This window comes from Triturus cristatus, chromosome 4_2 (genome assembly GCF_964204655.1).
Source record: "Triturus cristatus chromosome 4_2, aTriCri1.1, whole genome shotgun sequence".
Lineage (NCBI taxonomy): Eukaryota > Metazoa > Chordata > Amphibia > Caudata > Salamandridae > Triturus > Triturus cristatus.
This window is the reverse complement of record NC_140586.1, coordinates 635,194,230-635,331,874: the sequence shown is the minus strand read 5'-3', so window position 1 is coordinate 635,331,874 and position 137,645 is coordinate 635,194,230. Positions and strand designations below refer to the sequence as shown.

The 137,645-nt window shown below is 48.7% G+C and overlaps 1 protein-coding gene across 1 annotated transcript; it reads right to left on the bottom strand.

The window, feature by feature from the left end:
- Window positions 1–22,361: 22,361 nt before the first annotated feature.
- Window positions 22,362–122,814, bottom strand: LOC146834781 (SERPINE1 mRNA-binding protein 1-like). The gene is made up of 5 exons (XM_085599946.1): window positions 122,804–122,814; window positions 122,498–122,675; window positions 121,069–121,242; window positions 75,893–76,006; window positions 22,362–22,385 (listed from the first exon to the last, which is right to left on the bottom strand). The coding sequence occupies exons 1-5, from the start codon at window positions 122,812–122,814 to the stop codon at window positions 22,377–22,379; spliced, it is 486 nt and encodes a 161-aa protein (XP_085456072.1). The 3' UTR covers window positions 22,362–22,376.
- Window positions 122,815–137,645: the final 14,831 nt, after the last annotated feature.

Here is a 137,645-nt window from a genome sequence, read left to right as displayed (position 1 = left end):
CAACTTGTGGCAGTTCTCTCTTTAACCCAGTCAAATCACTGGGATTTACCATTGACTCTACCCTCACGTTTATTGCACTCATCAACCTGATGGCTAAACCAGCACATGTTCACTTACATGCGCTTAAGAAATATGGCACTTGATTCTCCTCGAATGCCTTAAGACAGCGGTGCAGGAAATAGTCATATCCAGATTAGACTTTAGAACATGTTACCACCTAGAGTTCCACAATCGCACCAATCGATGTTTGGGTCGCAGTAGACTGATTGGTTCATAACCAACAAAAATGATCAGATCACCGTGTTTCTTTATGATCTTCTCGGTCTTTCTCCACAAGTAACAATATGGTTCAAGCTTTGCGTCACCGTGCATGAGGCTTTACACGAAAATGGTCCTCCTTGTTTAGCAGAAATACTGGCCATCTCAGGAGGATTCATGTGCCTATTTAAACCTTCCCTAGCCAAGAAACAAACCTTCTCTTGGCAATGGTTTCTTTCTACCCACCAATCTCAGACAACTCACACTTCATCTTATTTTTAGAAGATAGCTCAAACGAATTCATCTGCGCACACAATTGTTGACCTTATGTTATTCCTACCCACACAATATCTACTTTGTTCCCAAAGTTACTGTCTAGGTTACCTACCCATTTGTCACTTATGAGATTATGCATGGAAGCCCTCACATTGCTGGGCCCTGTATGATCTCTAGGGGGAGATTTACAAAATCTCCATGCAGAGCAGCTCCGCGCGACAGGGAGGGAGCAGGAGAGTGCCATATTTTTAAAGTTATGGCTCTCTCCTTCCCTGGCGCCGGCGCTAATTTAAACTGCTGTGCGCCATGCACACACCTTAACGCTGTGGCGCTAGGGAGTGTGCATTAGACTACAATAGGTTTTGTACAGGAAGGGTACCCTTCCTCTACAAAATGCTATGCTAGGCACGATGCACAGCTTTTCCCACTTTGCATACGTGTTGCATAGTGCAGCACGCATTCAAAGTCGGAAAAGGAAGAAGAAATTAAAGCATTTCTCCTTCCTTGCGCCTAGTTAAAAAGGGCGCAGTTTTGTCACGCAAAACCCAATCTACTGCTTTTATTGAATTGGGTTTAGCACGAGAAACCTGGGGTGGTTGCATGGGAACGCCCATGCACCACCCTTGGCACACGCCCATGGCGCAAAGTAATGCGAAGCAGAGCGATGCGCTGCTTCGCATTACTTTTAGGTTATTTCCAGCACTAAACAAGTTCAGCGCTGGAAAATTAATTAGGGAAAAAAGATTTCGCGCTGTTTTGCGTCACTTTTGTGACGCAAACATGGCTTAAAATCTTAGTAAATCTCCTCCCCCCCCCCCTCCTCCCCCCCCCCCCACGAGAGTGTCCCTTGGTTCTTAGTTAACTGTGTTATGCAAAATGCCAGTGTACCTTTTTGGTTATGGTTGTGCTATATAAATATATATTATTAAATACAAATTTAAAAAATAGTGACACTTTTCTGGTCTCGCCTAGAAACTGTCAGCTACACACAATCTAAAAAAAATCCTAAATACAAACATATATATATATATATATTTGGGGATTTAACTCATTTTCATCCATTGGCTGCTCAACTGTCACATTTTCCCCTGCCTATTTCAGCCATTTGATCTCTGGCACTGTGAGCAATCGCATTTTGTCAGATCACACGTGCACATCCATCTGAAAACAAAGTCAAACAATTCTTTAGTTTGCAGTGTTTTTTCATACCATTCTTTCTATTAGAGTGTTAGTCGTCCTTGTGGGTTTGAACTGTTTACAATATTTCAATGCCAATAGTACCTTTAATCTGCATCACTACAGGTCATATTTTCCTATGATGTTCATTAAAACAAAAAAGGTTTCTAGACGTACACCCGCCTGTAAGTGAACATTTGTACGGTTCTATTAAAGTTACATGCGATGGCTGTTTTTTGTTGTTGTTGAATGCATGCAGCAGACACTTTTAGCCTGCAGCACGTTTCTTTTTTTATTTCTATATTTATGCATATGGTGGCAACCGGAAATATGGAACCTCTACACCAGCTTGCAAAACCGATTGTTTTTGCCAGTGCATGTTGTTTATTTGGCACAGCTGCTAGAGCCCTTAAGTACTCTGGCATTTACAATGCTTCGCATCCTCAATCTAAAACTAATAAAAGTGGGCGGCACCCGGTCATTGTGAAACTTTAAGGAGTTTTCAATAATATATTTTTTAGAGACAATTACTGACCAGTGGCTCCTGGAAATCTTCTTAAACACATTAAGTTTCCTTTGCAGTGTGGGGGTACCAGTATGCTGATCCTTCAGTATATTTAGGTACAGCACCAACCTGAGCCCTGTGAATGGACACATTAGTATTCTGCTTGGTATTGTACACAATTTGACCGAAGGAAAAGCATATTGGCACCCTCAACCCAAATAGGTGTGAATACATTCATCTGATGATTGCAACAAGGAAGGGTACCCAACCCTGATGTAGCGCTTAAAAGTTTGAAAATCGTAGGGGTGCGTTATATTCACTGTTAGTCGGCACCCGCATATAATCAAATGTGTACTCCGGTATTTTGTGTGCAATGTATTAAGAATTGTGTAACCTATATCGATTCAGATTGAAGTGTTAGCTATGTACAAGCATATTGTGAACGTATTAGAGAAATGCATAGAGTTTAGCTTACTTGAACACAATGTGATGTTAAAAATGTGTAACTTAGAAAACGTGCCTGTAGGCTGTTTAGTTTAACGTACATGAAAGAAAGACGTAAATGTCAATAGTGTGATTTAGACATGCTTGTGTAACCAAAGTAGTGGCCAGAATTCGCATATATCGTGGAGGCGAAAGGCCTGGTATTTTCTTATGTTGACCGAGGGCAATAGGCTAAAAAGGATTTATTCCAGTAGAGGTTTTAGGCTGTAGTAAATTGCAAGTTAAAAGATGCGAAGTATGTCTGCCTTGCATGATCTCACCCCAGGTGCAAGGACAGTTGCTCGTTAGTAGAGAAGCTCTTTGTTCATGAATTGACTTATGTAGTAAAGCCAGACATGGGAGTGCATTGGAATGTGCCAATCGTAACTCCTAGTGCGGATGGTGTCTGGGACTCAAGGCCAAGCGATGGACGATGGAACTGGACAGCGCTCTGTGGACAATTGCTGAAAGACGACCCCCGCTGAAGAGGAGGTGCGAAAGGGCGTGTTCTGGGACTTGGGGTTCTGTATTAGGGAAAGCGCCCCGAGGGTGGAGGCAGATCAGAGCAGCCCAGAGCAGAGGAAGGCTAGGCGAAGAGCTAGAGGGGGCAACCTAGATCAAGCTCTCTAAGTGAAGACTTCTTAGGAAGTTTCACTCTGACACCTTTTACTCGATTGAGGGTCTCAAGGGATTGCTAAGTAGGGATGTCATTTAGTACAGAGTAGGGACAGAGATGGTATGGTCCAGTGTCCCTAATATCGATATTGGCTTGGTAGTTTTCTACCTCATGCTTTTAGAGATTGTGCTTTTAGTTATTTTTAGCCGTATGCGGATTCTTCGTAGAGTAGCATTTGTGTTAGTGCCTATGTACTTGTTGTGCCTCGTATTGAGGACTTTGTATCTTCAAATTTTTCTGCTGATAATAAAAGCCAGAGAGCCAAGAGATTAAGTCTCGAGTCCTTGATTATGACAATTTGCGGACTGTATTTTCTGTTAATGGTGTTTATTCCCTCCACGCTATTGGGCAAGTAAAAAGTCCCATCCGACCAGAGTGAGTTCTAGTAGATAATTGCCAGATACTAAAATGGGCCGGAGCAGTTGGTAGCAGAGAAGGATGGTTACTTCCGATAGCGAGGGACGATTAGATTAGATAAAGATAAGTGATCCTTGAGGCCCAGAGACGATAAGTGATGGTGAATCATCAGATGGCGAGCAGCAGACGGCAGCAGACGAGCATCGACGGCGAGTAGCAGTGCGGCAGAAAGCAGCAGTTCCAGGAGTGAGTATGAACATAATGAGATGTTGTAGATTGCGGTGTTGATTCGTTGTGTGATGTCTTGCGGAGTTGATGTGTATGTTGTGTGATTGTGAGATCAGGCTGTGAGCGCGCGCAGCCCGGGAGTTGTGGTGTAGAAGACACCTGAGATAGATTTTGTTGACCACCCCAAGAAGAACGTGAGGTACCATCGATCACCTGGACCGAGATAGGGGGAGCGAATGTGTGTGTGTATGGCAACTTAACGCTGGTCGTGGGTTGTAATGTGTGCGGATCGGAGTGTTAGTAACCTATCAGTGGCGATTTGTCTGGCCGGACGGGGGCAGACGGGCGCCAATCGAGGTCAACAAGGTCGAGAGACTGTGGACGAACAGTCAGAGGCTGTGGACGGACAGCCAGAGAAGTAACTTAATCGGTTATTTCAGTGTATGAATGGGACGAGAGTAGGCGTGAAACGTGTCTGGAGAAGGGAACTGCTGCGAACGAAGGAAGGTGACGTCAGAGAGTGTCGCGCTGTGATAGGCCGGTTGGTGTGAGTCGCACTGTTATTGGAGGATTTAAGAACTAGAAGTAAACAGAGCGCGAGATCGAATTCGCTCGTCATGAAGTGTCTTAGGGTTTTGCGAGAATTGTGTAGAGGCGATAAGCATGTGGTTGTTCGTGAGGGAGAAGAAGCCCCTCCCGAGGATACCCCAGCACATTACATGGCAAAGAATGTGGGGTTACATACTATAGTTTGGATCGAGAATTGGCACAAGATTACACAAGCTGAAGGGGAACTAGCTTTCCCGAGGTATGGCTCATTTAGACTAGCGGTGCTGTACCAGCTGAAGTCGGTGATGGGGTCCTTAAAACCCTTGCCAAGACCGGCACAGTTCGAAGCATTACATGCGTGGATTAGAGCAGCGCATGATAAGGAAAAGGGAAGAAGCCAGGAAAGGATGAGAAAGTCGATCAGGGCATTTCAGGATGCCAAGTGGGACGCAGCGGAGAAAAGATGGAGAGTGCAGACAATTGAGGAAGAGAAACTGTATCCCTTATTGATAGACTCGACGGGGATAAGGCATGTGAAAGCACAGGATGAAGAGAGCGACTCTGATGATGGAGTATTGCAAAGATTGTTGGACGAGAGACCACCTCCTTATAATCCAGATGAGGCAGACGATAGGTGGGGTGAGAGAGGGGAAACTAGAAGAGTAACGATCTAACCCGAGACCTGAGTAGAAGGGTTGGTTTCGTTTGAAACAGAGGGTTCGCGGAGTCAGTCTGAAGTTAGTGGGAGGATTGAGAGGGAGATGAGGTTACCGGATGCATTGAGGGTACCGGTCACCATTGGACCGATTGTGTCGATATACAGTCCGGAATCGGAGGAAAGAGAGAGGTCCGAACAAGTGGCAGAAAGAACGAGGAGAGAAAGCGAGGAAAGTGGGTTGGAAGGGGCAATGGTCCGACCTCCAAGCCCTGTACAATGGAGTACACCATTGGCAGCGTTGTCAGATACATCTAGGGGCGAAGAGGACCAGAGATCGGTGAGGCCGAAGAATCTGATGGAGTCGAGATCAGATTTAAGGTCATGGGTACCGTCAGAGAGGCACCTGAACCGGAATGTGGGCCAATCGGAGAAAGCTCGGGATAACTTTAGGAGTTATTCTGCTCCTATAGAAGCACCAGAGGAGAGAGAAGGAACCAGAATGTGAATATGATGAGGGACGTGGAGCCAGTTGTCAGGTGTTGAAAGGAGCCTTGAAGGCAGGCATGATAGATATAGTAAGGCTCAAGGCGGAGGTAGACGAAATCATATATGGAAGTCTACCTCTTGAGAGAATAGTATCCTACAGTCCAGATGAGCTGTTTTTTGTGGCGAAAGATGTGACTCGGAAAGCACGAATGGCACACGAGAAATTGAGGGGATTGGCAAAGGAATATGATGTGGATTTATCCAAGACTAGGGTGTTGCAAGGAAGTCATAGGATGCATTATACCGAGCGAGAGTTGGAGGAGAAGAGGGTTGTTGGATTGAGGTCACATGCTAGAGAACTGGTTCTAGCCATGCGACCATGGCTGATGCTCGAAAAATGGGAGGAGAAATGGTCAAAGAAAAAGACCTCTAAGGGAGCGGAAGGAGGAACCCCGGGCGAAGGGTTGTTATTAGCAAAGACCTTTCCCCTGAGGGAAGTGGCGAATGGAGGATATGTGCATGTACCATGGAGCAGGGGGGATTTGGCATCATTTACGAATGATTTTCCCAGGCTTAGGGAGAAGCCTGCAGAGTGGTACAAGCAAGTTGAGCGTTTTGTCAAGATTTCGAAGGTGTTGTGGATAGACTTAAATACCTTATTCGATATTGTGGTTCGGGGAGATCTGTGGAACGCATGCAAGGTTGCTGTTGATTGGCCGGACTATGAGCCTGATAGGAATATGATTACAAATGGTCCGTCGCCAGTAGTAATGAGGCTGTATGATAAAGTAATTACCTGGTTGAAATCGAAGGTTTCACCCCAAGATATAGACTGGGTGAAAATAGACAGGACAGTGCAGGAACCAAAGGAGACAGTACATGAATTTTATGAGAGACTTTTGAAGGCTTTTAAGCAGTACAGTGACCTAGATGAGCTGGAAACGAAAGATATGGGACAGTTTGTGTCTAAGTTCGTGCTGGGTTTGAAGCCCGAGGTTAGTCTCATGATACAGCAGCACTTGATCTGTTGGCAGAATAAGCCCGTGGATGAGATCTTGCGGTACGCCAGGTACTGCACGGATGAGATTGAGTCGAAGCACAAGAAGATGAAAGATAACCTATTGCTCATTCAGATGCAAGCTGCTCAGGGACCGCCGAATGGGGGTCCAGTGGTAAGGAGACAGGGAAACTATCAGACAGGGAATCAGAATGTGCAGGGTCAGGGAAGGCCGAGGCCCGTAGACCCTAGGACAGGCATAGATGTAGCGATTCGGAAAAAGACGACCGCTTGTCACCAGTGTCACCAGGTGGGACACTGGAGGCGCGAGTGTCCCCTGAACCCCTATAATCAGCAACCGATGGAAAGAGGAATGGTTCAGGTCCCTGGGGCGGAACAGGTACAGACGGTGACTACACCGAGGATGATGCAAGGGGGGGCCGGCATCCCGCAAGTGCAGATTCCCCAGCCACCTAGGATACAGAATATACAGCAGGGAGCTCGAACTTATTTGCAGATGCCCATGTTTGAAGTGGGCGAGGAGAGGGATACAGATTTGTTGGCCCGGTTGAGTTTAGGCCAGGATGATGATTGCATACTTAGGGCCATTTTAGAGGTAGATCAGAGAGGACCCTTTGTGGAAGCAGAACTCGATGGACACCCTACTACCTTTTTGGTTGATACGGGGGCTACCAGGTCAACTATAAGATCAGCGGTAGTTCCGGGTGTAGCCCTTTCTGGAGAAAGCATTCAAGTGGTTGGAGTGGCGAACAAAAGGCTAGTTAGCCCCTTGACAGAACCGATTCCAGTCAGGATAGGGAACTTTAGGGATCGACATCAATTTGTGGTGTGCGATTCTAGTCCTGTTTGTTTGTTGGGAAGAGACTTATTGTGTAAGCTCAATTGCACAATCTACTGTACCCCGAAGGGAGTAGAGGTGCAGACAAGGGATGATGACGCGACCTTTAAGGTTGCAAATCAGCGGGTGTGTGTGGAAATGTACCCAGCTTTGACAGTGGAGGAGCTTCCACAGGATTTGAGGGAGTCAGTATCGACTGACGTGTGGGATCTGAGCGGAGAGGAGATCGGCTTGGTCAGGGGAGTGGAACCGGTGAAGATACAGGTTAAGCCAAACGCGGAATTCCCGAGAACCCCTCAGTATAAACTATCACCTGAGACGATTGCAGGGATTAAACCCGTGATCGAGTCTATGATTAGGCAGGGAATACTGGTGGAGATCATGGGTAGTCCATGTAATTCGCCCATTATGGGACTGCAGAAACCAAGTGGGAAGTTCAGGATAGTGCAAGACCTGCGAAAAATAAACGATATAGTTGTTCCATGTTGTCCAGTGGTACCGAATCCATCTGTGATACTGTTCCAGATCCCATGTGAAGCTGAATGGTTCACAGTAATTGACTTGTGTCAAGCATTTTTTTCGATTCCCCTACACGAAGAGAGCAGATTTCTTTTTGCATTTAGACTAGAAAATCGTGTGTTAACGTGGTGTCGTATCCCACAGGGGTATACGGAGAGCCCATCGATTTTTAATCAACTCTTGAAGAGAAACTTAGAAAGCCTTGTGTTGCCACAGAACTCTGTTTTAGTGCAATACATTGATGATCTGCTTGTCGCGTCCGAAACAGAAGACACTTGCAGAACTGATACAATTGCGCTGCTGAACTTCTTGGGAGAAAATGGTCACAAGGTGTCCCCAAACAAGCTGCAATACTGTTTACCTGAGGTACAGTATTTGGGGCACAGAATTGAGAAGGGTAAAAGGAAGGTATCTCCAGATCGCATTGATGCGATTCTGAGAATGCCAGTTCCCTCGACACAGAGGGAAGTTGGAATGTTTTTGGGAATGGTGGGTTATTGCCGCCAGTGGATCCCCAACTTCTCCTTTGAAGCGAAGCCTTTACAGCGGCTGACGCGAAAGGATGTAAGTGATCCGGTACCATGGGACGACGGCTGTTTGAAATCATTTCTGAGGCTGAGAGAAGCCTTATGTAGCGCTCCTGCGTTGGGAATGCCGGATTACAACAAGGCATTCGCATTGTTCTGCTGCGAAAGAGAAGGTTGCGCGTTAGCAGTGTTAACTCAGAATCATGGAGGTGTCCGTAGACCAGTTGCCTATTTCTCAGCTACTCTAGATCCAGTAGCTTCTGCATTGCCCGGATGTCTCAGATCCGTTGCGGCAACAGGTGTCAGCATCGAGAGATGTGAGAGCATTGTGATGGGTCATCCTCTTACTGTACATGTGCCACATTCAGTTGAATTGTTGATGACTAGGACTAAAACACTGGGAAACAACAAAGTCAGTGTAATGTAAACAGAGCACTGTATATCAAAGGAGCATGGGTCCACAGGTTCAAAACAAACACTTATATTGTTGAGAAAGACGTAGACCTCTACAGGCTATACCCATTATGTACACAGCCTATTATGTATAAGTAAATAAAGCCCTCACTCACCAACCTGGTTGGTGACATGCTTCATCATCGGGCTCCACTGGGTATGACCGAATGTCATCCCAGTGTGCTACGACGCCAGGTTACTGCGGAGCAGGGTTCAGGTGAGGTGACAGTGAATTTAAAATTGCCAATTAAGTCAAAAAAGTAAATTTTATTCGTTTTGCTAATTGGGAAAGTTAAAAAAGGGGAGTGAAGGTCAAAAAATAAAAGACCTGTTTCACTCCTTGGCGGTCAACATGTTTCTGCCTCAGTGTGTGTTCAACAGGCTTTCATCAGGACCAGAGTGGGAGTGCGGAGTCACGGAGGTATGAACGCGCTAAGGTTCACCCTTCCGATGACTACTGTGTGAAAAATATTTACAGTGAGAAAATCTGCCAAAAAAAGGTACAATGGTGGAGAGAAACGAGTTTATTCTGTTGTTGGGTAGACAAACAAACAAAAGACAAAACATGGAAGAGTTGTAAGTGTTTGGTAGTCAACTCGTAATTGCATTTCAGTGCTCAAATGAGAAAGTGCCATTAACGTCTACCTCAGGTGCAGAAATAGTGAGAGTAGTGCACCTAGGCTTTATCCTTCTGTCGGTGTAGGATAAGTTCGAATGCTACCTATCCTTGATAACGTGTCTAGAATATAGCGGGACACACGTGGAACTCAGAACTCTGTGTGAGACTCATAGGATGCATATGGGCTGAGGCACGACGAAACTGCCCCTGTGTAAGTCACCTAGGACATAACATGCAGGAGTAGGTAAGGGAAATCTTACTTAGAGGCAATCTGTTTGAGGCCTCAGGGATCCCGGGAAGGGGGTGGGAGCAATATGGCACACCCTACAGACATAAGAAACGAAAAGAAACAATGGAAGAATCACGACCTCAGGTATAGAGGCTGTAGGTCCGCTTACCGTAAAATGCAGGGAAGGGGGATAATGGAGATTACTCACGCCCTCGCTGCTCGGCACCCGTTTGAAGCCTAGAGCGCCTCTGTTCACCGGGTCCAGGATGAAAAGACCCCTGACGGAGGTCCCGTATAAAAGGTGATTTCGTTAACAATCATTGTGGCAGAGGGAAAAGGGAGAACTCACGGGATTGGCCAGACTTGTCCCAGCTCTCCTGTGATAGGTTGATGTCATAGCCATTCGGCCAATGACGATCAGTGAATCATCCTCTGTGGTGGACCGACGCGTGGGAGGAAAGTGAAAAACTTTATTCAGCATGGTGTCAGGCTCGCAACTCGTGTGAGTGTACAGTCACGAGCCAGAAGGAACCATGGTAACTATGACGCTAAGTCAAAGCGTTAAAGTTAGGAAATGCAGAAGCTAAATAAAAGTCTCAATTCTGCTAATCAGCTGAACGAGACTGTCCACGAAAGCGAACGGGCACGCATGGTTCAGCTAGGAGATTAAAGAATGAAGAATGTATGTAACAAAGGCAATGATCATGTGTAAAGATGGAAGTAGTCAAACCATCTAAATCGCCAGAACATATAAGGATGCATAATGTATGCAGGGATACCGGTCTCTATATAGCAAGGAGACGGGAAAGTAAGGATGGCAGATGGTTAATCCATCTATGTATGAAGGAGGTTATAGTATAGTGGTCCAGGGTATATTATCATTCAGGCCGTGAATGTTGGTTCCCAAACGATAAACCCATCTTTGTTCTCTTTCAAAAAGTATTTTAGGAATGTTTTTGCCTGCTGTGATCTCCTCTATGACCGTCCATTTTGCATCATTTGCTGTATGGTTGACAGATAGGAAATGCTCACTCAGTTTGGTAGTGACCCGTCTGCACCTAATGTTACTCCGGTGTTCACATATCCGGAGTTTGACTTTTCTTGTGGTCATGCCTACGTAGCGTAGGCCACAAGGACAGGTAATTAGATAAATAACGTTGGGCGTGTTACAGTTGGTGTGCCCTCTTTGAGTCCATACCCGTCCGGGTTCAAGATTCAAAGTGTTAGTTTGTGAAGTCAAATGACATACGCTGCAGTCAGAGCAGGGGAAGTGTCCAGTGATTTTAGGTAAACCCCATGCTTCGGTGATTGATCTTTGGGACGTGTCAGATTGTGCGATGGGGCGTGTATGTACAAGACTATTGCGCAGACTTGGAGCTCGTTTAAAGGAAAAAAGAGGTTTTTCCCATCTGCGGTTGTTACTGTTGATAATACCCCAATGTTTTGAAATGGCTTTCTTCATTTTGTCGGATAGGGTACTGTAGGTGGTCACACATGTTAGCGGTATGGGAGCAACCTCTTTAGCATAGTCCAGCAACAGCACTTCCCTAGGTTGGTGTCTAGCACGTTTATAACTTCTAGACAGCAGGGCAAGAGGGTACCCTCTGGCTGATAGTTTAGTGGTCAGATCTTGGGATTGGTTTTTAAAGTCACTCAGGGAAGTGCAATTCCGTCGGAGACGGAGGAATTGCCCGTAGGGCAGATTCTCCCTCAATGGACGAGGATGGAAGCTCGTGAAATCAAGAAGATTGTTCCTCGAGGTAGGTTTGTAGTGTGTCTTAGTGTGAAGTGCACCATGTTTCTTTGTAATTACAACATCAAGGAATACAACTTCAGAGCGGTCATAGGAGTGAGTGAATCTCAAATTTGGATCCAAGGTGTTCAGCCAGATGAAAAAGGTGTGGAGGGCGTTGATATTGCCTTGCCAAATTAGAAGCACATCATCTATGTAGCGTCTCCATAGGCCTATGGAGGATCTGTGCGGATTGGTGTCTGGGAGGATGAACTTTTGTTCGAAATCATAAACATACAAACCAGCCACACTAGGAGCAAAGGTACTCCCCATGGAAGTACCTGTGGATTGTAAGTAGAGATGTCCCTGGTATTCAAAAAAGTTCTTTTTGAGTGCCAAAGTGGCACATTGAATGATGAAGTCCTTAGTGGTTCTGTATTCCCACGAGTGGGAGTTCAGCGATTTCTCCAGGACCCTGATGGTTTCGTCCTGGGGGATGCTCGTATAAAGACTTTCAATGTCCAATGTGACCAATACGGTGTCTTCTGAGCATGTAATATTGTTTAGTAATTTCAGCAGGTCCTTGGTGTCTTTGAGGTATGTAGATGATTGCTGGACCAATGGCTTCAGAAAGTAATCACAATATCGTGATAATGGTTCTAGAAGGGAGCCAATTCCCGAGACGATAGGGCGTCCGGGAGGAGGAAGTCTATCCTTATGAATCTTTGGGAGTGTGTAAAAGTATGGGATCGTACCCTGGCTTTCAGTTAGAAATCGTGCTTCTGCCCTCTTGATGATGTCTTGTGTCAGTGCTTCATCAACTAAGTTCTTGATGTGTTTGCTCAGATCCTTAGAGGGGTCGTTAGGAAGTGGTGTGTAGTTCCTACGATCACTGAGAAGTCTAAGGCACTCTTGGTTGTCATCAAGACAGCCGTCCGATTGTCAGAAACAATCATGATTGAAATTACCCAAACAGAGACCCAATTTAAGACCACTCTGACGGGCTTCAAAAAACGGCTGGATGAACTGAATAAAGATATTAATGAATACAAAGAGAACTTGACTCAAAGCAAAGTGACTCAATTTCAGAAAGATCTGAAAAAGTTTGAGTTTAACAAAATCTACCCTTACGCAGACCCTACCTTTGTCGCTGTGCGCAGAGCTGATACCAACTCCTATGGCACAGATGACGATTCTTCCAATAGCAGTGGCTCTAGCAATAATAGCTTGAGGCAGGCAAGAAGAGGCAAACAAAGGGGAAGAACCCGTCCCCCCTTTAACCAACCACCATGGTACAACTTCCCTCCACAACAGGGTTTTTTGGGCGCACACCCGATGCAATTCCATTACCCTTATAACCAACAATTGGGATAGAATCCTGGTTACACGACCCCAATGCACCCACCTAATCACTTTACACAGAACCCTTTTTTAGAGAGGGGCCAAAGGGGCAGAGGCCGGCGAAGAGGGCCCAACCAAAGGGTCCAGTGGGTACAAGACGATCCAGTGGGCCACCATACTCGGAGCAAACAACAGGATCCAATGACTGCGGGACCGAGCACCTCGACAGCCTGATAGTCAATTTATCAAACAAGACATTGACTACTTACGAGAGGACCATATTAGAAAAGGGATTGGGATTTGTCCCTTCAGCACGTCCTGATAAATTCCGCTTACATTGTGAACTATCTGCATTTTTCCGGAAGCTGAAACTTAAAGCTTTCTTCAAAGAACGCACTACTAATGAAGCAGAACTTGATGAAGGAGATACCCCCTTACGACCTAAATCTACTTTCATTCCTCCTCCACATACTATACCTGTGGAAATTACAACTTTTGAACGTGCAGTTTTCTCAGAAATTGAGAAACTGGATACCCCAACCAAATTCAAAAATCTCAGGACCGATGAATTCAGAGCCATTAATTCTCTGCGACTGGATCCTAAGCTCACCATAAAACCTGCAGACAAGGGGGGTGCAGTTGTTTTACTGAATACTACCGATTACAACCAAGAGTGCCTTAGACTTCTCAGTGATCGTAGGAACTACACACCACTTCCTAACGACCCCTCTAAGGATCTGTGCAAACACATCAAGAACTTAGTTGATGAAGCACTGACACAAGACATCATCACGAGGGCAGAAGCACGATTTCTAACTGAAAGCCAGGGTACGATCCCATACTTCTACACACTCCCAAAGATTCATAAGGATAGACTTCCTCCTCCCGGACGCCCTATCGTCTCGGGAATTGGCTCCCTTCTAGAACCATTATCACAATATTGTGATTACTTTCTGAAGCCATTGGTCCAGCAATCATCTACATACCTCAAAGACACCAAGGACCTGCTGAAATTACTAAACAATATTACATGCTCAGAAGACACCGTATTGGTCACATTGGACATTGAAAGTCTTTATACGAGCATCCCCCAGGACGAAACCATCAGGGTCCTGGAGAAATCGCTGAACTCCCACTCGTGGGAATACAGAACCACTAAGGACTTCATCATTCAATGTGCCACTTTGGCACTCAAAAAGAACTTTTTTGAATACCAGGGACATCTCTACTTACAATCCACAGGTACTTCCATGGGGAGTACCTTTGCTCCTAGTGTGGCTGGTTTGTATGTTTATGATTTCGAACAAAAGTTCATCCTCCCAGACACCAATCCGCACAGATCCTCCATAGGCCTATGGAGACGGTACATAGATGATGTGCTTCTAATTTGGCAAGGCAATATCAACGCCCTCCACACCTTTTTAATCTGGCTGAACACCTTGGATCCAAATTTGAGATTCACTCACACCTATGACCGCTCTGAAGTTGTATTCCTTGATGTTGTAATTACAAAGAAACATGGTGCACTTCACACTAAGACACACTACAAACCTACCTCGAGGAACAATCTTCTTGATTTCACGAGCTTCCATCCTCGTCCATTGAGGGAGAATCTGCCCTACGGGCAATTCCTCCGTCTCCGACGGAATTGCACTTCCCTGAGTCACTTTAAAAACCAATCCCAAGATCTGACCACTAAACTATCAGCCAGAGGGTACCCTCTTGCCCTGCTGTCTAGAAGTTATAAACGTGCTAGACACCAACCTAGGGAAGTGCTGTTGCTGGACTATGCTAAAGAGGTTGCTCCCATACCGCTAACATGTGTGACCACCTACAGTACCCTATCCGACAAAATGAAGAAAGCCATTTCAAAACATTGGGGTATTATCAACAGTAACAACCGCAGATGGGAAAAACCTCTTTTTTCCTTTAAACGAGCTCCAAGTCTGCGCAATAGTCTTGTACATACACGCCCCATCGCACAATCTGACACGTCCCAAAGATCAATCACCGAAGCATGGGGTTTACCTAAAATCACTGGACACTTCCCCTGCTCTGACTGCAGCGTATGTCATTTGACTTCACAAACTAACACTTTGAATCTTGAACCCGGACGGGTATGGACTCAAAGAGGGCACACCAACTGTAACCCGCCCAACGTTATTTATCTAATTACCTGTCCTTGTGGCCTACGCTACGTAGGCATGACCACAAGAAAAGTCAAACTCCGGATATGTGAACACCGGAGTAACATTAGGTGCAGACGGGTCACTACCAAACTGAGTGAGCATTTCCTATCTGTCAACCATACAGCAAATGATGCAAAATGGACGGTCATAGAGGAGATCACAGCAGGCAAAAACATTCCTAAAATACTTTTTGAAAGAGAACAAAGATGGGTTTATCGTTTGGGAACCAACATTCACGGCCTGAATGATAATATACCCTGGACCACTCTACTATAACCTCCTTCATACATAGATGGATTAACCATCTGCCATCCTTACTTTCCCGTCTCCTTGCTATATAGAGACCGGTATCCCTGCATACATTATGCATCCTTATATGTTCTGGCGATTTAGATGGTTTGACTACTTCCATCTTTACACATGATCATTGCCTTTGTTACATACATTCTTCATTCTTTAATCTCCTAGCTGAACCATGCGTGCCCGTTCGCTTTCGTGGACAGTCTCGTTCAGCTGATTAGCAGAATTGAGACTTTTATTTAGCTTCTGCATTTCCTAACTTTAACGCTTTGACTTAGCGTCATAGTTACCATGGTTCCTTCTGGCTCGTGACTGTACACTCACACGAGTTGCGAGCCTGACACCATGCTGAATAAAGTTTTTCACTTTCCTCCCACGCGTCGGTCCACCACAGAGGATGATTCACTGATCGTCATTGGCCGAATGGCTATGACATCAACCTATCACAGGAGAGCTGGGACAAGTCTGGCCAATCCCGTGAGTTCTCCCTTTTCCCTCTGCCACACTGATTGTTAACGAAATCACCTTTTATACGGGACCTCCGTCAGGGGTCTTTTTATCCTGGACCCGGTGAACAGAGGCGCTCTAGGCTTCAAACGGGTGCCGAGCAGCGAGGGCGTGAGTAATCTCCATTATCCCCCTTCCCTGCATTTTACGGTAAGCGGACCTACAGCCTCTATACCTGAGGTCGTGATTCTTCCATTGTTTCTTTTCGTTTCTTATGTCTGTAGGGTGTGCCATATTGCTCCCACCCCCTTCCCGGGATCCCTGAGGCCTCAAACGGATTGCCTCTAAGTAAGATTTCCCTTACCTACTCCTGCATGTTAAGTCCTAGGTGACTTACACAGGGGCAGTTTCGTCGTGCCTCAGCCCATATGCATCCTATGAGTCTCACACAGAGTTCTGAGTTCCACGTGTGTCCCGCTATATTCTAGACACGTTATCAAGGATAGGTAGCATTCGAACTTATCCTACACCGACAGAAGGATAAAGCCTAGGTGCACTACTCTCACTATTTCTGCACCTGAGGTAGACGTTAATGGCACTTTCTCATTTGAGCACTGAAATGCAATTACGAGTTGACTACCAAACACTTACAACTCTTCCATGTTTTGTCTTTTGTTTGTTTGTCTACCCAACAACAGAATAAACTCGTTTCTCTCCACCATTGTACCTTTTTTTGGCGGATTTTTCTCACTGTATATATTTTTCACACAGTAGTCATCGGAAGGGTGAACCTTAGCGCGTTCATACCTCCGTGACTCCGCACTCCCACTCTGGTCCTGATGAAAGCCTGTTGAACACACACTGAGGCAGAAACATGTTGACCGCCAAGGAGTGAAACAGGTCTTTTATTTTTTGACCTTCACTCCCCTTTTTTAACTTTCCCAATTAGCAAAACGAATAAAATTTACTTTTTTGACTTAATTGGCAATTTTAAATTCACTGTCACCTCACCTGAACCCTGCTCCGCAGTAACCTGGCGTCGTAGCACACTGGGATGACATTCGGTCATACCCAGTGGAGCCCGATGATGAAGCATGTCACCAACCAGGTTGGTGAGTGAGGGCTTTATTTACTTATACATAATAGGCTGTGTACATAATGGGTATAGCCTGTAGAGGACTACGTCTTTCTCAACAATATAAGTGTTTGTTTTGAACCTGTGGACCCATGCTCCTTTGATATACAGTGCTCTGTTTACATTACACTGACTTTGTTGTTTCCCAGTCTATCCCTGAGGGGAGTAGTTGTGTTGTTAGCCCTTCCTCTCTTGTTGTTTACACGTAGGACTAAAACACAGCACCTCACGAATAATAGGCTGACTCGTTATGAGCAAGTTATTCTTGCAGCCGATAATGTGATACTGAAGAGGTGTGCTGTTTTAAATCCTGCTACATTGTTACCTGTTCCAAATATAGAGGATAATGAAGATTGTGAGGACCATGATTGTCTCGATGTGACTGAACTATGCACCAAACCAAGACCTGACATTGTCGATGAGCCGCTCCCAGTTTCAGATGAGATCTTCTTTGTGGACGGTTCATGTTTAAGAGACAGTGTCGGTCGATTGAGAGCAGCGTTTGCTGTATGCACCATCACGGGGGTGGTTGAAGCCGCTTGTTTAGAAGGAGTACACTCCGTGCAGGTGGCTGAGCTCATTGCTTTGACTCGTGCCTGTTTGGCAGCCGACAAGATCCGTGTAACGATTTACACGGACAGCCAGTATGGGTTTGGTGTGGTTCATGACTTCGGACAACTCTGGTCCCAGAGAGGGTTTATGACGTCTTCAGGTTCACCCATAAGAAATGGGGACCATGTACGAAAATTGCTTGAAGCATTGCAAGGTCCTGATGAAATTGCTGTTGTCAAATGTGCTGCACACACGAAGGGAAATGATTTTGTTTCATTGGGTAACAATTATGCAGATGAAGTAGCTCGGTTTTGTGCAAAGCAGGGATGCAATTTCACGGAGACTTATATTGAGAAAACTGAGGAGAAAACGGTGTATAATCAGATGTTAGCAATGGCAGACTCATGGGAGGAACTGAAACAGCTCCAGGAAGGGGTCTCAGATCAGGAGCGAGACAGTTGGATACGAGCTGGATGTGAGAAAGGAGAGGTGGATATATGGGTTTCGAATGATGGACGAGCAGTGTTGCCGGAATGTTTATTGAATCCCATGGCGAGGTTGATACATGGTGCTGTACATCTTGGTAGAGACGCAATGATGAGTGTTTCGTCAGACTTTGTACAACCCGAAGTTTCGGGCAGTGGCTGAAACCGTGTGCCAGAGGTGTGTCACTTGTCAACAAATGAATGTAGGAAAGAGGACAGCTGTGACGTTGAGTCACATAGGGAGGTCAGGAGGACCTTTCAATAGGATGCAGCTGGATTTTGTTGAAATGCCGAAGTGTAATGGGTTGAGGTACATATTAGTGATAGTATGTGTCTTTTCCAGGTGGGTGGAGGCATACCCTACACGCAGATGTGACACTCACAGTAGCAAAACTATTATTGAGGGAACTTATTCCAAGGTACGGGTTCCCGACGTCCTTTGAATCGGACAGAGGAACTCATTTTCACAGCGAAGTTATGAAGTTGCTTTGTGCTGCTTTGAATATAGATCAGAAGTTACACTGTAGCTATAGACCAGAAGCTTCAGGGATAGTGGAGCAGGTGAATGGAACTCTGAAGGCTCGGATGGCGAAGGTGTGTTCGTCTACGTCCCTGAAATGGCCTGACGCATTACCTTTGGTCCTTACGAGCCTCCGAAGTGTGCCTGATAGAAGGACTGGGTTGTCACCCCATGAAATCCTCATGGGGAGAGCGATGCGTTTGCCTGCAATACCTGCCACTGCTCTGATAAATATCACTGATGATATGATCCTGGACTATTGTAAAGGCCTTGCTGACGTGGTCCGTTCTGTGTCTCAGCAGGTGCAGACAGCAAAGGTTCCAGCTGCGAGTGACCTGTGCCACGACTTGTGCCCAGGCGATTGGGTCCTAGTCCGAAAGCACGTGAGGAAGAGTTGCTTGGATGCTAGGTGACGCGGCCCGTTTCAAGTGATCCTCGTTACGAACACAGCCGTCAAGTGTGGAGGTTTACCGAACTGGGTGCATGCTTCCCATACCCGTAGAGTTCCAGCACCCTTAGAAGATACAGCCCCTCTCGAGAACGAAAATCCAGCAGAGCCGACAGAACCACCTGAGAGGGCCAGTCAAGCTGTAAGGGTTGCTGAAGCAGCTGATGGTGCACTGAATCGAGCCGAGGAAGAACGTGGAAGAAGTACTGACCCAGAAACAGGCAAAGGAGCAAGAGGTGCAGTGGGCAGTACGGAATCGAGTTCTGCCAAGGAGGAGGAGGCCAGTGCACAGGGTATCGAAGGGAAGACCGGAGGTGCCACAGAAGCAGAGAAGGTTTGGCCCGCAAGACAGACGGGTAAACCTGAGGTTGGTACCGGACACAGATCTGGCACCAGTTTCGGAGGAGCCAGAAGAAGAAACAGGCGACGAGGAGTATCCTCAAGGTACTCTGAGAAGGTCAAAGAGAATTAGAGTGCCAAGTCGGAAGTACGCCTCACCAGAGTGGGCATATCCAGTGACTGATGCCAGGGTTACCGAGCACGGGAAGATTGAGGTCGATGACATTGGTCAACAGTGTCCCGCTCCAGAGAGTGGAAGTGTTGCTGAAAGTTCCGGGACTGGAGATCGAAGGAATTCTGACTATCCATATTCCGAGTCCACCCTTTCTGAGTGTCATTCGGGGTATGATCTTGGACAATTTAGAGTTCCCGACGTTCACAGCTGTACCAGATCCACAAGAATTGATCATCCTTAAGCTCGAAATATTGCAGGGAGTCCTGGAACTGTTGGGACCAGCGGTTATGCTGGACTGATTTGAGAAGGTTGCAAGCAGGGAAGAAGGTAACCTAGATCCGAGTGGAAGAAGAAAAAAGTAGGGATTTATCTGTTATAGAACGAAGAAAAGTTAGGGAGGGTTTGCCTAAGTTCACGAAAGAGACATTAATGAGAAAGAGACTTACCATTTCAGAGACTATACTGGACATTGAGTATATTCCGAAGATGGCAGATCCTGCAAACACACATCGTAGGGCTAAATTGATAATAGGCACATTGATAGGGGTTGTGGATAGTCACTATATTTGGAGTAGTGATAAGTTCGTACATGGTGGCTCACAGGCAGGAGGGGAAGGTTCAGGGAGCACCCACACCTATTACCCCAGGACAGAGAGGTGTCAGTATCAGGGAACAGGGAACATCGAAGTTGAGGGAGGATCGCAGACTCCACATGGATTTGTCGAGGGGTGATTTTAAGCTTAATGCATATGCAAAGTTGTTGTATGAATATGTTGATGCGATGGATGTGAAGGACTGTTGTGTGTATGCAGTTGCCTGCTTCAGTGGATGAGGGTATCAAGTATCATCATCTCCCATTGACATATGGGATTTCTTGTAGTTTATTGCTCAGTTTATTTTACGACAGGAGGCAGTTCGAGTATTTCTTTTCAAATTTTGACACGGTACTTCCTGAAGTTCCAGCAATCAAGCATTTGAATAAATATGATTATTATAAGAAAGAGGACAGACTCCTGAAGTATTTGAGACCGACTGTGAAGTTGGATATTGCGCATGCTCACAGGTATAACCTGACATGTGCGTTATCTGAGACGGAGAAGAAATTCATTGATCAAGTAGAAGACAGATATAGAAAGTTGACCCAGACACGAGACACCGGAGATAGTCCAGTAGATTGGACTGAGGAGGAGAAAGCTCACAAGTCCAAGGGAAGCTATGGACCAATAGCGTTAGATGAAGTACAGAAAGGGAATTTGTGTATTGGACGGCCTCAATCCGCTACGGAGAAGGTCGCAGTAGGACATAGCACCTGTTCTCAGACCTTCACCATGGAAGCCTCTATTAAAGACTTCATGCAAGGTGTGGTACAAGTGATTCCGACATTGTATTATGTATGTGGGAAGAATGCTTATGTCAGGCTACCTGCAAATTGGTATGGCATATGCTATTTGGCTATCAAATTCCCGAAGATTTATCACACAGAGGACTTGGAGTTGCTAGAGACGAGACAACATTCTAGAAGACGAAGGGCTGTAAATACAGGTGCAGTGATTGGTGATATATATGGAGCAATGATACCTAGTATGGGTGTGGTGTTGAATGACGTGAAGATCAGGAGGTTGGCGACTGTAGTTGATGAATTGTCTATGAATACGGCGAGGTCTTTGTTGTTGGTGGCTGGAGAGATGTTGTCGATACGAAATATGGTTATGCAGAATCGCCTTGCGTTAGACGTGTTATTAGCCAAGGAAGGCGGAGTCTGCAAATTATTGAAGGTCCAAGAATGTTGCACATATATTCCAGACAACACGAAGGAGTTAGGGAAGTACATAGATAACATCACAACTATTCACAAGGAGATTATGGACTTGACAGAGGAGAATGTGTGGGAAAAGATTGGACAAGGATTTGGAAGAGTGGGAACGTGGTTTGCGAATCTGGGAAGAGGATTTCTTGGATCAGTATTGAAGCCAATTATCATTGCTGTAGTTTGTGTGATTTGTTTGTGGGGATGTGTGAAAGCATGGAAGTGGTATCAAGGAGGCAAAGTTGAAAGAGCTCTTAGAGCAAACGAGAAAAGAATGGCGAAGTTTCAGGAGCAGCAATATGAGAGTCTTAAGAGAATGGAGGGAGTTCGACATGATAGAGTCATGACCAGTGCTGTTTAAATCAGTTCTAAAGAAAGGAAGATTGTAATGGTGTGATGATAGATGTCATCAAAGGGGGGAACTGATGTAGCGCTTAAAAGTTTGAAAATCGTAGGGGTGCGTTATATTCACTGTTAGTCGGCACCCGCATATAATCAAATGTGTACTCAGGTATTTTGTGTGCAATGTATTAAGAATTGTGTAACCTATATCGATTTAGATTGAAGTGTTAGCTATGTACAAGCATATTGTGAACGTATTAGAGAAATGCATAGAGTTTAGCTTACTTGAACACAATGTGATGTTAAAAATGTGTAACTTAGAAAACGTGCCTGTAGGCTGTTTAGTTTAACGTACATGAAAGAAAGACGTAAATGTCAATAGTGTGATTTACTCAATGTGGAGGCGTCTGTTCCGCCCCCGACTGCCGCACTGCTGAAATGAGGAACCTATCCTCAAGAAATTGTGCCGAACATTTAACGAGGGTACTCCAAAGTAATCCATAGTAATCCAAGCTTTAAAAGTGTCAACCAATCGATGTTATTCCTCATGTAGTCACTCCAGAGACAGCAATGTTGAGCAAGAATGTTTTATTGTGCATTTTCAAATGTCCAATGCTGCAATTCATAGCTTAAACATAGACATGTGCTTTCAACATTCTTAAAGACTGGCACTTTGACCCAATGCATTTCGAACTGTTTAAGTTCTTCGTCAGGGGTACTGAAACAAATAAGAAAGAGCTGCATAAACAACCACGTTGTGCAATGTTAACATGTGAATAAAAAGGCAAAAGTTACTGAAAAGCAAAAGCGTTATCTACAGGTTTTTCATAAAACCTTTCCATCTATCTCCCCTCGTTACTGTGAACCACCCATGCAATATACTATTATAAGATAAACAAGGAAAAAATATTATCCCACCATGTAACCTAACATTTATAGCAAGCACACTGTATTCATTTACCTCTTTACGCCGTAACCAGCAATTAAGATTGTGTTCATCGTTCTGCGTGTTTCAGGGAGTCGACGACTTCCCGCCCATTAAGCCCCTATTTGAAGCTAACTCACGCACACGTTTTCCTGGTAACTTGCTAATTAAAACAAATCCCGTAACCTTTCAGGTCATCTAGTTACTGGTGAAAAAGACCAATTCCTAACATTCCCATAGTGCACTAATCCTGTGAACAACAACAATAAACCTAACTCAATTACTCCTGCTACGATGTAATGAATGAAAAACAATGCAACAAATCATAATGGGTAAAAGACAGAGAACAGAAACGTGAATGAACAAATGTGGTGGATAAATCATTTTCAACAACATAAAGTCCTTTATAAATTTAACGGAGTTGCTTCCTTCTGAATCGTGAATGAATGCAGTTCAAACGAAGTGATTCTGTCAGCCATCTGCTCTAGGCGGTAACAATTATGCTGTCTCGAGAGTGGTATTTCCAAAAGGCTCAATGGTTTACACGCTCATGGGGTGCGACTCGTGATCGGGACGACGAAAATTGCAAAGCCAGTGTTAACTAACGAGTGCACTCCTTCCCTTGTGTGAGTTTAATTTTTGCTTATATTGCCAGATTTAGACATGCTTGTGTAACCAAAGAAGTGGCCAGAATTCGCATATATCGTTGAGGCGAAAGGCCTGGTATTTTCTTATGTTGACCGAGGGCAATAGGCCAAAAAGGATTTATTCCAGTAGAGGTTTTAGGCTGTAGTAAATTGCAAGTTAAAAGATGCGAAGTATGTCTGCCTTGCATGATCTCACCCCAGGTGCAAGGACAGTTGCTCGTTAGTAGAGAAGCTCTTTGTTCATTAATTGACTTATGTAGTAAAGCCAGACATGGGAGTGCATTGGAATGTGCCAATCGTAACTCCTAGTGCGGATGGTGTCTGGGACTCAAGGCCAAGCGATGGACGATGGAACTGGACAGCGCTCTGTGGAAAATTACTGAAAGACGACCCCCGCTGAAGAGGAGGTGCGAAAGGGCGTGTTCTGGGACTTGGGGTTCTGTATTAGGGAAAGCGCCCCGAGGGTGGAGGCAGATCAGAGCAGCCCAGAGCCCAGAGCAGAGGAAGGCTAGGCGAAGAGCTAGAGGGGGCAACCTAGATCAAGCTCTCTAAGTGAAGACTTCTTAGGAAGTTTCACTCTGACACCTTTTACTCGATTGAGGGTCTCAAGGGATTGCTAAGTAGGGATGTCATTTAGTACAGAGTAGGGACAGAGATGGTATGGTCCAGTGTCCCTAATATCGACATTGGCTTGGTAGTTTTCTACCTCATGCTTTTAGAGATTGTGCTTTTAGTTATTTTTAGCCGTATGCGGATTCTTCGTAGAGTAGCATTTGTGTTAGTGCCTATGTACTTGTTGTGCCTCGTATTGAGGACTTTGTATCTTCAAATTTTTATGCTGATAATAAAAGCCAGAGAGCCAAGAGATTAAGTCTTGAGTCCTTGATTATGACAATTTGCGGACTGTATTTTCTGTTAATGGTGTTTATTCCCTCCACGCTATTGGGCAAGTAAAAAGTTCCATCCGACCAGAGTGGGTTCTAGTAGATAATTGCCAGATACTAAAATGGGCCGGAGCAACCCCTAGGCACCAACAGAAGGAATGAGGCTAGCCCTCAAGCTAGAGGGGAATGGCCTCAGTGCAGTTTAGACCCTATACAGCAAGCCAACCAGCGTCACAGACAGAAGCGCAAAAAAGATGTAAACAGTGAGGGCAATTGAGAAGACAAAGTCTCCCAAAGCATTGACAAAGCCTTGGTTAGGTAAATTTAAAAAATATGTAGCACAAAAGCTTTTTTTTTTTTTGGCGGTAGTAACATGAAGTGTGCAGGTGGGCATGAACCAACACAGAAGGCACAGGTGGGGGGGGGAAGCACTGCGACTATATAATTATGCAGTGACTCGCTCACGCCAAGTATCCAGAACCACCATTTTCGGATCGAATCTGACAGCCAAAGAACAGATCGTGTTCCAGTTAACTCTCAACTACTTTACCAGCCATTTCTACACAGCACACTTCAAAAGCTGCAGTCTTATTCGTTTTCTACCAATAGCCTTCTCTGTGCTACTCCTTATATCGATCTCAGAAGGAAGAACATTTAAATTGTATTGTATTTGCATAGCACTTACTACCCCTGACGAGGCGTTGAAGCGCTTTTTTCTGCTAGTAGCACGCTATTCCAGGACCCATGGAGGATTAGTGTTGAATTAGTATAGTGAAACATGCAAATAAATTTTAAGTGGTGGATAGGTTAGTCATTAATTTGGAAGGAATGCAGAAGGACAGAAGAGGAAAAAAGGTTTGTATTTAAATAGCGTTTGTTACCCCTGATGCGGCATTGAAGCACGCTACTCCGGAAACCCATAAAGAATTAGTGGTGCATTAGTATGGTGAAATATGAAAGTAATTTAAGTGGTGGATATTAGTCAGTTATTTGGAGTGAGAAGGATAGCGGAGGGATAGTAGGGGAAGAAAGGTTTGCATTCATATACCACCGGTTACCCCTGATGGGTGTTGAAGGGCATTGTGGCAACTGGCACGCTACTCCGGAACCCATAAAGGATTAGTGTTGAAAATTAGTATAGTGAAATATGAAGTAATTTGAGTGGTGGCTATGTTATTCAGTTATTTGGAGAGAGAAGGGTAGGTGGCAGGATAGAAGTGGGAAAGTGGTTTGTATTTATATAGTGCTTGCTACCCCTGTTGGGGTTTTGAAGCGCTCTTTTGGCGAGTAGCACGCTACTCTGGAACCCATGAGGATTAGTGTTGAATTAGTATGGTGAACATGAAATTAATTGGAGTGGTGGATATGTTAGTCAGTTATTTGGATTGAGAAGGGTTTGGGAGGGGTAGAAACGGGAAAAAAAAAAAGGTTTGCATTTACATAGTGCTTGTAACCCTGATGGGGTGTTGAAACGCTTTATTTGCGAGTAGCACGCTACTCTGGAACCAATAAAGGATTAGTGGTGCATTAGTATAGTGGAATATGGAATTTCATAAGTAAACATGTTAGTCTGCAATTTTGATTGAAAAGGATAGTGGAGGGATAGAAGAGTGAAGGACTTTTTTTAAATGTATTTATTTTATTTATGTCATAGCAGTAGGAGGCTGCTTTTGGATGAGTAAAAAGGGTTTTTGAAGGGGAAGAGTCAGAGGGAAGAGTTTAGAGAGGTTTGTTTTGGGGGAATCTGTATAGTAAAAGAGGTGTCAGATGATGCAAGGAGGGGTAGAGTAGGAGAGAGTCTAGAAAGGGTTATTTTGATAGTGGTATGGGGTTTGGGATAAATGAGAGAATGATGTAGAAGATATATTGATAGATGTATAGGGTGAGAGATAGGGTAGTGCATTTGAAAGAGTAGTAGAAAGTAGTTTGAGATGAGTCAGAAAGTTGGGCTAGAAGATTTATTGAGACAAGGATAGGCTGAGAAACAGTGCAGTGCATTGGAAATGCCAAATTAGAAGAAAGTGATAAATATATAGATCCATAAGTACATTGAAAGTATATAGATGCATAAAGGAGGTAAGTATATGTAGATTAAAGATATTAATAGAGGTACAGGAAGAGATACAAGGTAGTGCATTGGATATGCTTGTTCATGAGAAAAGTAACAGACACACAGATCCAAGTACATGGAGGTACACAGATGCACACTGGAAGCAAGTTCATCTGGACCAAAGATGATTTTTTTTTAAACATAATTATTCTACATGTTTATACAAAGCAATACACAAAGATAGGTACATATCTATAGTAGAAATAAATTGTGGGTGGGTATTACTGAATGGGAACATGGGCAGCATTTCTGGCCCTGGTCCCGACCAGTCTCAAACAGGCAACTGCCCTTGTCCTCTCCGCCCTTAACAGGCAACTGCCCTTGTCCTCTCCACCCTTAACCTCGATGCCCGGGCTGAGACGGCCTAACCGTGGCTTTTTATAGCCCTAGTAATCAGGTGACCTCTCAGGCCAATGGGCACCCTAGCCCTAACACAATCCAATCACAACACTACCCCTAAAATCTCAAACTAGTAGGAGACCGGAACCTTACATCCTATTTTAGCCCTAGTCCAAGCAACCAATCAATCAGTTTTAAAAAACCCTGATCTCTACGTCCAATAGAGACCCTAGCCCTACCAGTAGTCCCAACCCAAGTCCAAGCAACCAATGGCACGGGAATCCCTAGTCCCTACTTCCATTAGAAAGCCTAACCCTACTCTTAGTTCCACACCTAGTCCAGCAACCTATCACACAGAAGCCCTGATTACTACTTCCAATGAAAGGCCTAGCCCTAGTCCCAACAACCAATAACACAGGAATCCCTGGTCCCTACTGCCAATAGACATCCTAGCCCTAGTCCCAACCCTACATTGATTGAATCACAGACCCAGAAACAAATCAGAAGCCTCAAATACCCAACCAATGAGGACACTAACCCTAATCCAATAGAAACACCAGATACAACCACCAATCAGTGTACAGATGTACCAAACAATAGCAGACTATATAAGGTCCCAGCTACCTCAGACAAGGTTTGCTGGCCAGGGAGTTGGAAGCTGCTGCTCTATTCAGAAATCTCCTATGAGACAGACCGGTTCAAGCCACACTTTAGACTTCTGCAGGTACGGGCCTAACAAACTTGTCCTTTAACTATACTGTTTGAATAAAACTTTACTCCCTCTCCTGGCCAAAAAACGAAGTGCACAGTCCCTATTAAATACAGTTTAAACCGCACACAGCAGATTCCTGCTGTCTCAGAGCACCCTCTGATGTAGAATATCCCTGTTGCGGGTGGGGCTGGTTTCACTGACTTAACACAAAATGGTGGCTGGGGGTGCACTGCTTAACATACAGGTCTTAGCACAGAGCAAAGGAGACATTTGGAGTGAAAAACTGGTAGTCACAGGGAATGACAGGGGGAAAAACAACAGAGTTTGGACTGCAAATCCCACAATTCAACAGGTTATATGTAATCAGTCACAGGCAGGAAAAACCACAAGTTTAAACACAAAACAGGTGATAAATTATGCAATCACTGGCAGGTTAAAATTACAATTTTAAACAGTGAAAACCACAGGTAAAGTCAGTTAAAGAATTTAAATTAAAAAAAAGAAAAGATGATACATTCACAGATAGGGAATATCGTTTTATTAGGAAAGAGACAGCACTAGTCTGCCTCCTTACCACTTCCTGGACTCTGCTCACTGCAATCTGGGGCACATGTAGGCTGCAGCTCACAAGATGGAGGGAATCAGTCATTTCAGAATTCTACTTTATTGCTCGACCTTACACCGTGTTGGTTGCAGCAGGCATGGAGTGCACTGAGCTGCCCTATCTACCACTAAGACAAGACATGCCTTGAAATACAACTCCTGTGCAGGACATCATGCACTTCTAAATCCAGTTTTGCCAACTTCCTGGGCAGTAACACAATAGATGCCATTCTTAACTTACACATGCTGCTCATTTCATCAACCATCGGAGGATGATTAGCTAACTCAAGACTTCAGCAGCGACCATCACATTGTCAAGATTAGCATATCAGTTAATTGTTTGCATTCAGTGCCTTAAGCAAACTGATGTCAGCAGTTGCAATTTTCTTCCCTCCAGTTGCCTCCAGAGCTGTCAGGTGGTTCTTCCATGTAACTCATGCTGCAGTTTTTTTTGTTTATCTGCTGTTCGTCTGTTGATCCAGTAGAAAGCTTCAGGTTTTGGAGAGACTTAAGATATAGCAGCCAAATCTTGGCTGCCCCCATTTGAACACATTGTGTGCTGCTGAACAAAATCACTGTATCTCAGTCCCCTTAGCAATTTAAAAAAAACAAAACAAATGTGCAACATGTGAGGGTTCACTTCGCAGTGTGCAAGAAAATTGATTCACAAGTGTTTGACTGGAATTTCTCCTACGGGACACATTGGTTTTAGAAGCAGGCGCACCACCTAGTAGTTCTTTTTAAAAGCAATAATAATCTCATTACCTTTGTCCAGTCGCAATTTCACAATCCAAGAGCTCACGGTCCCAGCCCCTCCCAGAACCAAGATCACTCTGTCTGAGAACATGTTGATGGGCAGTCAGCAGCAATGGACTGTGGGCAGCAGGCAAAGCAAGCTCTAAGCTAAATGTGCACTAGACGCCTTTCAGTACCGAGGAGGCAGGGGTCCACCCCAAAAGTGAATTAGCCATGCATGCTTTATTGCTGGGCAATAACTATGGCAATTGCTGCTGAACTCTCGTTGGGTGAGCACATACAGGAAGAAAATCCAGCATTTCGAAAACACAGGCAGAAACAAAATAAAAAGAATAGTGCGCCTAAACAAACCTACATGCACAAAAGGGCAAGCCTACAAGTAATAAAGAAATGCTCCATGGGAGGGGTCAACACACAACAAGGGACATAAAACCAACATTGACCATAGAGAAGCAAGCCTTTGCGAAGGCCACGCAAAGCAACAAACTAAAAACAATAAGCAGGCTACAAGCTCACAGAATAGATACAGCATGTCTCGAAGAGACAGTACCTAGGCTGCCAAGGCGAAGCCTAAAAATGAAAAACAAGCATTTTAAAAGAGGCTTTGCCCTCCCTTCTCAGTTCTTCTGGGACTAGCGCACTCCCAGCCCCTATTAAAAGGAAGATTGCCCCACTGGGTTCAGCTTGTTCCTAGCTGATTCCTGTATTCGAACACCCCTGATCCCTAGCAGACAGAACTTTCAAAGAATGGGACAGTCAATCTTGAGAACTTTAAATAAGCCGTGGTATTCTAACATTACAACACATATAATACAGTGAGGGGGAACAAGATCAACACATTTTCAACACAATTTCCCACTGCAGCAAGGTAACTACGCAGGGTTAGTAAGGGCTTTGTAGTGTTCAGGTATGGATGGTATTTTGGATTATTAAGGGTTTTGTACATTTTAAAGATAGGTATTTTAGGGCTCAGGGTTGTGGCGGGTAGTAATGGGTTTTTGGGCTCAGGGACAGGTAGTAAGGCTATTTTTAGGGTTCAAGGATGGGTAATGAGTAGATGTAGTAATGAGCTATTAGGGTTCAGTGATGGCAGTGTACACAAGAAGTAAGTTTTTAGGGTTCATGGAAGACGGGGTATTAAGGAGTTTTTAGGGTAGTGTATAGGAGTAGTAAGAAGATTGCAGGGTACATGGGTAAGTACTTTTTAGGGCTCACTGAGAAACAGTAAAAAAAATATAAATACAGATAAATGTATATATAGAGATATATACAAACATGTGAACACATTTATAAATACACATTTGTGAGTTTGGTAATATATATGCATTACAATCTTGTTGGCATGCATTGTAGTGGTAAATGCCATGTATGTCTGTTAATGAGTTGCAATGCTGCTGCGTTTTTTTAGCATACATGCTTGCTTGTATGCATTGTTCTGTCATGCATATTAAGAGCCTATATTGCTAGCTGCACTTTCAGCAGACAAACAAGCTCCAGTCACAAGCTGGTGCTCGGAAATTAGTGAAGCAGCTAGGACAACAGGTTAGGGGGGTTAAGGAAAAGGAAAAAAAGAAAAGCCTAGTAAATAAGGATGGGGGGGGGGGGGGGTTCGCATGACCAGCCTGCTAGGGTCATGAAGGAGGACAAGAATAGAAGGCAAAGAATGAAGGACAAAGAGGGCAGGAGAAGCCCGCTAGTCGGGGGGGGGGGGGGGGGGGGGGAGAGAGTAAAGAGACAAAACAAAATGAGGACCAGGGGAAGGACAGATGGAACTTGGAGCAGGCCTATTTAGTCCCCCAGGCTTTAAACAAGCATTGCAAAGCCAATAGCTCTCACCTTTGCCAATGTCTTTCAGCCATTTTTTGAAAAACCTTTATTGTGCACATTTACATCATCGTACAACGCACAGTCACCGTCCAAGCGGCGAAGCAGTTAAGCAAAGCGTACGCTTCCAGATATTAGAACACAGCCATTTAGCCGACAACCCGGGTGTCCGGCGGCGTCGTACAGGGTAGCATGCGTACAGAAGGGAGGTGCGTGCGTTGTGGAGGGAGTAGGTGTGTGGTGCTGTTTATGTGCTTTTGATTTTTTTTGTGGTGTCCCAGGTGCATGTTATCGGTAATAGAGGATGGCGCTGTGATCCAGCCCACTCCACGGCTACGCCGGCTGTCACCCAGGCCCCGATCCAGAGACCTATTGGACGTCGCTGCTACCCCAAAGTGTAAAGGCCTCCGGGCAGCCGAGCGCCAGCAGCGTGCTCAGAGCGTGGGCCGAAGCGCGGCAAGTATAGCGCAGTATAGCTCGCAGCGACCCATATGGCAGCGCATAGATCTGGCGAGTCTAGTATGCAGCATCATAGTCCATATCTATCCCGTGTATGCATGGCAATAGTATGTGTTAAGGTTAGGGTCGTGAACTTAAGGAGGGTCAAGGGGAAGGGGGGAAGAAGGGAGGGGGAGATCATTCTGCGGTAGAGCAGGAGGGTCATCATCCGCCAAACGGAGCACAGCAGGACCGCGTAGCGTGCGCGGGGAGCCGCAGGCCAGGGGAGGGGGACAAAAGGAAAGAGGGCCTTCAAGAAGACTGGAATTCCCCAGTGTCCGTGTCCGCACCCGCCCGCCACCACCCCTGGGGCATCGGGGGCAATCAGGGGCAAGTAGGGGTAAGAGCCGCCCTCTTAGTAGTCCCGGGGCCGCCGCCGCCCCGCCAGCAGAGGTGCGACAAGCCCCAGGGATTCAGGTTATCCCCCTGTCTTGGCAAGCCCTCTGGAATGTCCCGAGGAGATTATCCCAAAGTTGGGCGATGGGGAACTTCCAGAGCCCTGCAGTTTCCTCGCGAAGGAGCACCGCGCTCTCCGCCTGCGCCCAATTAACAAAAGAGGCTCTCCAATGTCGAACGTGTGGGGGGGCGGTTGCCTTCCAGTGCTTGGTGAGCAAGCGTTTGGCCGTTATAAGACCCATGTCCCAAAAGCGTGCCTGTACTTTATTGTCTTTTGTGCGCCGATAGAGTCCTAGTATGCATGCTTCCCATGTATGCGGGAGCCGCCCATCGGCGCCGCGCGCGAGCAGTGTCAGTACCGCGTCCCAGTACGCCTGTATCTCTGGGCAGTGCCATAGCATATGTAAGAGGTCCGCTCCCGGCAGTAAGCATCGCGGGCAGGTTGCATCTGTCCTCGCAAAGTACCTGTTAATTTTGTCGGGCGTGAGGTATGCGCGCTGTAGTATGTAGTACTGTATAATTTTAAAGCGGGGGTTGCGTGGGATGTTCGTCGGGCCGGTCAGTATCAGTGCCCATTCTTTGTCCGTCCAGTCTCTTCCCCTGTCTGTCGTCCAGCGCTCCCTCAGTGTTATTGTGGATGGCTGCGAGTGCGCCTGTAGTGCCTGCGCTAGCCAGTGTACGGTGTGCGCGCCATGGCCCATAACGTGTAAGTATTGCATGAAGGTATGTACCGGAGGCTCCTCTGTCATGTCGCCCCAGGAAGCCGTGAGTGTGTGCAAGAGGGAGGCGTGTAGGAGGAACTGTCCCGCCGGGAGAGTCGTGTCTTCAGCCAAGTTGGCGAACGTGAGCAATTCGCCATCAGCATACAAATCGCTCAGTGTGTCCACCCCCGCCTGATCCCAGCCAGCCAAGTGGACCTCCGTGAGCGGCCCCGTCGGGCCAGGCATACCCAAGAGCGGCATGCTCGGGGCATAAGGCTTAGCAGCACGCGTGAGACGAAGGCTCCTCAGAAAGCATCTGCGCGCTACTGCCAAGTAGATCTGGGAAGGGCAGGGTGCGCGGGTTATCGGGTGAAACAGCGCATTAATTTGCGTTTGTGTCCATGCAGCCATATGTGTGGCAGTGTCCTCGAGTTGCTTGCCACTCAGCCACCCCGCCACCCATTGCATCTGTGCCGCGAGATAGTACAGTTCCAGGTTAGGAACCGCCAGGCCCCCTGAGCCTGTGGGCATATATAATTTAGTCAGCGCCACTCGCGGCCTCCCCCTGTTCCAGATGAGGGAGCGCAGCAGCGCCTCTAGGTCACGAAAGAGCCTGACGGGCACATACAGAGGCATATTCGCAAAATAATAGAGGAGGCGAGGCAGCACAATCATTTTGGTCAGTGCCACGCGGCTGGGCACGTTAAGGGGTAGGGTATTCCAGAAGCCAATTTGCGCCCGGACAGAAGCGATCGCTCGGCAGAGGTTCCCTTCCAGGATATCTGCCGGTGTTCTATATATCCGTATCCCTAGGTATCGGAAAGTGGTGGGATGCCATTGCAGCCTGTCCCCTCCCAGCCGGATGTCGCATTCAGGTACGTCTGGGTTAAAGGGGTACGCCCCCGACTTGGCCCAATTAACTCTCAGGCCCGACATTCCCTCAAAGTTGCGGAAGATGTCAGCGAGGGAGGCGGGGATGGCAGTTATGTCCCTGACGTACAGTAGCAAGTCATCTGCATACAGTGACACTGCGTGCAACCCATCCGCCAGCGGGATTCCCCATTCCAGCCCGTGCGTTCTGAGGGTCGTGGCCAGCGGCTCCATGGCCAATGAGAACAGTAGTGGCGACAATGGGCAGCCCTGGCGGGTGCCTCTGCGGACTCGGATGGTGGCTGAGAGGAGGCGGCCCGTGCGGACTCGGACTGTCGGTCTGCCGTAAAGCAGATCAATCATGGCCCGGTATCCCCCCCCCCCAGGTGATACTTCTCTGTAACCGCCCGCAGGTACGGCCACTCCACAGAATCGAAAGCCTTCTCCAGATCCAATATAAGGCATTCCGCTCTCGGCCACTGCTGCGTAGCGTATTCCTGTACCCGGAAGAGGCGGCGTATGTTGAAGGAAGTGTGGCGTGTGGGGACAAACCCATTTTGGTCGCGGTGTACTAGGGTGGGCACATGGGGGGCCAGTCTCCTGGCCAAAGTAGAAGCCAGGATTTTATAATCTGTGTTCAGGAGCGCCAACGGGCGGTAAGAGCCCACCTGTGTACTATCCTTGCCCGGTTTAAGAATAGATACTAGTATGGCCTCATTTAATGTTGGGGGTAAAGCGGCATCTTCCGCTGCCGCGGTATACATCCTCAGCAGCTCCGGAATGAGAACATCCGAGCCGGCCTTGTACAGCTCCGCCGGCAGTCCATCCGGGCCCGGCGTTTTGCCATTTGACAGATTAAAGATGGCTTCTCGGAGCTCGTCTGGCTCCAGAGGGGCACCCAATTCGTCCTGCTGCGCAATAGTTAGTTGCGGCATTTGCAGGGGGGAGAGGTAGTCCGCTATGGCCATAGGAGAGACCGCCAAGCGGGAGCGATACAGCTCTTCATAATGAGCCGTGAAGGCATCGTGGATACCAATCTGTGTGTATACCAGTTCCCCCCCGCCCGTCCGTACAGCCGCTACCGGGGTCGAGCGGGTTTCCTGAGAGATTAGCCACGCTAAAAGCTTGCCAGGTCTGTCGCCAAGGTGATGTGTTCTCGCCGAATGCGCGGCATAATTTACGTTTCGGAGTCGCTCTAAGAGGCGTGCATGTTCCGTGCGGGCCTCATGTAGCGGGCCCTCGTCGCCAGCCACAGCCCCCTCCTCCCGTGGCAGTAAGTCCGACTCTAATCTAGTTAAGTCCCTCTCCAATTGACGCCTTATGTGTCCCTGCGCATGCAAGCAGTGTCCCCGAAGCACTACCTTGAAGGCGTCCCACTCCGTCTGTGGAGTGGATGCCGTGCCAGCATTGTCCTCGAAGTATTGCGCGGCGCGTGTAAGTAAGTTATCCCGGAAAGCCGCGTCTAGCAGCAGCGCAGGCTGTAGGCGCCAAGTGGGGACAGGAGGGTGCGGGTGCGCCCAGGCTATTGACATGAAGTGTGGGTTGTGGTCCGAGTGCGTGCGGCCCATGTATTGCGTGTCCGTCACGTGGGGTAAGAGGGCAGTGGAGGCCATGAACCGGTCCAGTCGGACATGTAAGTCGTGAGCGCCAGAATAGTAGGAATACGTCCGCGTCCCCGGGTTGCGTTGTCGCCAAACATCATGGAGGTCCCATTGCGCGGCCCAGTCCAGTAGCGCTTTTGTGGCTCCCCGTGTAGAGGCATTAGCGGGGGGTGGGAAGGAGCGGTCCAGTGTCGTATCTAGAGTGCAATTATAATCGCCCCCTATTATCCACGATGTTGCGTGCCAGGGTGCCATGACCTTTGAGAGCTGCGCCAGGAAGCTGCCCTGATCTACATTGGGGGAATAGAGGGATACCAGCGTGAGAGGCTGGCCATCTAATCTGCCCTGAGCAGCCGCATATCTGCCCTCCCGGTCCACTGCCACCTCCGTGGTTTCCCAAGGAGTCCCAGGGCGGACCCATATCAGTGTTCCGCGTGCGTAGGAGGAATACTCCGTAGCGTATAGCTGCCCTCGCCATCTACGGCGCAACGCCTGCACTTCGGCTCCGTTCAAATGGGTTTCCTGGAGTAGCGCTATGTTGATTTTATGTCGCTTTAGGTATGAGTATATATGGTAGCGTCTGGCTGGTGTGTGCATTCCCCTGACGTTCCAGGTGCATATTTGTATATTAGCCATAGCAGTTATGCGTGCGTGTGCGCCCTCTCCCCCCCCAAGGTGTGGCCCCCCGCTCAAGGGCCCCCCAGCCCCAGCGGTCCGTCTCAGCCACGCAGCCATCGCAAGTGTCGTGTGCGCAGTACCATGATCTCCAGCAGGGTAGTGGGATAGGGAAAAAGGGGAATGTAAAAGGCCTTAACATAGTAACAAAGTTCAAAATACCAAAAGGTCGGCCGCACAACAGGTCGCCGTCCAAACACTCAAGTGAGCTCGCAAACTATACAGTCTAAGGGGGTGCTTGTGGTTACGTTCTAACAGTAATCAAAACAGTGCAGTCGTGGATGTGCCCAGTGTCCCGGGTGTGGTGTGCAAGCCCCCGCTGGCCAGCGGACGTTCAGTGTCTCCTGTTCCATGCCGTGGCGGCTGCACGCCCAGGTATCAGTCAAGGGCGTGCAAGGGTGCCAGGGGGGGGGTGCAAGTCCCCTCCCAGCCAGGTCAAGTCGCAGCAGGCTGGCAGTGAATCGCAGCGGGGCACACCCTTGTTTCTGCAAAGTAGGTGTATGAGTCGCATATGGATAAGCAGAAAAAGTAATTACAGTGGCCAATTCCGTGCTTCGGCTCCCCAGGGCAGCGACAGAGTGAGCGTCGGCAGGCCCAGGACAGCCCTAGGGTTAGGCGGGGCAGCCAGGCAGGAGCCCGGGCGGGTTCGCGCTATGAGGTAGACATCAGCCCGGTCCCAAACTCCGTCAACCAAAGAGATCCACCGTCTGGGGCGTGACCTCCGGGGGTCCCCCAGAGCTCTGCGTGTCCGGTAGTCCATAAATCGCCTCGTCGTCCGTAGAAGACGCTGCTGGGCTAGCGCCGGGTGGAGCGACGGCGCCGGGGAATTGCGGATTGCCGCCACCTTGCGCAAGGCATCCTATTGTTCCTGTTGGACTAGGGCTGCCGGCGGGGAGCGGCGTATTGCCTCCCCGAGCAGCGGCGGCGTGGAAGATCTTCGGCGACGGCGCCTCCCCGGTCCTTTGGACCTCTCCATCGTGTTAGTTCCCGGCGCCCTTCGCGGCGCGTCAGGCATTCCTCCATCCAACCAGGCCTCAGCCTCCTCAGGGCTCATGAAGAAGTGTGTTTTGTCACGTATCACTACTCGTAATTTGGCAGGGAAAAGTAGCGAGTACTTGAGGTTCGCTTCGCGCAGCCTTCTTTTTACAGCCAGGAAGGAATGCCTCTGTCTCTGCACTCTTGCAGTGTAGTCCGGAAAGAACATCACCGCAGCGTTGTCTATGGTGACTTCCCCTAGGTTCCTGGCTTCACGCAGGATCGTGTCCCGGTCGCGGTAGTTGAGTACTCGAAGGAGGAATGGTCTGGGGTTAGAGCCCGGAGGGAGCGGCCGCATGGGCACGCGGTGGGCTCTCTCCACCACAAAGTAGGGGGAAAGCGTGCCATCCGGCAGTAGGTCTCGCAACCAGTCCTCAGCCTTACGGGCGGGATCCGCTCCTTCCCATTTCTCCGGGATGCCCACGAGGCGGATGTTGTTTCTCCGTGCCCGTCCTTCCGCATCCTCGGCCCTGCCCTCCAAGAGTTCCATTCTGGTTAGGAGGTCTTGCACCTTTTTGTCTGTCTGTACCGTCAGTGGTTCAATCACTGCCACTCTGTCTTCCAGGGTCTTGGTGCGATCTTGCAGCTTCTTGTGATCAGCTCGGAGGTGGGTCAGATCTACCGCCACGCCATCAATTCTGGTCTCCAGAGAGGTGCGCGTCTGTTGCAGCGATTCTTCCATCCGTTCCATGGCCGCCAAGACGCTGTCCAGCTTCGCCGCCACGTGGTCGGTATCCATCTTGTGTGCCGTTTTCGTTTGTTTCCCCTTTGTCGCTGCAGGTCCCGATCCAGTACGTGTCCGCGCTCCTCCAGGCATGGAGCTGGTGGCGCGCGCAAAGTAGCGGCTCCTGACGTTGTGGGGCAGGGGCCCGTCGTTCGTGGTAGGTCACCCCAGCGCCTCCGGGGTCGCCGCTGTGGGTCCCGCGGCGCCTCGCCGCTCCGAGCCGTCAGGCCGCACGAAGCGCGTCCCGGCCGTCGCGGATCCAGAGGCTCCGAGCAGCGCAGGGCAGATGTCTCTCCCCAGAGGATCAGGGCGCGTGTGCGGCTCCTATCCGCTCCAGGCTCGCGTAGCTTCGTCGCGGCGGGCAGGGCCACAGGTGGTGCGCTGTACTGGTCTGTGGGAAACCAGTATGGGAGAGGCCGAACTATGGTGCATCAACTGCCAGGCCAGAGCGGGGGGAGGTGAATCCCCTGCGTCCCGTCGCGGTTCCAAGGAACTCTATCTTCTCCATGGATCCCTGCTCCCGTCTTCTTTCTGGCTCTACCCCGCCGGCCCCCAGGCCCCCGTCCGCCAACTCACGCGTATGCTGGGCGTCACAGATGGCGTCCGTGTGGCTGTTCCAAGCCGTTCCCAGCCCACCGTCGTCGTCTGACGGCTCCTCAGGGGGGAGGGGGGGCCTCCAGGCGCCCTCGGCCACTATGCCCGTCTCGCGGGGGTTCCTCGGCAACGGCCGCGGGGCTCCTCGTAGGCCGCAGTTCAAGGCCTGGTGAGTCGCCCCGAGCCGCGGGCTCACGTAGGCGTCGTCTCCAGGCGCGGGCTCACCAGCACGGCTCCAGGCTCGCCGTCGGTGCCGGTGCTGCACGTTACCTCCGATGCGCCCCAAATTCAGCCAGGGCATGCAAGCAGGTGTCGTATCAGGTCCGCCGGCAGTTTCGGGTCGTGGAAAGGAGTTTGACGGATAAAAGACCCGGGGTAGGCAAGCTCAGGCGGGAGCTCTACCCGGGCATGTCCGTTCTCGTTGCGTGCTAAGCCACGCCCCCCGCCAATGTCTTTCAGCCATGGTGTAGAATGGCGCAAAGTGGCATTGTGTGGAGAGTAGCATAGATTACAGTGGTGAAGAGGGGCATAGATTAAGGCGGGGTAAAGTGCCATAGAGTAGTGGCATAGAATAGGGTGGCACAGGGTGTTATTGTACAGAGAGGAGCAGCATCGAGTGCCATAGAGTATAGAGGGCTAGAGTACAGTGGCAAGGAGTATAATGGGATGGAATATAAAAGTGTGGAATGGCAGAGTGGAATCAAGTGGCGTAGAATAGTACAGTAGTTGGTGTAACTAAAGTGTCAGACTGCAGATCGGATAATACCAACATATATAATAAGTCGTATGCTGTGTTAAAAGTAGGAAAGCACGGTACAAGTCCAGAAGTAATACTGAAACACTTATAAAATAAATGTTTAAAAATAGTGCATTGCAAAAAGACAGGGAAGAACAAACAGGAGGACAAAACATGTACTTTGTCAATGCTCCACGGAGGAGCTAACATAGAGAAGCCTACAGGTCCTAAGCAATCAAACGATTGTAAATGAGTGACAACAGAAACAACTAATTGTGGGCAGGCTGTTAGCTCACTGAATGGTAAATAATACGTCTTTCAGCACAGCACATGCGCTGTGTAGGGGAGACCTAAAAAGGAGTGAAGAAACGACATTAGAGAGAAGAAACGCTCGCAGGAGCAGGTCCGAAAAAATGGCCAAATAGGCTGGGTGCAAAGGATGATGGAAAAAAGGAGATGATGGAATGAAGTTGAGTGCATAAAAATGAGCCCATTAAGGCTGCACAGATAGCAGGCCAAAGAAAGAAGGAAACACCAAGGCCAGAGGAGGAGCCTCTGAGGTTCAAGAAAGGGCTAAAGAAGCAGGAAGAAAACATGTACAGTGAGGGTATACTCTTAACAGAAGGCCCGCTAGAGCCATTGATGGGGGGCACAGAAGTGGGACAAAACAGGGGCACTGAAAGAGGGAAGGAACAGAAGGAGAATAAGGACAGAACGGGGCTTGCAGTGACGAGGTCAAGTAGGATTGGCTTGGGTTATAAAGAGACCAAAGTATAAAATCCCTAGGCTAGGAGGGAGGTTTTGCACACACCTTAAGAGGCCAGTGCTGCTTGTAATGCCCTTATGAAGCACACCTGCTAGGGTCACAGTGAGCAGGCCAAAGAAAAGGGGGAAATAATACCGGGGATGAGGGAAAAGCTCACAGGATCGGGCTTACAGGGGTCATGAAGGAGTAAGCAAACAAAGCCAGAGAAAACCAAAGCAGCACATGAGGGAATTCTCTTGTCATGAGGGTAAGGCCATGGACTGGACAATGAAGAGTGAGAAAACAGGCCTGGAAAGAGGGAAAGCTTGCATGGGGCATGAAGACAAATGGTAAAGAGTGCAAAAACAAAGCACAGGGTAAGCTTTCAAGAGCATGTCCATACGGTAATGGGAGAAACCATGCTTCCGAGAAGCAAGTGTAAGAAGAGAAAGGATGGCCAGAGATAATGAAGGCTAGTTTGAGAGTTTATAAAGGTAGCAGTCGAATGGCCCTAATATCCGATCCTTGGGCATCAAAGAAAAGATTGGAGAAGGTAGTCGCAGTCTGGATCAACAAAAACAACGGGGTGGGAAGACAGTCAACAACAACACAGACCAAGCTCAATAGAGCCACAGGGGCCCAGGGAAACACTAAAACAACTAAAACGGGGAATAGGGAGGTCTCCTGAGAGCATAGCCCTCAAAGGAGAAAAATAAAGCCAGGGGTATGAGAGTGCTCACAGTAGAAAGGCACTAGCAGAGAGGGTCGATAGATGAATTAAACGATAGCAGGAGAAAGGGCAGGGTCCCCGCTGAGAAAACCCAAAATGGCCAAACAGTGCCAGAGAGAAAGTAAGATAACAAGGGGAACATGTGAGGCAACATCTGAACAGGTCCATGTAATAGGGGGGATGGAGCATGGTCTGAAAATGGAGGAAGAAAAAACAAGGTGAAGGGATATGGGAGAGGTTACAGGAGCAGGACCTGCTTTGGAGATGGTAAAGAAAACGGATCACATTGGAAATGAAAAGACAAAGTTTGCAAGTAAGAGAACAATTTGGAAAGGGGTAGGGTGGTCACAAGGGAAAGGATGACAAAATCCATTTCGAGTTTTGACTGGATACACACTCCCACACCAAGGTATGCAATTCCTAGAAGTAAATACAGAACGAGGGTAAGCAGTCACAAAAGGAGAAGATCAGAGGAAGATGAGGCTCATAGGAAGCCATCTGGCAAGGGACATATAGAATGAAAGCTAAAGAAAGGCTGGTACAATGATGAGGGAAGGGTTGCAAAAAGACCTACTAGGGCCAGAGAGGAAACTAAGGTAAAGGAAACAAAGGAAGAACAGAGATGAGGTAAGCAGACGGTAGTAGACCTGCTAGGACTATCTGGGAGGGTTTAAAATGAAGAAATATGGGTGCATGGGAGGAATGGAATCTTGCAAGGAGCATGAATAAGAATTAAAAGGGGGAAAGGAAAGCCAGTGTCAGAATTATTTCTAAAGTTGTCCAGTCAGTGAGCAACTAAGAGGGTTGCAGGGTACAACTACAGCCAGGCAGCCAATCAAGGCCCACATAAGGCAGATTCACTAGTTTCATGGAGAGGGGAAGAAAGAATGAGAAAGAAAACAGTGTCAGGGATAATGGGTAGCTTGCACAAGCTGGCCCAATCAAAACATAGGGAAGTTTAAAAGGATTGAAAAAAACATGAAGGCAGGGAAGAGACAAGATTCATATAGATCAAGCTTAGGCAGTCAACATGGGTAAGGGGTGCTAAGAAAGAAGAACAGAAGTGGATGACGATGGGAAGCTCAAAGAAGTAGGCTAGAAAGGGCAAAGAAGGAAAGGTAAACACAAAGATGGAAAAGCAAGGGCTGGAGATAAGGGGTAGCTCATAGAAGTGGACCATGAGCGGCAAAGAGAGGAAAGAAAACGAAGGATAACAGCCGAGAAGGCCCACCAAATGAGAAAGCCCTTTATGTTGGGGGATTGCTTGGGGTTGTGGATAGGATTCACAAGTATCCAATTAACAAGGGACATAGAAAAAGCGAGGTAAAGTGGCACAAAGGGAGGCAGCAATACTCCAGGGAAGAAGCGAAGCAGGTCTGCTAGGGTCATGATGAATAGAGGCGAAGAATGAGGGAGAAGATGAAAGCCGGTATAGAGGTTAGGCTAGCACAGAGCAAGCCCCCTGCCAAGTAGAGAAGATCTATATTTTTTAAAAACAACAACAAAACGAGTAAGGGAACAGGCTGTCCTCTATGGAGCAGGCCCTAAAATGCCTATGAGAGGACACAAAGATAAAACCAGGCCAAGGGACGGACTGGAATTCCCAGGAGGGGGGCCCATGACTCAGAGGTTAGACAACCAAGAAAGGTGGAGAGAATATGGGCAATGGAAGAGGAGACCTACAAAGAGGCTCAGGAGGGCCATTGAGAGGAGTCAAAGGACTATGGAGAAACAGGCTAGGGGAGAATGCAAGGCACATGCAGAGGTGGCTCACTTTAACCATAGTGAGGCCAGGAAGATAATGAAAAGGGAAGACCTAGAGGGACTGTCCAACTTGGGCCAAATACAGGAGGTAAACAAGAGAAGTACAAGACGAGAAGCTAGCAGGGAGCATTGAAATTTTGAAGGTCGCCAATGAGGTAAAAAATGTAAAAGGTGAAAACCAAGGTAACAAAAGAGCCAGGGAGAAAATGGGGCTAGCTGAGAGGTAGAATCCTCCCAAGGAGCAAAGGTATAAAACAGAAAGGTGTTCATAGGGTCTTTTGGTAAGTAATGTAGTACAGGCCTTCACCAAGGTTGCAGTTAGAAAGTCCATGTATCCAATTCTGGAGTGGCAAACTTCTGGACAGTTGAGATGATGGACTAAGAAGGGAACACCCAGAGGAGGCATGCTCGGGCAACACAGTGGGTGGGAGTGGAGAGGAAAATGAAGGGGTGAATGTGAGCAAGCTCTCAGTCAGGTATATAGGAGGGGAAGCGAGGAAGAGGGACAAATGGAGGCAAGGGGGACTCGAGGAGAAATGAGACAGAAAGGAAGTCTTAGAGGACAGGGGCGAGCATGGTCATTTAGAAAGGTTGACTGTGACTGCAGTCATATGACATATCAATCCATTCAATGGGTAGAAATGGATGGGTGTTAACTGCAGGGGAAAGCAGCAATTAGGGCAGCAGGCAAGAACTGCATAGTGCATGGCTACTAGGGCCACAAGGATGAGAAATGGTGAGAAAGTAAAAGCAGGACTAGGAGAGATGTCACTGAGGAACAGGGTTTTTTGGGCCTAAAGAAGAACGTGACATAGAAAGAGGATGACAACAGGATAAAGGGAAGCTCACAAGAGTGGGCTCTATAGGGCCACAGAGGAGCATTAAAGAGGGGGAAAAGTAAGGGCCATACGGATGAGGCATAATTGTGCTATAGAAGGGACCAGTTTAAAAAAAACAAAAAAGTGAAAATTAAGGTACTTAACAGAAATTAACAGAAACAAACCAGCTGGAGCTATAGAAGAGATTGGTAAGCCTATGTTTGGGTTCCTGGGGGCATTCAGTAATTAGTGGGCAGTATCTTCTGTGCTTACACTTGTTTACCATTAGAATGTCACAACCAATGCTATTGCATGCCAGCTGCATAACCAAGATCCTCCCTTTGAGCACTAGGCGCTCAAGGGTAGTTTAAAGGATTACTACAGAAGGAGTTAAAGGGCCAAAGTCAAATTAGTTCAATCAATCACTACTTGTTGAGCGCGCCTACTCACCTGTGATGGTTCCAAGGTGCTGGGGGAAAAAGGGTGATGGGGAAGGGAGTTGCAGGTCTGACTGGGCGTTGTGATTCATTTGAAGAGCCAGGTCTTGAGATCCTTTCTGAATTGTGTCAGACAGGGTAAGGCATGGCGTTCCAGGATTTGGTGGCGAGGTAGGAGAAGGATCTTCCTCAAGTCCTGGTCTTACAGATCTGAGGGACGGTGGTGAAGGCAAGTTGGGTGGAGCGGAGGTATCTGGTGGGTACGTGGAATGAGAGGCGGTGGTTCAGGTATGCTGGTCCGGCGTTGTGGAGGGCTTTGTAGGTGTGTGCGAGGAGCTTGAAGGAGACACTTGTTAACTGGAAGCAAGTGGAGTTCTCGTTGGTTTTCAGAGATGTGGCAGCAGCAGGGGATGTTGAAGACCAGTTTGGCTGTGGCGTTCTGCACGCTTGGAAGTTTCCTGAGGAGTTTCTGGGTGGTGCCAGCGTAGAGTGCGTTGCCGTAGTCGAGTCTACTGCTGCTGAGTTTGTGGGTGATCGTCTTCCTGGCCTCAGTGGGGATCCATCTGAAGGTCTTCCGAAACAGGCAAAGAGCGTGGAAGTATGATGAAGTGACGGTGTGGAGCCGGTGGTTCAGAGTGAGCAAAGGGTCCAGTATGTTCCTGAGGTTCTGTGCATGGTCAGTGGGGGAAGGTTGGGGGGAGGGCGGGGGGGGTCCTAGCTCAGCAGGCCACCCGTAGATTTCCCAACCAGAGGTTGGGCCCCAGGATGAGGACTTCGGCCTTGTCAGACTTGAGCTTGAGGCAGCTGTCTCATATCCAGGTGGCGACAGCCTTAATCCCATAGTGAAAGTTGTTTCTGGAGATAGTGGGTTCGTTGGCGAGCGACAGATTCAGCTGGGTGTCATCGGCATAGGAAATGATGTTAAGACCGTGGCTCAACATGATGGCTGCGAGCTGGGCCATGTAAATGTTGAAAGAGGTGGGGCTCAAGGGGGAGCCCGGAGGCACTCCATAGCCGATCTTGTAGATTGAGAGGAACTGGAGGGGAAGACGGACTCGCTGTGCTCTACCGCTGAGGAATGAACCAATATAGTCCAGGGATTTGTCATGGATGCCGGCATCATGGAGTCTTGTGATTAGGCTGTGGTGAGAGACGTGTCGAATACAATCAAGAGGTTGAGGAGGATGAGGGCTGCTGTTTCTCCATGTTCGAGGAGGGAGTGGATGTCGGCGGTGGCAGAGAGGAGGGCGTCTCAGTGCAGTGGCTCCTTCGGAAGCCAGATTGAGAGGAGTCCAGGATGTGGTTGGCTTCGATGAACTCGGGAGAGTTGGACGTTGATGACCTTGGCTGGCAGGGAAATGGGTCTCAAGTTCTTGAGGTCTGTCAGGTCAGGCAATGGTTTCTTCAGCAGGGGGTTGTGTGGTTCCAGTCGTCGGGAAAGGTGGCCTTCTCGATGGAGCAATAGATGGTGCGGCGTAGTTCGGGGGCGATGGTGGTGGCGGCTCCGTGAAAGATGGGGTGCAGGCAGGGGTTAAACAGGGCTACGGAGTGAATGCTCTTTATGGTCTTGAGGGTGTCTGGTGAGCGGGGTCCAGTTGAGCAGGACCTGTTGAGGGAAGTAGTCTCGTGAGGTGATGGCGGGAGTGGGTGTCGAAGCAGTTGTAGATCGGCTTGATCTTGTAGTGGAAATAGGTGCAGAGTTTGTTGCAGACGTCTTGGTAGGGTGGGGTTTGTTGTCTCGCTGTGGGGTTGACGCTAAACAAAACCTAATAAAGTAATTGTTAATTACGATTTAAAAAAAAAAAAAAAAAAAAAAGGAGTAAGATAAACATCGAAGAAGGTGCAAAAGCATCTGCTGGGGTAGACAGTGCTAAATACAGTGCTATGCTTATTATGGAGTATATACAACAGGGGAGTGATTCAGTTACGGAATTCAGAGGCTGGAATCATAGAATAAGTTTTAAGCAAAATAATGCCTCAGAAACCACAAATTCAATTTTTACTTTGTACCACATAAGTTTCTATTTAACTCTGGGTTACCTTACTTTGTAAATTCTTTCAATGTTTTTAAGGTTCCTATTGTCGACTGTCTTTTAGACGAACCACGATTGTTTTCTTTGTGACAAAGCAACATGTACAATGCCAACATATATAAAGACAAACAGTACGATAAACGTTTTTCACATAAATCCACAAATATCTATAAAATCAAAATGTATTACAAATCCAAACACTTTGCAACACAGTAATGTTCCGTTAGGAACTCTAAAAGTCCTACTTTTTAGATCTAGTAAAGGGACATTTGTTTCTTCGTCCTCAATAGCCGCTTTTCCATAGGTCCTATAGGGGTCAGAGACTGTGTTTACACTTATAGTTTGAGCTTATTCTTTCAGCTCAAAGGTGCATCAATTATTTGGCATAAATTCTAGTCCTTATTAACGCTTGACCTCATATAATGTAATAGCCAACGCGTTTCGACCTTCACAATAGATGGACCGAAGATTTTTTTTAACAGAAGGTCTTCATCAAGGCAGGACTATTTTTCATGTAGGACATCCAAGATATTCCATTCTTCCTTAGATACAGTTAATCGCTGTAGGAAGGTGGATATCTGACTATGGTTACCCCCAACTTTTTGCCTAGTGTCTAGCTGGTTTTTCAACTTAGTTGGCCAGAGATCCTGTCATTCAGGGTCTCAGGCTGTCTGCTCTCTCTTTAAAATGGACTCCATGTACCCTAGGTACATTCCCAATTGGTAAGGATCACCTTATTGGACCCTGTACAGTGTACCCTAGGTACCCAGGGCATAGGTGTACCCTAGGCCTCCCAGGGGCTGCAGCATGTATTATGCCACCCCTGGCCTGGCCTTCCAATCAGACACAACTGGCTGATCACTCAGCTAGGGCAAGGTCGTGTAATCACCCCTTGCTTAGATATAGTATACCTATATCTACCCTTAAAATAGACACATGTGTACCCATCAGCCACTCCTATGGCAGGCCTTAACAATCCTGGAGGCAGCGTGCTTGGTAACATGTGAGATGGTGCTCTAGCATGAGCTGAGCCTGTCTGCAGCTTTCGGAACCATGTCCTTATAGCTGTTCTATGATGTAGCCTACCATATACTCTTAAAGTGCCTTATAATCTTAAACTGTTATGGTAACTATGGTTTGGCTTTATCAAAACATGTCGTGTAAGGTGTCTAACACTTTGGAATAATACCCCCATACCATTTCTGGTGATGAGGATATTATTCCCCCCTTCTAGAGGGAGAGACATGTTAAAACCCTACTTTGCTGTTTAACTCTGACCAAAGCCTCAGCATCACAAAATGGATGCTGCTGCCACAGACACGAGTCTGACCTCCTGCAGCTGGGAGCCCTCCCAGCCAGGGAGGCCTGAACAATAGGTTTCCTGCTTGGGGAGGTACTAGCACCTCCCCAGACAGACTTTAGTGTATTGGGGCAGGGAGGGCTGAAAGGAATGAGACATGCTTGGGGCACACAAGGTGCTCCATGCATAGTCCAGTTCAAACCGGTGCTGGGGCACTCCAGCCCCAGCTCTGGCGCGAAACTGGACAAAGGAAAGGGGGTGTAGCCACTCCCCTTCCTGGTCCCACCCATAGGAGGGACCTTGCAGGTAGCCCAGCCCACTAGCCCAGTATATTAGTAGCTAGTTGGGCCCTGCTAAATTAGATTAACCTGAATCTGCAACTTGTACAGAAACTCTGGACCTTCGACATTCGACCTCAGGAAGAAGACTGAAGAAATCTCCCTTGTGGCCAAGGAGTGACCACCCTGGGCAACCAGGCACCATCCAGCGACTGCTGCTTGCTTTGCGACTGAATCCTACAAGGGACGACTGCAGAGACTGACCAGCGCTGAGACTTCCAGACACCTCTGAACCAGATCCACATCTCCAGCGAAGCAGAGACCCGTGGAGGAGACGAGGGACGTGGGACCGGCGACTTGGGAAAAGTGGCTAGTAACTGACTAGCGCGACTTCTGAGGCTTCCTCGAGGCTGTGCTTGGGGAATTGAGAAGCCCCACTCACGAGCACCATCTGCAAAGAAGACCAGCTCCCCACACTTCACGTGTTCTGCGTGGGGCCCTTCTGCACCTGTGTTGCTCGAGGTGTTGTCCGGTTGCTGGCCCGTTGGCTAGTAGCCTCTGCAACGACGAACCTTTACTTTCGACTTGCTGGTCCGGCTCCTCCAGACTGGCACCCGCTCCTCTGTGAAAGAGAAGCACCCCAGACCTTCCTGGTCTGCACCAGAAGCAAGTCCTCCATCCTGCGTGGGTTCCGCTTGCCAAGGCTTGTTGGGTCCTGACTCGACTTCGACGCCGCCGACAGCAAGAGCCTTCATGGGACAGCTCACCTCCTGGTCCTGGTCGTCCTCGACATCTCCTGGTACCCGTGGCTGCTGTGACAAGCTTCACCTCTTCACCTGCATCTTCACGACATCGCCTGGTTCCTTCCAGGCTCCTGGCTGGTGACCTAGACTCTGTCCCTTCTGCTTGCAGGTTCCTTCCTTCTTGATCCCCACCTTGGGATCCGCCGGACACTCTGCACTGACTGCCTGTCAGCAACTTTCCTTCAGGCATCCATAGAAGTCCACGACGAAACCCGACGCAAGTTCACACCTATGCACCCGCAGCCCGTGGGCTAGGTAACTTGGGTACTTCGGTGCTCACAAGGATATTGACTATCCTAGGGTCTAGTTTCCGAGTCTCGACTTTCTAGCTATACCAGAAGTGTCCTAAAACTGCTTATTTCTAACTGCTAGTGATTCTATCGACTTTTACGCATTACGCGTGAGTGTTTCCACTCTGCACCTGAATCCCGTGGGCCTCCCACTTCCTATCCTTTGGTAGTATAGTGTAGCCCCAGCGATTCCCTAGGCCTATCCTGTGTTCCTGACAGTGGTCCTTATACTTAGTATATGGTTTGCGTGGCCCCTAGGGCCTAACTGTATTACTTACCTGTGTGACTTAATGTATGCTTAAATAAGACTGTTGTACTTACCTCAAATCTCAAAGAGTGCTGAGGGTTTGCCTAGAATAAATACATTCTATTTTTATATATATATCTGTTGTGGTGTCCTTTCATTTGGTATTTAAGGGATTACATATGGTATAACAGCTGGCTTCACATGCCATTCAGAGTTTAGCCTAAGACTGCTCTTGTCCATGCTACCACTAGGATAGCTGGTCTATAAGGTTGACTTTACAACCAATCACCATAAGGGTTGTTTGGACTGATACAAGGTGTACACTAGAATTAGTGACATCATATATCCGGCCAACTTCTCACAATCGCAACCGGGGCTTTCTGCATTATGTGCTTTTCATGACCGTGAGTGCCTTATCTCTTATGTCAAAAGAAGAACCTGACGCGAGGAAGTGGCTTCGCCGAGAATCGTATAGAACACAAGAATCTACGAGTAAGATTGTGGAGACACTGGAGGAAAATAAAAAGAGATAAGGTGCTCACGGTCATGAAAAGCAAAAAAAGCAGAAAGGTCATGGGGCAGGAAGGATGGCACTGCCTCCACCAAGCAGAATTAAGCAAGAACACTAAGGGAAGGCCAGGAAACCACAAGCCTACCCGAGAAGCAAATGGTGACCTCCAGGAACCCCGAGGGGCAGAAGGCAGCCCGTGAGTACCAGAGGAAGGAAAGCATCCTCAAAGCCAAGGAAAAGAGGAACGGAGGCAGAGCCCGCCCAGGAGAACACACACACAGCGAAGGGGACAGCTGAATGGGAGTCTATCTCGAAGCCAGGAACAAGGCCTGAACGGTTCCACAGTCGAGAAGCGCAGACGTGAGAAAGAAGACAGACGAGCAAAGATCCAACAAGCAAGGGGCAGGAGCACACGCTGACATGGCGAGGCCCACGGAGGGGGACCAAAACTACCAGGTGCACGCAGCAGACAGCCGGCAAACACTATGAGCAGCAGCTCAGAACAAGCAGAGCGCCAGACGAGGAGCACCACCGGCCCCCGAATAGAAGCGGGGCCGGCCCGAAGAAATAGATACAGGCAGCACCGACCAAAAGCCGACAACCAGAACACAGGAGAGCACCAGGAGAACCAGTCCCCCAGAACACACAGCAGACAGGCCCTGGTCGAAACTGCAGAGAACTAGGTGGAAACACCAAGACACGACGCTGTAATCAGCATGACAGAGGTCGGTCCGGCGATCCAGAGGCGAAGAGGGAAGGCACCCTAAAGAAAAAGAGAGAGACCGCACCAAGCGGTATACTGTGACGCCAGGAAAACGCAGGGAACCCGAGAAGGTATCCACGCCCGCCTAGCTTAAGACAGGGCTATACAATAGCCAACAAATACCCCACCTAGGGCATGAATCGTCCCCGAACAAAAAACAGGGAAACACCTCTTACGGAAATCCGCAGCAGAGGTCAAAAACAGAAAAGTCATGTGGGAAGCACCACAGACTGCAGACCAAGCAGCCAAACACCTCTTAGGGAAACACGCAGCAGAGGACAAGAACCGAAAAGACCTGTGGAAAACACCACAGACTGCTTATCAATCAGCCCAAAAGACACAAAGGGTCCAACCTGAGGACCTATACAGCTGCACTTAACAGCAAAAATACTCACCACAAGCTGAAGGGCTGAACCAGCAGCCAAAAGAATAGAGGGGCCCTGAAGGCATCCCAAGCCGCACACAGCACACAACAGGCCAACCGAAACATAAGGCCCTAAAGAGAAAGGTGGGATAACCGCGTCCCATGAGACACCGGAGGAACGCTCAACCGAAGCTTGGGGAGGGGGACGGAGCCCCGCAAGGAGTCTGAATAGCGGAGTCCGCGTGGGTGTGAAACAAAGTCCCATCAAAAGGTAAATCCACAAGACGCTCCCGAACATTCTCCGGAAAGACACCATCCCGCAACCAAGCATGGCAGCGGAGGGTCACCGAACTCGCCATAGCGCGGCCGAGGGACTCAACGTCCAAGGCCGAACGGAGAATGAATGTAGCTAACTCCCAACCTTTCCGCACATGTTGCCGCAGGTCAGCACGGGCATCCTCTGGGGGGGGGCATGAGACAGAAGGGACTCCGCGGAATCCCACAGGTCGGAAGTAGCCCTGGCCAACACACAAAGCATGTTGAGTGCGCGCAGAGCAGCGCTAGTGGAGGCGAAAATGTTACGCCCCCAGGAGTCCAACCACCGGGCCTCCTGTGACAGCGGGAGCAGCACTGAAAGCAAGGAAGGAAAAGCCGCCCGCAGGACAGGGCCCTGGGCAGACGGGTGGGAAAAAAGGCAGACTGGATCTTGCAGAGCAGGACGGTGAAGGAGCGGGTGAGGCACCGGATCCCCCGTGGCAGGACGCCCCCAGGAGAGAGTTGTTAAGCAACACCTCAAATGGGAGAAGCGGCTCCCCTCCACCAGAGCCCTGGTGGAGAACCTCCAATTAGTTGTCCGAAGGAAGTGGCGCAACCAGATTGCCCATCTACACAATGCCAGTGGCTGTGAAAATGGCCCGGACAAAAGCCACTCTCCTCTGTAGGGCGTCGTGGGGGGGGGGGGGGAGGAGAGAAAGCAACTCTTCCGTGGGAGAGGGCTGCAAGCTAAGGCGCCCGTCCCAGTGTCCCGCTGGAGGGAGAAAAGACCAGCCCCTGTAGGATGGCAGACCCATGGACGAGTGGGGGACCTGAGGGGCCTCTGGAGAGGGCGGAAAAGCCTGCGGGGCAGACAACTGCAGGGAGCAGAAGAGCGGTTCTGGGGGTTGTAGACGTGGAGACAGCGTAGAGCACGCCCTGGAGTCTGCCAGAGAAAAGGCCACGATGCGGCGCCCAGTCCCTGGTGAAAAGGAGACGACAGCCCTCTGGAGAGGAGGGGGCATCCGGAGAAGAATAGACTATCCGACGTCGGGACGGCGCCAGGGAGTCCACCACAGGCACCCGTGAGTCCTCGACCGGTGCCAATGTGTCCACCAGGGGCGTCGAGTCGACCACCACCACCACGTGCCGCACCAGTGAAGAGGGGGGCGGGGTCGGAGCCGAAGCAACCAATGAACGGTGCTGAAAAGACACTGGCTCGGCCCCCAAAGAGGCAGCCGCCTGCGCCGAGGACCGAGAGGGGCTTGGGGAGGTGCCCGGGTCCTGGTTACCACTAGGGGCCGCCCCCGCGGAGGAGAACCGTTGACACCGGAGGCGCGTCGGCTTGGCCTCCGGGAACACAGCCTCCTGCCCAGAGGACCGAGGGGGACTCGGGGTCGAGCCGCGTGTCCCGGTGACCTCCTGCGACACCGCAGGGAATCCTACAGGGCTTTGCGGCGAGGCCGAGACGCCGTAGGCCGAAGAGGGGAACCTCAAAGGGCAGCACCTAGACAGCACCACACCTCCAAAACCTGAAGCCGAGCTAGTCGGTGCCGGGGGCAAAGCTGCCGGCGAGTCCGCAGAAAGCCCCGCGCTCGGTGAGGGATTCGCGGATGTCCCAGGTAGAGGAGGAGGGCCCAAGGAAGCCTGCAGATCCGTAGCGTAGGCTCCCATCTGGCCCTCGTCACCCCAACGCCGGGAAACGGCGGATAGGGTGGCGACGGGCGAGGATGGGAGGAACCGGCGCCCACCGCCAGAGGACAGGGCCCCGGTGGCAAGCTACAAGACTTACCAGCAGGCGAGCGACGCCCATGGGGCCTCGGCGAAGGACGATGCCGCAGCCGGAAACTGCAGCCTCTGGACCCGTCTGGGGAAGGAGACTGACGCTGCGACGAGACAGTCCTGGACAAGCGGCCGACCGCAATTTCATCCGGCGCTCCCACCGGGATTTCGGCTTGAGGTGCTGACAAGCCTCGCAGTCCGTAGAGTCATGGTGCTCACCCAAACCCCACATACAAATAGTGTGAGGGTCCGTCGCAGACATCTGACGTGCACATGAAGCACACGTCTTGAAGCCCGAAGGCATGGCACACTGTTCCCAACTCAAGGTCGCTAAACAGGCCAAGGAGCACACTCCGGATCCGCGTTGCACGTGGGAAAGAAGGAAACTGACGTCAGCGCGGCGGGGTGGGACTTGTGACCTCGCCGACATCACGTCCACGGACGACTTCAGGGTGGGGTTGCGTGGTACCGCCCCCGGCGCGCAGAGATGCTGTGACAAAGATTTTCCGGATCCAGTCTCACGCCTGGGGGTAATTCTACGTTAAGGAATCTGCAGCTAGTAGTCTCAATCAGATCCAAAGTTCTGTTGCTGAAGGTAGCCATTCGAAGTCTGAGTGCTAGTCAAGTTAACTATCAACTTGGCAATCTTACCTAGACATTCAGAAGTCATAAAAGTGTCTCTTCTAGGGAAAAATATGGTGGGTTGACCCCAACTGTTCACCAATGGGACCACACTTAGGATCTTGGATCTCATGAGTGGTCAAGGTGTTCCAGTGATTGCAGAACCCACTAGATCTTAAGGCTTTACTAGTTCAACTGAGAAATGACCTTTAGATGTTTGGATCAGCCATGACTAAATGGCTGAAGCTGTTGATCGATGAGAAAGAGGATAAAGGTTCTGGAATCAGAACAACCACTAATACAGCCCACAATCAACTTCCCTGCCTTGATTGTGAGCATACATGACATCCTGGCACCCAGGAACGGAATTTCAGTATTTCTTTTAGTTTGACCTCGATGCAGAGTTGTGATGTGGAAGGGTGGAGAGGGGGACAATGAAGTGGCCCCACCAGTCCACTGATTTCAGGGCGTTGCGGTGGAGTGCGGATGAGCCCCACAAGACTGTTAGCGTATTGCCTTGATAAGTAGGATCAGTGATGTGCTGCATGATTGGAGTATAGAGGAGTGTGTAGGGGGATACTTTCAGAGTGCTTATGCTGCCATCACGGAGTAGTACATAAGCTATGAGTGCTAAACAGAGGCAGAGAATTAAATTTCTTCTGTAACGTTTACAGTTGGAGGTCCATTTGATCAAATAAGACCGTTTGGGACGCTGGAAATGGGAGGTTAGGAGTTTGAATGACTTCAGTGTCATTGAATCACTAAGGGTGCAGATCTAGGAAGACTAGTAGATGAGTGATCCGCATGTCTTGTGTGTTGTACAATCTTTGTGTAAACCCCTAAGCCTGCACGGATGACTACATCAACTAAGTTGTGAACTATGTATCAATATTAAGTACATTTAGATTTTGTTATGGTGTCTGCTCTGTTAGGAGTAGGGATTGCAATGCATTGATGTTTTTGTGCAAGCATGTGCCAGTGAAGTGTGTAGATGAGGTCTCTGGCGTGCTGCTATGTGTGTGAGGCACACGGTGATGATGGCTTACCATAGGGGCAGAATTTTGGCCATGGACCTATGTACTTTCAGCCAGAACAGACCAAAACAGGAAACACCTTTTGCTTGATCTGTCCTTTACCGGGAGAGCCCAGTGAGAAGACACCCTAGAGATTAATTGTAGGTGTCTGGTGAGAGTGGACTGCCTGTGTGGATCAGCCATATCACTGGATTTGCCATGCTGATGTTTCTGGGCATGATCTTTGAAACAGATCTGCTAGGAGTTGCCTGGTGGGGAAGGATTTGCTGAGTGGGCAGGTCATGTTGCCAGTTGTGCCATGCTGCTGATTTGGGGGCAACAGTAAAAGTGCAGTTCCCTTCATTTACAGGAATGTACATGGTGAGCAGGGAGGCAAGAGAGCTTTAAGCTGGTGCCTACACTTTACCTATTTAAGTAAACACATGTGTGCCTTTTCTTATGCAAGAATTGATGCTGCATGGATCTCAGGGAGTGAAGATCAAAGCCATATGAAGTGGAGGCAGCTGGAGGGAACAGCACTAAAATTCTTAGGAGAGTGGAACCAAAGATTCTCCCTGGGAGATAGTTTATATAGCAAGCAAAGCTGCTAGGCATGGCTTATATATGAAGCCTTGTCCAGGATGACTGCTGCTTGGAGTTCCTGGGGGATCTATAGGCCCAGGCAAAGTCCAGCTGATAGGCCTGCTGCCCTTGTACAGCAGGCGTTCATCATAGTAAGCACCTGCTGACAGGCTATTCATTGAGCCATGAATGTCGGCACATGGGGTATCACTGGTGGGGCCCCAAAGACATGAGTGTCCTCAAGGGAAGGGCACTTGGGCTATGACTGGTTAGTTCACCAAGGTTGGAGCAAGAAACAGTGGCAGATCGCAGACAGCCATAGAGTACCCCCACTTCAGGGAGGATGGCCATTATCTTCAATTAAACGTTTGACCGTTTGACCTAAAATGCTGCCTCATTAAATGTGAAAACACCAAGTGAGGGTACATATTCAAGGATGTACTTCTCAAGTCATGCTGGTGCATAGGGTTGACTTGTTGCTTAGGAACCCCTAGGGTGAACAAAGTCCGCATGACCTTTAATATGCTGTTCTGGCATTGCTGGAAAGAGGTCCCCTCTGCACTTCATTCTGCAGCCCAAGTGTGCTGTCACTGGCATTCGACATTTTGGAAACCATCTTGGTGCTGACAATCCCAAATGCAAGGTAGTCCAGATTTTGTATCAATTTTGAAGTAAGGGTTTTGTTGTAGATTAAGCTTTCAGCACCTATTGTAAGGTTGTCATTTTGAGTCATAACAAATCTGTTTAGCACTTAGATCCATTAGTGGTTTTAAGGAACTGCATATTTTAGTTAGGAGTAATTAGAACAAGTTTATACTCCTCTTGCATTCCTTCTCTTGTACTCTCCATTGCTGCCTGAGTTGTTCCTCCATTGGGGGAGGGGGGGGGGGGGGGCGAGGAGGCTAGTGGATTGTTGAGGTGTGTTCTCCAATTCTATGCAACATCTGTGTTGTATATTTAGAACCCACGTTTCAGGGGTAATTTTCAGCAGTAAACGTTCCAGCCTTGATCCAAATGGTGCGTGATGGAGTTGATCCAGACTAGACCCTTGCAATTAGGTCATTGCCTTCACCTCAAAGAGACTGTTTGTTCTATCCGGTCTGCATGGTGGTATTTACTGTGCCCGAGGGCGTTGCCCACTACTGCTGCTTTGAATAGTAGAAAAAACAGGAAGACTTCTGCTATGTGGACTTCCCACCCGAAAAACGCTCTAGACTGTAGGGCTCCCATAGCTCTTCAAGAGTAATTAACCTTCATCTGCTCTCCGGAGTCACCCACTATCCTGTCAAATTTTCTCCAGTAACTGGCCTGTTGATATTGGTTGACCTTCAGGCTTTCTAAGCCCTCCATGCTGGCTGAATGGCTGTCTGTGAAGAATACATGGAATATTTTAAGTAAGTATTAACTATCTCATTCCCCCTTTGTACTACATTCTCAATCCCAATTTCTCTGGTAGATGTTGTATTAGTTGTATTCAATTGCTTTGGTCTATACTTGCCGAGTAGCGTTCACAACTCTCTACTGAGTGGCAGATGACTTATTCCTCGTTTAAACAATACCATCTAACTTAACTCCTGCTCTCCTTGCTTTGAAGGGGTCCGCTGGATGTTGGAGCATATGCTCTTTTGTGACCAGTGGTAACTAGGAAAGAGTCCATTAGCAATTGTACTTTATGTATATGTGGTCTTAGGAGATGCTCTGCATTTCACCTCCACGCTCAGTCACTTTTGTGGGGGCTCATTTCTGAAATGACTATAACCTATTGTATTACAATAAACAATGTAGTAAAGTATTCATTTTGTTTTATGATGGGAAAATGCAGTCTCTAGAAGGAAGCAAGACTCCTGCTCCTCTTTTAGCTGCACCCTATAGGTGCTCCGATTAGACATTGGGTGGCAGGGGCCTAGAGGGATATGTATCTATTTCACCTCGATCTTTCGCCACTGTATCATGCACACGCTATCCTTATCTGTATCTTCCAGTAAGTGGTTGTGTGTTCCAAAAATCATTCTGTTCCGTTAGGCGGTCAGGAATTGTAGCGGCAGTACTCTCCATCAGGTCGATCACTTACTTAGACTTTTGTTGGCTGTTTTGATAGGGATTTGTAGGAGCAGAGAATCTCCCTTTTTGCTACAATGCTGCCATTTCTGCTTCAAGACATTTCTTTAATACCAATCGCCTTTTATTGAGTCTACCTTGAGCATATGTTGTTCCACAGAGTAGGGGCCTGAACTCAAAGAACAGCCACCAGCTCTAGCAATCTTGACTGGCAGGAAGATGTCCAAGTTAAGGTCAACCGATCGTAGCAATCTGAATGGCAGATAAGGGGATACAAGGTTGTTGAGGATGGGAGCAGCTCTGGGAACAAAGAATCTTGTGGACTAGGCACAGGAAGTGCCTATGCTTGTCCACCCGGAGACAATGCAGCCTAGTCAGAAGCACTGAGGCGAAGCATGATATGGGGAGTGAGAAGAGCAGTCTTACTGGGGCATTTTGTGCAATCTGGAATCTTGTCACGACAGCTGTTTTTGATCCCAAGTATCTGACATTGCAGTAATCGAGGCACGACAAGATTAATGCTTGGATGATGGTCTGTCTAATGTGAGGGTCAAAAAAGTCAATGATCAACCAGTGATTTGGCTTGGACTTTGAAGGCGAGTATCATCCATAAAAAGAAAAAACTGTAGTAAAGTGGGTTTCTGTTGCAGTACAACCCCCTCCCCCCACGTTTTGCCAGAATACTGATGCATTTTGACTTGATGTGCACTGGGTCCCTTCCCAAAAACAATCCCAATTGACACTCTGGCCACAGGTCAGTAAATGGTACCATAGGTACCCAGGGCACTGTGACCAGGGAAGGCCTCTAAGGGCTGCAGCACTTATTGTGCCACCCAGAGACTCACTCACTGCCTTTGCAGGGGCATGTTTTGGTGCAGAACAAAGTGAAGAGTAGACATGGCATACATCCCTGGCAGACGTCAGGACGGGGAAGGTTTACTGGAGCAGACACCTGAGTAAATACCCCAAGTAATGTGCGGGCATCCTACGCCTCTAGCCTATGGAGCACTGTTAGCTCCACTTTAGGTCACGATCAAGAGGGCATATCTGACTTTAGTCTTAGCTACTACCTATAGTACTTAAGGTAATGGCCCCCACTGATTGTCTAGAGGGCTGTTACCCCTCTACTTCTTCACCTTCATGCACATCACCACTTTCACAGTTTTCTGGTCCTGATGAAACACCATGGATCTTTCTGAGCAAAGAGGCGTGAAACATGTCGACCTTATAGTTACCTGGGCACATTACGCTTTTGTTGGTAACCCTCAACCTATGTGTTTTTTACTCTGCCAAGGGTACCTCTCTATTAAAATTCCTTTTGGTAACCCTTAGACAGTTTTAACACGCACACACGATATCACCCTTCACTTAGGACTTACACACCCACATGCACCCAACGGCAGTTCTCAAAAGATCTCCGCTAAAGTGACCCTTCGGGGGGCCCGTAGGGCATTGCACCGCCAGCCCAACGAGGAGCAACTGCCCAATGATGAAGCATGACATCCTGGGTGTGTGCGAGAGCAACAAGAGACAAGATTTGTCTTTTCTTCACCCCCCCCCTCCCTCCACTGAGTTCCTTATAGTGAGTGCTTGACTCTTGGCATTACTCACTCTGGAACAGTGCCCCCCCCCCCCCTTTGACTACATCCCTGTGTGCCATGCCTACAACCTACTGACCTGCAATAGATTAGTCCCCCTTCTAGCTGGGTGCACTATACCAGTGGTGAGGGTGCACGAGCCCTGTACCCCTACAGTGTCCAAGTCCATTCGTAGACATAAGTGCAGTGCTGCCATTAAGAGTATATGGTCCTGGGAGCTTGTCAATATGAACTCCACAGCACCATAACGGCTACAATGAAAACAGAAGTTTGGTATCAAACTTCTCAGCACATGAAACCCATACTGATGCCAGTGTGAGATTTAATGAAAAAATGCACAAAGAGGCATCTTAGAGATGCCCCCTGAAAACAATCAGCCTCTGGTGGGTTCCATGACTGGTACAGACCAGTGTGCCACCACGACCGGTTTCTGTACCCCTAGGGTGGGAGCCTCCGCTCCACTAGCCCAGAAAGAAAGCCTTTCATGGGCGGAGGTGTTCACACCTCCCCCAGGCCAGGAAGAGCCATCTGTGGCAGGTGATCTTCAAAGGCCTGGCAGCCTTTGTAATGCGAGTCCCAGCCTCTCCTGCTATCAGGAGCAGGCCCCCTTCCTGTCTCCCCTCCTTTTCGACAGGCAGGGAAAACTAGCAAGCCCAGAAGGTGTGCCCACCTTTGCCAACTCCCCCCTCAGTGGGGGAGGCGCAGTGAAGACAACTCTTCAGTGTCCACCCTCTTGCTGTTTGCAGGCACTCCCTGATTAGGGATTGTGCTCACTCCCCCCACCATGGGGTGAGCACACCAAGGGTGAAGTCACCCTAAGGTCAGTAGCCCATTGATTACTGACCCAGAGACCCCCAACACCCCCAAAAAACAGTATTTAGGGGGCAGCCCTGAACCAAGAAGGCAGACAAGAAACTACAAGGACCGAACAGCAGTGCAGCAGCAAACAAGAGGAAGACGCCCAATGACTTGGCCCCAACCCTACCAGCCTGTCTCTCTCCCTCCCCCGAACCTGCTACTGGCAAAATCCCAGTGTGTCCTGCAGCCAGCAACCTTGAAAACCCCAGAGGACCTGCCTTCAACCCCAAAGACTTTGTCTCCCGTGAACACAGGATTTGTTCATCTGCAAGCTCCAGCCAGACATCGTGAATCTGTCCCATTCTGCACCCGCCGTCCACAGCCCGAGCGGGCAAACACCACGAGGAGGTCACCCTGGCGATCCTGACCCGAGATCTGGTGACCCCAACCTGCCTCAAGCCTCCAGCTGACACCTGCAGCCTAAATCTGCAAGGTGCCCCCAACCGCGACCAGGAGCTGGTAAGAAGATCAGACTCCAAAAGGCACCCCTGCACAAGACACCTCACAGCCTTGGGTGCCCAAACAGACGGTGCCTAACCAACCCCTAACTTCTCAACTTACCTCTCTAAGTGGTGGTCGCACCCAGAAGACCTTCCTCACCAAGCCTGCAGTGCCTCCACAAACTGGAGGTTCCCCACTGAAAACGGGGTGTCCGAAGTCAGAACAGCACCCTGCACTTGGCCACCCTAGTGCCGCTGAGGGTGCACCTTTTGTGCCACTTTGTTTTCTCCAGTTGCCCTGAGCTTAAGTCCAGGAGTTTTGCCCCCACAACCAAGTGGCCTGATTGCCAGCAGCCACCAACCAGAGGCCCCTTATCCCCCATTGGATAACACTGGGCATCAGCACTCTGCAGCCCTAGTGCTGCGGAGGGTGAAACTAGAGTGCATCCTTGACCCTGGGGGACCCCTGAGTCTACCGCCAGAACCTCAACTCCCACTACCAAATACTTACCTCAAAACCGATTATACGGTGGAATTCCTACCGTGGTGACATATGCACGCCCCCCCTGGTGATTGCTTCTGACGTAGCCCTGTCCCCCTAGCTCGGACATTCCTGTTCCCGCCTGGAATTGGTACATGTGTGCTTCCCTGCCCCGCCTCCCGCCTCGCTCAAAACTGGCTTCTGCATGTAGTGCTGCTGAGAGGAGGCTGCATGTGTGTGTTATCTAGAGAAGATAAACTGGTGGGCGTGTGTAGATCTGCAGCACTACATGCCAAGAACAGATGCATACTGGTAAGTAGCATATTCCGTTCGAGGCATATGAGCTGCAGATTACACACTTGTGCATAGATTATATAGCAGTACCCATCCTTAGCGGCGACCACCGGTATCTGCTGCAGTGGTTTGAAATAATGTTTTGAGTACACCCTGGCCCACACTAGCTTGTTGCTTAGTTTGCACATCTACACAATAGTGTTTAGTGAAAGTGTGCGGGGTTGACCATGTAGCTGCTTTGCAGATATCTTCTAATGGGATGTTTCCTAAAAAAGCCATTGAAGCCCCTATTTTACGTGTAGAATGGGCTTTAGGGGGAAATGGATAGCGTTCATTTTGCTTTGTGGTAGTAAATTTGAATGCATTTGAAAATCCACCTAGCAATCCCTGATTTGGAGATGGGGTTGCCTTTGTGTGGTGGAGAGAAAGAGACAAACAGTTGTTTGGTCTTACGCAAAGGTTGTGTTCTCTCGATGTAGTAGAGTAAGGCTCGTTTGACATCTAGTGTGTGAAGAGCTTTCTGCAACGGTCTGTGGTTGCGAGAAAAATACTGGTAGTTCTACAGATTGGTTTAGGTGAAATGGGGAAATGACTTTGGGGAGGAATTTTGGGTTGGTACGGAGAACCACCTTATTATGGTGCATTTGTAGAAAAGGTTCTTGAATAGTAAGTGCTTGTATCTCACTAACCCTTCTGAGGGAAGTGATGGCTACAAGAAAAGCGGTTTTCCATGTTAAGAATTGAAGTTCACATTTGTGTAGTGGTTCAAAAGGAGGTCCCATTAGTCTGGTGAGAACAATATTTAGGTTCCACACAGGTGAGGGTGGCACTCTGGGGGGAATTATTCTTTTAAGGCCTTCCATGAATACTTTAATGGCAGGTACTCTAAAGAGTGAGATGTTGCCTGTTTTGTAGGTAAGCTGCTATGGCTGCGAGGTGTAGTCGAATGGATGTATAGGCTAGATTGCACCTTTGTCGGTGGAGTAAGTAGCCTAGGATGTGTTGAATGGACACATCTAGGGGATGGATGGTGTTATGACAATAGACAACAAAACGTTTCCACTTGGCGGCGTAGCACGCTCTAGTGGTAGGGCGCCTAGCTTCTTTGATGACGTTCATACAGTCAGGGGGAAGATTTAGGTACCCGAATTCTAGGATTTCAGGAGCCAGATCGCAAGGTTGCGCTGAGCTGGGTCCGGGTGTCTGATCTCTCCATGGTTCTGGGTTAAGAGGTGTGGAGAGAGGTGTCATTTTTGATGCGGTACTACCGATAGTTCCAGCAGTGTGGTGTACCACTGTTGTCTGGCCCAAGTTGGCGCTATTAATATTAGTATGAGGGAGTGCTCTTGTAGTTTGCGCACCACTAGTGGAATGAGTGGGAGAGGCGGAAAAGCGTACGCAAATCTGCCTGACCAGTTCATCCATATCGCATTGCCTTTGGACAATGGGTGTTGGTATCTGGCGGCGAAGCTTGGGCATTTTGTGTTTGTGGGTGGCGAAGAGGTCTATCTGTGGATGCCCCCACATTTGAAAGTACGGGTGAATAACTTGCGGGTGAAGTTCCCACTCGTGGAGTTGTTGTGTTTGTCTGCTGAGTAGATCTGCCAGTGTTTGACTCCTGGGACATGTTGGGCTAGGAGAAAGATTTTCTGGGGTATGGCCCATCTCCATATGCTCTGTGCTAATTGAGAGAGCTGTGGAGAGTGTGTGCCGCCTTGTTTTTGAATATAATACATGGCTGTCATGTTGTCTGTGCGGATTAGGACTGCCTTACCCGAAATCTGTGTTTGAAAAGATTTTAGGACTAGGAAGATTGCTAGTAATTCCAGATGGTTGATATGGAGTAGCTTCTGTTGAGCTGTCCATTTGCCTTGCATGGTGAGGTGTGATAGATGAGCTCCCCAGCCAGAGAGCGATGCGTCTGCTAGTACTATCTGGGGAACCGGGTCCAGGAACGGTCGACCTTTGGAAAGGTTTGTGGTGGTCCACCACTGCAGAGAGCGATGGGTACGACCGTCTACCAACACCAGATCTGTTAATTGACCCTGGGCCTGGTTCCATTGGTGCGCTAAGCACTCTTGGAGAGGACACATCTGGAGTCTTGTGTGAGGTACTATGAAGATGCAAGAGGCCATCATCCCTATTAGTTGCATGAACACCCGAGCTGGAAGGGAGTGTTGTGCTATGAATTTTGTACGTAGAGCCTGAATGCTTGCAATCCTGGCAGGATTGGGGTAGGCGAGCACTTTTGAGGTGTCTATAGTGGCACCTAGATATTGTTTTATGTGGGATGGTTGTAGATGGGACTTTTCGTGGTTTACCGTGAAGCCTAGCTGGTGAAGTAGCTGGATCGTGGTGTGTGTGTGTTTGGAACCATGCTTGGATTGTTTAGAAGGCGCCGAGATGGATTTCAGCTTCGAAGTGTCGGTGGCGTTGTGTGCTTTTGTCGGTACCGAAGATGGGGGTCGGTGCCGAGGAGCTGGGTCTCAACCCCGAGTGTTTCGGTGTGGGGCTCGGTGTCGAGATGGAGGCCGGTTTCTTTTTCGGTGCCGAAGAGTGTTTATCGTCTCCGACGGTGGGCTGGCTAGAGCCCGAGCCGCCCGAAGGCTTAATTGGCTTCTTTACCGGTCCCGAAGGTGCGGTGTGGGAAGCAGTGTCTTTGGTCTTGCTTAGGCCCGAAGGTAAAGGCGTGACCGAAGCCTTATTTGGTGCCGGTGAGGAGGGAGGGGTGGGGGGGGGGGAACATTAGTACTCACGACCCTCTGTGCCGGAGTGATGTCCTCCACATCTGAATCGTCGGCTTCGGATGCGCTGACGAGTCCCTCGTCTGTGTGTTGTTCTGGAGAGTCGACACCTTCCCCGAAGAGGTCGTCCGGGATAGCCGTCGAGGAGTGTGCCATGGTTCTTCTGGCTCTTCGGTCCCAAATAGTTTACTTGGACCGGAAGGATTTACACGCCGGACAGTCTCGAGCCTCGTGTTCAGGGGAGAGGCAGAGATTGCACACCTCGTGGAGATCGGTGTGGGGGAGCGGGGGGGGGGAATTTGGACCCACATCGAGGGCACTTTGTAAATGGAGTCCTTCCCATTAGCCAGAACCGGAGCTTGGGTAGGCCCGAAGGCCGCCGTCGATGACTGGAACCGAAGGCGCGTCGAGTGGGGAGATCGCGATCAAAACAATACCGCGAATTGGGGTGAGGATTGTGCGTCGGTCGTCAAACTGGAGCTGTTCGGAACCGGAGTGCGAAGATTACATCCGAGCCCGATGGCGGAAAAAACCAATCTGAGGATGGAGCCGAAGCCCATGCACAATACGATCCAAGGGAAGGAGTCACCTACCTCGTGACTTCCAAAGACTTTCCAAGAGGATCAACAAACTGCAAACATCCGGGCCCAACACCAGATGGCGATCTATGCACAAGTGTGTAATCTGCAGCTCATATGCCTTGAACAGTATGTATTGCTTACTTGTGCCAAGCTTGCTTGGTTCTAGAAAATAAAATACTAAAATTATATGTTCATACAATAACAATTGGTCTGAAGTTCAGTCTGAGTGTGTGAATTCATTTGCTGTGTGTACAACAAATGCTTAACACTCTCCTCTGATACTGCCTCACTGCTCGATCACACTACCACAAATAGTGAGGTGCTATCTAATTTTACCTCTGCCTACCTTTGGGGTTCCACTGCACACTATAATTCACTTTGGTTTAGTATATACAGAGCCAGCTTGCTACAAACCCTCTAAGCTTTTTGGGAACAGGTTTGGTCTAGAGGGAAGGTCAAAGTGGCAGGCCACCACTGGTCTCCCAAGAAGTGAGTGTTTGCCTAGCAAAAGAATCAGTTTTATTGGCGTTTTATCGGAGGTATTTGCCAGTCATCCACTGAGCAACCGCAAGCATTCCTTTCTGAAAGTTGGCCTTGCGTTCTCACAGAACGAAAGAATCAGCTGGGTATTGTTGGCGTAAGATATCAGCTCGAGCCCAAATGATTTAAAAACCTGGGCAAGTGGCTGGAACTATATATCAAATAACATTGGGGTCAGGGAAGAGCCCTGGGAAACTTCCTATTGAGACGATTGCTGGTAGGGTGCAAAAGGGGGCAGCAGGGGGGCCTGAAAAGTGCACTGGCTCAGAAAGGAGGAAAATTAGGTCAGAGCTGACCCCCGCACTCCGATGTTATATAATTGCGGCAAGAGCATTTTATGTGAGACAGTGTCAAACGTGGCACTTAAGTCTGACAGGATAGAGCACCGAATATCTGCCCCCATCCTGCGAGCTGCAGAGAGACTCTGCTACTGTGGTGGATTCAGTGCTGTGGGCCGGTCTAAAGTCATTTTGGGAGATGTCCAAGATATGGTGTTCTTCCAGAAACTCTGGCAGAGTGTTTCTAACATATTTCTCTATTACCTGGGCCAGAAAAGGGAGATGGGCAAATAGCTTTTCGGTTTAGTGGGATCCAGCGATGGTTTCTTAAGCAGGAGATTGGCTTTCTCATGTTTCCATGCGCATGGCAGTGAGGCAGACTTAACTGGGCTAAAATGAGCTTGTAGAGAGAGCAAGCTGAGGGGAGGTAAAGTACTCAGTGTGGCCTTTGGTTTGATGTTCGCAGCAGAGAGAGAGTACCATTCGCTGTATCAGACATGTTACTAGGGAAAGGAGAGTAGATTTCCACAGCTGTGAAGTAATCGGCTAACTTGGTGCAGTGGTCATTTGAAGCTTCCACATGTTCAGCCGATAGAGCTGGCTTCAATAGGCTATTGACTAACTTGGAAATTTCTTTGGGAAGGTTGTTGCTATTGCAGATTTTATTGGAGAACGCAGCTCTAATCGTCATGATCATTTTGTGGTAAGCTTTCACAGCGGACCTATACTATGCTTTAGTAGAAGGATCTTAATTTTTCTCCAGGCTTGCTCAACAGCTTTGAACGGTTTCTTTTTGCAGTCACAAGGGACTCGGGCAGAATGTTTCTTTCTGTAGATATGTATAGCCTCTAATCCACTATGGCTTATGGAAGATGCACAAAACATTAAGGGCTTATTTAAGAAATAGTCCCGCAGCAAGCCACCTTGCTGCGTTGCACTGCATGACAGGGAAAGGGCAGGAATGCACCATATGTAAGGCAATATAGCACATTCATACGTTTTCCTTTGAAATGGCATCCTGTAGGCAGCCTAGCATCAACACAGGCACCTTTGCATCACGGTGTCTGCATTGCATGCAGGATTGTTTTTTGTGCAGGAAGAGGCACCTTCCTGCACAAAAACGTTTTGAGATTCATTCCTCTGTGTGCTGCAGGATGCAGCGCACACAGAAGAGGACGTAACAGAGAAATAAAGATATTTATCCTCATTACGCCTCTCCTGGGACAGTGCATCTTTTGGTGCATTCCCAGCTTTACAGTTCTGGTAAATCTGTGACAGCGTCAAACCATAGGAGTTGTGTGGGAACACCCATGCCACTCCCATGGAACACATTCCCAGTGCAGACTAAGGCAACGCAGCACTTAGTGCTGCGTTGCCTTTCTCTAGATTTATGGAGCCACTCCTCTTTATGCAAAGTGGCCTTGCGTTGCTTCCTAAATCGGACTTAAGGTTTGTATTACTCTTGCCCCACATTGCATGATGCAAGAGCGATACTAACCACCTTGTAAATGGGCCCCTAAATTTGAATCCAGTGGCAGCGAATGGTGAGTTTTAAGATCAGATTTTATAAGATTTTGTTTGCAAAGATGTGTGATTTTTAACTAAACAATTATTCTCCCTCCTTCGGACGGAGTGGTAAAGCATAACCCAAAGTGAGGCTTTAGGACCCACGCAATACTAATACAAAATCACCACAAGGAGTATATGCAGCTAGGTTCTGCTTAATGGTCTACCCATCAAACACAGGGGTGCCTTTCACTGCAAGACCACTTTCTGCTTGGAAGCTTGACTGTACAACGGGCATGCGGTATGGCTTTGCAAAACAGTCCCAAACTACCCATGAAGTACTAGATAATTGACTAGGGTGGAGAACAAAGGAGTTTGTCATATTTAAGCAGCACGCTGCACAAGTAGTGACCAGGGCCAAATGAGGAATCCTGATATTACCCTTTGGTAGATCCAGATCAATATGCTCAGAACATGCAAGTTAAGTAGTTCAGCAGCACCCAAAACAGTAAAGTCAAGAAATTAAAGCAAAAAAAAAAAATCCTCAATTCAGTTCAGTCAAAAAAGACAAATGCAATCAAGAAAATGCCTGAAATCAGTTAAGTGAAGAATAAAAAGCGTTAGTGTGCGCAGATATCCAGGGACAGCAGTTTGGTCCATATGCTGGCCTCATTCAATGTTTATGCATCCATGAGTACATTAGTCCAAGAGGCTAGGACTCTGGTACAGACAATTTATACGAGCTGCGGGATCATCAATTATCCTTTCTAGCAAATCACAGGGCAAACTATGAACCAGAGGAACTTTTATAGCTTAGTGTTAGTAAGATAATGTGACAAAAACCAGGTTTAACTGGTAATTCAAACTCATTGCTAACTGTAACCAGTTCAATGGTCTGATCGATGCATCGCTCCCAAACCTGCAATCACACTTTACTAGACAAATGGATATAAAATAATAAACATTTATATATTTTAAACGTTCAGCTTTAGGCCTATGACCCACATTTATTAAATCAACAGTCGTGGGATTTCCAATCTCAATGGACATGAGATATTCAATGTAAATCCAATTACATAGTAGTCTCATCTCTGCAAAACATCTGCAAATACCATAGCCACACATGGACTTAAACGTAGTTTTGCTTGAATACATTTTTTCCCAGAACATATATATTTTCTTACAGGAGATCAATTTTTGCATTTATCTATCAACCTTGTTTTCTTCAGAAGTGGTGCTTAAGGAAAAGATACTCTTTCATGCTCAAACTTTAAAGAAACAAAACTCCCTTAAAATAACTATCCAGACTGTCCTGCTCCTCAAACAGGTTTTATTACTGGATACTTTGATGAAGGGTAAAGAGAAAGAGTGCATGAAAGACTAGCTGAAGAGCAAGAACCTAATCCCTTTTCCAAGACAACTGAAAGTTTACATTTTACTTAAAGGTGTCTTATTGAAGAGCATGAAAATGAATCTTTGTTAAGCATCCCCAAATGTTAGAGACAGTTTCACAGCTTTAGTTCACACATAAATGGACTGAAAGAGGCAAATTTACAACTATAGAGAAACAGAAATTGATTCTAAAATACAGGCTCTTGATGAAACTGTAAATACATCAGACATGATAATCAAAATATTGCTCTAATTTCTGGTGTGCCAACAGGGAGACTATGAGACAATCAGACCCCTTCCTTTAGAGCTTTTAATGTACCTTGGATGGAACTACTTTAGCAGGGACAATGGTTGCCACCGAAGAGCAGATGCATGCGATTTTTTATGGGAATCAATTGAATCCAATAAAACCCCTGCTTCAAGGTGTATAGCAGTATTTATTTCTAAGACCGCTTAGGATTGATCAAGAATTGTTAAAATGGCGTTCAATTAAGTCTAAAATAAAGTGTACAATTCAATAAGACAACCATTAGTGTAATTTAATTCTTTGCCACCTCGAATACATTTTTATAGGATATAACAGACCTGTCAGATTTCTGAAGCATGATCCAAGTCAATAGTGATAAACATGTTACCATTTTTTGTTGAAAAATTGCCTCCCCATTGTGCAAACGTCTCCAATTGATAGGTGAATGCACTAATGGACCCAACCCGAATGTTAACATTTGTTTATTTACAGCTAATTTTCTTTTCTAGAAAACAGTTTAGATAAGGCAAGTAAGCTGAATAACATTATTTTAATTTTGCCATTTTGGTACTAAAAGGTCTCCAATACTTTGTTGCCTGTCCTGTACAGCTTTTAAAAAAACAGGGCAATACCATTTTGTTTCCTACTAATCTATGTAGCTAAGATGCTACAAATATGTTAGTCAGCTAAAAAGGTATGTGTAAAATAACATTAAATAAAATGAAGATCCTAACTCCTAACAAACACTGAAGACAACAAACTAAGAAATTGTTTTATTAGTCATCCTATCAAGTCCTTTTATGTTTTCTTGAAGTGGTAATGGTTCAATTTCACAGGGGCATATTAAATAAGCTAAGAAATCATAAGGGGCATGAAGGAGCAGTAAGCACCCCTCAGCATCAGACAAAAGGGGGGGAAGGGGAGGGGGGGAGAGAAGAGCCCCTTACAGGTGGAAATTGAAGATCAGTAGGTGAGACCATAAAATGTTCGGAAAAAGAAAATGCTTTTGGTTTACATTCTATATAATGGTGGTCACTGCTGATGTAACTGAGTTGAAAAAGGTAATCCATTTCCCACAAAACCACATATTACCCTTTTCTCATCCCGCTCCTCATTCTTCAAGAATAGATGTTAATGGAACGGTATACTTGTTACACCTAATTTTGTAAAGCAAACTTCATACCAGGTTTTTTTTCTTATTTTTTTTTAAATGTAGCTTAAATATAGTGCATTAAAAATCAGTGCTGCTCCTCTGACCACACAAAATATTAAAATGCCTTCCAAAGGTGGCGATGTACTACCCAGGGACAAGCATTTTATATTTATTTGACCCACAAAAAGACTCACTCTGGAACACAAACACTTGGGGGTAGCGAAAGGTGCAATGCATCAGACAAGTCATCTTTAACCAAGCGGTCTTGGTATGACTACTGAGCCAAATACAGCTGCTTGGATTTTCCAATGTGCTTTAAAAATATTCACAAGTTCATAAATCAACTGTAAAGAGCATTAACAGGGAGGTGACAGATTTGGTGGGACTATTTTAAAATGTAAATGAATTACGACTAGGAAGTTAGCATCACACAACACTAACATTTTGCCAAATTAATTTTGCATGTCACCGACACTGTGAAAAGTAAAGAAATCACAGTGTGTTACTTGAAACCAGTTTGTAGTTGGGGGATGGGGGGGGGGGGCAAAACAATACACAATTCTTAATTTAAGAACAAAAAATAAAATGAAGTGAAAGCTTTAGGGTACACACTTTTCACACCTATATTTCAAGTTTGGAAACGCACATTTTCAAGCAGCAATACAAAAAAGTATCCATGAATAATGCATAATCTCTGAAAAATTATGAAAACATCCCTGCTACCATTACATTTCTAAATACAAAACGGACTACCATATTGTTGCTTCTGTGTAGCAAGAGAAGTCCATTTTCAAAACAGATAAAATTCAGTCTTTTGGTGTGAATGGTATGAATGAGTCTTAAATTTGTTATAGTTGTTTAGGATCCATAAGCATGCAAAGCCTTTTTAGAGGAGAGCCCAGCCAGGGCATCAAGATTGACTTTTAAAATCCAGGTTAAGATATGGCTGGGAAAGCCTCTGGATCATCCACATCAGGAGCTGATGAAGCAGTCAATTGCAAAATAAAGTCAAATAAGAATCAGTTACATGCAAATAAATGACTCCTTTAACAGAACAGCAACAAAACTACCTCAGTTACTTAAATTGGCAGTCAGGTTTATGATTTTGTAAAAAGATTGTCAAAGAAAGCATTGCGACTTCTCACAGTGGATGGACCATCTCCATGGGTAAACTATATTTTTACATTTCCTGATTTTCACTCAGTGCCCATGTTAAGAAAAAAGCACAAAAAAAGCAAAGTTTGCAGGTGTTGGCTGCATCACTCAGTAGTAGACACCACTAGCCTCCTGATGCTCTCCATCCTACTAGTATCTCATCCATCATGAAGGTCAGGCAGAGGGGTCATAAATCCAGTGTGTAAGCATCCTAGTTTTACTTTTTAACTGCTTTTTACAGACAGAAAACTAGTTTTCCATCTGCATATTTTTTTTTTTTTTAAAGCTGATAAATAGGAACAAACTGGGCTTCTTTTAAGTGACCTCTCTGTGTGGTCTTTAATAAATTCCAGGCAGGCAGCTGAGCAGATACACATCGGGAGAAAAAAAACAGGACATTTCCGTAAAAACAGCATTTGTCAACATACATTTGTAGTGTACTGCCAATATTTACCTTTGGGTGTATGGTTCTGTTAAATCTGGCTACTTAATTTGCTAAACCGTGACAGGCCTTTACCTACGAGTGCGTGCTTATCAGTTAATTATGGAAATATACAATTTCACAACTTCATCCAATTATAATTTTTGGGGTGAATAAAAGAATGCTAAAAAATATAAAAATAAAACAAGGAGCCAATGTGTGTCCGACTGCTAATCTCGAGGGCCCTTAATTCTGTGACTGAGGCACTTCAAGAGATTGTGTTCCCCTGCCCGGTCGGCCATACATATGCACAATACAAAGAGAAACAGCAGCCTTGTGAAGCCAAAAAAAAGCTTACAAATCAACAAGGCAGAGATTGAAATTGAATGTGCTGGTCCTGTAATCACTATATTGTTTAACGAGCACAGAATTGGGTGTTGATGATGTCGCCAGCATAGAAGTTGAAATTAATCACATCATATGCAGCGTTGGCATCTAGGGATAGTTGCTCTGAGGCAAAGTTATAGGTATGCTGGGTGGCTTATGCAGAACTTTTCCCACCCATGTATTTATCTCCCGTGACAAATCGCCATGCGTTTCCTGTGAATTTCTGCATCAATTGAATGATCCGAAATGGTTACTTACTGGTGGGGGTAATTTTGTAGCTTTTAGATTTTTCTGGATTCACATGCTATGAAAAAGTAAGCCATCTAGTGATTGGGTCTGGAATTCTCCTTTTAGTCCTCTCATTTTCTTGTTGAGCATCGTCTAGTAACATTTAGAACCTTGTCCAACCCTCTCCTGATATCAGACGCCAAGCCCTGGAAACCCCCGGTGTCTGGTCACCATCTGCAGAGTCTTTTCTTCTTTCAGCAACTTGGTTCTTCACCTTACTTTAAATTGCCTGTCGAGTGCTTCAAAAAGCAAAACTACCCCTACCAGTAAGTAACCATTCCAGTTTGCACCGTGAATCTTTTCTGGATTCACATGTGCACTGGCACTGTAGCGGTACCTCGGATCATGGTGATTTGGTTTTGAATGAGCAGAACTTGCAAACAAACACTTTAGTACCTTCTTTCCCACTTGAGATTCTTTATTCACTTGGATACTACACAATAGTACTTTGTTTGATTGTGGACTGAGTTAAGACCCCAGTATGGGTACTATTGACTAAACTAGAAAGCTGGGATACTGTCAAATGGGCTCTCAGACTTCAGTAGGCTACATAAACTTACTGCAGCCAGAGTCCAGTATAGTAGGAATGGAGTTTTATCGGAGAACTTTCCAATCAATGGGGTTAGACAGGGCTGTGTCTTGGCACCATTTCTCTTTTTAATTTAGATTAACTCTCTGGGTGAGCACCTGATAACTGCCCCCCAAGATCAACACGAGAGACATTACTGTGCTGCTTTATGTAGACGATGCCGTTCTCATTGCATGAACTGCTAATAGTCTCCAGATTTTACTAGATGATTAATAGTTTTATGAGTAGTTTAGGACTAAATACAAACCGAACCAAGGCCTTTGTAATAAAATGCGGCCCTGAATTAGCAAAGATCAAAATGTTTACTTGGTGGGGAAACAATTATGAAAACCACACATTTTACATATTAGGGAATTCCGATAGACGTAGATTTAACTGGAAATTTCTCCTGAATGTAAGAGCCAGTCAATTCATGAGAGCAACTGATGCAGTTTAGATTTTCCAAAAGACTGGGTCACAAGCCACCTAGAGAAATGCTTTGTTTTTAAAAGTAAATGTGTGTTGCCACATTTGGCATAGGCTTATGGGGGTACATTAGTGGCAAATCTCTACAAATTGAGTACAAGTTAAGACTACTCCTGGCAGTTCCACACCTAGACTGCCTACTGCCATGAAGTTGGGCTGGACTATATAGGTCATATCAAGCTACAACCACTTTTGTTATGGCACAGAATCTGGAAAAACGCAGAAGCCCAGCTATTTAGAACAATCTAGACAATTGTCCAGCTTCAGACAATCCTGTAAGACATCCCCGGCTTAAATAAATTAAAACTAGTTTTAAAAGGCTTGGTGCCCCAAAATTTGATTTTACCCTTCATCGAAACTAAAGCTCTCTTTGATAAATAAAAAAAAGCACAAAGGTCATGGCCAGAGACTGGAGTGGGAGGGTTAGAAAACACCCTCTGGGTTTTACTTACAGGTTATTGTAAATGAGACAATATCCTTCTGACACAGTTTTGTCTCCAAACAATACACTTTCTGCTAGCCTTAACAGTACTAGGCACATGGCTTTCGTTTCTCCCTTGTCACCGGGAAGCCCCAGCAGAACAAAGCACTATGCACTTTTTGCACATTTTACAGTGCACGAAGAATGAAGTTTCTTCACCCAATACTAAGCACTAGAAACCAGATCTCATGTCACTGCATTTGCCTATTTGCACTGCCTGGGAAGTGAAAGTTATTCATGTTTTAAATTACATATTAAGTGCTGTAAAGGTACAATCTTATTGAACAATTCTCATCATACTGATGCCTTTTAATACTTGTTTTTAGTGTTTAACAAATGTCACTCATTTTATGAAGTTTTAGGTTGCATTTGCCTTTGTTGTGACTTATGGCTCGGTAGAGCCAAATAAAGTATTTGATGGTGTGGACTAATGTTCCAGTGGAAACCCTGCATGTGTCACTTAATGGGACATCAGCTAGCAAGACTAAGGGTGGCACCCTTTTTCCTTGTGGAGTGTACTCCTAGCTTTGTTTCGAAGCCTATGCTAGCGTTCTTGTGACATTTGTACTGTCTGAGCTATCTTGCGATGACGCCCCTGTTATGGTCTGTGAAGGATACAAAGAAATGGCTCCCTTTCCCAATGCTTTAGTTCTCTAGGTAGTACATTGCAGCCTTACATACATCAAGTATGCTGGGCTCTTTTAGCTTTAGTCTTTGGCTCCTGGAAGAAACCCGATATCTGGATAGTTTGTTTTATGCAAAACTGATTATGACCTTTGGTAGGAAAACTTGGGTCGGCTCTCACAACTAGACAGCTTGTGTATATGCATGTATGCTTCTTATGTGACAAGTGCTTGTAACACAATGACTGAAATGTAATTTGCAATTAGGAAGGATGTTTTCAGTGACCAAGTTTAGTTTTGCACTGTGGAGTAGTTCAAAGGGGCCCTCTTATAAACTCAATTCCTTTTACAATGAACAACTTGAGGTTCAACTTAAACTGACATTTGTGTAACTGCCTGTAGATGACTCGGGCAGTTTTTTTTTGTTTTTTTTTTTTAACGGAGAGTACTTGAAATGTATCATACCCTGCAGTGCCCTCTTTATATCTTAACCGTTTTTGTTTAATGAAATATGATGCAGAGTATCTTCTTGGATTGGTCTTTTTGAAGCAATGTCTGCACTCCACATTCGTTTATGAATGCCTTTGGTCTTATTGAGAATATCTTTGTGCGTGCTTTACATTTAGTGTTATAAATTGATCTCCCTACTGCATAGTAGAGGTTTGAAAAGAAGCTAATCAAATGATATTTAAGTCTTAGGCCAGGGTCTTTCGTTGCATTTTGGTAACGTTTTGGGGAGGAAAATGGCTGTGATCCAACAATCACCTCACATCTGCGTTGATCTGAAGGTTAGCACTCACACAGAAAAAGGATTCTTACAAAAGCCATTATAATCACACTGAAAAGGGTGTACAAAACCTTGAGGCTAGACTCTCTAATAGCAGTCTGTGTGGAATGGACACTAAGAGTACTTTTCCATGATAAAGGTCAAATAATCTTGGCTAAATCTGGCCTCGGATTTTCAAATTGGGTTGTTTCTTTAGCAATCTACTTAACCAAGCAGCAGATGCAGATCCGTTAAACTTAAAAGTACAGGAAGCGCCTGTATTTGTTCATTTGAAGTCAGTCCAACCTAGCAGTAGCGTCAAATGTCCAGCACGCCGAGCAGTCAGGAACCATGCAATCAAGTTTAGCAAATAACCATGGGTGTAGCATCTTTCAGAAATCCTGGAAAGCAGATCAGGTCTGTACTGTCAGCTGGATCTTTTTAGGAGACAAGACGACCAGTCAGTACGAATGCTAAAAATGTCAAGATCAGACATTAAGCTGGGATGCCACCATTTTCATAGAACTTAAGACAATGAGAATTCTCGTGTTATTCACCAATGTTTTAAGTAGAAAGGAAACCGAATAAAAGTTTGATAGATCGTTCAGAATTGCATTTACTTTGGAACTTGGCTGTTGAAACTAAATAGTTACTTGTAAGAGCAGTATTTTTTTCTGGGCGTTGCTGAACAGCTGGCGCCTGCGCTTCCCTCTGATGCAAGATGCCTGCCCCGGAAACTCCTTTTCATTGTTGCCATGTTCAGATTCTCCCAACCTAGCCTTTTAATGGCTTTACAATTTTCCTTTTCTTCCGACCTTTCCGTTGAGCAGCTGTTAACAGGTATCAGTTATGGTTCCCCTACAGTGTCTATGTTAACACCTTAAACTTTGGCGCTTTGAAAAACAAATAAATCCCCCAATTGTCTGCGATGTGATGGTGGCCCTTTGGACTTCCTCCATACTACATGGTCATTACGTATGCAGCAGCGCTTGTGGCAGGGTGTACTGACCACTCTTGGGTCTTCTCATGCTCCTTCATTGGGATCACAGCTTCACCAGGCCTAGCCCAATTCCCTTTTCCTAACGTATGCTTCCACAACAGATTGAAATTCGATTGTCTCCAATTTTCTACGTTGTGGCCATATACCAGAGCTACAGATAAAACAGTGTCTGATGCTAACAGACAAAATCTGGACAAATTGAAACTGATGGGACCTTTGGACTCAGAAGTCAGCACGGATACTCCTCCAGTCACTAGAGGAGCATATAAACATTTGACTGTAGCAAACGCTTTGGCTCCGGCATCCTACCTTGGTTACAAGAAAAATACAAAAACTACAACATTCCATGGGTCGCATAGACACCTTGGAGGCAAACGTAAAAGTATAGGAGGAAAACAAACAGCACAGGCGTATCATCTCTGCCACGGAATGACTGCAGTGCACCTTTCAGCTGGGGGGAGGGGGGGGGGGGACCATAAACTTGATTGTCAAGTAGCAGGACTGAACTTAATTCCTAGAACACTGGCACAAAGCTCAGCGGACTGAAAACAATTTAGTGAGGAATGCTCAATAAACAGTTTGCTAAGGAGCCACAAGATCACCACACAGCTGATGTTCAGGAGGAAACAATCACTTGGGTCAAAGAGCTGCTCTATTGCAGTCATGAATCAAGCATGGGGAGTCTGCATCATCCCAGACCATCCTGTGCCGGTTGGCTACATCCATTTTGTGGGGTTCACTTCTGCAGGTGGATGGCGATTTTCCAATTCCAGGTTCATTTCAACCAACCTTCCAGTCCTCCAGAGATCGTATTCAATTAGTGTTTGCCAATAAAGCTCTACTCCCTTCTGGACTTCAGTGTTTCTGGCACTACAGTTAGGGACATAACTATGGCATGGCTTGAATGGCTACCCCCACCTATTTTCTTAATTTTATTTCCTAGAAACCCTTCACAGTGGGTTTCTCTTATTGTCAGTACTGATAACCAGTATCCTTTGGAGTGCCAAAGTGATAGATGGGTTCAAATTAGAGTTGATCCAGTGCCTCTCCAAAACAATATTTGTCGAAACTAGTCAAAACTCCTTGGCATCGATGCTGCAGGGAGGCAGTTTTTGCGATTGTTGCAGCTTCTAACCTAGAGATCAGTGTTGCCGAATTGCCGCTACATGGCACATCTGCATTATAGTATTGGTCTGTTTTGAGTGCGCTGTGTCGCACTGGTTCCTCAAGAAAAGTTTGAGCTTCTGGAATTCTCCTTTCATTATGAGCACAGCAACAAAAGTGCAGAATCTCAATTCTGAATTTAGCACTGAGCACCAGGCAAGGCATAGCTACCACTCCATGCCACAGGAAATTTGTTAGTAAATACTTCACCCTTTACCACCCTCTTTAGCATGAAAACGCTTTATAAAAAGACAAATTCTAGAAAGACAGAATAATGACTAAGGTGAAGTCTTTGAGGACATTGAAAACTTGCAGTACAGACTTCACAAAACCAAGATTAAAGCCAAAGGCCAACCTTTATTTTACTTTGACCTGAACAACAGAGCAGACCTACAGCAGCAGATATTTAAAACTAAACAATCAGTATTTCGCTAATGAGTACAATAGAAAAAAACCCTGGCAAACATTCAAATTAAGGATTTATATGGAGGCCAGATCTCTAAAGTGAGAGGCTTTTAATCCTTTTTGCATCTTTACATTTTTGCAATCTTTACATTGTTCAAAACATTGGAGGGTGTGTCGAGTACAAGCCTGTACTCAATTTGTTCTCATGCAAAGGTACCATTGCCAAATGCATTAGCTATGAATATATTTGTGGCTGCCTGACAATCACCGCATATGTATATGGGGAGGAGATACAGACCAAGTAAGCCTGCACTCAAAATACAATTGAATACACAAATTAATACTTACAACATCAAAAGAGCGAGGAATTCCTCCAGGCATTGCAGACCTAACATCATGGGCTGGGAAAGGTTTCTCTGGCCCAGGATGGAACGGAGCAACTCCTGGTTCACTGGGTGAAATCTAGAAAGAAATTCATATTTATTCGAGAATTCAACTTGCCTCCAAAAGGGGTCAAAAACTTTACTACTGACAAATGAATTACCCGTTACAACCGCAAAGTCTTTCAATTTTTTGTACTATAAGATTGCTTTATACAATACCAGCTGAGGAAGATAATGGGCCTAAAGTAAACAGACTTAAAAGTATAGCTTAAGTGGAAAAAAACAAGCATTGGAAATGCAATTGGTTGTGCATTTGCTTGAGTGATTGGCGTGAATGACTTTTTTACTCGTGTGTTATGAAGTGTATTAATGTGGTGTGTAGTGGAAGTTAAGGTTGGATTGGAATGGTTAGTTGTGGAATTGTGTGGAGGGATTTGTGTTGTGGAATTAGGTGGCATGGTGAGCATTGGAATTATGTGGATAGTAAATATGTTTGTAGTGTATTGGAATTGTGTAGTGAGTGGGCTTGTGTGCTGTGGAGTGTGATGTGAAATGGTATTTTGTGTTTAGTATGCAGTGGCAATTGATTACGCGTGGAGTTTAATTATGTGGTTTGCTGTCAAATTATATGGTGTGGATTGGAAGTGTGTGGAGTTGAACTGTGGACAGCTTTGCCTTTTTGGTGATGGGGAAAAAAGGGTAGGAGCTAGGCTCCAGTTGTGTCTTTAGGTGTTAAAAATAAAAGACAAGCAAATACATATTACAGAGCTCCCATCATTCCCAGATCCCAAGCATGGGTGTTTTTTTAAGCCAGGCTTTATTTGCAATTTGGTAAACGTTGGGGGGAGGAAAACGGCTCAGTGATTCAACAATCACCTCACAAATCTGTATTGATCTCAAGGTTAGAGCTTGAACCATGGAAAGGCAAACACCCTCTTCGGAGGTCAGTAAAGTGAGTCGCATTAAACCATTATTTACAGAGCTTAATTACAGAGTTAATCAGATCTATAAATATAGGAATTCACAGACAAAGAAATCTGGCTTGGGTGAGCTAATCAAGCATAGTCCTGGGAAACTGGACATCCCGGTTATTAATTTTTACATTTATTAATCTCCAGCGATACTAAAAGGATTTTATTGCGCGAGTGAGTGTGAATGAGAATCAATTGTTCTTTGGAGGTAAGCAGTCGTGTAGCTTAAACAGTTAACTCACCTAGGAGAGCAAAGGGACTAGATAACAGCTTGAAAATTCAACAACGTGAAATAGAAAAAATAAAATCGTAAAAAGACGGTTCTCAGTAAACTTGGGACCGCAAGAGATGTATTCATGGAGCGGTCTGAGCTGTGAAGACCAAGTACAAACCGTTTTTTGTAAACTTTTCAAGCGACGAGGCAAGGTGCCATCTGCCTTTCTTGAATGCCTGAAACTGGAAGGGGAACACTTGCAGTTTTGCAAGTCCTTGCCAGAAGTAGCAGCCTTTAAGGCTGGTGTTCAAATGCAGAAGGATTAGGTTACTTACATAGGAAGCATCAGTTCCTGGCACGCAGAGCTGTGGATTCACATGCTTTGCTTACTCCTGCCATCTAGTGTTGGGTCAGGATGTTTGCAACTCCATTGTTAGATTGTCCCCCTCTTGCTGTAACACAATCGAGGGAGTGTAGTAGAGATGTCCATGTGTATGTAATGGAAATAAGGAGAACTGCAACAACTACAGGTGCCCGAGGAGTTGGGAGGGCGCATGTGAATCTACACCTCTACATACCAAAAACAGATGCTTACTGGGTAAGTACCAAACCGTTCGAGGCACGTGTACTGTTGATACACATGCTTTGCATAGACTATATAGCAGTATTCTCCCAAAGCAGTGGCTAACCGGCAGGGTTTGCAGTTGTTTGGAAAAGTGTCTACACTGCTTGCCCTACATTGGCTTGTTGACGTGCTAACACATCCACACAATAGTGTTTGGTAAATGTGTGTGGTGTGGACCATGTTTCTGCTCTACAGAGGTCAGCTATAGGAATGTTACCTAGAAAGACCATAGATGCTCCTATTAGGAGTGGAATGCGCTCTAGGAGGTAAAGATAACGTTTTTAGCTTTAGCATAGCAAGTTTGAATGCATTTAACAATCCATCTTAAAATACCAGATTTAGAGATAGGATTGCCTTTGTGAGGTGTAGCAAATGCAACAAACCGTTGCTTTGTCTTATGAAAAAGGAAAATGCTACTTACCAGTATGCATCTGTTCTTGGCATGTACAGCTGCAGAATATCATACTTTTGCACAGATCGCCATCTGGTGTTGGGCTCGGATGCTTGCACCTTGTTGTCTTGGAAGATGTCTTTTGTAGTCACGAGATAGGGGACTCCTCCCTTGGACGACAGTGCGCATGGGCATCGACTCCATCCTCAGATTGTTTTTCGCCATGATGGGAAATGGAGTTTGTAAGAAACAGAAAAGATATCCATGTGAATGTATCTAAGTAAGATAACACTGGAACAGACAGGTTCCGGGGAGGCAGGTGGGCGTATGGTATTCTGCAGCTCTACATGCCAAGAACAGATGCATACTGGTAAGAAGCATTTTCCGTTCGAGGTATATGAGCTGCAGAATTCATACTTTTGCATAGACTGTACAGCAGTGTCTCCCCTAGCGGTGGTCACCTGTATCTGTTGCAGTGGTTTGGAAAAGTGTCTTAAGAACAGCCTGGCCTACAGAAGCCGGTTGCTTTGCCTGCATGTCTACACAATAGTGTTTGGTGAAGGTGTGTGTAGTAGACCATGTCGCTGTTTTGCGAAGGTCTTCTAGGGGAATATTCTCTAAGAATGCCATGGAAGCCCCTAGTTTGCGTGTTGAGTGCGCTCTAGGGGGAATTGTTAATGTGAGTTTTGCCTTCTGGTAGCATATTTGAATGCATTTGACTATCCACCTGGAAATCACAGATTTGGAGATGGGGTTTCCTTTAGGAGGTGGTGAGGTATTCAGGTCATTATGGTATGATTAGCGCAGTATATCTAATGACGGTATGCTTAGCCACGGTGCATTGGAAGGATCGAAATCCCCGTTACGTTTAGCATGACAAAAGGGCCGAGAACCAAACTGCCTCCATCTTGGATTACGGCTCTTGCTCTTAGGAGTCACGTGGTCCTCTTACACACCATCTGCCTTTCCTTTTCACGGTAATAATTAGGAGACAGGCAGAGTTGCTGAGAAGCAAGGTCACATCTGCTAAAAGGGAGTATCAAGCGAATTCCTCCAGACCTGGGACGAGAAGGGAGTCACCCTTCCGACCTTCTCTGTAAAGATAGTAACCCTTTGTATGTGTAACCGAAACTAGAAATAGGCATGAGCTCATTAGGGGTGCCAGGACTAGCTGGTACTTTTCCACATATAAGGTTTTGTATGCTGTACTGATAAATGTATAAAAGTGTGTTACTGTCAAGGAGCCGGCAGTCTTCCTCGGCGCACCTGATGGGTGAGGATCGACGAGGCTCCTCTATATAGAGATCTATGATGTTAATAAACGTTTGAACCTTCCACGTTGCCAACTGCTCCTTATTTAATGGATATTGCGGGTCAATGGTAAGTGTGGCCCTTGGAATAATTATTTGAACACATCAGTTGGCGACCACGAAGGGACCCCGTGACAGGGTCAACCCTCTCCGTATTCGGGTGGTGGGATTGGGGGCGTCCTGACCGGTCGACGGGAGAAGGAGCCTGAGGATTTCTCCCACCCTGCGTGACTTTTCGGTACGTCCCCTGCTGCTAGTCACCCTTCACCGGGGTCCTACGGGCTTAACCCAGAAAATGGACTAAGTTGGTCAGGAGGAGTTGGCAGCGGAGAATGAACATTCGTATCTGGGTGCACCCGGTGAGTATAGATTGATTTGATTTGATTTGACGCACGCGTTGTAACGGTGCATTATGTTTTGTTAAAACACGCGTCGAGGACGGTGTGCTGTTTGATTGATTTTAAGAGCATTCGTTGAGAACGATGCATTTGTCTTGACTTGAGCACTGGTTGCATTTGTTTGAAGCTCGCGCTGGACAGCGGTTCGTTGATTTGAAGACACACACCGGAGAGTGGTGTCTGGTTTGATTAGGTTTGCATTACAGTGATCTGATTCGAAGTAAGTACTGATGATATTGGATTGATTAGAAATAGCGCGCCGGAGGAATATAGACGGACTGCACGTGGAAGGACCTGTGACCTGGACTGGGTAGCCACAGGCCATACTCCCGACGAGGCAAGTCCTTGTTGGAGAGGGGTCGGTCTTAGTGGTGAGCCAGGAGGGTGACCGGAATTCCCGCGTGCGGTTTGAAACCTGGATCGTGAACCAGAGTCGACGGGCTTGGTTCTCGGATATTGATAGTATGTTGTGTCCGATTGTTGTTTTATGTGTACATGTCTAAAAACTAACCAAAATGTCCTGTTTCAGTAAATTGAATTGTTTTGGCTGCTGCTGCCGCACAAGTGACTCCAGGTTAGCTGAGAGCCAACCCGCCCCACCGGAAGGCAGTCCGAGCCATTTCATGTATGTCAAGCATGGAATCTCTCCTTTATTGTTTTGCACTCTGTGCCATAAGTATACTAAGGGTAATGAAGAATTACGGTGGCCCAAGACTGGTTCGTTTGATGAAAAGAAAATTGCGTTCCTACAGGAACAATTGTTTTCTAGGCGGAGCAGGCAAGCCATGTTCGATGCTCTAATTGCATGGCAGAAGGAGGCTAAGCAACGGCGAATAAGGGAAGAGAAAGTAGCTAGAGCCAAGGCAGGACAGAATGTTACTCAGAAGGCTATGGCCTATGACCGAGAAAGAGTAGAGAAAGGATTGGATTGCATGAATCGCGAATTCAGACTAAAGGTGGATAAAAGTTATGTGGCCCGCCCGAATGCGGAAGATGAAATAGAGGATCTGTTGGACACCAGGCCACCGCCCCCTTATGTGCCCCAGAGACTATACCCCGAGGTGACAAGAGCCTCTGCCCCGACCCCAGATACGTCCCTGGGGGCCTCGGCTTCGGCTCCCCCGGCCAATACTATCTCTCCCTCCCTGCCAAACCTCTCCCAGTTGTCGGCATCTGTGTCCGACGTTATAGCCCTGTTACCTAATTTACTTTCGACAGCTGCAGCCGGGACCCCTCAGCTGCCGACGGGGTCAATGTCTTCCCCTTCTGTTCTACCCTCCTCCTCCGCTAGCACAACACCAGTAGCAGCTGTGACTACTCCAGTACATCCGACCAGTCTGGCGGAGGGGAGGAGGTTGTTCACTCGTTCTGCTTTGGGAACAGAGGAAAGGGCAGCTATTGCCACACAAGCATCCCAGTGGATGCGACATTCTATTTATACCCTTGCTGATATCTGGAGTACCATGAGAGACTACGAACCGGTAATGCAACAGCATGCCCTGGAACATATGGCTAACCGTCTCATCTCTGTATGGGAACAGGTACACCAGGAAGGGAAAGCTCCGGCCATATTGTATGATATCCTTGATCAGACTCACAAATCCCGACTGACACCTGAAGACGTGTATGGGAAGGTGCAGACTTTGGTTTCTTATAGAACTCGTCTGCAGTCTGCCCTTCCCGCTGGATCCTCCCAATTCCCCATGCGGGAGGTACACCCTATCTTCCACCCAGAAGTGGCCGCAGTGGTGGATGACCACGGTGTCATTACCCGTCCGGGAATAGATGCCCGGTTCCAGGAACAATGGGTCTATACCCCTTGGAAGCGGAGTGAGGTATTATCCTTGAAAAGTCAGTTGCCTGATCCTAGAAAAAACCCCACTGCCTATTATAAAGAACTGACCGAAGCCGCCTCGTCAGCAGTAATGACGTTGGCGGATATTGAATTATTCTTCGCTCTACTAGTACCGGTGGATATTTGGCGCCAGGTACATGACCAGGACCATGTCACGGAGTTTGGTGGGACATGGGACCAACTGAGAAACTGGGATAGAGATCGCAAGCCGGGGAATAAGCCCCGACCTGAGATATTGACTCTACCTGAAAAAAAAATAACATATATGCATTCCTTGATCCCGCCCAGAAAGGTAGATTGGGACAAGCTGACGGCCTGTAAACAAAAGAAGGATGAGAGTGTATCTGATTTCTTCACAAGGTTTGAGGGAGTATTCATTGATTTCAGCGGGCAGGACCTGGCTACGGAGGGGGGTGTACGTTTATTTGTTAATAGATTTGTAACAAATTTGCTACCAGAGGTATCGGCTAGGCTACAGGCAGCCGAGAGTACCTGGACGACCACCACGCCTTCCACGATATTAAGCATGGCTCAGTATTATGAACATAGGGAAAATGAGAGCAAGGATAAGACAGAAAGAAAGTCAAAGGATCTGAAAACACGAGTATTGTTACAGCAGGTAGAGAGAGGTAGAGGAAGGGGGAGAGGGGTACAGAATTTCGTTCCGAGAGGGGCGGGGCCCGTGCAACCGACTGGGCGAACGGATCTCGGCATAAATCAATGTGCTTTCTGCAAGGAGGAGGGGCATTGGAGAGCTCAATGCCCGTTACTGCATGAACAGAACGCTGCTTCTAGGGGACGTGGAAGGGGTAGAGTAAGTGGACATCGAGGTGGATACACGAGACAGGAACAGGCGGCACGAGGTGAGAACAGTCAGAATTATTTCGATCAGAGTCAGGGTAAACAATATTACCATGTCGGACGTGTGACGGAGGGAGACATTGGGTACACTCAAGCATAGGATAGCCAAGGGCAGAGTAAGGGGCATGTGTCAATCCCGATAGATCAGGCTGGACCTTATGTCCATGCACAATTGCTGGAAGCATCAGGTAAGTTTTTGGTTGACACAGGGGCTATGAACAGTTCTGTATCACGTGCCTTGGTCCCGGGGGCTGCTCTGTCTGGCCAGACTAATGTGTCCGTGGGGTTCTCTGGAACTCCAGTGGTAAGCCCCATTTCAAAACCACTTTCCCTTACTGTGGGACCAGTAACGATTGAATCACCTTTCCTCCTCACCTCCCAGTGTGGGGAAAATCTCCTTGGTATGGATATACTAAAAAGATTACATGCACGCATCTTTTGCTCCCCCGATGGAGTTTACCTAACCATTAGGAATCCCTCTGTCCCCTCCATTCAATGTTTTGCAAAAACTGACTCCTTACCCCCTGAGCTTGCGACACTCCCGAAGAACCTTTGGGCCCTGGGGGACACTGATGTGGGGTACTTACCAATTCCACCGGTGTCCATCACTTTAAAACAGAATGCTCGATTGCCAAGGATTCCGCAATACAAAATAGCCCCCGAAGGTGAACGTGCCTTACTGGCCATTATTTCTGACCTGATTAAAACAGGGGTGGTGGAAGAAACGGCGTCCAATACCTGCAACAGTCCGATTCTCCCGATTCTTAAACGAGCCCCTGTACCCCAGTCCCCTGATTATGCTAATACCTATCGATTTGTGATTGACCTACGAGAAATCAATAAAATTGTGGTACCCCAGTATCCTGTGGTGCCGGACATTAATTCCATCTTAACGATGATTCCTTCCACTGCCACATTTTTCTCGGTGATTGATTTAAAGAATGCGTTCTTTAGTATTCCCATTCATCCAGATAGTAGACATTTGTTCGGTTTCTCATTAGGAGGCCGCAGCTTTAGATTCTGTCGCGCCCCCCAGGGGTACACCGAAAGTCCGAGCATATATAGCCAAGCCCTGAAAAGGGTATTGGACTCTTTGCAATTGCCGCCAGGTAATGTCTTATTGCAGTATGTTGACGACCTCCTTGTGGCTTCTGATACAGAACAGGGTTGTCGTGACGCCACGGTAACCCTGCTGCGACATCTGGCCACCCACGGTAACAAGGGGTCACTTTCTAAATTTCAATATTGTCGACCGGAGGTGACCTATCTCGGTCATCTCCTGTCGAAGGAGGGAAGACGGTTGACTTCCGAGCGTATCGCAACCATAACTAACATGCCTGTCCCCCGCACGCAACGTGATGTCCGCGCTTTGCTTGGCATAACCTCCTACTGTCGCCAATGGATCGCTAACCATTCTCTCTTGACTAAACCTTTCCTGTATCTCACTACGAAGGATGTGCATGAACCTTTACCATGGACTGACGAATGCCAGAATGCTTTTTCCGCTCTGAAAACTGCTCTTTGCTCTGCTCCTGTGCTTGGCACACCTGACTACCGGAAGCCTTTTGTGCTCTACGTGCATGAGGTGGACGGTTGTTCTCTTTCAGTGTTGACACAAGACTTTGGTGGTAAGCAAAGGCCTTGTGCATATTTCTCGGCGGTTTTGGACAATGTCGCCAGAGCACTTCCCAGTTGTCTGAGGGCTGTAGCGGCAGTTGCCATAGCAATCAGACAATCGGAAGGGCTAGTCCTGAATACGGACCTGACAGTGATGGTGCCTCATGCTGTGGACGTATTATTAAACAGAACGCAGACGCAGCACTTAACTAGTGCACGTCTTACAGGGTACGAATTGACCCTGTTTGCACCTCACATAACGATCAAACGATGTGTTAATTTGAATCCTGCCACGCTGTTACCCCTCCCTTCGGAAGGCGGTGGACAAGACACACATGATTGTATCTTTCGAACTGAAGAAGAAACCAAGGGTCGGATAGACCTGACTGACACCCCACTATCTGATGCCCAAGGGGAGTTGTATGTAGATGGGTCATGCTTCAGATTACCGGATGGTAAGACAGCTGCGGCTTATGCGATCACTACTCTACAAACGGTAGTTGAGGCGGCGAAGATACCATACCGGTCGGCCCAGGCAGCCGAATTGGTTGCATTATTCAGGGCTTGCGAACTAGGAAAAGGTATCAGGCTGAACGTCTACACCGACAGTCAGTACGCGTTCGGTGTAGCGCACAGCTTTGGGAGGTTGTGGGCGGAAAGAGGATTCCTGACATCCCATGGTGAGAGAATAAAGAATGGACCACTAGTTGAACGGTTATTAGCCGCATTAACATTGCCCAAGACCCTGGCTATAGTCAAATGCAGTGCACACAAAGTTATCACTGATGACGTGGGGAGGGGAAATTTCTTTGCAGACCAGATCGCGAAGGAAACGGCCCGGTCTGACACCACTTCCATGCTTGTAGTAACAAGAATGATAGAAGCAGAGGTTTTTAATAACACCATAGATAGTGTGAAAGAGCTGCAGAAAGAGGTGACCCCGGAAGAACTGACATACTGGCAAGAGCAAGTGGGGAGGCTTGATGAGAATGGGTGTTGGACCGATCTGTCAGAGGTGTAGATGGTTACTGCCGAACGCTTTTGTAAATGCGGTGGTAACTATGGCACACGGACCTTCGCATGTAGGAGTTCAGGCCATCTGTGCCATATTGGATTCTGTTTGGTATAATGTCAATATCCCCAAGACAGCTAGGAACTTGGTCCAGCATTGTATAATTTGTCTCCAACATAATCCTGGGGTTAGTATCCCCGTCCTAGCAGGTAGTTTTGCACCGCCCACCTTGCCTTTCGAAGTACTCCAAATGGATTACATACAGCTAGAGCGAGTTAACAATCTGAAATACGTGTTGGTGGTGATTTGTACCTTTAGCAAATGGGTAGAGGCGTACCCCACGAAGGAGAACACTGCCTTGGCAACTGCGAAGGCTCTGGTAAAAGAGTTCTTTCCTAGATATGGATTGCCACGGGTAATTTGGAGTGACAATGGGACCCACTTTAATGCTAACTTAGTTAAGTATGTATGCAAGGGCCTGTCCATCCGGCAGAAGTTTCATGCCGCTCGACATCCCCAGTCAGCGGGTCTAGTTGAAAAATATAATGGAATTTTAAAATTGCGATTGGCTAAGCTTCAGGACACGACGGGATTAAAATGGCCCGATCTCCTCCCCCTGGCCCTGTTGTCTGTAAGAACTACTCCCCATTCACGGAGCGGTAGCTCCCCTTACGAAGTAATTTTCGGCAGACCTGCCAACGTATGGGGAGTACCTCGGCCCAAATCTTTCAGGGACATTGAATATCCTATGTTGACTGATTACTTGTATGCTCTGACTAAAGATCTTCGTTCCATTCATCAACAGATATCTGCCACACTGCAGCCCCTGCCGGAGGGTCCTGGACACGGCGTAGAACCAGGACAGTGGGTCCTGGTCCGAAACTACCAACGGAAATAGAGTTTGGATCCGCGCTGGTCCCGGCCATACCAGGTGCTCCTGGCCACGCAAACAGCGGTGAAAGTCGAAGGGAAGCAGCACTGGATCCATATCTCCCATCTTAAGCGAGTTCCTCTCCCATTGCCAAGGGAGCAACTGGACCAGGAGGAAGGTCAGCAGACTCAAGGTGAGCCCAGCACAGAAGAGTCACTTTCCCCGGACACCCGCAGAGAGGTTGACGGGCGAGGGGAGAGTGCTGAGGGCGTTGAAACCCCTTTCTGTCGCCACCCAATCGTCCAAAGTGAAGCATCTGGTTGGGAGCCCAGCTCCTCATCTGACCCCACTGTGCCCACCTTGTTCACGAATCCTGAAACCCCTGGTCGGGATCGATATCACCTGCGGCCCCGAAAATAGACGAATCCCAGGTCTAGCCCCAGCAAGTGCAGCTGGAGGCCGCCGCAGAGACCTGAGGATTGTCGGAACACTGGACTGAACTCGTTGAGAGCATGGAACTTTAAGTAAAGCTCTGTTCAGAACGAAGATAGAGACATTGATTAGACGAACAGGGGCCCAGGTGGAGGTCTCTTTTCAACACGAGTTGCGTCAGTGTGACTCCAACGCGAGAAGTTTTTACCCTTTTTCCTTTTTGCTTTTTTTGAACAATAGGAGTCTGCCTGTGAGGCTCTAAACGGACACAGGAAAGAAGCACCCTCCGGCAGGACGGACTGCTTGTAGACCCCCTTTTTTTGCCCGAGATTATATTGGACTTTTAGTGAGGAAAATGTACCCTTTTGCTCGTTTTGTCCCTGAAGACGGGCGTCCCATGGTACCCCGTGCTGTTCCCCCGCATTTGCCAATGTTCTCTTCATGGAGCTTGCGTGTTAAAATTGTTTTCATTTTTATACTGATGGTATCATTTGTACTATGCTTAGGTTTGTTCATATATTTGGAGTTTCGTCATCCTGTGCACACCCTGATAATGTCTACTCCTGCCCCTAAGGAACATCATTTCCAGACTTTTGCTCCTCATAAAGAAAGACACCGACAGACATATGTACATAATGCTTTTATCGAAATGCTGCACCAGACTCATAGCTCCACAAACGTTACTGGTTGCTGGGTCTGTGGGCTTCTCCCGTCAGTGATGCATAAGCAAGATTTGTTTATATCAGTGCCTCTGTCTTACTTAGGTAGTTGTGAAGCTTGGTTTAAAATGTTATCCATGTTGTACGAACACTACACTATAGATGAACGTCGATTCTCAGAGAAGGATTACGCCTTGATTTTAGCATATATAGAGACACACCAAGGTTTTACCCCTAATGCTGAGGGAACGGATGGTACCCTTGACCCCACCGCCTGCATGAATGTATATACCGATCATGAAAATGATACCTGGCTGAGGGATGAAGTACTGGATTTCATGACCTTCAACTTTACTGAATATTTCAAATACTTTCAGGAGCGAAATGTCTCAAATGAAAAAATCATTCCGGTCCCGGTATTTAATACATCCTCCTCTTTCTGTGTGCAGGGGTTGGGGCATTTGTTCGTAGGATATAGCAGATGTAATTACACTTATAGGTTGCAGCCATACAGTAGCCCCCCTACACTCACCCCTCCCAATGTTTATTTTGTGTGCGGTGAAAACGACTACACCTGGTTACCCAGAGGGTGGATGGGTAGGTGTTACTTGTCTTTCCTTTACCCACCGGTGTACATAGCTCCTTCTGATTATCATAAGTCTCATTCCTTAAATCGGCGGAGCCTAACAGCTGAAGTTGCCCGTAATGATGCCACTGATCAAACTGACACCCCAGCACAACATTTTGTTGATATTATAAAAGGGGCGTTGCCCATATGGGGACCCATCCTCAATAGTAAGGAAGTTAGGAGGTTATCCAGAGTGGTGGAAGGGGTGGTTAATACTACTGCAGGGATATTAACTAATATCACAGTAGAGCTCCAGGCGACCCGGCTCGTGACCCTTCAAAATCGTCTTGTTTTAGACGTTATCCTAGCAGATTGTGGTGGAGCCTGTAGGGTCATCGGCAGTTCCTGTTGCATATATATACCTGACTCCGCCCCTTCCGTCCATCTAGCTATCCAGAAACTGCATCGACTAGCCTCTGAAATTCACACTGACACTGGTACTTGGTCCTTGTCCGGGTGGTTCTGGGATTTGGTGACCACCTGGGGATGGAAGTTATTTATGATTCTCTTGGGGGTGGTAGGATTCCTTTTCACCTGTTGCATTTGCCTACAATGCGGGCCGGCCTGTTGTGCATATTGTGCTACTCAGGTTCGCCGATCCATCCCTAAGCCCCCGTCCAACCAAACCAGGATCGATGCTCAGCGGACTCAGAAGGAGACGCATGATTTAATGCAGATTGATGAGGGTATTTTTGAAGACTGACTTCGTTATTAGTTATACTGCACTAAAAGGGCCGTTCTGAGGTATTCAGGTCATTATGGTATGATTAGCGCAGTATATCTAATGACGGTATGCTTAGCCACGGTGCATTGGAAGGATCGAAATCCCCGTTACGTTTAGCATGACAAAAGGGCAGAGAACCAAACTGCCTCCATCTTGGATTACGGCTCTTGCTCTTAGGAGTCACGTGGTCCTCTTACACACCATCTGCCTTTCCTTTTCACGGTAATAATTAGGAGACAGGCAGAGTTGCTGAGAAGCAAGGTCACATCTGCTAAAAGGGAGTATCAAGCGAATTCTCCCAGACCTGGGACGAGAAGGGAGTCACCCTTCCGACCTTCTCTGTAAAGATAGTAACCCTTTGTATGTGTAACCGAAACTAGAAATAGGCATGAGCTCATTAGGGGTGCCAGGACTAGCTGGTACTTTTCCACATATAAGGTTTTGTATGCTGTACTGATAAATGTATAAAAGTGTGTTACTGTCAAGGAGCCGGCAGTCTTCCTCGGCGCACCTGATGGGTGAGGATCGACGAGGCTCCTCTATATAGAGATCTATGATGTTAATAAACGTTTGAACCTTCCACGTTGCCAACTGCTCCTTATTTAATGGATATTGCGGGTCAATGGTAAGTGTGGCCCTTGGAATAATTATTTGAACACATCAGTGGAGAGAAAGCTACAAACAGTTGGTTTAGTCCTGTCAATGTAATAAAGTAAAGCTCTTTTGACGTCAAGTGTGTGAAGAGCTCTCTGCTACGGAATGTGGGTTTTGGAAAAACACTGGTAACTCTACAGATTGAGTAAGATGGAAAGCAGAGATTACATTGGGAAGGAATTTAGGATTGGTTTCAAGAACCACCTTGTTACAATGTACTTGTAAGAATGGTTCTTTTATGGATAAAGCCTGGATCTCACTTAATCTCCTGAGACAGGTGATTGCAACAAAAAGCTGCTTTCCATGTAAGGAACTGCAGTTCACATTTGTGTAAGGGCTCAAATGGGGGACCCATGAGCCTAGTAAGGACAATGTTTAGGTTCCGCACCGGAGAGGGTGGCAGTGTGGGAGGAATTATCCTTTTAAGGCCTTACTTAAAGGCTTTGATAGCGGGTACTCAATGACAAATGTATTTTGCAGCTAGGCGGCAAGGGCAGCCAGATGTAATCTTACAGATGAGTATGCTAGATTACATCTTTGTAGATTGAGCAAATAGCAAATGTTCTGAATGGAAGCATCTAGCGTGTCAATTTTGTTATTATTGCAGTAAATGACGAATCGTTTCCATTTGGCTGCATAGCAAGCTCTAGTAGGTCATCTGGCTTCTTTAATAATGTTCATACAGTCCGGTGGGAGGTTAAGGTAACCGAACTCTAGGACTTCAGGAGCCAGATTGCAAGATTCAGTTGTGCTGGATCTGGGTGTCATATCTCCAAGGTTCTGCATCAGCAACTTTTGGGGAGAGACGTAGCTTTTGGTGTGGAACTACTGAGAGTTTTAGGAGTGTTGTGAACCATGGTTGCCGTGCCCATGTGGGAGCAACTACGATCAATTCGAGAGTGTTGCTTGAGCTTGCATACTACTAGCGGAATGAGTGGGAGTGGCGAAAAAGCTTACGCAAATCTGCCTGACCATCCATATTGCATTGCCATTGGACAACAGTGTGGGAACTTGGCGACGAAAGGTTGGGCATTTTGTGTTTGCGGCGAACAGATCTAGGTCTGGGTGGCCCCACATCTTGAAAAATGGTTGAAGCACTTGAGGATGAAGTTCCCATTCATGTATCTTCTGTGTCTGACAACTTAGCAGATCTGCAATCTGATTGTGCACTCCTGGAAAATGTTCTGCCAGTATATTAGGGGAGGAGCTGGTTTAACTGCTAGGGCGCACGACCTCGGACCTGGGTTCAAGTCTCGGTAATGACGCTGAACATCCTGTGATCCTGGGCAAATCACTTAATCTCCCCGTGCCGAACAAAAAAAATAAAAATGAATGCGTGTCCTCATGCAACGTAACTGGTGCTCTGTAAAGCGCTCTGATACCAGATTGGATTCGGGTCAAGTTCGCGCTATATAAAACTCTGCAAAATATATATATCTCACGCTCCAAGGTTGCCACACAATTAGGACGCACTCAGACAGACAGCAGCGGAAGGTTCAACCTTTAAACCTTTATTAAAAAGGTAAAGACGGCACGCATCAAGCAGGAAACATTGCAGTCAATTCATCTTGCCTTACGCGTTTCGAATCATTTCTTCAGAGGCTTTTAGAGCGCACAGGCACTCACCCACATCCTTAAATGCTAGATACCACGGCCCGCATGGGCAGCCTGAATGGGACAATCTTCTGCTGCATTGTGGGAATTGGAGTGCTCAACTTTATAATCCATAGATGGATGCGCTGTCTTACTGCCTGAATAAAATGGTTTTGGCTCTGGATGGGCCCCCGCTTGTAACTCAGTCCTTAATTCACCTCAATGTGGGGCATCTGCGTCTGGATTAAGGACGGAGTTACAAGCGGGGGCCCATCCAGAGCCCAAAAAAAAAAAAAAATTTATTCAGGCAGTAAAACAGCACATCCATCTATGGATTATAAAGTTGAACACTCCAATTCCCACAATGCAGCAGAACACCGTCCCATTCAGGCAGCCCATGAGGGGCGTGGCATCAAGCATTTAAAGATGTGGGGTAGTGCCTGCGAGCCATTTTCATCTAAAAGTCTCTGAAGAAATTATTTGAAACAAATAAGACACGATGAATTGACTGCTATAATGTTTCCTGCTTGATGCGTGCCGTCTGTACCTTTTAATAAAGGTTTAAAGGTTGAACCTTCCGCAGCTGCAAAGAATGTGTTCATCTTTGTTTCTGTATGTAATACATTGCTGTCATTGTCCGTGCGTCCCAGGATAGTCTTGTTGAGGAGATGCGTTTGGAATGACTTTAGCGCTAGAAATATTGCTAGTAGTTCTAGGTGATTGATGTGGAGCACTTTGTTGAGTGGTCCACCTGCCCTGAATTGTGTGGTTTAGGAGTTGGGCTTCCCAGCCGGTGAGTGATGCGTCTGCTGTTAGCGCCATCTGTGGAACTGGCTCTAGGAACGGCCGCCCTTTGGAAAGGTTGTGTGTGTTCCACCACTGCAGAGAGCGATGTGTGCGGCTGACCACCAACACCAGATCTGTAAGTTGACCTTGAGCCTGATTCCCCCGACGTGCTAAGTATTCTTGCAAGGGGCGCATCTGAAATCTTGCAAATGCAAGAGGCCATCATTCCTATGAGCTGCATAAACACTCAAGCTGGAAGGTAGTGTTGTGGTTGACATTTTGTAATGAGGGTTTGCATACTGGCTATCCTGGCCGGGTTGGGGTATGCTAGAGCTTTGGAAGTGTCTATTGTAGCCCCTAGATACTGATGTAGGTAGGAGGGCTGTAGATGTGACTTGGCATGGTTTGCTGTGAACCCCAAGTGGTGAAGCTGCTGAATGGTTTGGCGGGTGTGATGAACACATTGACTAAGAATTGCAGTACGTTCCAGGCAGTAACCATACTGGATAATTGGTCTTGCCCACCTGTCTGTAGAGATGGAATTCAAGACAGGTAGGAACAGTGAGTCTTACTCCGACCGGACTGGAATGGTCTGGAGGGTGTAGAGGGAGGTTATTGTTTCAGAGAGGGGGGGGAGGGGGGGTGATGATATGAGTGTTACCACAGTCTCTCCCTTTGTCGTCATTTCCCCTGTACCCATCTCTGAAATATCCCTTGTTGGGGGATGTGTGTGTGGGGCTTTTATAGGAGGAGGAAGCAGTGTCTGCTGATGTTCTTGGATGCGCCCCTATAAAAGGAGCGACGAAAGGAGCCTCGTGCAGATGGACTGTAATGCTGCCATAGATTTTGCAGTCTGTCTTTTTTCATTTTCTCTAGGACTGTATCTACAGCTGGGCCAAAAAAAGTTGTTCCTGATTGAACGGCTGATTCAGGATAGTAGTATGTACTTCTTGTTTGAATCCAGAAATGCCCAACCATGCATGCCTTCATAATAACACTAGTGTGGATTGATCTAGATGGTGTCTGCTGCATCGAGGGCACATTTAATGGATGAGTTTGTGATTAACTTGCCTTCCTGAATCAAATCATTGGCTTTGGCCTTGTATTGGTCAGGCAAATGCTGTATTAGGCCCTCAAGCTTGTCGTAGTGAGCCCTATTGTATCTGGCAAGTAATGCTTGTGCATAAGCTATCCTCCAGTGATTAGCTGCCTGGGAGGCAACTCGTTTGCCTGAAGTGTCCAGTAATTTACACTGTCTGGAGGCAGAGCATCACCGGACGTCTGAGAGTTGGCACGCTTCCTAGCATTGGTCACTACCAGGGAATCTAAAGGAAGATGGCCTTTTATGTAGGTGGGATCATTAGGGGCGGGGGTGTGTGTATATATATATATATATATATATATTCACTGAAAAAACCATAGGTTTCACACATGTTATAGTTAGTGGAAATTTTACTGATAAAAAACCAATGAAATTGCCCCGTTATAGTTAGCGCAGGCAACTATAACTCACGCGACCGCAATCCTCTGCTGATGCTAATACTGTATTTAGACACTTATTTGCCCATGTCTTCTTCCATACATTTTTAGCTATACATATATTACAAATATTTTTTTTTCATAAAGACACATATGTCATCAGCAGAGGATTGCGGTCGCGTGAGTTATAGTTGCCTGCGCTAACTATAACGGGGCAATTTCATTGGTTTTTTATCAGTAAAATTTCCACTAACTATAACATGTGTGAAACCTATGGTTTTTTCAGTGAATTTGCAAGGTTTTTTAAATGCTAATTCCTAACTATAACGTGTGTGAAACCTATGGTTTTTTCAGTGAATTAGTACGGTTTTTTAAATGCTAAGTTTTTTTCCCTTATAATAAGCACTGTACATTTGGTGGCCTACGGCCACCAAAAGCACAGGGGGTGGGGTAAGTGTGGATAGTGTTTTTTTCCATTGTAATAAGCCCAGCACATTTGGTGGCCTTCGGCCACCAAAAGCACAGGGGGTGGGGTAAGTGTGGATAGTGTTTTTTTTATTTTTATTTTTTTACCGTACGCTTACCGTAAGCGTACGGTAAGCGTACCCCGCGAAATTGCCGAAAAAAAAATAAAACCGTTTTTGCACTTGGGGGATGTTTGGGGACTCCCTCAACATGACTATGTGGGAGGGAGTTGTCAAAACAGCCCCTTTACATGTTTTTGGGCTTCCGATTTTAAAAATCTCTCTCAGTGCGAGAGACAAAATGGCGGCCGCCGCTTCCTGGTTTCGGCCGATTCGAATGTTTACTAAGATCTAAGAGCCAATCAGAATCGCGCTCGCGCACGCCACCGTACGCTTACCGTAAGCGTACGGTAAGCGTACCGTAAGCTGGCTCAGATATATATATTGATTTAAAGGCTATTTTCTCAGAATCTACTGAACAGATTTACACCAAACCTACAAAAGGCACTTCCTTGACCTAGGGACTACCTCTCTGCCAAATTTTGAGTAATTCTGTTCAGCCATTCGGGCTGTAGCTCGTTCTAAAGGTCCTATGGAAAAATGCATGGGAAAAACGCGTTTTGGGACCCCCCTTTTATCTCAGCCCCCGCTTGACGAATCCCCCCGAGACTTTCAGGGTAGGAGCGGAGCGTAGCGCCCCACCTATTTTGAGAAATTCGCGAGGATTCGTCGACCGGCGCCAAAGTTATTCAAAATAGAATGTTGAGGTTTTCCTATGGAAACGTGGTCCTAACTATAACTACCTACTGGCTATCGCCAGTAGGTAATATATATATATATATATATATATATATATATATATATATATATTCTGCTCCAAGGTGTCCACCTGTAAGTAGCACTCGACCAGCAGCTTGATTTATGTGTAGGTAGGGACGGGGATCCGCTCGCAGGAGCTGCTCCGTAGTGGATTTGCCTGACGCGTTTCGAAGCTCCATATGCTTCTCTTCAGAGGCTTTAACGGAAACGGTGTGCACAACCGCTAACCCACTTCGCCATTTAACATATGACACACCCACCAATGGGAGGCTCAAATGAGACTGTGCATTATGGGAAGTGTAGTGCGGAAAGCACATAATCAAGTCCTATATGGACCCTGCAAGTGGGCCCGTCCTTGATCCTATGTACGGCTGCTGTTCCACTTTCGTGGCCCCCAAGACTTCCGGGGTGGTGCATACTCCGCGGCTGGACGGCCGCGTGTTATATTCTGCTCCAAGGTGTCCACCTGTAAGTAGCACTCGACCAGCAGCTTGATTTATGTGTAGGTAGGGACGGGGATCCGCTCGCAGGAGCCGCTCCGTAGTGGATTTGCCTGACGCGTTTCGAAGCTCCATATGCTTCTCTTCAGAGGCTTTAACGGAAACGGTGTGCACAACCGCTAACCCACTTCGCCATTTAACATATGACACACCCACCAATGGGAGGCTCAAATGAGACTGTGCATTATGGGAAGTGTAGTGCGGAAAGCACATAATCAAGTCCTATATGGACCCTGCAAGTGGGCCCGTCCTTGATCCTATGTACGGCTGCTGTTCCACTTTCGTGGCCCCCAAGACTTCCGGGGTGGTGCATACTCCGCGGCTGGACGGCCGCGTGTTATATTCTGCTCCAAGGTGTCCACCTGTAAGTAGCACTCGACCAGCAGCTTGATTTATGTGTAGGTAGGGACGGGGATCCGCTCGCAGGAGCCGCTCCGTAGTGGATTTGCCTGACGCGTTTCGAAGCTCCATATGCTTCTCTTCAGAGGCTTTAACGGAAACGGTGTGCACAACCGCTAACCCACTTCGCCATTTAACATATGACACACCCACCAATGGGAGGCTCAAATGAGACTGTGCATTATGGGAAGTGTAGTGCGGAAAGCACATAATCAAGTCCTATATGGACCCTGCAAGTGGGCCCGTCCTTGATCCTATGTACGGCTGCTGTTCCACTTTCGTGGCCCCCAAGACTTCCGGGGTGGTGCATACTCCGCGGCTGGACGGCCGCGTGTTATATTCTGCTCCAAGGTGTCCACCTGTAAGTAGCACTCGACCAGCAGCTTGATTTATGTGTAGGTAGGGACGGGGATCCGCTCGCAGGAGCCGCTCCGTAGTGGATTTGCCTGACGCGTTTCGAAGCTCCATATGCTTCTCTTCAGAGGCTTTAACGGAAACGGTGTGCACAACCGCTAACCCACTTCGCCATTTAACATATGACACACCCACTACGGAGCGGCTCCTGCGAGCGGATCCCCGTCCCTACCTACACATAAATCAAGCTGCTGGTCGAGTGCTACTTACAGGTGGGGGCCACGAAAGTGGAACAGCAGCCGTACATAGGATCAAGGACGGGCCCACTTGCAGGGTCCATATAGGACTTGAAGAGAAGCATATGGAGCTTCGAAACGCGTCAGGCAAATCCACTACGGAGCGGCTCCTGCGAGCGGATCCCCGTCCCTACCTACACATAAATCAAGCTGCTGGTCGAGTGCTACTTACAGGTGGACACCTTGGAGCAGAATATATATATATATATATATATATATATATATATATTTTTTATCAATCCAAGGATTGACAATCCTGGTCCTCACTGTCTTTGAAGATGTCTGGAGCGTGTTCGATGACACCTTTTGAGCATGGGTAATGTTTGTACTGTGTTTTGTGACTGTGCTAAAGTGCATACTAGGAAGTCTTCCTCTGTGGGGTCTGAATGCATTTGAACACCATGATATTGGGCAGCCCTATGAATGAGCGGACTAAACCCAAAGTTGTCATCTTGGGTAGATGGCCTTGTTGGGTATGCATCTGGATCAGGAAGGTCTGGAGGATTAACAGGGTCATTGTATTCGTCCAATGTTGAGAAAGTGGGTTTCTGTTCCAGTAAACCTGCCCCCCCCCTTTTTTTTGTTGCCAGACTAGTGATGCTCTTTGATTTGATGTGCTCTAGGGCCCTGCCAATCAGGACCCCAGGGCCTGTGTTTTCCCCAAAGACAAACCCAATTGGCATCTCTGGCCACATGTCAGCCCCTGGTAAATGGTACCATAGGTACCCGGGGTACTGTGACCAGAGAAGGCCCCCCCAAGGACTGCAGCACTTCATTTGCCACCCTTAGAGGCCCTGTACCCTGACACACACTGCCTTTGCAGGCTGGGTACCTAGGTCCAGAACCAAACAAAGTCAACATGGCACACAGTGTGCCATGCCCACAACCCCCCGCCCTGGCATCCATCAGTAACCCCTCTAGCTGGGTGCCCTATGCCAGTGGTGAGGGTACAGGTGCATGAGCCCTGTACCCCTACAGTACCAAGGTCCATTCCTGGGCCCTGGAAGTGCAGTGCTGCCATTAAGAGTATATGGTGCTGGGAGGTTGTCATTATGAACTCCACAGCACTATAATGGCTACACTGAAGACTGGGAAGTTTGGTATCAAACTTCTCAGCACATTAAACCCACACTGATGCCAGTGTGAGATTTAATGTAAAATGCACCACAGAGGGCATCTTAGAGATGCCCCCTGAAAAACGACCAACTACCAGTGACTTGAATGAGTTGCTGCGCAGGCTGCCACGACCAGACATGTTTCTGGATCCCCAAGTCGAGAGCCTGCTGCTCTGGGGCCTGAAACAATGCACATCCTGGGAGGAGGTGCCAAACCTCCTCCCCCAGGATGGGCAGGGTTCACGAAGGAGAAGCTTCAAAAGCATGCTGCCTTTGTGAGCCTCTCCAGACCATTTGCTGCTTTCAGCAACTGGTCCCCACTGGTTCTACCCCCACTTTGGGCGGGAGAACTGGAGGGAAAAATTAGTGAGGAAGAGATGTGTGCCCACCTCTGCCAACTCCACCCGTAAGGTGGGGAAGCGATGTGAAGCACATCTTGAGGATGGGGGACCCAGCCAACCAGGGACAGGCTCCTGCCCACCTCCCACTGGGAGTGGCAGAAAAGGGGGTGTACCCACCCCAGGGAAGGGACCCATTGGTCGCTGCCCTTTACCTACCTGTAACGCCCATAAATATTGTATTTAGGGGCATCCTGAACCTTCCTTCCTCAGATCCAGCAACGACAAGACAAGATTAAGGACGAGAAGCCGTGCAGAGCTAACAAGGACGACACCCACCGACTTGGCCCCAGCCCTACATGCCTGTCTACCTTCGAACCTGCTCCTGCAAAACCCCGACGTGTCCAGCGGCCAGCAACCTCAAGAACCCCGGAGGACCTGCCTGCATTCACTTTCCAAGCTGTTTCTCCCGTGAAAACCGGACGTGTTTGAACTGCAGCTTCTGGTGCCAGCCAGGACCCGCGAATCCAGCACACTGCACCCGCCGAGCCCGGCGACCCCTGACCTACCTCAAGCCTCCAGACGCCTGCAGCCTCAATCCAGGAGACCCCTACCGTGACCAGAGCGGGTAAGAAAATCTGACGTCCAAAGGCACCCCTTTATCTGTTGCCCCCACGGCCTTGTGTGCCCAACCCAGTGGTGCCTAACCATCCCTCTAAATCCCAACTTACCCCTCGAAGTGGTGGTCCCTCCTGGAAGATCTTCGTCCCAGAGCCTGCAGTATTTTTGTCCCGGAGAATCTCCAATGAATTCAACAGGGCACCCAACCTCAAAACTGCACCCGGCTGCCCTAGCGCCGCTGAGGGTGCCCCTTTGATGCTAACTTGGTCCCCAACGTGCCCTGAGCTTACACCTAGGAGCTTTGCTCCCACAACCCTGTGGCCTGCTTGCCAGCAGCCACCGACCAGTGCCCCCCTATCCTCCATAGGATAACATTGAGCCTCACTCTGCACCCGGCCGCCCTAGTGCCACTGGGGGTGAAACAGTGCATCACTGACCCTGGGAGGGTCTTAATGGTGAAGTTGCACAGTTTTATTTTTACAGTCACCTCAGTAATGTGTGGGGAGTCCAATTTCCTCTTGTACTTTGAGATATTAACAATATGGCCTGTTTTAGGGTCCACATGCAGTGTTTTGTGTTTGGGATCGATAGGATCTGGTAGAAACAGTTCTTCCTTGTTGGGGTCTCCTTTTGGCACAGATTTTTCTGTTCCGAACGTGGTTTAGATTTCTGCTCTGGAGCCTTAGAAGGGGTTTTTGGGTCCTTTGGCTTCGGTGTCAAGTCCGAAGTCTTTCAGATCCGCAGGTTGTCTAGGTTTCTTCGGATCTGAGGCCTTTTGTTCTTTCGGTGCCTAGGTGTTTGGTGCAGAGGCCTTTTTGGAGACAGTGGGAGTTGGATGTGTTCGGTCGCGACTAAGGCCTTCAGGCGAAGTCTTGACCGGAGCCTTCTTTTTTTCGGGTTGGGGCAGTTGTACTCACTCATTGACCTGGAGTGATGTCATCGGAGCCAGAGTCATCTGCTTCAGATACAACGTCGAGATTCTCCGAATCCTCTGCCGCCTTAACGTCGGGGCCTTCATTGAAGTCTTCTGGCACCGGTGCAGCCTGTTGGGCCATAACGTGTTGTCGAGCCCGGCGATCACGGATAGTCTTCTTGGACCGAAAGGAGGCGCAGGCTTTGCAATCTTTTTCTTCGTGTAGGGGCGAGACAAAGGTTGCGGAACTTGTGTTGGTTGTTGTGTGGGAATTTAGCTCCACACTAGGGGCATTTTTTGAATGGAGTCCTTTCCATTAGCCGTAGGCCTCGAAAGGAGTCTATAGGCCCAGCAGCCAGTGTCGACGACCGGAATAGAGCATTTAAGTTAGCGCGCCAAAAGGCACGCACACAAAAACAATACCGTCGAGGTTGCTTGTCGAAAAGGTTTGGAAAACACTGTACCGAACCGGAGCACTGAAATTACATCCTAACCCGACGGCGGAAAAAATACAATCTGAGGATGGAGTCGATGTCCATGTGCACTATCGTCCAAGGCAGGAGTCCCTTATCTTGTGACTACAAAAGACTTCTTCCAAGACAACAAGGTGCAAGCATCTGAGCCCAACACTAGATGGCGATCTATGCAAAAGTATGAATTCTGCAGCTCATATGCCTCAAACATGTTCTTTCAATATAGTATAACGACGCTCTTTTGACATCAAGTGTCTAGAGCTCTTTCGGCTACTGAATCAGGCTAAGGAAAACACAGGTAACTCAACTGATTGAATGGATGTGTAAGGTAGACCAGCTCGTAAATGCAAAAATTAACAAATATTTTGAATAGAGGCATCTAGTGGATCAATAATGTTACAATATTCAACAAATCTTTTCCATTTCGCTGCATAACATGCCCTGGGGGTAGGTTCTCTTGCTTCTATAAGAACAGTCTAACAATCCTGTGGTAAATTTAAATGGCCAAACTCCGACTTCAGGAGCCAAATCGCTAGATTGAGCTCCTTGGGATTTGGGCGTCTGATTTCTCCATGGTTCTGTGAGAAAAGAATGCAATTGAGATGCAGCTTTTGATGTGGAACCACTGATAGTTCCAAGAGTGTGGTGAACCACGGTTGAAGGGTCCATGTGGGAGCCACCAAAATCAGTGTGAGCGATGTTTGCCCGAGCTTTCGAAACAGGTGTGGTGAGAGGCGGAAAAAATATAGGCAATTATCCCCGACCAATTCATCCATAGGGCATTGCTTTTTGATAAAGGGTGTGGGAAACTGGAGGCGAAGTTTGGACATTTTGATTTGTCAGGTGTGGCGAAGAGATCTATTTGTGGGAATCCCCATTCTTGAAAGTATGGAAGGAGAACTTGAAGTTTCCACTTGTGTATTTGTTGCCAAATCCTGCTGAGGCGTTCAGCAATTTGATTGTTCACTCCTGGGAGATGCTCTGTATTTGTTGCCGAATACTGCTGAGGCGATCGACAATTTGATTGTTCACTCCTGGGAGATGCTCTGCCAGAAGATTAATTCTGTGATGGATTGCCCAACACCAAATGGTCTGAGAGAGGCGTGATAGTTGCAGAGTGTGTGCCCCCGTGTTTTTGTATATAGTACATAGCTGTCAAGTTGTCCGTGCGGACTAAGACAACTTTGCCTATGAGGTGAGACTAGAAAAGCTTTGAGCGCTAAAAATACTGCTAGAAGCTCTAGATAGTTGATGTGTAGATGTTTGTGCTTGATGTCCCAGAGACCCTGGATTGTGTTATCTTGGCGAGAGATGGGCACTCCAACCTGATAGAGGTGTGCGGTTAGCACGATCTGTGGAACAGGGTATATCAAGGGCTGCCTTTTTGATACATTTTGTAGATTACACCACTGCAGAGCGCGAGGGATGTGGTTGTCTACCAACACTAGATCTGTTAATTGACCCCGAGACGGATTCCACTGACGTGCTAATCATGCGCGTTCTTGTAGGGGACACTTGTGTAGTCTTACAGGAGGCACTATTGATATGCCTGACGCCACCATCCCTAGCAATTGCATGAAGGTTCTGGCTGGTAATTCTTTGTTGGCCTGATACGGAAGTAACAATTTGAATATTGCAAATGCTGGCTGCATTGGGAGATGCTAGAGCTTTGAGTGTAAAGTGTGGCTCCCAGATAAGAGTCTGTGAAGGCTGCAGGTGAGACTTTGTTGCGTTTATCGTGAAGCCCAACTGGAGTAAGTCTAGCGTGATCTGAGTGTGTCAGACACTTTGTGTGTGCGCGGACTTTGATGAGCCAGTCGTATGGGAAGATGTAGATCTGTTGTCTTCTCAGATGAGCTGCCACTACTACTAGACATTTGGTGAACACTCTTGGGGCAGTAGTTCCCTGAATGGGAGTACTTTGAATTGGTAGTGTTTGCCTTCTATTACAAATCTGAGGAATTTGCGATGAGCTGGATATATTGGAATGTGAAAGTATGCGTCTTAATTCCAGTGTGGACATAAAATCGCCTTGCTGTAGAAGTGGAAGCACCTGTTGAAGTGTTACCATGAGAAAATGTTCTGAGTGTATGTACTCTGATCCAAAATGGGTCTTATGGAGCTGTCCTTTTTGTGAATTAGAAAATAGAGAATAAACCCCTGAACCTTGGTAGTGTACAGGAACTGGTTCTATGGCACATTTTTGTAAGAGGGATAGCCCCTCTTGAATGAGTAACAGAGTGATCTGACAACAGTTTGTAGGTGCACCCTTAAGGGTGTGTATCTTAGTTTGCTCTGTAGCAGGTGTGTTGAATATGCTACTTACCAGTATGCATCTGTTGTTGGCATGTAGGGCTGCTGACATTCATATCTGTACAAAAGGGGGTGGTGATGGACGGAGCATCAGAACCAATCAAACACTCACACCCAGTCAACAGATCTGGGTTTGATCCATCACCATTCATATCTGTGCATAGATCGCCGCCTAGTGTTGGGTCCGGATGTTTGCACGTTGTTGTCCTGGAAGAGTCTTCGAAGTATCCTGAGATAGGTGACTCCTCCCCTGGACCACAGTGCGCATGGGCATCCTCTCCATCCTCAGATTGTTTCTCGCCATTGTGGCAGTGATGGAGTAGATACAGAAAGTGATGACCATGCTATACAGTAATTCTGAGAGCTGCAGCTGCTACAGGCGCCGGGGAGGAGGGTGGGCGATATGAATGTCAGCAGCCCTACATGCCAATAACAGATGCATACTGGTAAGTAGCATATTCAGTTCGAGGCATGTGGGCTGCTGAATTCATATCTGTGCATAGAATACATAGCAGTACCTCCTATTAGCGGGGGCCACCAGTGCCAGCTGCAGCGGTCTGAAAAAGAGTTTTGAGAACAGCCTGTCCTACAGCTGCCTGCTGTTTTGAGTGTACATCTACACAATAGTGTTTGGTAAATGTATGTATAGTGGACCATGTGGCTGCTCTACATATATCCTGTAAAGGAATGTTTCCCAGGAAAGCCATGGACGCCCCTAACTTACGTGTTGAGTGGGCTTGTGGGGGAATTGTTAATGTGCGTTTAGCCTTTTGATAGCAAATTTGAATACATTTAACGATCCATCTGGCTATACCTGCTTTGGAGATGGCGTTGCCTTTGTGTTGTGGAGAAAAGGCAACGAAAAGTTGTTTTGTCTTCCTAAAGTCTTTAGTTCTGTCTATATAGTACATGAGGGCTCTTTTGACATCTAGTGTATGGAGCATTCTTTCAGCGACATTTTGTGGATTCTGAAAGAAAACAGGCAGTTCAATAGTTTGATTCATGTGGAACTGCGATATTACTTTAGGCATGAATTTGGGGTTAGTACGTAGTACGACCCTGTTCGTATGAACTTGTATGAATGGCTCTTGAATGGTTAGTGCCTGGAGTTCACTAACTCTTCTTAACGAAGTGATTGCCACTAGGAAAGCTACTTTCCAGGTGAGGAATTGAATCTCACATGAGTGGAGACGTTCGAAGGGTGGACCCATCAGTCGGGTGAGGACCAAGTTGAGGTTCCACACCGATGCTGGTGGGTGTCTTGGGGGAATTACTCGTTTAAGTCCCTCCAAGAAAGCTTTGATGGCAGGCACTCGGAATAAAGAGAGGTGCTGCCTGTTCTGGACATAGGCTGCTATTGCGGTCAAATGGATACGTATTGAGGTGTATGCCAGATTGCATCGGTATAGGTGTAAGAGGTAACAGATTATGTTTTGAATGGATGCGTCTAGTGGGTTAATGTCATTGTTGTTGCAATAAATGACAAACCTCTTCCATTTAGCCGCATAGGAAGCTCTGGTTGTGGGTCTCCTGGCCTCCTTGATGATCTTCATACGTTCTGGAGGCAGGTTCAGGTAGCCAAACTCTAAGACTTCAGGAGCCAGATTGCCAGGTTCAGCTGTTGCGGATCTGGGTGCTGAATTTCGCCATGGTTCTGCGTTAAGAGTGCAGGTTTGATCCGCAGCCTTTGATGCGGCACCACGGAAAGTTCTAGAAAGGTGGTGTACCATGGCTGGCGCGCCCATGTGTGAGCAACTAGGATGAGTGTCAGTGAGTGCTGTCGCAGTTTGCGTGCCACCAGCGGTATTAATGGTGCTGGGGGAAAAGCGTACGCAAATCTGCCGGACCAGTTCATCCATATCGCATTGCCCTGCGACTGTGGATGTGGGAACCTGGCGGCAAAGCTTTGGCATTTTGCGTTTTCGTTTGTGGCGAATAGGTCTATCTCTGGATGACCCCACTGTTGGAAGTACGGTTGGAGTACTGATGGGTGTAGCTCCCACTCGTGCATCTGGTGGCTGTGTCTGCTGAGCAGATCCGCCATCTAGTTGTCCTTGCCGGGGAGGTGTTCCGCCATGAGGAATATGTTCCTCTGAATGGCCCACTTCCACATGCTCTGAGCCAGATGAGACAACTGTGGAGAGTGTGTTCCTCCCTGCTTCTGTATGTAGTACATGGCAGTCATGTTGTCCGTCCGGATCAACACGACTTTGTTGCACAAGTGTATTTTGAATGCCTTCATGGCTAGGAAGATTGCCATCAGTTCCAGAAGGTTGATGTGCATCTTCTTTTGTTGTATTGTCCATAGTCCCTGCACTGTGTAATTGAGTACATGAGCTCCCCATCCCTGGAGAGACTCGTCCGCCGTCAGTATTATTTGTGGAACAGGCTCTTGGAACGGTCGGCCCTTGCAGAGGTTTTGTGGATTCCACCAATGCAGAGAGTTGTATGCCCGACCGCTCACCAACACTAGGTCTTTTAATTGCCCGTGAGCCTGATTCCATTGACGTGCCAAGCACTCCTGAAGCGGGCGCATATGTAGTCTCGCGTGTGGGACTATGAAAATGCAGGAGGCCATCATGCCTATTAACTGCATGAACACTCGCGCAGGAAGGGAGTGTTGAGGTTTGAACTTTGAGATCAGCATTTGCATGCTGTTGATCCTCACTAAATTTGGCTGAGCTGTGGCTGCCAGTGTGTCTATGGTCGCACCCAGGTACTGTTGTACGTGTGCGGGTTGGAGATGTAATTTTGGGTAATTTAGTGAGAATCCCAGACTGTGAAGGTGAATGGTGATTGACATGTGGCTGGCACATTGCTGGGCTGACTTTGCCTGAACAAGCCAGTCGTCCAGGTAAGGGTAGACGTGAATGTGTTGTCTCCGTAGATGTACAGCCACTGTAGCTAGGCACTTGGTGAAAACTCTGGGTGCTGTTGTCACACCGAAGGGGAGGACTTTGAATTGGTAGTGCTGCCCCTGAATAGTGAACCTGAGATATTTTCTGTTTGACGGGTGTATGGGTATGTGGAAGTACGCATCTTTGAGGTCTAGTGTGGCTAGGAAGTCTCCCTGGCTGAGCAGCGGGAGAACCTGTTGTAGGGTGAGCATATGGAAATGCTCTGAGAGAATGTAGTGGTTGAGGGGTCTCAGGTCTAGTATAGGTCTGAGCGACCCGTCCTTTTTTGGGATGAGGAAATACAGAGAGAGTACACACCCCTGTCCCCTGCTGGTTGAAGGGCACGACCTCTATTGCACCTTTTTGCAGCATACTTAGCACTTCCTGCTGCAATAATGCTAAGCGCTCTGCGGACATAGGACGGTGCTTTGGCGGTATTGTGGGTGGAGTGGAGGTTAATTCGAGACAGTAACCGTGCTGGATAATATCCCTGACCCACCTGTCCGTGGTGATGGTATTCCACGTGGACAGGAACCGCTGGAGTCTCCCCCCGACAGGTGTTATGTGGTTGGGGGGGAAGGGAGAGGGCGTCACTGTTTGTTCTTGGGTGAGGACCTGGTGTTGCCGTAACCGCGTCCTCTACCCTTGGTGCTGGAGCCACGATATCCACCTCTGTTGTTTTTATCGTAGGTACTCTGTGTGCCCCCTTTATTGTATGACTGCTGTGACCCCTGTCCTCTAGCTGCTCCCCTATTTCCGGGGCGACGTAAGGAGCCACTACGAAATGTCTGCATTTGCAGAGCCCCCATTGACTTCGCAGTGTCAGTGTCCTTTTTTATCTTTTCTAAAGTGGTGTCAACTTCCGGTCCGAATAAGTAGTCGGGGTTGACAGGCTGATTTAGAATGTTGTTTTGGATCTCAGGTTTGAATCCGGAGATTCTTAACCAAGCGTGTCGGCGTAACAGGACGCTGGTGTTTATTGCCCTCGCAGCTGTGTCGGCAGCTTCTAGTGCGCACTTAATGGATGCGTTTGTAAGAAGTTGTCCCTCTCTGATGAGGAGCTCCGCTGCCTCTTTGTACTCATCTGGCAGATGTTGGAGTAGTGACTCTAGTGTGTCGTAGTGTGAACGATCGTAGCGAGCCAGGAGGGCCTGTGTATTGGCAATGCGCCAGATGTTTGCTGCTTGAGCTGCAATCCTCTTGCCTGAGGTCTCCAGCACCTTGGACTCTTTGTCTGGGGGAGGAGCATCACCAGTCGTTTGTGAGTGCGCTCGTTTGCGAGCGTTAGCAACCACCATGGAGTCCAGAGGTAACTGACCTCTAATGTACATAGGGTCCCCGGGCGCAGGTTTGTATTTCTTCTCAATCCTGGGGTTCAGCACCCGTGCCCTGGTTGTTTCCTTGAAAATTTCCTTTGCTGGCTTGAGAACACCTTTCAACATGGGCAGAGTCTTGACCGTCCTCTCAGAGGAGGCGAAAGTGTCCACCAAGAAGTCTTCCTCAACTGTGTCAGAGTGGAGTTTCACTCCATGATTGGCTGCAGCACGTTCTATGAGGGCATTGAAGGCAGCAGTGTCCTCTGTGGGAGATGTTTTTGCACCGTAAAGCTGCGTGTCCTGGGTATCTGTTGTGGCACCCGGGTCTGCAGGGTCATCCCAAGCTTGATCTGGGTCCTGCTGCTCCTCAGGATCAATATCCCTAGGGTAGGTGGTCTCATCACCCATGTAGTCCTCCATTGCGTCCGTGTCGGAGGGCGTTGGAGAAAAGGACTGGGGATCCAGATAGGAGGTATGCAGGCGTTCGTATAGAACCGGTTACGATTCTGCTGGCAGTTTCTGCATTAGAGGGATTCTGTAAGAGTCCAAGGTCTGCTCTGGTGTGACCTTCCGTTTTCGGAGCATGAGTCTGACGGTGTCGGCGTCGATGAATTGGGACGGTGAAGGCTCAGTAGGAGAGTGTCCAGCAGATGGGGACCTTGTCTGGCGGACACGTGTTCGGATCTCGAACATCTTTGGCGTCGTGGACGGCGGCAAACCAAAAGTAATGTTGGATGGTGCCGAAGGTGCCTTTGGAGCCTTTTTTGGGTCGTGGCCCGAAGTGGACTGGAGGGCTGCCTGTTCTCTGATGAGTTGCAAGGATGCCGCAACTTGTCGCACCGAGAACGCCGAAGGTTCTTTGGTGCGGAGTGGTTCTGCAGAGGACTGCTTCGGAGCCACAGGGTCATCGATTCGAGGAGAGGCAGTAGCGGTCGACGGAGTCGATGACTTGACCTTAGTTGCTGCCTTCGAAGTGGACTCCGATGGAGCGGCCATTTTAACTTTTGTGGTCGGGGCCGATTGCTTCGGTGCCGGCGGCCGAGGCGCTTTTGAGGTACCGATGGCCTTCTTTTTCGGGTCGGTACCGACATCCGCAGCAGCGAGTTCGGCGCCAAAATCCCTTTTAGTGCGTTCGGAGCTGTTAGAGTCGGGGATCTCTGGTTGGCGCAAGGTTGCCCTTGTGTCAAGCAGGAACCCTCTCCTCCACGTCAGGGCGCAGGATAACCCCTCGCGAATGACCCTTGCTCACCCTCTAGGTGCGTGGCGTGAGCAGCCAAGGCGATTCCTCAGGCGTTGTTGGTTAAGCACTTACAATCATACACACAGTAAATACATCAATCCCCCCAGAAACGGACACCAGACTTGGATATATATAAAAATACGTTTCTTTATGTAAAAATAAGGTATATATCTCTCAGCAGACTTATCACAAGACCAATAACGTTTTCGCTAGGCCACCAGGTTATACAGCAGGTAAATGTTCTTGGTTCGTAGTTTCAAATGGATAGTTCGTAGTCTCTTTACTTGTAGTTCCAGTACTCACAGAGATCGGTTCCTGCGAACGGGGAAATAAGGCGTTGCGGGCCCCGAGCCCGATACTGGAACTTCTTTCGTGATGTGGAGAGTCGGCACAGGTCGGGGCGACTCTCAGCTTGGGAAGTGTTCTTGGGTCCTCAATCAGCAGGTGTGGGCACGTAGGCAGGCGCGGCCAACGACCCTTTAGCACGGCGGTGCAGGAGGGTCTCCACAGCGGGGGCGGCGCGGCCTGAGATGTCCGGGGATAGCGAAGCGGGGTCACAGGGCACGGTCAGTGCAGCTGGATGACCCGGCGTGGATCACAGTCGGACGGCTTCCGGCAGGAGGGGTGATAGCGCGTTCAGCGCACTCCAATGGCAGGCGGTGACAGGGGTGCAGGCGGCCTGGCCCGGGGACAGAGAGCGGCTCCGGACGGAGCGGGGCTCTCACGGGATTGCGGCAGGCGAGCTCCTGAGTGTCACGGCCCTAGGAGGGGCGATGAGGGGCGCAGTCTCTTTTCCAGCGGGATGCCCACACGGCTCGAATTGGAGGATGAGCAAGAAGCACAGAGAACCCACTGTTCCTGGGGTTCAGTTCAGGGGGCAAGCTCAGATCAAGCCCTTGGACAATGTTCAAGCACAAAGTAGCAAAGTCTTTTCAGTAAGTCTCTTCCTCTCCTTTCTCAGCAAGGCAGGCAGCAGGCCAGCTCCTCCAGCGTTTCCTTCTCCTTCTAGTCGGGCAGAGGTTCTTTGTGGTAAACAGGATTCTGATTTCTTAGGAGCCAGGCTCCTACTTTTATACCATGAGTCTTTTGTTCTTTAGCGCCAGGGGGCCTAGGCCTGGCTCAGTCCAGTTCTGGAGCACTTTGTTATGGTGACTCTGCTCTTTCCTTTCAGCAGCAGGGCAGAGACATCAGCCGCCCCACAGGGGGCGGCGCCGGCTTTGTGGTGGCAGAGCACAGGGCTATTCAAGAGTCAAGGTGTACTCCTCCCACCCATCCAGGTGTCACCTCTCTACCCACCACCTGGCAGCCAACCTGTCTCTGGGGATCCCCCCACCCTGCTCCTTACTGTTGCCAGGCAGAACACACACACACAGCAGAGGCGGACTGAGATGGTCAGGTCAGTAAATACTAACTTTCTAAAAGTAGTATTTACAAACCCAGGATATTAAAATAAACTTGACTACAAGAAGTATTTTATCATCCTGAGTTCAGGCATACTAAACTTGACACTTCTACCATGCTCTCTGAGTCCACTGGGGTCACAGCGTTGGCGTGATCCCGGCAGCCCATTCTGGCCTATGGAGAGCAGGTAGCCTTCAATAGTGAAAAACGACAAGGGCTGTAATTCACTACTAAGACAGGCCACACACATCAGGGCATGTCCTACCTTATGCCTACAATGCACCCTGCCCTCGGGCCTCCCGGAGGGGTGGCTAATATGTAGGTAAGGGAAGGTTTAGGGACTGGCAAGTGGGGGCACTTGCGCAGTCAGCGCGACGGTCCCGGACCGCGCACAGGGTCTGCGGTGGCAGGCCCTAGACACACTTTACAAGGCCGCTTCCGTGGGTGGCGCAACCAGCGCTGCAAGCCCACCAGCAGCATTGGCATTCACAAGCCCTGGCACCCCTGGTGCACTTTACTGGGGACTGACAGTGAATCCAATAACCCAATCATGGACATCAATTACAGGTACACTTTACTTAGGGAGCACTTGCACTGCGGCACGGATTAGCCGTGGCGCAGTGCCCTGAGCGGACAACACCAGCAAAACAGTCGAGGCACACCATCAAAAAGTGGAAGGGAAACTCACGCCAAGGTGCCAGGTCTAACACGTGTCCCCTCCAGCTGAAATGTGGGGAGAACTACCCTTGCCCAGGGGGTTCCTCGTCACTAAGGCGGAAATACCTGGACAGACCGTCAGCGTTGGCGTGATCTGTACCAGGACGGTGTTCCACCGTAAAGTCCATACCCTGTAGGGAGATGGACCACCTCAACAGCTTCGGGTTCTCACCCCTCATTTGCATCAACCATCTGAGGGGCCTGTGGTCCGTCTGAACCCGGAAGTGAGACCCAAACAAGTAGGGTCTTAGCTTCTTCAGCGCCCAGACCACAGCAAATGCTTCTCGCTCAATTGCACTCCACCTACTTTCCCGTGGAAGTAACCTCCTACTGATGAAGGCTACGGGTTGGTCCCAGCCCTCCTCAGTCATCTGTGAGAGAACAGCCCCTACACCATGCTCTGAAGCGTCTGTCTGGACTAGGAATTCCCTGGAGAAGTCAGGGGCCAAGAGCACGGGCGCCGTGCACATGGCAGTCTTCAGGGTGTCGAAAGCTTTCTGACAGGTGTCAGTCCAAATCACGTTCCTGGGCTGCTTCTTCGAAGTCAGCTCTGTCAAGGGGGCAACGATCGTTCCATAGCCCTTGACAAACCTCCTGTAGTACCCAGTGAGCCCCAGGAAGGCCCTCACTGCGGTCTGCGTCTTGGGGGGTTCCCAAGCCAGGATGGTTTCAATTTTGGGTTGCAAGGGTGCCACCTTGCCGCTCCCCACTTGGTGTCCCAAGTACACCACGGAACCCTGCCCGATCTGGCACTTGCTTGCCTTGATCGTGAGGCCTGCTCGGCGCAGCGCCATCAACACTTCCCAGAGGTGGCGCAGGTGTTCAGGCCAGGTGGCACTGAACACTGCGATGTCATCCAGGTAGGCGGCACTGAACGCATCCAGCCCAACCAGTACCTGGTTGACCAACCTCTGAAAGGTGGCAGGGGCATTCTTCATCCCAAATGGCATGACTCGGAACTGGAAGTGCCCATCTGGTGTAGAGAATGCTGACCTCTCTTTGGCCCCGTCGGTCAAGGCGATCTGCCAGTACCCAGACGTTAAATCAAACGTACTGAGGAACCGGGCAGCCCCCAGCCGATCAATGAGCTCATCAGCTCTGGGGATGGGGTGCGCGTCAGTCTTCGTGACTGAATTGAGTCCTCTGTAGTCCACACAGAACCGGAGTTCAGGTGTGGCTCCCGGCGCAGCAGCCTTTGGGACCAAGACCACGGGGCTGGACCAAGGACTGCTGGAGGACTCAACCACCCCTAGCGCAAGCATTTTGGAGACCTCCTCCTTGATGCAAGCTCTGACCCTGTCAGTTACCCTGTAAGCCTTGTGCTTCACAGGTAAGCTGTCTCCTGTGTCCACATCATGGACGCACCAATCTGTGACACCAGGAACCAGGGAGAATCGGTCGGAAAATTGTCCCAGCAAGTGGCGGCAGTCTTCCTGTTGTTCGGGCGTCAGGGTGGGTGAGAGGTTAACTCCATCCACTGACCCATCTTTCTCAGAGGCCACTAAGAGGTCAGGAAGAGGCTCGGTCTCCTCTTCCATTCCATCATCAGTGGCCAGCAGCATGCCCACTTCGGTCCTCTCTAAGTGGGGCTTAAGGCGGTTAACATGTAGGACCCTCAAAGGGTTCCTGGGAGTCTGCATGTCCACCAAGTAGGTGATAGGACTTTTGCGCTCCACAACCTCAAATGGACCTGTCCACTTATCCTGAAGTGCACACGGCTCCACTGGGGCCAAGACCCACACCTTTTGTCCAGGTTGAAGCTCTACCAGAGTGGCATTCCGGTCGTACCACCGCTTCATCTCCTTCTGGCTGGCTTCCAGATTTGCCTCAGCAAGTTGCCTGAAACGCCGAGTCTGGTTTCGGAAGGCCAGCATGTAACTATATACATTCTGGGGAGGTTTCCTGGGAGATTGCTCCCAGCCTTCCTTTACCAAACTCAGAGGTCCTCTTACCGGGTGACCATACAGAAGCTCAAAGGGGCTGAACCCTAGAGACTTCTGCGGCACCTCTCGGTAAGCGAAGAGCAGGCATGGCAAGAGGACGTCCCACTTACGCCTCATTGGACCGTCCAGGCCCATGATCATGCCTTTGAGGGTTCGGTTGAATCTCTCAACCAACCCATTTCCTTGGGGGTGGTAAGGAGTGGTGAACTTGTAAGTTACCCCACACTCCTTCCACAGGGATTTCATATATGTGGATATGAAATTGGTCCCCCTGTCGCTCACCACCTCTAGAGGGAATCCCACTCGGGAGAAAATTCCCATCAGTGCCCGTCCCACCACGGGGGCCGTCACTGTCCTCAGAGGGATGGCTTCAGGGTACCGGGTGGCATGGTCCACCAAGACCAGGATGAACCTGTTGCCCAGGGCTGTCTTGGGATCCAGAGGCCCCACAATATCAATACCCACTCGTTGGAATGGCGTACCGACCACAGGGAAAGGTTGCAGAGGAGCCTTGTGCTTCCCTCCGCTCTTACCACTTGCCTGGCAAGTCTGACAGGTTCGGCAGTAGGAATCTGAATTCTTGTGCATTTGGGGCCAGTAAAAGTGGGTGACAAGCCTGTCATAGGTCTTGTCCATCCCCAAATGTCCTGCTAAAGGCACATCGTGAGCCAGCCCCAGTAGGAAGGTTCTGAACTTCTGGGGTACCACCAGCACACGGGCTGACCCAGGTTCAGCAGCCTTAGGCTCGGAATACAGGAGGTCACTCTCCCAGTACACGTAGTGTGTTTTGGCCTGAACACCGTTGGCCTGGTCTGCAGCCTGCTGCCGCATACCTACGAGAGAAGGGCATTCTTTCTGCTCCCTGCAGAATTCCTCCCTGGAGGGACCTCCTTCTTGCTGCCAATGGGTCAGCTCAGGCAGATCTCCCAGTTCGGCAATCTGTTCCCCGGTAGGCTCCAGAGCATCCCCCTCAGGGTCTACTTCCTCCTGGGCCGTGGGAACTTCGGGGGCCGGTTTCCCGCGCCTCCTGCGCCTTCTCCCTAAGGCCGGTTCCTGGACCTCTCCCTCAGGCTCCAGGACCCTCTCAACACCCCTACTGGCTGCCATGGACCGGGTGGTCACGCACGCCCAGTCGGGTAGACCCACCATCCTCAGATGCGTGGTCTTCTCCACCTTTTCCCAAGGGGAGCTCTCCAGGTCGTTCCCTAGCAGACAATCTACAGGCATGTCAGTTCTCACAGCGACTTGTAGAGTACCAGAGACCTCCCCCCACTCAAAGGGAACTTGAGCCATTGGACAACGACTCTCTACGTTGTCAGCATTGACAACCCTACAGTAGGCATTGGGTACAATCTGCTCTTGAGACACCAGGTGTTGCCTCACCGAGGTCACGCTGGCTCCTGTATCTCTAAGAGCCTCCACCTTCCTTCCATTGATGGTCACCACTTGCCCATATTTCTTAGTGTTAGAGGGCAGGTAGGTTACAGGGACCATCTCACTGTCTCCTAGCGAGACTAGGGTCATCTGCCCGGGACCCCCACCCTCCTGGACTGCTACTTCCTCCCCAAAGTTAACACTAGCTACTTGCCGGGGTGGAGCACCAGTGGGTGCGGTCTTACCAAACAGGCGACACTTAGGATCAGAGGCAATGTGACCCGGATCACCACACTTATAACAATTGAAGGGCCCCTTTGGAACAGGTCTACCTGTCGGGGCCCCGTTCTGCTGCGGGGGTGGGGGAGGCTGAGAACCCTTCTGCTGGTTCCCTTGGGAATTACTTTGGGGGCCTTTTTGGAACCCCTTCTGTTTACCCTTGTCCCCCCCACTCTTCTGCTGGGGACCCTGCCCACCTTTGGCGGAGTCTCCCACTTGACCCTTGTGGACCCTGGTGCTGAGCCAGCGGTCCGCCTCCTCAGCAAGCTTCCTCGGGTTGGACAGCTTGCTATCAATCAGGTGCTGGCGTAGCTCAGGAAAACATTGACTGGACAAGTGCTCCCATGCAATTAAATCAAGCAGCCCTTGATAATCATTCGCTTTGCTACCCTTCACCCAACCATCCAGCGCTCTGCAGAAAAAGGTCACATATTCCACATACGTACTCTCAGGGATCTTCTTCGTCTCCCTGAACCGCTGTCTATATAGCTCCGGAGTTAACCCATACCTGGTCATTAAAGCTTCCTTCATATGGGGGTATGAGGTTTGGAGATCTAAGGGTAAATCTAACAGTGTGTCACGCCCTTCAGCAAGGAACCTTCCCCACAACCCCGCTCCCCAGTCTTTCTCAGGGACCCGGTGTGAGGACATGGCCACCTCGTAGGCCCTAAACCACTGCCCTATGTCATCCTTTCTGAAATACTCCTTTACCACATCTTTGGGGATGTACACCTTGGACTCTACCTGCGCTGGTGGAGTGCTGCCACCAGAAGGAGCGGTGTCCAAACTTTTCGCCTTCAGCTCCAACTCCTTCAATCTGATATCATGATCCATTTGGCGTTGTTGTGCCTCCAGGGCCAACTTCTGCTTTTCCATTTCCATTTGTCCTGCCAACTTTGCCATCTCCATTGCATGCGCCCTGTCGGCTGCCCTGTCTGCCAGCTCCTCTGGCGACCGGACTCTGCTGGGTTCCTCAAGGTTGTCGGGTGGAACGATGTCCCCCGCATTCCGTAGGTCTCGTGACTCCTTCCAGGCTCTCAACGCCTTGGTGTACTGGGGCTTCCTCTTGCATCCAGCATGGGGGACTCTGAATTGTACACTGTAGCCTTTCAATTGCTCCATCGTGTAGCCTTCCAGTCTCTCCCAATCCACCTCATCTATTCCAGAAATCACAGAGAGTGCTCTTCCAGCGGAGTGCGAGCCAGGCATGGTTGCAGCAATGGCAGATGTCTCAAAAAAGTTCAACAATTACAAACCTGTGGCTGCGTTATTTGGTCTGCTCTCACTATCTGGCGATTAATAATTCACTGTATGCAAATTACAAGTGCAAATCCGAAATCCCACCGCTGCCACCAATGTTAGAGTCGGGGATCTCTGGTTGGCGCAAGGTTGCCCTTGTGTCAAGCAGGAACCCTCTCCTCCACGTCAGGGCGCAGGATAACCCCTCGCGAATGACCCTTGCTCACCCTCTAGGTGCGTGGCGTGAGCAGCCAAGGCGATTCCTCAGGCGTTGTTGGTTAAGCACTTACAATCATACACACAGTAAATACATCAATCCCCCCAGAAACGGACACCAGACTTGGATATATATAAAAATACGTTTCTTTATGTAAAAATAAGGTATATATCTCTCAGCAGACTTATCACAAGACCAATAACGTTTTCGCTAGGCCACCAGGTTATACAGCAGGTAAATGTTCTTGGTTCGTAGTTTCAAATGGATAGTTCGTAGTCTCTTTACTTGTAGTTCCAGTACTCACAGAGATCGGTTCCTGCGAATGGGGAAATAAGGCGTTGCGGGCCCCGAGCCCGATACTGGAACTTCTTTCGTGATGTGGAGAGTCGGCACAGGTCGGGGCGACTCTCAGCTTGGGAAGTGTTCTTGGGTCCTCAATCAGCAGGTGTGGGCACGTAGGCAGGCGCGGCCAACGACCCTTTAGCACGGCGGTGCAGGAGGGTCTCCACAGCGGGGGCGGCGCGGCCTGAGATGTCCGGGGATAGCGAAGCGGGGTCACAGGGCACGGTCAGTGCAGCTGGATGACCCGGCGTGGATCACAGTCGTCGGACGGCTTCCGGCAGGAGGGGTGATATCGCGTTCAGCGCACTCCAATGGCAGGCGGTGACAGGGGTGCAGGCGGCCTGGCCCGGGGACAGAGAGCGGCTCCGGACGGAGCGGGGCTCTCACGGGATTGCGGCAGGCGAGCTCCTGAGTGTCACGGCCCTAGGAGGGGCGATGAGGGGCGCAGTCTCTTTCCCAGCGGGATGCCCACACGGCTCGAATTGGAGGATGAGCAAGAAGCACAGAGAACCCACTGTTCCTGGGGTTCAGTTCAGGGGGCAAGCTCAGATCAAGCCCTTGGAGAATGTTCAAGCACAAAGTAGCAAAGTCTTTTCAGTAAGTCTCTTCCTCTCCTTTCTCAGCAAGGCAGGCAGCAGGCCAGCTCCTCCAGCGTTTCCTTCTCCTTCTAGTCGGGCAGAGGTTCTTTGTGGTAAACAGGATTCTGATTTCTTAGGAGCCAGGCTCCTACTTTTATACCATGAGTCTTTTGTTCTTTAGCGCCAGGGGGCCTAGGCCTGGCTCAGTCCAGTTCTGGAGCACTTTGTTATGGTGACTCTGCTCTTTCCTTTCAGCAGCAGGGCAGAGACATCAGCCGCCCCACAGGGGGCGGCGCCGGCTTTGTGGTGGCAGAGCACAGGGCTATTCAAGAGTCAAGGTGTACTCCTCCCACCCATCCAGGTGTCACCTCTCTACCCACCACCTGGCAGCCAACCTGTCTCTGGGGATCCCCCCACCCTGCTCCTTACTGTTGCCAGGCAGAACACACACACACACAGCAGAGGCGGACTGAGATGGTCAGGTCAGTAAATACTAACTTTCTAAAAGTAGTATTTACAAACCCAGGATATTAAAATAAACTTGACTACAAGAAGTATTTTATCATCCTGAGTTCAGGCATACTAAACTTGACACTTCTACCATGCTCTCTGAGTCCACTGGGGTCACAGCGTTGGCGTGATCCCGGCAGCCCATTCTGGCCTATGGAGAGCAGGTAGCCTTCAATAGTGAAAAACGACAAGGGCTGTAATTCACTACTAAGACATGCCACACACATCAGGGCATGTCCTACCTTATGCCTACAATGCACCCTGCCCTCGGGCCTCCCGGAGGGGTGGCTAATATGTAGGTAAGGGAAGGTTTAGGGACTGGCAAGTGGGGGCACTTGCGCAGTCAGCGCGACGGTCCCGGACCGCGCACAGGGTCTGCGGTGGCAGGCCCTAGACACACTTTACAAGGCCGCTTCCGTGGGTGGCGCAACCAGCGCTGCAAGCCCACCAGCAGCATTGGCATTCACAAGCCCTGGCACCCCTGGTGCACTTTACTGGGGACTGACAGTGAATCCAATAACCCAATCATGGACATCAATTACAGGTACACTTTACTTAGGGAGCACTTGCACTGCGGCACGGATTAGCCGTGGCGCAGTGCCCTGAGCGGACAACACCAGCAAAACAGTCGAGGCACACCATCAAAAAGTGGAAGGGAAACTCACGCCAAGGTGCCAGGTCTAACAGGAGCCGATGGTTTGGGCTGGCGTCGGAGGAGTGGAGGTCTTCGAGCCGACCACTGCCAGTTTCACTTTCGGTTTCTGTGTAACTGGTGCGACGATTGGTTTCGGTTTCGTTGAAGGGAAACCAGTCTTTTTCGGTAATAATGGCTCTTGCTGGATGTTCGAGGCCGGGCCCGAAGGTGGGGCCGAAGAACTGCGGGATTGATCTTGGGAAAGGCCCGGAGGCGATCCCTCGACCGGAGCCGTAGAATGACGCACTTTGATAGCCTCCGTTTCGACGGGTAGGCCCTGCTCTTCACCAGAGCTATCTTCTTCGGCCCCAAAGGCCTCATCGTAGTCTCCTACCTCATCGTCGGCTTCTTCCCTGTGAAAAAGCGCTTCATCGGCGTCTTCCGATCGGGAATCGTGTTCGGAAGCGGGGCTGTAGTTCGTGTCTTCCACGCTTTCAACATCTTCGTCCTCGGTGCTGAAGATGTTTGCCGGGGCCGGTGCCGATTGCTGCGCTTCTAATCTCGCTGCCCGTCGATTCCGGAGAGTCTTCTTGGATCGGAATCGGGCACAGGCCATACATTTCAATTCGTCGTGATCCGGCGAGAGGCATTTGTTGCACACCGGGTGGACGTCGATATGTGGATATTTGGCGTGGCAAACAGGACACCGTTTGAATTGGGTCCTCGATTCCATCGTCGATGTAAGGTCGATGATCGGATTAAACGGATCCGAAAAACTTGAAGAATTTTGCTAAACTAAGCAAGAAAGCTGTCGATACCAAGCGGGAACAGTACCGACGAAAACTAAAGGCCTTTTGGCCTTAAATTAATTTTTCCTAACTTGAGCTAAGATAAGCACATCCGAACCCAATGGCGGAAACAAACAATCTGAGGATGGAGAGGATGCCCATCCGCACTGTGGTCCAGGGGAGGACTCACCTATCTCAGGATACTTCGAAGACTCTTCCAGGACAACAACGTGCAAACATCCGGACCCAACACTAGGCGGCGATCTATGCACAGATATGAATTCAGCAGCCCACATGCCTCGAACTAAGTATTTTAGTACTGTGGATTCCCTGGTGATCTTCCGTTGTAGTTTCTCCTTGATGCACCACTGGGAGAACCTTTTCCATTTCGCTATGTATCACTTTCTAGTAGGTCTCCTCGCCTCAGTACTGCCATAGTACTTGCTGGAAGTTTGAGGAGTGCAAATTCTAGGTCTTCAGGAGCCATGCAGCAAGGCTGAGGCTCTCTGGCTCTGGGTGTAGTACCTTTCCGTGCTGGTTCTTGAGCCATCTCTATCTGTGAGAACCAGGACTGTCTGGCCCACTGAGGTGCTATCAGTATTAGCGTCATGTTGCTGATCCTGCATTTGTTGAGTACCCTGTGTACCAGTGGTATCGGAGGGGGGGGGGGGGGTGGGAGGAGATCATATGCAAATGTCTTTGACCAACTTATCCATAGCGCATTCCCTTGCGACCAATGGTCTGGTTGTATAGATGCGAAGTGTTGGCATTTTGCATTCTGGTGTGTTGCAAATCGGTCTATTTGCGGTGTTCCCCACCTTTGGAATATTCTTTCTATTTCCTGCTGGTTGATCTCCCATTCGTGCGATGCCAACGTCTGCCTGCTGAGTCTGTCCGCTTCCACATTGTCCTTCCCTGGTAGATGTATTGCTAGTAGGTCTATCCTCAGTGGATTGGCCCATGTCCATATCTTCTGTGCAAGCTTAGATAGCGCGGAGTGTGTTCTTCCTTGCTTGTTGATTTAGAACATGGTCGTGATGTTGTCCGTTTGGATCAACACCCTGTTTCCGTACAGCTCCTTTTGAAAAGCTTTTAAGGCTAGGAACAGTTTTAGTTCCAGGTAATTGTTGTGCTTGACCGCATCCTGTTGCGACCATAGCCGCCCCCCCCCCCCAATCACCTTGAGCTTGTTCAGTTGCGTGGCCCACCCCAGTTGGGAGGGGATGGTCACTGTTGGAGTTGGTTGTATGAATGGTTTTCCCTGTGATATGTTTTGTTCGTTCCACCACGCTATTTCCTGATGCACTGCGTGTGTGACAACCACTATATCTTCCCAACTCACAGTTGCATGTGACCATTGCTGCTGTATCCATTCCTGGAATGGCCTCATGTGCAGTCAAATATTTTCGGCTAAGTGAATGCACAACGCCATCATTCCCATCAGTTTGCTCACCGTCCTCACTGTCAGAACTTGCCCCTTGCGGTACTGACGTGTTTCCTTCAGTATCGCCAATGTTCTCTTCCTGCTGGGGAATACTTTGGCCTGTATGGTGTCGATCTCTGCCCCTAAGAATATCTTGATTTGTTCTGGCTCTGTTGACTATTTCTTCCAGTGGATCGAGAAACCCAGTCTCGTCTGTATTAGCATGACCTGCTGGATGTCTACTCTGCATTGGTCGTACAAACTTGCCTTTACGAGCCAGTCGTCGAGATCGGGGTATACGTGTATTCCTTGCCTTCATAGGTGTGCTGCGACAGCTACCAGGCCTTTTGTAAACACCCTTGGAGCGGATTTCAGTCCGAACGCCAGTACTGTGACCTGGTAGTGGCTCTGGTTGATCACAAACCTTAGCAGGTGCTTGTGTGATGGGGATGTGTAGGTATGCTTCCTTTAAATCTATAGTAACCATGAAGTCCCCTTGTTGTATTTGTGGTATTACCTCTTGTAGGGAAGTCATCTTGAATCTTTGATTTTATGAATTTGTTCAGGAACCTTAGATCTAGGATGTGTCTTAGTTTCATCCACCTTTGGCACCCCTTTGTTCCTTTGGTTTTGCGGCACTACCTCTATTGCCTCCTTGCGCCTCTAGTTGCAGGAGCGAGAGCTCCTTGGTTTTCTGTTTGGAGGTTGTTTTTGTAACTCTATACAGTATCCGTATTGTGTGAGGTTTAGTATCTATTTGTCCGATGTGACCTTCTTCCATTCCTGGATGAAGTCTCTTATTCTCCCCCCTACTGGTGTTGAGTGTTCGAGGTACTGTTTGTCGAATGTTCGGCTGCAGTTTCTTTACATTTTTCCACCCACCCCGAGGTGATGCTAGGTTGGGGGCCCGTTTCATGGTGGAGTCACTTGGTTGAGGGTGGTTGGCCTCTTCGTGTTTGTCCTCGCCAGTTTCTGCGCCCTCGAAAGGACTGTCCCCGTGGCTTGTACTGCCAGTTCTGCTGCTGCTGTCCCTGCTGGCCTTAGTTGTTCCCTTGGTAGCCTTGCTGGAACGTTTGGTGCGATGTGGTCGGCACGTTGCCTCTATTTTTACCACCTGGCTTTCTTGTGGATGTGCCCAGTCTCATTCCCCTGAACTGCAACGCCCCCATGGACCTTGCTGTTTCGTTGTCCTCCTTGAGCTGCGTCAACTTGTCAACTGAGGTGCCTAACAGTTGCTCTCCATTAAAAGGTGTATTCAGGATGTTGCTTTGCACCTCCGGCTTGAATCCCGAAATTGAGCCATGCGGGTCTTCTCCATCATTAGCCTGCTAGACGTTTCTGCAGCATCCAATGCCGATTTTAGGCATGTGTTTCCCATGTTCTTTCCCTCTTCTACCAGGTGGGTTGCTCTGTTGGTACTGGTCTGGCAGATGCTTTCGGAGCTGCCCAACTTCTTCCCAGTGTTGGTATGCATGTCTATTGAATAGGGCATTGGAGTTTGCGATGCCCCACTGTATTGCCGCATTTCTCTCCCCCTTTGTCCCTGTGAGATCCATCCATCTCCTCTCCTTATCTGGAGGCGGTCCGGCGTTCGTGGGAACATTGGCCCTCTTCCTAGCCGTGGCTGCAATTATGGAGTCTGCTGGCACTGACCCTTGGATGTATGCTGGTTCCTTTGAAGAATGTTTGTACCTCAGTCCTCGGGGTCACAGCTTTGCATACTGCTGGCTCCTTAAAGGCCTCTCTTCCCTGGTCCAGCACACTAATGAGCATGGGCAGGAATTGGCTCCTAGTTTGTTGAGGCAGTAGAGTTTCCAGGAGGAAATCTGCCTTGGGCTTCTCTTCCTCTATTTTCACTCCACAAGTCTGTGCAGCCTTTTGTAAGACCATGTTGTAGACTCCTATGTCGTCTGGCGGCGAGGGCCTCGAAGGGTAAGTGTCTTCCTGCTTCCGGTAATCCGGCGTTGAGATCTGAAGATGACGACCAAAGGTGGGAGATTGTGGTTCGCTCTTCATACCATGCACAATATCCTTTTCTTCTGTCATTCCATCCTTGTCTCCTACTTTACCTTCTCCACTCCCTTCCTCATTCCCCCATTTTGTGTACATCTCTTTAAAAGCACACTATTTATATTGACAAGTGACTGACAATTTCATTGTATGCAATACTTATATTTATATGTATACGCATGCCTTTAATTTTTGGGCACTGGATAGCAGGGATCAAGCGGACCAAAAGGTGAGAAGAAAAAAAACAATTGGGGTGACCACCAAAAATTGTGTCACTCCAGCACTTAACATCCAAGGAACACAAAATCTTACTGTACGAGGAAAGTACTGCATGGCCAACTCAGTTTGAAACAGCAGACTACATTTCATGTTTATTCCGTGAATCAGCTTTGTCAATGCTGGCAATAAAGTTGCCTTCAAAATGTCATGTTCTGTTTTTTCAAGCAGTAATGAGATTTGTAAGTACTTTACAAACTAATACTAAAGTTCTAGGTGAAGTATCTAAAGTACATAAGAGATTAATGAGTGAAGCCAAATCAAAAGATCACCTTGTCAGTCCTGCCACCTCGGCTAGGCCTTCCGCCACGACCACGCCCACCTCTGCCTCCTCTACCACCACGTCCAGGGCGGCCAAGGTCTCCAAAATTGATTTCGAGCTGGGATGTAATGTCATTTGTAGGTCGACGGAAATGATGATCAAAATCTGACACTTCAGTTTGAACCTAATAGTGGAAAGTATTTAAAGTTAGAAATTTGCAATATTTAGAATAAAATACATTTTGCATAACAGAAGAACATGCAAAAAAAAGTACACCCACTTGGCTCTAAATATACTAATTTCATTATATTCTTACCAAACAAAACTATAGTAAATAAAAGATTGTTAAAAAAAAAAATCAATCTGGACAAAACTTATCGGACAGCTTGGGGCAAAAATATTTATCAGAAGCTGTGTGTAGCAGTATGCGGTCAGCATAAACTTTTTTCTAAAAGGTTTTAAGTATTCACCCAACGAAGGTTTGGGATAACAGAACATTTAGAATAAGAATTTTAAGAGCTACATGACTAACAGCTGCATCAGGATTTCTTAAACCCTAACAATACTTCTGCACACACTGCCTCTAACATAAATATGTATTTCAGTATGAGGGTGCCAGAAGACAGTCATAACTAAAAACAGGCAGAAACTAGCATCAAATTCAGAAAAGACTTGAAAAATGGAGCGCTAATAAAAACACCTCCCTGGCTAGTCTGAACACTCATTAAAAATAGATTAATCAGACACCTCAAGTTGATAGTTACCTCTCCCACTGCACTCACATCTTCATTAGGTATTTAAGCCAGCTGGTAACATCACAATCTGACTAGTGTTGGCTTATTATTCTTTCAAATTATTTGTACATCAGTTGCCTTCTGTAGCAGCGTCCTGTGCAGCAAGATTAATAGCGCTCGAGTTACCAGGGAAAATTATGAAAATAAAGGATACTGCATCACTCATCCCAAACATGCAGAGGTGAAATCACCAGTTTTGGGAGAGTGACTGTATCCCATAAATAGGTCATACGTTTCAGGCTTCTATTGAAAATGAAGAATGAATAGTGAACAGACTAACCCAGATTTGAACTGAAACATTCACATGGCAAACCGAAAGCCACAGAAATAAACATTTTAGGCCAGTCATTTGTAGTCTGTCCACCAGTTAAAAAGGTTTACACTTTTTAACAAGGGCCAGTTGCAGCGAGAAGCTTATGATTAAATAATTAAACGTTTTCCAGTTTAAGTATTTATGAAACGCACAATTTAGGGTAATCCAAAATGTAGCCATTTTCAACATGCCACTGCAGATATGGCTCCAGAGATTTGTAGGTTAAAATTGTGAGCTTCAATTATAAAACTGGAAATGGGTGGTGTACTTAAATTTTCAGAGATAATCTTTGGGAAATTCTGTACAACAGAAATACATTTTACTTAATTTACCTCTTCACTCTTAGCCTTGTGAAGAACAAATCCTTTCTTCCATTGACCATCAGCACCCTCATTTGGTTTACGAATGTTAAATTCAACCTTTGCCCGTTCTTTGTCTTGCATAGCTTTCCATTCATCCAATGTCATTTCTTTGGGACCTTCTTCCTTGACTTCTTCCACTTCATTTTCCCTGAAGGAATAATAAAGTTTAGTGCATTGATGTGCCTATGCCAACTCGCAAAACGTGTGGCAAACTGTTATAAAAATTGGAAAGATTACTTGTATTAAAGCAATAGCAGTAAGGAAAATGTTACTTACCCTGCAAGCATCAGTTTGTAGCATGTAGTGCAGTAGATTCATATTTTCTGCATACTCCTGCCATCTAGTGTTGGGATAAGGCGTTTGAAACTTTATTCATTGAAAAGAATCTTTCAAGTCATGAGGTAAAGGGACATGAACTACTCCCTTATCAGGCAATGTGCATGGGGTGGCGGAGTGAGCTAAAGAAGGATGGATTAAACCCACATCAGTTGACTGGGGGTGAGTGCTTGCAATGTTCAACACTCCGTCCATCATCCCCTTTGGTTTTGCTTTGTTCACCTGAAGTTGGCAGGGTATGCACAGACATGGGTCCCTTGCTCACTTTGCCACAGGATTCAAGATAGCCTGGCTGAGGACGGCTGAGTAGCCAGAAACCGGTCCCAGGATGCTGGTTTCCGGTCCAGGGAAGACATGGCTTGGCAGTTCGGGCTGGATTGTTCCCATGAGGCACAGGGTCAGACCGATTTGCATATGGCCGTGTCTGAACTGGGGTGGTGGAGTGAGCTAAAGAATGATGGATTAATCCCAGATCAGTTGACTAGGGTGAGTGCTTGCAATGTTCAACACTACGTCCATCATCCCCTTTGGTTTTGCAATGCGAATGGGCACCAACTCCATAGTTAGTTTTTTTTTTTCTTTACAGTGGTTGAGCGGATTGATGGAGCGGTAGGTAGGATAGCTTTGGTGACCATGTGTAATGTTCCGTATAACAGTTTAAATATGCAATTGCCAAAAAAGAATATCGGCAGCAAATGGGCGCAATTGAATGCTACGGTTGCAGAACTCTATCCTCTTGCTGCAACAGAAGACCCTACTGAAGGGGCAGGATAAGGAGTAGTTTCTTTTCTGTAACTCCAGTTCTGTAGTAGGGGTATCTCTGTTATAGTCATAATCTAGTGAATAGTCCCGCCCATGTGCGCGGACCCCGGAGCAATAAAAATAATCTCTTAAGTTGTCAAGTCATGCAGACCTGCATCCACACTTAAGAGAGAATTTCAAAGACAGATAATGCAGCCTATATCCACAGGCTACACTGTCCAGTACTTCAACTAGAAAGAATTCCACCAGCAACCACTAACAGCACTGCCTGCCCAGCTTTTTCCCTAGAGAAAGAAACCTGCCTCTTCCAAAAAAGCCTCTGGAATGATAGAGAGGAAGGAATGGACAGATAAGCCCCATAGGCTGCCATTATGTGGCTCAAAACAGGATACTGTGCCTTTAAGAAAACTTTCCAGAACTTTTCCAGTATCCCAGAATGCACAGCAGGTCCCTTTTACTTTCAGTTCTTTTTGAAGGCGTAGCACGCCAGAGCTGTAGCATTCCTTATATTAACATTCATCTCTCCACCGGGGAGGAGGGCGGGCGCTTATGACTATAACAGAGATACCCCTACTACAGAAATGGAGTTACAGAAAAGAAACTACTCCTTCTGTAGTAGGGGATCTCTGTGTATAGTCATAATCTAGTGAATAGAATGGCAAGCCCATCCCCACACAAAAACGGCGGTGGAGAAGATCACAAAATAATACCACTACTGTGCGAACAAATTTCGCAGCGAAGCCTGCCCAACCTGAGCATCTGCTCTGGCATCCGCGTCCAGACAGTAATGCGCAGCAAAGGTATGGACCGACTTCTAAGTGGCCGCCTTGCAGATTTCTGCAATCGGAACATTACGCAGCAAAGCAGTCGTGGCAGCTTTGCCCCTGGTGGAATGAGCCTTAGGTTTACCCCCTAAGGTCTTATTAGCCTTTTGGTAACACAACTGTATACAGGACACAATCCACCGAGAGATGGACTGTTTGGAGGTAGCAAGACCGGTCCTGACTGATCGATAATTGATAAACAATTGGTCTGACCTACGAATATCTTTGGTCTTATCAAGATAAAACTTCAACACCCTCCTCACGTCCAGGGAATGTAGAGACCTTTCCGCTGGAGAAGAAAGATTCAGAAAAAACGTAGGTAAAGTTATGGTCTGGTTGACATGAAGAACAAGTTACTTACCTTCGGTAACGATGTATCTGTAAGAAACATTAGTTAGATTCCTCACCTTAGAATATCCCCAGGCGTCAGACTGGATCCGGAAGATTTTTCGTCAGCAATACCCCTTGCGCGTCGCTAGGCGTCGTCTGCGGCTCCGCGTCTGTCGTCGCCTGAATGACGGAGTACTTAGACGCCGCCCTCGCGCGCTGACGTCAGTTCTTGTACATAGCCTTCCGCGCCAGGAACGCAGAGCCATGCAAGAGACCGACACTGGTGCCAAAACAAAATTCTAGGGCCCTGAAAGGGATAGCCTTAACCCTAGATGTCAGTCCGCAGAACGGGGAGGATGGGTGGGTCAGTGAGGAATCTAACTAATGTTTTACAGATACATCGTTACCGAAGGTAAGTAACTTGTTCATCTGAAAGAAATACGTTAGATTCCTCACCTTAGAATAGATACCCAAGCAATACCAACCCCGGTGGTGGGTCTGCGAACCAAGATCACACCAGAAAGTCCTGGAGGACAGAACGGCCAAAGAAGCCATCCCTCCGGAATGGCTCTCTAGGCAATAATGCCTGGCAAACGTGTGCAGCGAAGCCCACGTTGCTGCCCGACAGATGTCCTGCAAAGGGACTCCCCGTCCCAAAGCAGTAGTAGCCGCTGTGGCCCGAGTAGAATGGGCGCGCAGTCCAACAGGCGGTTCCTTTTTTTTTTGCCAAGGAATAACAGATTTTTATACACAAAACGACCCACCGGGAGATGGTCCGTTTGTGTACAGCTTTTCCCTTCTTTGCACCCACGTAGCCAACGAAAAGCTGGTCGTCCACTTGGAACTGTTTAATGCGGTCCAAATAAAAGGAGAGCGCACGTTTTGGGTCCAGACGGTGGAGCCGCTCTTCCTCTTTGGAAGGATGCGGAGGCGGAAAGAAGGTGGGCAAGGTGACAGATTGCCCAAGATGAAAGGGGGTCACCACTCGGTAGAAAGGAAGGACGAGGCCGAATGACAACCTTGTCCGGATGAACAGATAGAAAAGGAGGCTTGGACGATAGAGCCTGGAGCTCACTCACCCGTCTAGCCGAGGTGATGGCTACCAGAAAAGCAGTCTTAAGCGTCAGCAGACGAAGAGGACAATTATGAAGAGGCTCAAAGGGAGCGCACATTAGAAATGTGAGAACAAGATTCAAGTCCCACTGAGGCATTACGAAAGGGACAGGCGGGAACGTGTGAGTAATGCCTTTAAGAAAGCGTGACACTACAGGGGACTTGAAAAGAGGGCTGATCTGGAAGCCGTAAGAAGGCAGAGAGAGCAGCAAGATAACCTTTCAAGATGCCGAGGGCAGAGCCCTGCCGGGCCAAAGAAAGAAGAAAGAGGAGAACCTCAGAAAGAGGGGCGGAGAGGGGATCCACAGCCTTTTCTGTGCACCATGCCACAAATTTGTTCCACCGGCAGGCGTATACCGTCTTCGTGGAGGGACATCTGGCTGCCAGAATGATATCACAGACTTCAGGAGGCAAGTCAAATGGCATCAACTGCCGCCGCTCAATCTCCACGCATGGAGGTGGAGGCTGGACAGGTTCGGGTGGAGGACCGTCCCCTGCTGCTGCGACAGAAGATCCTCCCAAAGGGGCAGACGTATCGGAGGATCGGTCAACATACTGAGTAGCTCGGGATACCAGTACCTTCGTGCCCAATCCGGAGCCACCAAGATGACTTGGGCCCTGTCGCGCTTGATCTTCAGCACTCTGGGCAGAAGTGGTATAGGCGGAAAGGCGTACAACAGACCGCAACTCCACTCGTGACGAAAAGCGTCGCCGAGCGAGTGACGCCTTGGAAATTCCGACGCGCAGAACTGCTGACATTGCGTGTTCTCGTCGGTGGCGAATAGATCTAACCAAGGCTCTCCCCACTGCTGAAAGAAACCTTGCGCCACCTCGGAGTTCAGACGCCATTCGTGATCCATCATGTACCGGCGGCTGAGTTCATCTGCTCTGGCGTTCAGAGAGCCCGCCAGATGTTGAACCACCAGGGTGACTCCCTGGTGTTCCAGCCATGTCCAGAGGCGCAGAGCCCACTGACAAAGGGTCCACGACCCCACCCCGCCCTGTTTGTTGCAATACCACATGGCGGTGGTGTTGTCCGTGAACACCTGCACGACACTTCTCCGGACAGAGGGAAGGAAGGCTTTCAGTGCAAGTCGGATCGCTCTCAGCTCCAACAAGTTGATGTGGAGGCGAGACTCTGCCGGAGACCAGAGGCCTCTGATCTCCGCCTCTCCCATATGGCCACCCCATCCCAGGAGGGACGCATCGGTCACTACGACATGCTTTGGTAGGGGTAGGGAGAGGCTCTTGCCCGTGACCCAATCGCGGTCCATGAGCCACCACTGCAACTGCTGTGCAGTGCCCTCCGAGATCAAGACATGGTCGGACAGGTTGCCGTGATGCTGGGCCCACTGAAACTTCAGGTCCCACTGCAGAGCCCGCATGCGCCGCCTGGCGTGATGCACTAGTAGGATGCAGGAGGCCATCAGCCCCAGAAGCCGCAACACTAGCCTGACCGAAACCCAGGATAGAGGCCGAAAGATGGGAATCAGGGCCTGTATATCCCGGACCCGCTGCTCCGGTGGATGGACCCGGAACTGCGCCGAATCGAGAACCGCTCCGATGAAGAGGAGCTTCTGAGAGGGGCTCAGGTGTGACTTCGGCACGTTGATGGAAAACCCTAGCAAATGCAGGAGATCCGCCGTAGTCTGGAGGTAGGAGAAGACTGCCTGGGACGAGCCCGCCTTCAACAACCAGTCGTCGAGATAGGGGAAGACTGGAACCCCTGATCTGAGCAGATGAGCTGCGACCACCGCCATCACTTTTGTGAACACCCGAGGGGCACTGGTAAGGCCGAAGGGGAGCATGGTGAACTGAAAGTGCTCCTGACCCACCGTGAACCGCAGGTAACGCCGGTGGGCTGGCAGGACGGGAATGTGGAAATATGCGTCCTGCCAGTCCAACGCTACCATCCAGTCTCCAGGGTCTAGGTCAGCTAGAACCTGAGCCAAAGTCAACATTTTGAACCGTTCCTTCCGGAGGAAGGCATTGACGTTCCGGAGGTCCAAGATAGGGCGTAGGCCCCCTTTGCCCTTCTTGGGAACCAGAAAGTAGTGGGAATAACAACCACGACCTACTTCTGGGCTCGGAACGCGCTTGACGGCCCCCTTGGCAAAGAGGGCCGAAACTTCCTCGTGGAGAAGATTCAAATGATCCCCCGAGATACGGTGGTGCTGCGGTGGCATGGCTGGAGGGGTCGTCTCGAAGGGGAGGGAGTAGCCCCTTCGGACGATTTGCAGCACCCACCTGTCCGACGTGATGTAACGCCAGTGGAGCAGGTGATGGCTAACTCTGCCGCCCACTGGCGTGGAATGGGCCTGAAAGCTCGGACTAGGAAGGCTTTGAGGCGGATGCTGCCGGGGTGGATGTGGACTGACCGCGTCGTCCTCCGGTACCGCCTCGGCGGAAACCACGTCCGCGACCACGTGAAGGCTGGTTCTGCGGCCGGTGGCTAGGCGGACGTGAGGAGGTGCCCCTTCCTTGGCCACGAAAGGAGCGAAAAGCGGAAGCTTGTGGCCACGGGGCCGAGAGGCCCAAGGACGTGGCCGTAGCCCGGGAGTCCTTGAAGCGAGCCAGCGCACTGTCTGCTTTCTCACCAAAAAGGCGAGCGCCATCAAAAGGCATGTCCATGAGTGTGCTCTGGACATCCCCTGAAAAGGACGTGGACCGCAGCCAGGCGTGACGTCGAAGCGCCACCGTGGTAGAAATCGCCCTACCCAGCGAGTCCGTAGTGTAGAGTCCACATTGGATTGCATGGCGTGCTGCATCTCTCCCATCGGCCAGGGCCGAGGAAAGCCGCGCCCGGGCCTCCTCCGGGCACAGTGGCAGCACGTCCTCCACCGCATCCCACAGAGAGTGGGAATAACGGTCCAAGAGACAGGCGGTGTTCAAAGACCGCAGGCCCAAACTGAGCGAAGAGAACAGCTTCTTACCAAACTGTTCCAGTCTCTTGGAATCCCGGTCCGGAGGAGCGGACAGGAAGGAGGATTGGGAGGTAGAGGCCTGGATAACCAGTCTCTCGGGGGTGGGGTGTTGGACAGAAAACTGGGGTCGCCCAGAGCAGGGCGGTGGCGCCTGGCAACGTTCCTATCCACAGGAGGGACTGTGGAGGGCTTGGACCAGGTGCCCTGCAGAACGTCAGTGAGGGCCTCATTGAATGGCAGCAGAGGCTCAGTGGAGCATGCGGCAGACTGAAGCACCTCAGTAAGGATGTTAGTCCTCACAGCCACGGCAGGCAGCTCAAGCCCAAGGGCTTCGGCCGCCTTGCGCAGCACCACAGAAAAAGCTGCACCCTCCTCCGAAGCCACAGTCGGAGGAGAGATGAATCCAGTGTCCGGAGAGGTATCCAACCCACTGGCCTCCCCCAGTTCATCTGCCCAGTCCTGTGCAAGTTGGCTCTGAAGGGCCATAGGGTCATCAGACCCCTCCCAGTCGCCCCCGTCATCCGATTCCTGGTAAACAGGAGGAATGATCAGAGCCGGTCGATAGACAATATGTGTCTCTAGCGGCGTAGCATCGGCGTCGGGACCGGACAGGGGCAGAACCGGGGATCGACATCGACCGGAACCGGCGTCGGGGGTGGTATCGGTGTCGGCGGAGGAGGCGTAATGAGGTCGACCGGCGTCGACGGGGGCCCAGGCTCAGGCCCCTCGGGGACCTGCGGCGTCGGGGGCGGAGCCTCCAACGGCGCCGGAGCCGCCGGCATGCGAGTTCGCCCAGTCGAGTCCGCGGGGCCCGAAGGCGCTCCAGCGGGCGTCGACGGCGGGCCCAGGCTCCTCATGGCCGAGAGGAAGGCACTGACCTCCGCCGGCGTCGCGTCAGTCCCAGGGACCGTCGGGTATGGGGACTTGCGCGGCTCCTGCGGAGCCGCGGGGGTGGAACCACCCAGACCCTCGGCCGAGTCGCGCGACCGGCGAGGGGAGTCCGAAGAGCGGTGTCACTTCTTGGAGTGCCTCGACTTACCCGAAGACTTCGAGCCAGACGAGTGACGATGTAGAGTGCGGCTCCGCGACCGATCCTTGGACCTCCTCCTGGACCGGGATCGAGAGCGACGCAGAGCCGAGTGGCGATGCTCGAGAAGCTTGCGGGACCGCTCCCGCCTAGCTTTCGAGGTCCGGGCCATACAATCGGAGCACGACGCCGCGTCGTGGTCGAGGCCCAAGCAGTACAGGCACCGGCGGTGATGATCGGTCACCGACATCAGTCGGTGACAGTCGTCGCAGGCCTTGAAACCAGGCATCCTACCGGCACCAGAGTCGAGAATTGACCAAAAAGAGTAAAAAAAAATTGACTAAAGGGGTAGCTCTCCCGGATCTGCGCTTACTGGTGCGGAAAAAAGAACTGACGTCAGCGCGCGAGGGCGGCGTCTAAGTACTCCGACGACGTCATTCCGGCGCACGACGCCGACGACGGACGCGGAGCCGCAGACGACGCCTAGCGACGCGTAAGGGGTATTGCTGACGAAAAATCTTCCGGATCCAGTCTGACGCCTGGGGATATTCTAAGGTGAGGAATCTAACTAACGTGTTTCTTTCAGATAATCAGATAACCTTAGGAAGAAATTTAGGGTGAGTACGCATAACAACCTTAGCAGCATGAAATACAGTATAAGGTTCTCGGCAACACAACGCCTGAAGTTCACTCACCCTGCAGGCCGATGTAATGGCCACTAGGAACGCCGCCTTCAAGGACAGGTGCTGCAACAAAGCCTTGTGAATAGGTTCAAAAGGCTCCTTCATCAATCTGGACAGCACCACATTCAATTCCCAGGAAGGCGAGGGAAGTCTGACCGGAGGGAACACCTTCAAGCCTTCCAAAAAATCCTTGACCACAGGGATCTGAAAGAAGGAAGTCTGTGAAGGGCATTTCCTGTAAGCAGTCAAAGCAGCGAGATGAACCTTAATGGAGTGGAAATTAAGGCCAGACTGTGCCAAATGTAAAAGATATGGAAGGATGACATCTTCCTTACATGTTGTCGGGTCAAAGTTCTTGGATTTGCACCAGATGCAGAATCTCTTCCACTTGTAAGCATAGGCAGTCCTAGTGGAAGGATGTTTAGCCTCCTTCAGTATGCCCATACAATCTTCTGGTAGATTCAAATGGCCATATTGCACTATCTCAGGAGCCATGCCGCCAAACTCAAAGACGAGAGGTTGGGATGCACCATCCGCCCCCCGAACATCGTGAGAAGGTCCGGCCTGCACGGCAGCCGCATGTGAGGAAGGGCAGACCGGTGAAGCAGATCCGTGAACCACCACTGCCTGGGCCATTCCGGGGCAATCCGGATCATCCGCGCCCTGGACTTGGACAGTTTGATGAGCACTGCCGGAATCAGGTGAATGGGTAGAAATGCGTACAGAAAGCTGTTCGACTAGTCAATCCATAGCGCATTCCCCAGTGTCCCCTTCTGGTAGTACCTGGATGCGAAGTCTCGGCATTTGCTGTTTTCGGCGGTGGCGAACAGATCTACGTCTGGAGTCCCCCACCTTGCGAAGACTTCTCCTAGTACCTCGTAGTTTATGACCCATTCTTGGTTCTCCTGAAGCAGCCTGCTCAACGCGTCCGCCTGAACATTCTGCACCCCCGGCAGATGCGTGGCCGTGATCATCAATCCGCGGGCCAGAAGCCAGCGCCAGATCGCCTGCGCCTCCTGCGACAGAGTGCGCGATCGCGACCCCCTTGCTTGTTGAGGTAATACATCGTGGTTGTATTGTCAGTCTGTATCAGCAACGAGGTGGTCTGGAAGGACGGATGAAAGGCCTTCAACGCCAGGTACACGGCTCGGAGTTCCAGGAAATTGATGTGGTACGTCGACTCCAACGGGGACCCCTTTCCTTGTATCTGTAAGTCTCCGGAGTGCGCTCCCCAACCTTGGAGAGATGCATCCATCACAATAGTCGTCTCGGGAATGTCCTTGTGGAAGGGAACCCCCCTCAGGAGATTCTCCGCCGAACACCACCATTTCAGAGACTGCAGAGCATGTAGAGACAGCCGGATCTTGTCGTCCCAAGAACCTGTTCTCTGATCCCATTGATCCTCCAAGCACTCCTGCAGTGGTCGCATGTACAGCCGTGCGTGCGGCGTGAGGAAGATACAGGAGGCCATCGACCCCAGCAGCAAAGACACCTTCCTCACTGTCGCCGATGGAGCGGCCATGAGGTCCTGAGCATTCCGAAGGAGCGATAACCGTCTCTCCTCCGAAGGAGACACGCTTGCTGACCGTGTATCAATGGAGGCCCCCCAAGTACTGTATGCACTGGACCGGAGTCGGGACAGATTTGGACATGTTGACGTGTAACCCCAGCTTGTTCAAGAGAACGCACGTCCTCCGGAAGTGCGCCTGCGCTTCCGAAAAAGATGAGGCCTTGATCAACCAGTAGTCCAGGTACAGGTAGACAAACACCTTGTTCCTTCGTAGGTGCGCCGCTACCACTGCCATGCACTTCGAGAAGGTCCTTGGGGCAGACTTTAGCCCGAATGGCAGTACTGTGTATTGATAGTGATTGGCGCCGACTCGGACCCGCAGGAACTTCCTGTGTTTCCGTGCAATGGGCACATGGAAGTACGCATCTTGTAGGTCTATGGCACAGAGCCAGTCTCCCTGTTGCAGCAGAGGGTAAATCTGATGCAACGACAGCATGCGAAACTTCTCTCTGCGAATCCATTTGTTTGCTTGCCGCAAATCCAGAATGGGCCTGAACTCGTTCTTGTCCTTCTTGCGAACCAGGAAGAAACGAGAGTACAAACCTCTTCCCCTTTGAGACAGAAGTACGTCTTCCACCGCCTTTTTCCTTAACAGGATGGCTGCCTCCGCCGGGAGCTCTCGCAGTTGATACCGCGAGCTTACCGGCGGAATCGCTGGAGGCGGGCTGATGAATCCAAGACTGTATCCATTGCAAACAATATTCAGCACCCACGTGTCCCGAGTAATTTTTCTCCACTCTGCCGGAAAAAATTGAATGCTTCCCCCCACTGGAGTGGGTAACGGTTGCAGGGGAAGTAAATGCTCAGGGCCACGACCCGGCCGGGCCCTTGGTAGCCGGTGCGGACTGCTGGCCCCCTCTACCCTTTTGGCGTTTCTGGAAGGGTTTACGGAACTGCTGCTGCTGGTGCTGCTGCTGCTGCTGTCCCGAGGCCTGCCCACGCCCTCTGCCCGCAGACCCGAACCGTCTCTGGAAGGGGAGTTTCTTCTTTTCTGGCTTCTCCAAACCGACAGCCGTCAGGGTCTCCGCCTCCGTCTTCATGCGGGCCATCTCGTCGTCCGCATGTTGCCCGAACAGGGTTTCCCCCGAGAAGGGCAGATTGGCCACTCTCTGCTGAGCCTCCGGCTTGAGCGAGGTGAGGCGAAGCCACGCGTGCCGCCGTTGGTGTACTCCATGACAGTACCCATGCGCCGCCAGCAGGGACACATCCGCTGCCGCACTGATCACCTGGTTGGAGACTAGCATCCCCTCGCGCAGAGTCTCCAAGAAGTCTTCCCTCTTGTCACGAGGCAGCAGCTCCGCATACTGCTGGAGAGACTCCCACAGGGCCCGGTCGTAACGCCCCAAGAGGGTCCCGGCACTTGCCGCCTTCATGGTGGTGGCAGCCGTACCACAAACCTTCCTGCCCGCCGAATCCAGCCAGCGGCTTTCCTTGTCGGGCGGAACTGTCGATGAGGGGGTGGTAGCATGCTGCTTCCTCGCCGCCGTCACAATGACTGAACCTGGCTTAGGGTCCGTCCTCAAAAAGGTCGGGTCCGAGTCCGGAGCCCGATACTTCTTCATAAGCCGGGAGGGGGCGGATTTCGTCACTGCCGGAGTGAGGAACAACTCCATAGCTGGCTCCACCAGTCCCGGCACGAGAGGCAGAGGGGGCGAGACAAGTGCTTTTTGTGTAGCGTCTCGAATATCACGGACGTAGTAGGTGTCGGTACCGTCACCGTGATTCCCAACTTGGCTGCACCCCTCAGCAGTACCTCCTGGAAGGAGACCAGATCGTCAACCGGCGACACCCTCGTCCCGGGTGAGTCCGACAGCGTCGTAGAGAAGTCCATGGCCGATCGAGTGCGCGATCTGGATATGCGCCTCCTGTGGCACCGTCTCGATGTTGAGGACGAACGCCCACGGCTCCGCGATCTCCCTCTCCGTCCGGAGCGGGAGCACGATCTTCTTGGCTTCGGTCTGTCCACCGGCCTCGCCGGGCCCGGCGACCGTGGCTTACCCTGGCGCCGTGGCGGAGGCGTTCCCTGCGGCGGCGGCAGATACCTGGGCAATGAGACCGATCGCGTTGGAACCGGTGGTGGGCCCGAAGGCCTGCAAGGCGGAATCGGAGGAGGAGGAGTTGGCGGTGGTGGCGTCAGCGGCGGTGGTGGAGGAGGCGGCGGCGTATAGACCACTGAGTACCCCGATCCCGGGGACTCCGTCGAGGAACTCCTGGTGTCAGGGCGCCCCCTGCGCCTCCGCGACGTCGATGAATCCATCTTTGACGTAGACCGTCTCCGTGACGTCGAGCGCCTCCTCGACTTCGACGGCGGCGAACGCCTCGACGACGACGAACGCGATGACGGCGAACGCCTCCTCTTCGCCGACGGCGAACGGCGACCTCCCCTCGACGGTGAGCGCCGACGCCGGGCCTGATCTCGACGTCGATGCCTCGGAGACGTTGACGGCGTACACGCCAACTATGCCGAAGTAGTCGACGGCGGTCCGATCAGTTCCCTCGACGTCGAAGTCGCTTCTCCCCAGAGCCCTGGGGGGACGGTGAACACACCGTGGTCATCCCTCTCGACGCCTTAGTCGACGTCATCGACGCCGGTGGAGAATGGGGGCGCTTGCTGGTCTTCCTGCCCCTGGGGAGCCCCCCCCAGAGGCCTCAGCATGGGCAGAATCAGCCCCTCCTGACCCACCTTGTTCCTTCAGCCTTCTGTCCTCCAGGACTTGGAGCCTGATCTTCTTTCTTTCCCTCAGGGTCCTGGCTGAGAACGAGTGGCAGATATCATACTCCTCAGGCACATGGGACTGGGGAAGGCAGCCTATACACACCTTGTGTGGATCTGACTTAGCCTTCTTTCTGTCGCACTCTGGGCACTTGTCGAACAAGCCAGGCATGTTGACAGCAACAGAACACTAAACTCTTGAAAAATGGACAAAAAACACCAATAAACCCTTGAAAAGGGAGAGCTCAATGCTCCAGGGTCCTGCTAGCCAGAGACCAAAGTCCCCGGATCTCTACCTCTCCCAGGTGACCACCCCTGCCCAAGAGAGATGCATCTGAAACCACTTTGCTCTGGTTAGGGAACTGCTGTTGACCCAATATCAGTCACGCACCGGAAAAAAGAACTGAAAGTAAAAGGGACCTGCTGTGCATTCTGGGATACTGGAAGAGTTCTGGAAAGTTCTTAAAGGCACAGTATCCTGTTTTAAGGTAAGAACGCCAAACTATAATGCAACTGCTCATATAGCATACAGATAAACTGCATGAAACTTAAAATTACAGCAGTAATCGGTTACACAATTCTTATTCTGTGTATGCTCTTTTTTTAAGGAGTCGATCATGGATTGTGTGGGTCGACTAGTTTCGGCCATGTACTTTGTGGTCCTTTCAGAACAAGAGTCACCCAAACTTAAGAGGAAAGATATCAGTTGTAATGGATTCAAAGTTTTGCAAATAGGAATTGAAAAGACAGGCATACTATATGCTTTCTCCACATATTGTTCTGTCTTCCGCATGCTGGTAGACCCAGTGTCACGCATATTGGGCATACTATAAACATGCAGTCCCTCCATACAGTATTTAAGGACAGTTGAGGAGCTTTCAACACGTATCATTTTTGGCAACAGAGCAATGCGGTTTAGAAAAACTTTTAGAAAAATAGCTTCTATAAAGTAGCAATGTTCGTGTTTAGAACCAACTATATCTTTGACATTAACCAGATGTACAATAGATGTAACTAGGAGCATATATAAAATCTGTCAAAAAACGCCCAGGCTGGAAATGCATGGAATTAGTGATCTGCTAGTCATAGACAGCAGTTTATCCACCCTGGCATTCATGGAGCCCGCCAGGTGTTGAACCACCAGGAAAATGCCCCGATGTTCCAGCCATATCCAAAGAAAAAGGCCCTCTTTACAAAGGGTCCACAACCCTACCCCGCCCTGTTTGTTGCAGTACTGCATGGTGGTGTTGCACCTGAACACTTGCACCGGCCTACCCCTGATCGAAGGAAGGCTTTCAATGCAAATCAGTTCGCCAGTAAGCTTCAATAGGTTGATGAGGAGCCGGAACTCTGCCAGAGACCAGAGTCCCCGGATCTCTACCTCTCCCAGGTGACCACCCCTGCCCAAGAGATATGCATCTGAAACCACTTTGCTCTGGTTGGGGAACTGCTGTTGACCCAATCTCAGTCACGCACCACTGCAGGTCTTTTGCAGTTACCTACAAGATCCTGACCAGGTCAGATTCACCTGATGCTGCACCCACTTAAACTTCAGGGTGCACTGCCGAGCCCAGATACGCCAATAGGTATGCACCACTAGCAGGAGGTCATGAGGCCCAACAGCCTCAAAGTCAGTCTCACCAAAATCCAGGATACAGGCTGAAACATTGGTATCATAACCTGAATATACTGGGCTCACCGTTCGGGAGGTTAGACCCGAAAGTGCACTGTATACAGAACAGCTCAGATGAAAGTGAGCGCCTTAGAGGCAATCAGGTGTGACTTCAGCACATGGATATTGAATCCCAGCTAATGCAGGTGGTCCCCTGTAGTCTAGTGGTGGGAGACAACTGCTCGGGAGAGCTTGTCTTTAACAGCAAATTGTCAAGGTACAGGAAGACTGGGCCGACTTTCCCCTTTGGGACCATGGGCAGCACTTGTGCAACCAAATCTCACAGTGTGGTGTATTAGCCCAAAAAGGCATGTGGTTTTTATTGACTGCAGCACTAAGCTGGCAGAAGAGAAAATACTCTTACCAAAGATATCCAGCCTTTTGGATTCCCTCTTCGATTGATTGGTAGGGAACGCTGAGGTGTATACAGGAAGTCGAGGCTTGGACCACCAAGCTGTCCGGTGTGGGGTGCTGGGTGAGGAAAAACAGGTCCCCAGGAGTGAGGCAATGGCAGGAAATTGTCCTATGCACAGGACCCCTTGTGCAGGGTTTGGAGCAAGACCCAAGCAGGACATCTGTAAGGGCCTCATTGAACGGGAGCAAGGGTTCAAAGGGAGCGACTCCAGACTGAAACGCCTCTATAAGGAGGTCTGTCTACTGCCACGAAGGACAACTGAAGTTCCAAGACAGTAGATGGAATCTTGAAATTAGTGAGGGGGGAAAGGGCGAGAGGAAAAAGGCTGAGAAATAAAACTCCCCCCATGCTGGCCGCGACTGGTCGTCGGTAGGCTTGAGGTAGATCAGGAATCACCATATCCCAGGTCAGGATCACCAGAGAGACCTCCTTGTGGTGTTAGGCCACTTATAATCGGGTAATCTGTGCAGGCTCGCGGATTTGGCCGGAGCCTGTTTCTTGAGCAAGTCCGGTACTCATGGAAGAGTAAGTCTTTGAAGGGAATGCAGGGCAGGTCCACCGGGTTCTGCTGGACACGCCAGGATTCTGCTGGAGCAGGTAAAGGACAGGCCGGTAGGGCTGGGGCTACGGCAGTTGGTGTGCTCTTTCAGTCCTCCCCCTTGCTTGTCTGAGAGGGCAAAGATTAGGACCAATGGGTCCCTTCTTTGAGGTGGGTACCCCCCCTATTATGTCACCCTCCAGTGGGAGGG

Coding starts and splice junctions, on each gene's coding strand:
- LOC146834781 (XM_085599946.1), bottom strand. Junction 121,243..122,497: donor ACAAGGCTAAGAGTGAAGAG/GTAAATTAAGTA, acceptor TTCCACTATTAG/GTTCAAACTGAAGTGTCAGA. Junction 76,007..121,068: donor GAGGTGGCAGGACTGACAAG/GTGATCTTTTGA, acceptor ATTTCTTTCTAG/ATTTCACCCAGTGAACCAGG.